At 40.7% G+C, this 113,279-nt stretch overlaps 1 pseudogene; it reads right to left on the bottom strand.

The window, feature by feature from the left end:
- Positions 40,580-89,253, bottom strand: LOC102185541 (annotated as a pseudogene).

Raw genomic sequence — 113,279 nt, 5'->3', positions numbered from 1 at the left:
TTGAGAGTCCCTTGGACTGCAAGGAGATCCAACCAGTCCATTCTGAAGATAACCCTGGGATTTCTTTGGAAGGAATGATGCTAAAGCTAAAGCTCCAGTACTTTGGCCACCTCATGCGAAGAGTTGACTCATTGGAAAAGACTCTGATGCTGGGAGGGATTGGGGGCAGGAGGAGAAGGGGACGACCGAGGATGAGATGGCTGGATGGCATCACGGACTCGATGGACGTGAGTCTGAGTGAGCTCCGGGAGATGGTGATGGACAGGGACGCCTGGCGTGCTGCCATTCATGGGGTCGCAAAGAGTGGACACGACTGAGCGACTGAACTGAACTGAACTGAACTGAGCAAAGTCATAGTGCTTTCCCTGGTGGCTCAAACGGTAAAGAAACTCCCTGTAGTGCAGGAGACCTGGGTTCAATATCTGGGTTGGGAAGATCCCTTGGAAAAGGGAATGACAGCCCACTCCAGTATTCTTCCCTGAAGATTTCCATGGACAGAGGAGCCTGGCAGGCTACAGTTCGTGGCGTCACAAAGAGTTGGACACGACTGAGCAACACTTAGCTTTTTTCAGAAAAGTCACGATGATTGTTTGGTGTGCTCTGATACATCCTTTCCAGAGTTCCCCTATTAATATTGTGCTTCCTTTGCTGTACCCGTTTCTGTGGTATTTCTTTTTGTGAATTAGTTGAGTAATTTGCATACATAAACCTTTGCGTGTGTGTGTGTTCAGTCACTCATTCATGTTCGACTCTGCGACTCCAAGGACTGTAGCCCACCAGGCTCCATTCTCCATGGGCTTCTCCAGGCAAGAATACTGGAGTGAATTGCCTTGCCTTCCTCCAGAGTATCTTCCCAACCCAGGGATTGAACCCATGTCTCACATCTACATTGGCAGGCGGGTTATTTACTACTAGTGCCACCTGGGAAGTCCCACAAATCTTTACCCCTCAATGTTTCAATACTTGTATTTCCTAAGAAAACTAATTTTACCTCTGATGAGTTAATCATCATTGAAATGAATGAAGAAAAAGTATGTTTCTTTTTTGTTTTTTGGCTGCTTTCAAGACCTCTTTTTAATTGGTTTTTAGCAATTTGGTTGTAATGCATTTTGATGTGATTTTCTTCCTATTTATCATCCTGCTTGGGTTTTGACCATTTTGAATCTGTAAATTTATGTCTTTTACCAAATTTGGGGAAGTTTCAGCCATTATTTCTTTGAGTATTAGTTCAGACCTGTTCTATCTTCTCTTTATGGGTCCCTGATTACACATGATTAGACTGTTTGAAGTTGTTCAGTAGAATACTGGAGTGGGTTGCCATTCCCTTCTTTAGGGGATCTTCCCGATCCAGGGGTTGAACCCAGGTCTCCTGCATTGCAGGTAGATTCTTTATCGTCTGAGCCACCAGGGTGGGAAACGTTCTTGAAGAAGGTATTAATATATTCTCTTGTCAGTGTGTGGTGTTATACAGAGCTATATGTATTTATGTGCACATATGTGTGTGTGTGTGCATACAATTTATCCTCATTATTCCTGGATTCCATATTGGCAAATTTGCTTACTTGTTAAAATTTGTTTATATGCCCAGTGATTCTCGGGCTGCTCTTATTGTCTTCTGTGGACATGTGCGGAGTAATGAAAAGTTTGAGTTCCCCTGACACATGAATTCCCAGCTGAGGCAGAATAAGCTGATACTCTGCCTTTTATTTCAGCCCTCATACTGTTAATGTTCTTTTCGTCATGTGGATAGTGCCACATTTTTCACATTTTTGTGCATTTCGTTGACAATTTCACTGTTTAAAATGGCTCTCCAAACAGTGCTGAAGACTTCCTTGGTTTGGTCTCAGCTCTTCAGCTTCAGATTCGTCCCACCTCTTGCCTTATACTTTTAGGGCAGCACCCATCTATCTGCTCATAGTTCTGGGACATAACAGTCTTAATGAAAAACCCCTGACTTTTTCCCCGTGCTGCTTGTCCACTTACCAGGTTAATGCTTGGCTTTATTAAAGCTTTTAAAAACTCTTTGCAGACTACTTTGGAAGTATCGCTTCCAGAAAGCCACCCCATGCTTGTGCAATCATCCCTTCTAGCCCTTTTGCCCACCTCACTGCTTTGTCCAGGAATACCTCTTATTAGTGAATGTATCCATAATTGTCTGGTTACCTGTTTGCCTTCCTGAGTATATTTAACGAGTCTTCACAACCTGAGCCTTATTTATCTTTATGGTATAACCTTACATTGTGCTAGGTACTTAATGGACTTATTCTTGTTGTTCAGTCAGTAAGTTGTATCCAACTTGCGACTGCATAGACTGCACCACACCCAACTTCCCTGTCCTTCACTGTCTCTCAGAATTTGCTCAGACTCATGTCCACTGAGTCAATGATGCTGTCTAACCATCTCATCCTGTCATTCCCTTTTCTTGCCCTCAGTCTTTCCCAGCATCAGAGTCTTTTCCAATGAGTCGGCTCTTTGCGTCAGTTGGCCAAATTATCAAAGCTTTAGCTATAGCATCAGTCCTTGCAGTGAATATTCAGGGTTGATTTCCTGTAGAATTGACTGGTTTGATCTTGCTGTCCAAGGGACTTCAGGAGTCTTCCACAGCACTACAATTCAAAAGCATCAATTCTTTGGCACTCAGCCTTTATGGTCTGACTTTCACATCTGTACATGGCTACTGGAAAAATCATAGCTTTGACTATATGGACCTTTCAATTTATATTTTTTGAATAAATGAATCAAAGTATTGAATAATTAGGAAATATTTCTAAGCAAAAAATACTAAGTGAAATAAAAACTCAGTATTTGATTTTGGAGAGAGGTTAGCCATGGAAATGGCTCTCCAGAATAGCTTTTTCTCAGTTGATGTGATACCGGAAAAGCAATTCATTAGGGAAGCTGTGCTTCACTCCTTTGGAAGTTAGAAATCCATTTTTTAAAAAAAATATATACTTCTGTAGGGCTTGGTTTTAATTTTTTATTTAGTTGAGTCCCAGTTTGGAGAAATATTTTGTTAATGATTGTGATTCTCCTATAGATGACCAGAATTCAATGTTCTTAGAATCTAGCATCCCACCAGCTGTTTAAGCCCCCTCACCCAGTGTGTATTTTTAAAAATGTATGTCCAATAACATTAAAACAAGCAGTGAAAGATTTTTTTCCGCTCTCTGAGTTTTAGTCAGAATCTATGTTATTTTTCTCATAAAATCACAGAAATGTCAGTAAAACATTGACTTACACCAGAACCTTATTTTTTTAAAGCATCCATCATTCATAATTTGTTATGTGGGGAGCCATCTACTTTTTTCTAAAGATTGGGCAGTTGCATTGGATTGTCTCCTCTGCCTTCTTAGCACAACCAGAATATCACAAAAGAGGAATGAACCTAAAACTACACTGATGTATCAGGTATCTTTCCTGTATTACTTTAACACATGTTCATGAATCATACATCCAAATTTCTACTACAGTTTCTCTCATTGGTCTTTCTCAGCTCTTTATATTGTGAATCTTTATAATAATTGAAGATTACTTAGTCTTTTATATACACTATATATATTTAGTATCTAGTTAATAAGAATTGCCTTTTTAATCTCACAGCATTTCAAGAATCTAACTCAAAACTGTTGTCTTTTTCCCTCTTTGTAACACTTTGAAAATAACTTAAAATTTGATTGTGCTTCTTGCAGTTTATTTTTTTTCTCACATAGAAGCAGAAGGCTGTGTAGGTGCCTTGTAAAAGGCTGTCTTGTGACATCCCTAACAACTTAAAGCAATCCTGCTAAAAAAGATCTCTGAGTTCCAACTTTGAAATAGTCTCAAAAGAAAAAGTCAACAAGAAAGAAAACAACCACTTGGCTACATTAGCCAGTGAGTTTCCTTCTTGATTAGAGGAGCTGAGTATTTTTTTTTTTTTCTTTGTCTTCATGTTACCTGAGATTGTGTTGACTACAACAGCTCATTTATCTTTTGCCATTAAAAAACTTAGTGGGTGTTGCTAAGTGGGTATTGTTTACTGGGTGTTGCTAATAGTGCCAGTCTTGGGATAGGTTGAGTGGAGTTTAGTTATTATTCTTTTTTCTTGTCAACTCAGAGTATCTTTTTTTTTTTTTTTTTCAAGACAACCAGAAACTTAGAGGGCAAGTATTTCATGGTGGAAAGATGCTGTCTGCATGGCAGAAATTCCCAGTAATGACCAGGAGTTTTATGGGCTTCATTTTCTCATTTTTCTCAGATTAAATAAGATTACCTCTAGAGTCTGTTTTAGTTCTAAAATACTGGAATGCAATAACCAAAATACTTTGGTAAAGATTTTGTTATTCAGTTGCTCAGTCGTGTCCAGCGCTTTGTGACCTCCTGGACTGCAGCATTCCAGATTCCCCTGTCCTTCACTAGCTCCTGGAGTTTTCTCAGAAACTCATGTCCACTGAGTTGATGATGCCATCCTTCTCATCCTCTGTCACCCACTTCTCCTGCCCTCAATCTTTCCCAGCAATAGGGTCTTTTCTAATGAGTCAGCTCTTTGCATCAGGTGGCAGAAGTATTGGAGCTTCAGCCTCAGCATCAGTCCTTCCAATGAATATTCAGGGTTGATTTGCTTTAGGATTGATGGTTTGAAAAGCTTACATAGAGGAACTGGGGCTTTCCGGTATCATTCTGCACTCTGGCACATCCCTGCTCTTCCTGTGCCGTGCTCCCTACTTGAACTGCGGCTGGTACAGGGGCTTATTCTCCCTGTAGCTTCATCTTAGCTAATCACTGGCTACTGCAAGGAGGTACCTTGTCTTTGGAAGTCTCAGGCTTTGAGTGTCACTTCGAGTCTTTTCTTTCTGAAATATTACATACGTTCTTGCCAAATAAGTCATTTTTGCCTAGCGTTTGAATGGTTTTACGGACTGAATGCCTTTCCCCAAATTCACATGTTGAAATCATAACCCCCCTCATGGAAATAGAGCCTCAAAAGAAGTAGTTAAGGTTAAGTGAATTCACGGGGCTGGGGCCCTGATCCGAGAGGATTAGCTTCTGTATAGGAAGAGACACTAGAGAACTTGCTTACTCTCTTCATGAGTTGAGGAAGGGGTTTGTGAGCACACAGCATTTACTGTCCAGGACGAGACCTCTCATTAGAAACCTAATCAACTGGCACCTTGATCATGGTCTAGAGTTGTGAAAAAATGAACATCGTTTAAGCCACTTGAATATATCCATGTTCAGTATTTTGTCATGGTAGCCTGAGCTGATTAGTACAGATGGCAGGAATTTAGGATATCTTAGGCTTTAATGTTGTAAGTAGGTAAGGCAAGTAGGTATTAATGGGTGTGGGTATGTTGGGGTGGGGTTTAGAAAAAGTATATAAAAATGTTCACTGTAGAACAAGGTATCTGTGGTACCACTTAAAGTCCCCACAGCAAAGGTTGCTCATTCTTTCATGAATCTATGTGGCTAGGGCCCTGAACCTCCCACTACTGTTTCTTTCCAGCAAACACTTGCCTTATGTGAAGTTCATAAACTATGCCATACTCACTTTCTCCTTCTTACTGTCATTTTCTATTCTTCTGGCCATACCCGCATGTTCACATAGGGGCTTCAGGGTCTCAGTCACAGTCTTTTCTCTCATCTCCACTGCTGTCATCACCAGAAACAACTTAACTGCACCTGAGAATGTCACCCGAGCAACCCAGGCTGAAAGTTCTTTAGCCTTTTCAAATTTTAACATTTCCATTTCATATCAGCATCCTATCTGGATGGTCATGGGCTGTGCCTAATTTGTCATTTGAAAATGCGCTCTTTCTTATTTATCTAGCTTTTTTCATTTCTTTTTTTTCCACCTTACTTTTTCTCTTCCTTCATTAAAACCTCCAGAACTTGGACCTCTTTTGTGTCCAAATGTCCTTCTTCTGGCCTGTTACTTTTATCTAGCTCAGACTCTGGCATGCCACCTCAGGCCCTCCAACCAGCATCCTCACCTACTGGCCACCTCTGTTTTTCTCCCACCATCATCCAGCCAATCCTTAGGCTTCAATATATCCAATTACGTCTCATCCACTCCTGCCTCTGGGGCTGGCCCTGTTGGGGGATACAATTTTGCTAGTTAATGCTCCTACAGTCTCATAGTCTCCAATGTAGCTTGGCCTTTAAGAGCAGTTTAACAACTAGCTAACTCACAAGAAAGCCCTGAAATGTTTGCTGACTCCCATGGTATAGATAAGCTCTCCACAGTCAATTTTAGGTTACTAATATGATGTCACTAAGTGTAGAGCTGGGAAGAGAGGCTAACAGTTGACTCTCTGGTATCAGTCAGATGTAGCACACCAATGGATCATTCAAGAACACTGCCTGAATAGATCTGACATTCTGGTTTTGAAATGACTCTTATTTGAGTATGACCAGAATGAGTTTAGGGTTCTGGGTTACCAGTGGTCTACTACTGACTCCTGGGATTGAGCATGTGGAATTATGCTTTGATTTGTTATATGTTTTGACCATGGTACTGGCTCTGGTCTACAGTACCCCAGGGCAGTGAGCATGTTTTTAAACATTCTTTACTCTGCATACCCTTCTTCCACTGATACCCAGAGTGGTTACTCCATTTCTTAGGCTCAGGCAGTTCTCCTGACTGCACTGTACCTCTTTTCTTTGAAGGTTTTCAAGACCATTGCTCTGTGATGCAAATAAGTACATCTAATTGAAGTCCCCTTTTGTCTTTGATTAACATGAATCACATTACATCATGTCAGATGAAGGACAGACATCTCTCATGCAGATAAGAAAAAAAAAGGCAATTTTCCTTACTCTATCCATTTTTGTTGTTGTTTAGTCAATAAGTCAATAAGTCCTCTTTGTGACCCCATGGACTGTAGCCCACCAGGCTCCTCTGTCCATGGGATTTGCCAGGCAAGAATACCGGAGTGAGTTGACATTTCCTTCTTCACCCGTGGGTCTCTCATCTATTCTCCCAGCTGGTGGTAGGGTGTGAAAGGCAGTAGTGTGGTCAGCATTAAAAGAAACCATATTCTTGGAATCCAGCCTAGAGAATTCAAGAGAAGACATGGTTGAAGGTATGTTATTTTATATTTTGGCTATAAAACTCCAAATGATAAATTTAACTTTAGCAAATGATATTTTCCTGTACACAATGAGATGAGCAAGACTTGCATTTGTGGTTATCATCAAAAAGCACAAGAGGGACTTCCCTGGTGGTCCAGTGGCTAAGATTACATGCTCCCATTGCAGGGATCTGGAGTTCAATCCCTGGTCGGGGAACTAGATTGCACATGCTGCAACTATGACTCTACATGCCACAGCTAAGACCCAGCACAGCCAGATAAATAAATAAATGAATAATTTTTAAAAAAGGCACAGGAGCAACTTTGAGAGAGTCACTGGAAGCCACTCTTCATGGAAACTACAAAGAATGATGTAAGATCATCATCAGTATATATGTACCATAAATAGTATTTAATGTAACATCATTAAAAAATGGTCTAGAGGAACTGCAGGCAGAGGCAAGAATATCTTTTTGGTTCCCAAGCACTCTGAAGAGCTACATTTTTCTTGTCATGGGAGATATGAAATTAGCCAGTAGTGGTGCATTTGACAATAAAGAACATTAAAAGGTGATTCCTGGACCTAAAGGCAAGGAAGATGTTTATGGACACCACAAAGAATCATTACATGTGCTGATTGGATAGAAAAATAATATATAATTACCTCTTCTCTACCCATTATTCTAAATTTTCATTAATATCACTGTACTTCACATGGGCCTGTGAATTTTGTAATACCATTGGAACCTAGCTTCCCCAGTGGCTCACGGGTAAAGAATCTGCCAGTGCAGGAGATGCAGGACATGTGGGTTTGATCCCTGGGTTGGGAAGATCCCCTGGAGTGGGAAATGGCAACCCATTCCAGTATTATTGCCTGGGAAATCCCATGAACAGAGAAGCCTGGTGGGCTACTGTCCATGGGGTGGCAAAAGAGTCAGACACGACTTAGTGATGAAAAAACAACAACGATTTATGTAGACAGAGGTCCTTAAGAAACGTTTGCTCAAAGGCCTGAACATATAAGGGATTGGCTCTGGTGGAAATGGTTAATAGAAAACAGCATCCCTCAGGGCAAAAGAGATTAGCAAGCTATATGTAAATAAAAGCAAAGTCAGATGGACAGAAGGGTGATGGCAGTCAGGATAATAAAACTCCTGCCCAATTTTTAGTCAGCCACTTTTCAAATCTGGATTCTGTTTACAAAAAAGTTGGTCAAGGCCTCAGGGAGAAGGTCACTACAACACCATAGTAAGTAGATGATTAATACTGATGATTCTCCAATCCTTATTCAAAGGGAATGACAGCCCTTGAGACTGTATTCAGGAGGAATAGGAATACCTGGAATGTCTGTTGGACATAGGGTCCACCTTGGCACTGATAGCTGGAGACAAGCATTATTTTGAGCCCTCTGATAGAGTGGGATCTAGAGGTTTGGGAGTAAAATCTTGCCCTGTGCAGCAGAGAATTAACTGCCTTTTGATAATAGCTGTTAGTGAGCTACTGGTCCTCAGTAGAGATGGAATAGTTGAACATGGGACCCCAAGGAACCATGCATCTCAAAACAGCCATCATGATCTGGATCCTGTTGGTCATACTAGGTTATAAAGTCAGGTGGACCCAGTGGTACTCCTTTGTAGGTTGAAAATAATATGTCTGAACCAAACATGAGCAGTACCAAAAAGATTTAAGCAGAATGAATGAGCTGATAACCTACCCTCTACATTACCCATCATGTTTGCACCATTGCCCTTCCTCCAGGGCACACCCATGGTCTTGTGGGAGGACCTCTAAAACAGCTGGAGGAAAGGGGAAAGCCTCAGCTTGGTTGGTAGACTGGTTGGCTTGGTTTGTAGAGGTGAGCTGGATGTGGGCAGCAGCTGAGTTACTGCTCCACTCAAGGTGGCCTTGAAAAACTATGGTGAGGGAAACCCAGTGGGTGGTACATTAGGCCATCCACTTAGTGTGGAAGGAAGTTACACTATCAGTACTAATGGCAGTGACGAGCTGGGCAGAGATGGAAAGGAAAAAGGTTGGGAGACTGGTGACAAGATCTAAGAGTCATATGGGTGGATAAATGGGAGTGGACATGACATGTAAAGATCTTCCTTACATTAGCCATGCCCCAGATAGAATTCACCGTGTGAGAAACACCAAACAACGAAGCAGTCAACATGGCTTGACCATTTGATGTTAGCGTTTTGTGTCAGTGGCCTTCCTAAGGGTAGCACAATTGGCACAAAGATGATGCGGCCACTTCAGCAGTGATGAAGGCTGTGATGTGTGGGCTTACTAGCATGAATTACTGCCTACCAAGTTGCATCTGCTTCCTCTGAATGTGCAATAGTACAGAAAACTGAGCCACTGGTATGAAACCCTTCCTCTTTAACTGGTGTCTTTCCGATGATCCTTTGTACTCCCAACTCTGTCCCAGTGTCTGCTTCCCAGAGAACACCACGTTTGATGTGATATCTTTTCCTAGAAGACATTATCCGAAAATATACCATGCTTCAACCCGCTATTCCACCCCTGTACACTCCTTTCCCTCTAGCAGTTGATCCTTGCCTCTAATTTTACAGAATCAAATAAAAAGTCCCACCACATTCTATCTTCAAAACTACAAATATTACCCATTCTCACAAGTTACTTTTCTGCAGCCTCACAAGTGGACATGTTCTGATGCTCTCCGTCTCCTTGGATACCAGTGCCTCCCTCTGTGTCCTCTCCTTTTGTTCAATATTGCCTCTCTAATAGTAACAATGTCTGTTCCCCTTTACTTCCATCCTTCTCTTTCAACTTCACAGCCAAAGTTCATTAAAATTAGTGTATTCTTGCTATCTCTATGTGTTTTAATGATCATTAGCTGGAGAAGGCAATGGCACCCCACTCCAGTACTCTTGTCTGGAAAATCCCATGGATGGAGGAGCCTGGTAGGCTGCAGTCCATGGGGTCACCAAGAGTCGGACATGACTGAATGACTTCACTTTCACTTTTCACTTTCATGTATTGGAGAAGGAAATGGCAACCCACTCCGGTGTTCTTGCCTGGAGAATCCCAGGGACAGGGGAGCCTGGTGGGCTGCTGTCTATGGGGTCACACAGAGTCGGACACGACAGAAGTGACTTAGCAGCAGCCAGTGTTAGCAAGGATTCTAACTTCAGCTAGGAAGTAAAGATTTGTTCAAATGTTATAGAAGCTGTTTAGTGGCTAAGTCATGTCCAACTCTATGTGACCCCCATGGGCTATAGACCACCAGGCTCCTTTGTCCATTGGATTTCCCAGGCAAGAATACTGGAGTGGGTTGCCATTTCCTTCTCCAGATCTTCCTGACCCAGGGATTGAACCTATCTCTCTTGAGTTTCCTGCGTTGGTAGGTAGATTCTTTACCACGTTAGCCACCTGGGAAACTCATTATAGAAGTAAGTACAAAAAAATATGTTTAACATAGACATATCATTAAACCCAGAATTCCACATGTAGGAACTGAAATTGATAATATGCACAAAAATCTCAACAGAAGAATGTTTGTGACAGCAGTATTGATATAGCCTAAAAGTATCTGGAACCCCAAAATGGCCAGAATAGGAAGTTAGCAAAGCAAATTTTGGTATAACCATGTGATGGAATTCTAGGCAGTTGTTAAAAAATATTTAACATGAAATTTAAAGTTATTCTCTTGAAAAGCAAAATACTTGTTATGAAATGACTGTGGTCAGAGTTCTCCAGAGAAACAGAACCAATATCTGAGAAGTCCTATGGTCTGCTATCTATGAGCTGGAGGCCCAGGAAAGCTGATAGTGTAGTTCAAAGGCCTGAGAGGGAGAGTCAGTGATAAAGTTTCCATCTAGAGTCTGGAGGTCCGAGAACCAGGACAGCTGACTGCAGAAAGAGATCGGTGGTTTAGCTGAAATGGTCAAGCTGAGAACACAACTTCCCTTCCTTTGCCTCCCTCAACAAATCGGGTGGGGCCCATCCGCATAGGGAAGGGCCATCTGCTGTACTCAGCCCACCCATGCAAATGCTAATTAATCTCTTCTGGAAACACTCTCATAGACACACATGGAAATAATGTTTAACCAGCTATCTGGGAATCCCTTGGCATAATCAGGTTAACACAGAGTTAACCATGACAAACTTCAACTTCCTGTTTCATCTAGTATGATTTTAATTTTTTTTTTTTTTAAAGAAACTAAAGAGTTTTCAAAATGAATGTGTGTGCATGCTAAGTTGCTTCAGTCGTGTCCAACTCTGCAACCTTATGGGCTATTGCCCACCAGACTCCTCTCTCTGTGGGCATTCTTCAGGTAAGAATGCTGGAGTGGGTTGCTGTGCCTCTCTCCAGGGGGCCTTCCCAAGCCAGGGATAGAACCCAGGTCTCTCTTGTTTCCTCCATTGTCAGGTGTCACCTAGGAAACCGTTCAAAATGAATACTTGGTATCCAGTCTAACAAGGCAGGAGATTTTCTCTATTGGTTTTCTATGTAAATCAAACAGTGCGACCTTTTTGATGAAACCTAAGTTTAAATAAATTTCCAAGCACTGAACTGTGTCCACTGAGCTTTGGGTTAGGGGTGAGAGGCCCAAGTCTAGTGAAGCACCTCTGGGTAGACTGGGCAGGCATATGGTCTAGATATTCTTGATTCGCTGCTTCCACAGATATCCTGCCTGTTCTCCATGAGTAAAGGAAGTTTCTAGTATTTTCCAAGTCTCTGTGTTAAGGACAGAGGAGGAGTGGAGAGGTGGGCTGGGACAACCAAGGAAATGAGGGTTATGTGAATAATCTGACCCAGAATATTGACAGATATCACCTCCTCTTTCCAGTTCCCTTCTCTTCCAATATTTCCATTCATTGACACTGACCTCAAGTACATATTGATCTAAGTACTTGACACTAACGCACATATGACCAACTGGCTTAACCTTCTGTAAAATTTCATTGGTCTATGTGTTATTAAGATTCACATGCTCTTTTACATTCAGGTCAGCTTCCTCAGTTTTCCTCTTGATGGCTTCAGGGACTCAGTTGCCTTTCCTTTCTTCTTCCTCTTCTCTTAAAAAGAAAACCAACTTTATATTTTCCCTGTATTATTATAATGGCAATACCTGTTCAGTGGAGAAAAATCAGAAAGTACAGAGAAGTATTTATAAACCTATTTTCATTTTGGTTATATATATTTTCCAAACTTTCACTCTGCATGGCTATCTTATGTTTGTGTATAAATGTATGTAGGTACAATGTCTATTGCATTGGGTAACTCAACGGTAAAGAATCTGCCTGACAGTGCAGGAAACAAAGGAGATGTGGGTTTGATCCCTGGGTTGGGAAGATCCCCTGGAGGAAGACATGGCAACCCATTCCAGTGTTCTTGCCTGGAGAGTCCCGTGAAAAGAGAAAACTGGTGGGCTACAGTCCATGGTATCGCAAAGAGTCGGACACGACTGAGTGATGACTGATGATGAATAATGATAGAAACAAACATACGTATACACACACAAATGGACACACACACACGCATGCACTATAAAATTGACCACAGTCTTATAACTAGCATTTTTTTTTTTTGCTTTTCAAGAGTAAATTTCATATTATATAATTTTTAAGCACTGCCTAGAGTTCCATCATATGGTTATACCACAGTTTGCTTTGTTAAGCTTCTATTTTTGACATTTTGGATTCTCAGATTTTTTTAGACTATATCAATACTGTTGTGACAAACATTCTTGTATGGAGTTTTGTGTGCATATTGTCAGTTTCAGTTCCTACATGTGGCAATGATATGCACAAGTTTGATATATTTTGTTGTATTTACTTCTACAAGGCTTGAACAAATTTTTTTACTCCCTAGCTGAACTTTAAGAGAATCTTTACTAACACTGGCTGCTGCTGCTGCTGCTAAGTCGCTTCAGTCGTGTCCGACTCTGTGCGACCCCATAGACGGCAGCCCAACAGGCTCTGCCATCCCTGGGATTCTCCAGGCAAGAACACTGGAGTGGGTCGCCATTTCCTTCTCCAACACTGGCTAATTATCATTAAAAAGTACCCTATCTGATAAGTCCCCAGTGGTATCTCTTTTCTTCATTAAAGCTCTGGCCACCCACTCTATATTCAGAGATCAGATTCTCACAGAGAGCTGCAGAGGAGAAGGCAGCCAAACTTTATTGCATACCCACACCTTGCAGGGCACTGTGCTAAGTTCTAAGAAAGCTTATATTAATGCAGCACAGTTCCAGTTACCTTCCTCTAGAGTCTAATGAGACTGGAGGCAGGGCTGTAGAGAGACCAATAAACTCATCATCATCACCACATAGTGAGTTAAGTATAATAGTGTGAAGATGCTACAGGAGCACTCAGTTGGGAAGTGAGGTCAGCCGTGTTAGGTCTGAGTCTCAATTCAGTGTCTGTGTGTGTGTGTGCGTGTGCTTGGTCGCATCTGACTCTTTGTGACCCCATGGATTGTAGCCCACCAGGCTCTTTATCCACGAGATTCTCCAGGCAAGAATACAGGAGTGGGTTGCCATTTCTTCCTCCAGGGGAATCTTCCTGACCCAGGGATCGAACCCATATCTCCTGCAATGGCAGGCAGATTCTTTATCACTGAGCCACTTGGGAAGCCCAGTTAAGTGTCTGAGTGAAGACAAATCAAGATTAGGAATTAACCAGGCATAAACATGGGTTATCAGACAAAAATAACAGTCAGTGCCAAGACAGGGAGTGTCACATATACAGTGGCCTTGTCGGGAGCAGCCAGCAATCTGGCATGAATGGGGCAGTGTGTGTGCCTTTAGGGCACTGCAGTGGATGAGGTTAGAAACAGCATGGCTGTCTGAGCTTAGGATTCTTTTCTTGTGGACGTTAGGAAACAGTGCAATGTATTAAGCAGAGAGTCCAGGATTAACCTGTATTTTGGAGAAGTCACTGGAGGCAGTGTGGAAGGTCAGGAGAGGCTAGTGGAAGTAAGGAGGCTGGCTTGGAAGCTGGCAGAGTCCATGCCAGGGAGAGCAGCAGGAGCTCACACAGGAGGAATGTGGATGGAGAGGAGGGAAAATTTTAAAACATAATACCATGTGATAGTAATAGCATTGGGGCTATTTGGCTATTGTGTATGAGATGGACCGTTCTTCCTTGGGTCAAATAGCTGTATAATGGGGCCATTTTAGCTGTAGAAGCCCTTTGCTTCCACATTTTCCAATGCTTTCCTTTGTCTGTGGGCTGCTCCCACACAATGACTACATTGTGCTGTTCTGTCACATACTGCAAGAAAAACAACTTCTGTGGAGTTGGAAGAGGGAAGAGAAAGGTGAGTGTGATGCTCAAGGAGAGGGAGGGTTTGATCCCTGGTTGGGGAAATAGGATCACTCATGCTGTGGAGCAATTAGCCTATGCTCCACCATTAAGGAGCCTGTCTCCCTCTGGAGCCCTTGGAGCAGCCAAATAAATAAATACTAAAAAACAAAACCAGAAAAGATTGTGTTACTATATATTGAAAAAAAAAGTAAGATTAGGCTGGAGTTAGAGTAGCAAATAGATGCTGTAATAAACAGAGGTGATGATTATGTTTATCACCTTGATTGTTATGACGGTTTATGCATCTCTGCAAACTCATCAAATTATATATGTTAATTATGTCCAATTTTTTGGATATCAATTATAATCTCGATAAAGCTGTTTTTAATAAAAACAAACCGCAGAGGATTTGGATAAGGTGAACAAAGATTTGTTTACTAAGTCGGAAATACCAAATCAGGAGCTAACTCTGAATGAATAAAGTGGGAAACTTAGGACAATAAAACGTAACAAATGTGGGAACCTTGTGATAAAAAGTCAGGTATGGTCTGAAAATATCAGGAGAGTCAACAAAATTTGGTCACAAATAAGAAACCTCAAGACCAAAGCTTAGGAGTGGCTGTTACCTCCGTTACACCTGGTACAAGTGTAGGTGTGACATCCCCACAAACTGTGAAAAAGCATCATGGCTGGAGTAGTCAGGAGCAATATCCTAAAAGACCACAAGGTGGTAATGTCATTTCACAAGTCTGTCTTTTGGCTTGGTTGCTTCCTTTTTTTCTGTTTGTATTTATGCCTTCATGTCTCTGAGTTCCAGTCCTTTTCATCTTTTGGTCATTTTCTGACTTTTGTATCCTCCCCTTAAAATTGTTTCCTGCCTTTTGTTATCTCCCTAACTGACCATCATCAGAAGCAATGCAATTTTCCCATTATTCATTGAATAGAATCTTGTTTTGTCCTTAAACAAAATTTGTTATAAAAAACCTGAAACTTCTATGAAAATGCACAGAATAGTATAATGAATCCCTATGTACCTATCATATAGCTGCAAAGTTATCAGTTCATAGCCAATCTTATTTTACCTATATCCCCACCCACACTCCCACTTGCCAAGTTACTTTGAAGCAAGCTCTAGTCTCATACCAGATTCTTGCGTTAAGTATGTCTGTATCTGTCTCTCAAACCTGAGGACACTTAACCAAAACCACAGTGCCAATATCACTCCCCAAATGTTAGTAATTCCTTAATATTACAAAATCCAGTTAATGCTCGCATTTCCAATGCTCCCATGCCAATTATAAAATATAACTTTATAATTTGTCTGTTGGAATCAGTATCCAAATAAATCGCACATTGTCATGGCTGCTTTTCTCTTCATGCTTTCTCACTGTATGGATTCCTGCTTTATTTCTCTCTTTCTTTTTCAACTCATGATTTGTTTCTTGGGGGAACTAAACTTATTTTTCCTATACCTTCTTATAGTCTAGACTTTTGTGATCACTTTCAATCTTTAAAATGAGTAGTAGAGCATTATGTAATTTTCTACTAAAATTTAAGATGAAGCTAACCACTTGCTTTCTTTGTTCCTGCTACTGAGCATCTATCTGAACGCTGTTGAAAAAAATTACACACAAAAATTACTAATGTGTAATTGGTGGAGCTAGTATACAACCTCAGGTGAATTATCAGTACAGATCAGGTCATCTCTTTTTTTGCCTCTAACAAGTTTTCTTTGCATTTCAAGCCTTTATCATCATCCTTAAAATCTAAGGTGGATTCTTTCCATCTTCTGCCTTGTTCTTCACCATTTTTCTGTTATCATAAATTGATTCTCTTTGTCTTTGCTTTCCAATCTCACTATCCTGAAATAGTTTCTTGCCTAATTCCTAGCAAGGACCCCCTCATGGTACTGAGTATGTTTTGTCCTACGCAAAGATCCCCCACTCAAGGGGAAAGGTTGTTAGGCCTGCCAGTCCATGTGCTCTGGTGCAAATGTTAAACACTTTTTTATCTGTTTATTTTTGGCTGGGCTGAGTCTCTGTTGCTGAGCTTGTGGTGATCGGGGGCCACTCTGCTTTACGGTGGCTTCTCCTGTCGTGGAGCATGGGCTGTAAGGATGCAGGCTCCAGTAGTCGTGGTGTACCGCGTAGTTACTTTGTAGCATACGGGATCCTCCCCGACCAGGGATGGAACCCATGGATATCCTTCTTCATGTTTACGGCTTGAATGCCACTCCTCTGGGGAAGCTTTCTTCAATCTTCTAGCCTAAGTTGGCTTTTCCATTCTGCACGCTGGATCACCATTCTGTTCTTAACTTTGTAATAGATTTTGACATGTTTTTCTTGGACTTTAAGCCCCAGGTGGAGGTGGGGCAGAAATACTGTCTTCACCATCCATGTGACTCATGCATCCAATATGACTCTAGGACCTACTTCAGAGCTTCACTCAGGGTGAAAGGGAAAACAGTAAGTACAGCCTGGGCTCTGGGACCAAGTCTGACTCATGATCTAACCACTCTCTATTTGAGTGACTTTGGACACATTACAGGCACTCCCGGTGCCTCAGTCTCCGACAAAATCATTGTCAAGATTGGTAGAAATAATGCATATAAATTGCTTCACACGGTGCATGGTTACCATACATGCTCAGTACTGCTAGGTATACCATATGTTTATAAAATGAATGACTTTAGCATAACCTGTATGATCCCCATTTAAATGATTACAGTGTAAGTTTGCAGCCCCCCAGGGAAAAGGAAAAGATCACTAGCCACTGGTTTAGGGGATTCAAAGGGAACAACTCCATAAAGTGTAATTAAGGGAATCTGGGACTACTTTGATAGGACACATACTGTTTTATACCTCCATCTGGGTCTAACCTGTACCCTTTAGTGGGAAACGAAGTCTCCGTGGTACTTTATCTAGGGTGTTCTCAGACCTGTTATGAACTGAGCCATAGTTTGTTTTGAGGAATAAGGGAGGTAGAGGATCTGAGGGAACCATTAATAAGCCCAGCTGCCATTTCACACGCAAGGAGGAGCAGGTTCACAGCACACGCCTCTCAGGGAGAGGAGGGAAAATGTCACGGATTGTACTGGGAAGGTGTCGGAACATTTTGTGCAAATGTGGATATTTGGATGAAATGCCTTTAAGGCCCCAAGATAGCACCATGGGCTGCAAATACACGAGGAAGAAAGAAGACGAAGAGGAGTGTGCTTCTCCATGGCAAACATACAGGCTGTATGCAACTTGGATGGTGCAGGGGTCAGTGAGATAAAAGTGGTAACCAATGAGCTTAAAAACAAACAACAGCATCACAGAGAAGCTACGACTTCTGGAAGCTAATTCACTCTGGATTGGACTTTCATTCTGCTGAGGCTCCTGTTGCTTCTGGAGTGATTGAACGAGACTGAGTTAATGAATTCTGTTTTACAGCCTTGAGGAGGTCTGATACACTTGTAAAAACCTCTGGTACTAATGCAAAGCAGAACTCCTATGGATATTCTAAATATTAATTGGATGTGTTCCATTAGTATGGAGAGTTTCAGGGTGTGTGTTTTCATAGGTTGATTAGGAGATGACTTATGCTGTCATGTGAGGGAAACGGCTGTCAGCATCTCCCCCAGATCTTAGAAAGCTCCTATTAATCACTTGCGTTGATGGTACCCACTGGTGTTCAGTCTGGAAGGATCTGCAAAAGGTTAATCTTTTATAGTTTCTTGGGATTTGGAGGGCAACATTCCGAAAACCTAGTTTTAATTTTGATAAATGAATTTAGCAAGTCGTTAATCCCCGAAAAGGACTGAGATTTACAAGTCAGTCAAGAGCTGATGCTGGCGATTTATCATACATGTGGGATGCTCCAATCACAAAATAAGCCCTTTGACACATTGACTGAGAAGTGATCGAATGCCACAGATGGAGATAAATTTATGACCAGGATGTGCCCCTTCTCTCTGAAGAGCCATATTTGTTCCTCCCTTCATCAAGAGATGTTTGTCGGCAAACTCACCTGTGCACTGGCCACGCCTCTGTTTTGACCTCTCCCAATGCTTGGTGTATTACTTAAAATAACAAAGGATGGGGGGAGGGGAAGTTTCACTCAATCTTGCCATCAGTCATATTCCTTCTCCTGAACAATTTATCCTGTGAACACAATGACTTTTGTAACTGGCCAAGTTTTCTGTATCCCTTTGACTTAAAGGATATGTAAGGATGAAATTTTACCCTTCCTGGAAACAGCAGATGAAGATACAGTATGGATTGCAGTGTGCTTCTCCCCTAAAGGTTGTTCTTTTTGCATTTTGGCTTTCCTGTCTCTCAGCTATTTTTTCAAAAATCGTATTGTGTATATTTGTGGTAGGTTAGAGGAGGAAGGGCATGTGACTTTTTTTTCTGGTTATAATAAATTGTTTTTTCCAAATTAAAGCATTTCTGAGAGCATGCATTTCATTTTAGTTTCTAGAGTTATTTTTGCCACAAAACAAATACTTGCTCAAATGAATTGTTCTCTTTATCATTCTTACTGGGCTTCCCTGGAAGCTCAGCAGGTAAAGAATCCACCTGCAACGCAGGACACCCCAGTTTGATTCCTGGGTCAGAAAGATCCCCTGGAGAAGGGATAGGCTACCCACTCCAGTATTCTTGGGTTTCTCTGGTGGCTCAGATGGTAAAGAATCCACCTGCAGTGCGGGAGACCTGGGTTTGATCCCTGGGTTGGAAAGATCCCCTGAAGGAGGGCTTGACAACCCACTCCAGTATTCTTGCCTGGAGAATCCCCATGGATAAAGGAGTCTGGCAGGCTACAGTCCATAGGGTCCCAAAGAGTTGGACATGACACTAAGCACATCATTATTACTGCCCCCTAAAATCATTCTTCTAAACTGCAGATCTCATCAGTCTAGCATTTTTGCTCCTAAAAACCCTCACTTTTCATGGTTTCTAACTGTTGCTAAGATAAGGACCACATTCCATAATTGGTTTAAAATGTCTTAAGTGATTTAACTTTTTTCTTTCATTTTATCCCACTCAATGCCACCTGTCATTCTATGCTTCAGACATCTTAAACAACTTGCGGTTTCCAGCTGTAATTAACGTCCCCAGTCAGTTGAATTTGTATTAAACAAAAGAGAGATTATCCCAGGAGGGCCTGGCTCAATTGGGTATGCTCTTAAAAGAAGTTAGATTTGAAGCATGAGAGAGATATCTCCTGCTGGCTTTGAAAAGTAAGCTGCAAGTTATAGAAATGCCGTGTAGCTAGGACCAGAGGGCAGCGTCTAGAAGCTGAGAATGACCGTGAGCCAGCACTTAGCAAGAAACTGAGAGCTCAGTGCTATAACCACAGCAGCTGAGTTCTGCCAACAATCTGAATGTGCAGGGAAGAGGACTCAGTCACAGCTGAAAGCACAGCTCTTGCCACACTTTGCTTTTTTGCCCTGGCAAGACTCTGAGCAGAGGAGTTGGCCTGTGACTAAGTTCTTGACCCAAAACTGTGAAATAATAAACTTGTTTTAAGCTTCTGTGGGGTTTTTCTTTTTGTAATTTATTATATAGTATTAGGAAACCAAAACTAATACAGAAGTAGAGAGAAAGGATGGAAGGAGGGAGGGAGGGATGGATGGATATCTGGTCATAATTTCCACTAAAGACATACTTAGCTACAATTCGTAAACTTTGGGAAGGCTAATAAAAAAGAACTTCATGAAGTCATGTGTGGTTTTTAAATCTCTAGATTATATTTCATGGATGCTTTACCAAATTTACTAAAGTATAAGCCAGCGTCACCTTTATTTTGGCTTATTTCCTTTAAAGTTGAGAGACATGAAAATCTTAGGATTTTAAGAGTTTACTGATCTCTTTCTATTTTGACTAGCTTTTTTAGATTTTTACTTTCCTATTAGACCTTTTGGGCTTCCCTGGTAGCTCAGATGGTAAAAGAATCCACCTGCAACGCGGGAGACCTGGGTTCAATCCCTGGGTTGGGAAGATCTCCTGGAGGAGGGAGGGCACGGCAACCCACTCCAATATTCTTGCCTGGAGAATTCCCACGGACACTGGAGCCAGGTGGGCTGCAGTCCATAGGGTTGCAAAGAGTCGGACAGGACTGAGCGACTAAGCACAGCACACATTAGGCTTTTTAGCATTCTGCATTTGACCTAAAATCTTTAATTTGCATGTTGTATCATATATAAAACAGTATGTGTCCAGTTTTATAAATATAAAGAAATATTCATATATCAGTTCAGTTGCTCAGTCATGTTTGACTCTTTGTGACCCCATGGACTGCAGCATGTCAGGCTTTCCTGTCCATCACCAACTCCTAGAGCTTGCTCAAACTCATGCCTACTGAGTTGGTGATGCCATCCAACCATCTCATCCTCTGTTGTCCCTTTCTCCTCCTTCCTTCAAGTTTTCCCAGAATCAGGGTCTTTTCCAATGAGTCAGTTCTTTGTATCAGGAGGCCAAAGTATTGGAATACATATATTCGTATATATCACCCAATAAAAAAAAATAGATCATTACCATGACATCTGTGGCTTTTGATATGCTCATTCCAAAATTCATCTTCATCTCTCCACTCCATATACTTTTTTAAAACATAAATTTCCCCACAAGGAGAACTTTGTTTATGACACTATTTTCCTCCCCAAAGATCAAAGCCACCAAATGAAGTGAGCATAACCTCAACAGTTTTTGTCTCTATAATAAAACAAAAGATAGAGCTTAGATCTGGATCACTTGGGCCATTCCTTTTATCTCCTCCCACTTCAAAAATCTTGCATTTGTGAATATCCAGCATTCTTTTATTTTTTAAAGTTTTTGTTTTGATGGGGGCCATTTTTAGTCTTTATTGAATTTGTTACAATATTGTTTATGTTTTGGTTTTTTGGCTCCGAGGCATGTGGGATCTTAGCTCCCAGACCAGGGGTGGAACATGTCCCCCCTGTATTGGAAGGTGAAGTCTTAACCACTGGACAGCCAGAAAGTCCCCTAGCATTCTTTTAGATCTGCATTAGGCTCAACACATTTAAGCCTTAGCACAATCTTCTTTGTAGTTTTAGCCTTTTTCCAGAAAAACAGCTTAGTTTGCTTACCATAGCCACTCTGATTCCTGTTATAAGGCTGCTCTCCCCAGGCATACAGAGGATCTTTGCCCTTCTTGTACTGTGTCATTTTGTGAGATTGGTGTTTCCACACTTCTTACAGAAAGTCCAGTGGATTTCAAAAATGTTCACCATGTTCACAAGAGAGCTATTGGCATAGAAAGAAAAACATTTCATAAATTTTATATGTTTAATATTGGAAGGACTGAAGCTAAAGCTGAAACTCCAATACTTTGGCCACCTGATGTAAAGAGCTGACTCATTGGAAAAGATCCTTGTTCTGGGAAAGACTGAAGGCAGGAGGAGAAGGAGGCAACGGAAGATGAGATGGCTGGATGATATCACCAACTCAATGGACATGAGTTTGGGCAAAACTCCGGGAGATGGTGAAGGACAGGGAAGTCTGGTGTGCTGCAGTCCATGTAGTTGCAAAGAGTCGGACATGACTTGGCAACTGAACAATAACAGTAATATTTTGCTTATCCTTTTAGTATCCTTTATATTATATATAATATATAAAATATATATTTATTTAACATCTGTTTTAAATCTTTTCTGCAAATGGTTTTATTATACATCTTTTTTGCCTTCACTAATTTAAAGATATTTAAAGATATTCTCTTTACTTTTTCCTAAAAGTTTTAAAGTTTTGTTGTTAACATTTAAATTATTTTCTATATGCTTACCAATTTTCCTTGTACCATTAAATGAATGACCCATCCTTTCCCCTGTGATCTATAAGGTCAGATCTGAAATAAATTAGGTTTTCATAAATACCTGATTTCTATTCTATTCTATTGATTTGTTTTTCTATTTCCACAACGGTGCCATACTCTCTTAATTATTATAATTTCTTTTCAAACTTTTCCTATGTGTTAAAGCACCTGGTTCTTCCTTTTCAGGAGTCTCTGGGCTATTCTTACCTGTTGACATTTACATATGATTTTCTCCCAACATTTTATTATGAAAGTTCCAAAAATGAAAAGAAGTTGAAAGAGCTTTGTAGCAAACAAACACTCATAAACACACTGCTTCAGTTCAGTTCAGTTCAGTTCAGTCACTCAGTCGTGTCCAACTCTTTGTGACCCCAGCGACTACAGCACACCAGGCCTCCATGTCCGTCAGCAACTCCTGGAGCCTACTCAAACTCATGTCCATTGAGTTGGTGATGCCATCCAACCATCTCATCCTCTGTCATCCCCTTCTCCTCCCACCTTCAGCCTTTCCCAGCATCAAGGTCTTTTCCAACGAGTCAGTTCTTTGCATCAGGTAGCCAAAGTATTGTATTTTCAGCTTCCACATCAGTCCTTCCAATGAATACTCAGGACTGATTTCCTTTAGGATGACTGGCTGGATCTCCTTGCAGCTTAAGGGACTATACACTGCTTAGATTCTATAATAAATTTTTGCTATATTGCTTTGTTAAATAACTGTTTATCTCTCTATCTACCCATCAATCTACATATGAGTAAAAATTAGCTTTTAATGTTCCATAAAACCTATTGAACTATGATTAGAATGAAATTGAATATACAGAATAAGCTAAGGATAACTGATATGGTTACAGTATATTTATGTTCATGTATCCCATGAACATGGTATAGCTCTCATAAGTCATCTTTCATGTAAAATATTATATTTTTCTTGGAGATTGTGCAAAGATTTTGTTAAATTTATTTATACAACTTTTTTTAATTGTTGATTTTTAAGTGATATCTTTTAAAGTTATATATTGTAAATGTTTATTCCTGGTGTGTAAAAGTACAATTGACTTTTTAATATGGATTTAAAAACTAATAATCCTATATCCAGCTACCTTGTTAAAAATCTCTTAATATTTCTAGCAGTTTAGCTATATATATCTATCTATATATATATGCACATATATATATATATGCACACATATATATATTTGGTTTTCTATGTATATAAGTGTTGGGCTTCCCAAGTGGCTCAGGGTAAAAGATCTCCTCACTGCACCTGGGTTCGGAAGATCCCCTGGAGAAGGAAATGGCAACCTACTCAGTATTCTTGCCTGGAGAAGTCCATGGACAGAGGAGCCTGGCAGGTTATAGCCCATGGGGTTGCGAAAGAGTCAGACACAACTTAGCAACAAAACAACAACAGCAACAACAAATGTATATAAGCATATACTGGCTGTTGATTTTCCCTGTTCAGTTCTCATGTTTTTTACATCTTTTCTCTTTATTGTTTTACTGGTTCAAACATCCTGTGTAATGTGAATAGAACTGGTGCTATCAGGGATTTTGCCTTTTTTCTAATTTTAAAGTTAATGCTTTACAGTTTTCATTATTGTCTTGATGTTTGCTGTGGGTTTTACTTGGGGGTGGGATAACTGTTTTTGTTTGTTAGCAAATTTGAAATTTGTTTATTAAAAAAAACTTTATGGAGGATGTGAATCTTTTAAATTAATTTATTTTTGCTTGTTCTGGTCTTTGTTGTTGCATGGGAACTTTTCTTTAGTTGGACAAGCAGGGGCTACTTTCCGCTGTGGTGTGAGTTTCTTGTTGTGGTGGCTTCTCTTTAGTTGTGGACCAGTTTGAAGACACGGGCTCAGTAATTGTGGCATATGGCCCTAGTTGCCCTGTGGCACGAGGAATTTTCCCAGATCAGGGATTGAACCCATGTCCCTTACATTGTCAGGTAGATTCTTAACCACTAGACCATGAGGGAAGTCTTGAAATTTATTTCTGAAACAAATTATGGCTTTACATGCAGTTCTGAATGTCTTGGGATTTGAAGCAATGATTTGAACCTGTAAGAATTACTTTTTAATGAGGATAAAAAGTCTCAAGGGAAGATCTCTCTCATACTTTTATTTTTAACCACTCCATAAGCACCCACTCCCCACTGCCATCTTTGCCCTAAGCTTAATATTGCATGAACAGTCAATAAACATCCATTGAATAATGCCAAGGGTTTATATGCTTCTAGTCCTGGGATTTGATGGTTCATTTTGCATGAAAAGCTTTTGCCAATTTGCATTATCTTTGTTCATTTTAAGCTGATATGCTTGTTGCTTGAGTCAAAACTGTAGTTGTTCTTTTGTTTGTCTTTATCTCACACAGACCAAAAATAAAAATAGAAAAGGGAGGCGGGAAATTTTTAGTTCTCTTAGCAATTCAGAATTGCTGTTTTTTTTAAAAAAATAATTTATGTTTAATATTTATTTTTATTTATTTATCTCGGCTGTGCCAAGTCTTAGTTGCAGCACATGGGATCTAGCTCCCCGATTCAGTATCAAACCCAGGCCCCCTGCATTGGAAGGCGAAGTCTTAACCAGGGAAGTCCCTACTATTTATGTAAAACAAGACAATCAAACTGTCGATCTTCAGAATAGTTGATACATCTAAATTTTTGCTTTCCCTTTACTACTTAAGTTTTCTCCTTTTCCTCTTATTTTGTCCCTCTGTTCTTTTCCTATTATAATAGAAATAATCAGTTTATATTTTTAGATTTTGTCTTTGGCCGATAAATCTCTTTGGTATTCTTAGGATTATAGTCTTGTATTGTTTAATACTCTCAGAATCTCTATGTGCTATGAAGTTTAGTTTTGTGTCTGGTTGAGGAAACACTGGCTGTTTGTTTACTCTTCTGTTTGCACTGGTTGAATGTTATCTTGCACAGATAACTGCTTTTGATTCAAAGAGGCAACATGATTTCAGACCTAATTACTACAGAAGTAATTGCTCCTTGGCAAATGGGACCTGCCAGTCTGCCCAGACTTCAAATGTCAAAGAGCCAACTGAATACAGGGCATGTTCAGATCTTCTATTGGAAATCCATTGCCCTTCTCAGTTTTGCAGTCTAAAAGACTAAGATTTAAGCTGCCCAAATGTAAAAGGGGACTCTGTAAATGGCTGTTTCATCTGAGGACTCAAGACAATTAGAAGTACTGCCTGCCAAGGAGGGGGGTGCAGGGTCACTTAAACACATTTTGGACTGTTGAGAGTCCCTTGGACAGCAAGGAGATCAAACCAATCAATCCTAAAGGAAGTCAACCCTGATTATTCATTGGAAGGACTGATGCTGAAGCTGAGGCTTCAATATTTTGGCCGCCTGAGGCGAAGGGCTGAGTCATTGGCAAAGACCCTGATGCTGAGAAAGATTGCAGGCAGGAGGGGAAGGGGGCAACAGAGGATGAGATGGTTGGATGGCATCACTGACTGAATAGACATGAGTTTGAGCAAACTCCGGGAGGTGTTAAGAACAGGGAAGCTTGAGTTCTGCAATCCATGGGGTCGCAAAGAGTCGGACATGACTTGGCAACTGAATAACAACAATAGACTGATTTTGCAGATCATCTACCTTGGGTTATGGAAGAAGCTGGAGAGACTGAGAGGAGCTGGTTATAGAGATAAGAGGATTTTTAGAGGGGGTTTTTCATATGCTGCCCATCCTCTTTCCTCATGCAGATGAAGTAGAGGGAAGGCTTCTTTGCTTTATGTCAAGCAAAATGCACTTCAAAGGAATACATTATTTTCCTGTTGCTGGAGAAACATGGTTGACTGATGTCTGATACGTGCTTGAAGCACCTAAAAGCAAGATTCTTTCGTTCGATGTGCCTGCTTTGATGGTGGGACAGCGAATGACACAGGAGTCTTCAGTGGATAAGATGTGGGCCATGTGTGAGAAAGAAAGCTGGCCTTGAACTGCCTTGAATCCTGCCCAAGCTCTGAGGGGCAGGGAGAGCAAGAGAGCTCATCAGGAAAGGCTGTAATCATTTACAGTATCCAAGGCATGGAAAAACTTAAGTGTCCATTGGTGGACGCATGGATAAAGAATCTGTGGCTTAAATATACAATGGGATATTATTTAGTCATGGAAAGGAGGAAAATCTGCATTTGTGACAGTTTGGATGGACCTTGAGGGTATTCAGTTCAGTTCAGTTCAGTTCAGTTCAGTTGCTCAGTCGTGTCCGACTCTTTGCGACCCCATGAATCGCAGCACGCCAGGCCTCCCTGTCCATCACCATCTCCCAGAGCTCACTCAGACTCATGTCCATCGAGTCGGTGATGCCATCCAGCCATCTCATCCTCGGTTGTCCCCTTCTCCTCCTGCCTCCAATCCCTCCCAGCATCAGAGTCTTTTCCAATGAGTCAACCCTTCTCATGAGGTGGCCAAAGTACTGGAGCTTCAGCTTTAGCATCATTCCTTCCAAAGAAATCCCAGGGCTGATCTCCTTCAGAATGGACTGGGTGGATCTCCTTGCAGTCCAAGGGACTCTCAAGAGTCTTCTCCAACACCACAGTTCAAACGTATCAATTCTTTGGCACTCAGCCTTCTTCACAGTCCAACTCTCATATTCATACATGACCACAGGAAAAACCATAGCCTTAACTAGACGGCACTTAGTCGGCGAAGTAATGTCTCTGCTTTTGAATATACTGTCTAGGTTGGTCATAAGTTTTCTTCCAAGGGGTAAGCGTCTTTTAATTTCATGGCTGCAATCACCATCTGCAGTGATTTTGGAGCCCCCCAAAATAAAGTCTGACACTGTTTCTACTGTTTCCCCATCTATTTGCCATGAAGTGATGGGACCGGATGCCATGATCTTCTTTTTCTGAATGTTGAGCTTGAAGCCAACTTTTTCACTCTCCTCTTTCACTTTCATCAAGAGGCTTTTTACCTTGGACATAAGCCAGACAGAAAAGATAAATATTGTACGCTCTGGCTTGTATGGGGGATCTAAACAAACAAACAAGAAAAAAAAAAAACTTTCTTAGAAAAAGAGAACAGTTTTGCAGTTAGCAGAGGCAGGGCTGGGTAAAGGAATTGGATGAAGGTCAAAAGACACAAACTTCCAGTTAAAAGGTAAACCAGTTCTGTGGCTATAATGTATTGTACAACACGACAACTATACTTAACACTGCTTTATGAATGTGTTGGTTGCTCAGTCATGTCTGACTCTTTGCAACCCCATGGACTGGAACTCACCAGGCTCCTCTGTCCATGGGATTCTCCAAGCAAGAATACTGAGGTGAGTAGCCATTTCTCCTCCAGGGTATCTTCCCGACCCAGGGATTGAACCCAGGTCTCACACATTACAGGCAGATTCTTTACCACCTGAGTCACCAGGCAAGCCTCAACATTGCTTTATGGTATATTTGAAAGTTGTTAAGAGAATAGATCCTAAGACTTCTCATCACGAGGAAAAAACATATTCATTTTTGGGCATATATATGAGACAATAGGAGAAGGCAATGGCAACCGACTCCAGTACTCTTGCCTGGAAAATCCCATGGACAGAGGAGCCTGGTAGGCTGCAGTCCATGAGGTAGTGAAGAGTCGGACAAGACTGAGCGACTTCACTTTCACTTTTCACTTTCATGAATTGGAGAAGGAAATGGCAACCCACTCCATTGTTCTTGCCTGGAGAATCCCAGGGACTGGGGAGCCTGTTGGGCTGCCGTCTATGGGGTCGCACAGAGTTGGACATGACTGAAGCGACTTAGCAGCAGCAGATGATAAGATGATAAATGTTAAATCAACCTATTATGGTAATCGATCAAAACAAAAACAAAAGATCGTCAGCTAAAAAAAGAAAGGCTTTAATTGTGCAGAAGAAGTCGGGAACTGATGGAGGACCTGTGAGCCATGAGCCGGAACGAATCTGTTCTAGTTCTGCAGGTGAGAGTCCTCAGTGATGGCAGGAGCTCCACAGACCCTTCATGCTTTCCACAGCAGCCAGTAGAGGGAGCCAGTGGCAGGTGATATGGTTTTAGTCAGGCAAGACTTTCTAGAGTCCTTGCTTCTCCCTCCTCTCTTCTGACCCCAGGTCCACCTGTAGTCTTGCCTGGGGCAGAGGAAGCTGAATGAGTGAGATGGAGGAAGGGGAGAAACAAGAGAGGATATTGAGAAAAGTTTAAATGTGCAGACCTCATTTGGGAGCACCAGTACAAGTTGGGGAGGAGTAACATTCTAGCTTTGAATTATGCACTTTTGACTTAACTTTTTTATTTTTTGATGTGGACATCTTTAAAGTCTTTACTGAACTTGTTACAATATTGCTTCTGTATTCTATTTTGGGTTTTTGGTCCTGAGGCATGTGGAATCTCAGCTTCCCAACCAGGAATCAAACCCGAACCCAGTGCATTGGAAGACTGTCTTAACCACTGTACCACCTAGGAAGTCCCCTTGACTTAACTTATAATTAAAAGATGAGACTCTTTCAGACAAAATGGTTTCCTTATCTGAGGATGCCTGGAAGAATGAATTTCATCTTCCCAGAATTTCTTTCAGGAGCAGATGTAGCATTAACCTGATGGAATGAACCAAACTCGAAGGTGGTGGTGAAGAAAACAGTGGTTTTATTAACTGGAGTCCTACTAGTTTTACATGTTCACATTTTAAGAGAGGACGCTTTATTTATTTTTCCTCCAGGCAGTTCAATGACTCTTTAATCTAAAAATCATTGGTTCTCAGGGAACACACTCACCATGGTACTTTGCTCTCCATCCACTAGGAGGCACCAATAAACCTGGAGGTAGGATCAGAGGATGTCTGAACTGAAAATCACCCAACTGATTACTTCCCTGGCCAGCAGCCTGAGTTAAAAGTTTCTCCCACAGGTAGACCTTAGACTTCTCAAAATGGTTCCCGATCATCTGGAAAGATTTTTTGAAATTACAGATTCTTATGTTCCATCACAGATCCACTGACTCAGAATCTCTGGAGGCATTTTGAAGAGTATTACAAATCTTTTAAGTGACTGTGGTCTGTTGGGTTATAAGGTTTGGCATTTGGGAGGATGGGTGAGAATGCTGCAATCTGCAATGAATTTATTGCTCTAAAAAAAAAAAAACAACGTACAAGTATTCTGGTGAAAGGAGTGAAGCTTCAAGGGTTTCTGTTATGTATTCTTTTTAAAAACCTTTAAACACAAAGATTGCTAATTGCAACTAGATAAATGTCAGGGTATTTATTGGGCTGGTCTTTCCCCACTATATTGGAACATTACTTCTATTATAGTGGCTTCTTAGCCATCTGGTAATTCTGTTGATGGGAGCAAAAATGGAAAACAGAGGGCACTATTAGCCCATAACTGCAAAACATAACAGTTGTCTGATTTTCCACCCATCTTGCCAGAACTAGGCCAATGACAATATTGTTTCTAACCCACATGTCTCCCTCAGGCCAATTTGGAAATGCATCTCTTGTGGCAGAACAAACCTGTCACTGATGGAAAAGAATCAGTAGGTTAAAAAATAAAGATCAGGTCCAGGAGTTTTGCCAGCATCAAGAATGTGCTTCATCAGTAGAACAGGGTATGGGATAATGATCATTTTAATTTTCTTTGTCTTTTGCTTTGGAACTCTTTGCCATTGTTGAATAAGGACCAAATGCAATGCACTGTGTTATTAGTGTTCTCTTAGCCAGCGTATTAATTATTTTTCCTGACAAATGTCTGAGAGGAGGGGTGTTGTAGCCTGATTTACGGCTACTTCACTTTGCAAGTCATATGTTCAGGATAGCACAAATAGAAGAATGTTTTAAGTGCCAAAAATATGAAATGTTAAACTTTATTCTGAGGGATTTTATTTTTGTTCTCGATTTAGAAGCATTAGTATATTTTCTTGACAACTGAACAGCGAGGGAGATGTTTTGGCTGGTGTAAATACCTATAGGCCGAAGAAGAATGCATTAATTTGTTCACTGAGTTTTGAGCACATTGTTGAGTTGGGAAATTTCAGAAAAGGCACCTTCTTTATCTAATCAAGCATTGGAGGATGGTGAGACTGGGGAATGGCATTTTACTGTTCTTGGGTCAAAGAGAAGGAGCACTTTGTCTGAGAGATGAGGGAAAGAAGGTGATAATTATTCTCAAATGGATGAAGAGTTTTCATAGGGAAGAATTCTGTGATGCTCCAGGGGGCAGAATTAGAGCCCACTCCTTCAATCCCCATATCTGGTTGGTTGGAAAGTACTGATGATGATTTTATTTTATCTCTGAATTCTGTTGGTTCATCTCTCTCCTCACTTGTAGACCTTGGTTTAGACATATTTACTATTTCAGGAGAAAGGAACAGAGAGAGGGTGGGAGAGAGAAAGAGGAGGAAACAAACCATGTACAGGTCTCCTCTCTGCTTACGTTTTCTCCTTTCTCAGATTGCTCTTCTGCCCATGGAATTCTCCAGGCAAGAATACTGGAGTGGGTAGCTAGTCCCTTCTCCAGGGGATTTTCCTGGACCCAGGGATCGAACCCGGGTCTCCTGCATTGCCAGCAGATTCGTTACCATTTCAGCCATCAAGGAAGCCCAGTACTTTTTCTCTATTCTTATGTTATCTCCTTTCTCAGATTCATCCTGTGCTTCAGAGCAATTGTTCACATCAGAAAACAAACGTATGGCTATCAAAAGGAAAAGGTATGGGAGAGGGATAAATTAGGAGATTGAGATCAACATATACACCCTACTATATTTAAAAAAGATAACCGCAAAGGAACCTATTGTATAGCACAGGGGACGCTACTTAATATTCTGTAATAACCTAAATGGGAAAAGAGTTTGAGTAAGGATAGATATACGTATACCTGAATCACTTTGCTGTATACCTGAAACTAACATAACATTGTAAACCAACTATACTCCAATATGAAATAAAAACTAAAAAAAAAAAAATATCTAGGATATTATATACCATATCTGCTTAAAATAAAGCTTATTAATAAAACTTCAAAAAGAAAAATGAAAGCCAATCATGTTACTTCCTTATTTAACATTCTTTTTTTATTATTCAATTTCTTTATTTTAATTGGAGGATAATTACTTTACAGTATTGTGGTGGTTTTTGCCATATATCATCATGAATTGGCCATAGGTATACACGTGTCCCCTCCCTCCTGGACGTCCCTCCCACCTCCCTCCCCACCTCACCCCTCCAGGTTGTCACAGACCTCATTTAACATTCTTTACTGATTCCCTCAAAGCCTGGAATTCAAACTTCTTATCATGAAGAACAAGTGTTTTCCTGACTTGCTTCTTACCAACTTTTGTCAGTCCTATCTTCTGCTCCACAAACTTTTACTCCGGACTTACTGAGCCACTCTAAGTTTCTCAGGTAAGTCATGCTTTTTCAGGCTTCCATGCTTGCATTCATACTCTTCCTCGAACTAGAATGTTTTTTCTCTTTTGAGTCCCGTTCACCCTTTCCTAATACCATGCTTTCTCTGGAGTCCTCTGACCACGCTCTTAGCAGAAGTGGTGGCTTTTGCATCTGGCTTCTCAGAGCACTTTGTACATCTGCATTTAGTTGCTCAGTCATGTCCGGTTTTTTGGTGACTCCATGGACTGCAGCCCACCAGGCTCCTTTGTCCATGGGATGTCCCAGGCAAGAATACTGGACTGGACTGCCATTTCCTTCTCCAGGGGATCTTCCTGACCCAGGGATCGAACCCAGATCTCCTGCACTGGCAGGCCGATTCTTTACAGCTGAGACACCTGGGAAGCCCCACATAGCTCAGTGTTCATTATTCCACTGTCCGACCCCCAGCCCCTGCCCACATGACATTTTGAGCTCCCTGGAGGCAGTTGTGTCTTTCTCTCCAACACCCAGCAGAGTGTGTTTCTTCTCTGGAGCTGTGTTGAAGCTCTTTACAGGAGGATTTCATCTCAGTATGAGTTAGAGCTTTAAAACAATTAGAACTGTTCAAAAATTGAAGAGGCTGCATGGTACAGAGTAGGTGCTTCACAAATAAGTAGAATATTGAATGAGCTGTGAACACTTGAATCTCCTGTCACCAGGAAGTATTCAAGTTGTTTGACAGGCTGTTTCAAGCATCATAAGAAGTGCTTCATGATGAATCATTGAAAGTTTTCCATTAAGTTATTGACTGTATTTCACTATATTTTGGGAAGTTATCTATCTGTCTATCTTTATATCTATCTTCCTATCACCTGCCTGCCTAAATGATTAAAATAATACTAAAATTTTTTCCACATCATAATTCTTTTTTTCCTGCTTGAAGATTTGATTAACAGTCAAGTGTGACTATTATTTAAAGAGTTTTTCTTTTACTTTTAGCAACTAGGGCTATTCATACCTTCTCAATTCTTTCCAACAGGTCTTCAGGATAATTCTTGCTGTTAGTGATGACTAAAGTACCTACATGATAGTAATGGATTGAAAAAAAGTTAATACTTTGAAGGGAAAGGAAAAACCTCATAGTTCCTCATCAAAGTTAGAGAAAAAGAGAAGAAATTATGCAAAAAGGAAAATGCATGTTTCATATTTAAATTTTTAAGATTGACTTGAATGTGATAATTTATATCTTTGAATATAACATTTTATGTAGCTTTATTATTTATCCAACTTTTCCAAGTGTCAAGATGTATACAGGAAAGGCACTGCCTATTATGATGATGTACTCTTTGGTGTACAATCCTTGCAAATACAATCCTTGACATGAAGTGATGCTCTTGATAGCATTTAGATAAACAGTGTATCCTAAAAGAGAAACTTCCCAGACAGAAGGACAGGAGAATATCACAGGGAGGCAAGAAGGGGCCTTACTTAGGGATGGGTTAAATTGGTATAACAAAGAGACAAAAATTACAAATGCCTACATCAGTGAGACTCCAATAAAAAGGTATTTCAGAAACACAAAAAGCAAGCAAAAATTCACAGATGTCTCAAGCAAAAGAAGTTTATTTCTCCATCACATATGAGGATGGAGATAGGCTGGTGGTCCAGGGAGAGTGGGCAACTCTGCTCAGTGAGGATATCAGCCAGTCAGGCCCTATTTGATGCTTTGCATTCCCAGGGGGCAGTAGCTGTCAAATGTTAACCTGCATCAGACCCACCTGGGTTTGTTTGTTTTTTTTTTTAAACAGGGAGTGCTTAACCCTAACACCAGGGTTTCTGATTCAGTGTGTCTGGGGTGAGGACAGAGAACTTGAATTTCTAAAAAGCTCCCAGGTAATGCTGATGCTGCTGGTCAGAAGACTAGATTTGCAGAGGCACTGCCCTCAAATTCTATCCTCATTCTCATTGACCCAAAGGAAGGAAAAAAATGGAAATCAAAAAAGATATGACTCAGAAGTTACACATAGCTTTTCTGCTCAGATTCTTTTAGGCAGAACATAGTCAAAGATAAGCAAAAATGCAGTTGCTTCCATTATTAAAGGGAAGAAGAAATCATTCCAATGTTGAGTCTTCTGACTTATGAGCAAGGTACATTGTTCTGATTATTCAGGTCTGTGATTCTCTTAGCAATGCCTTGTGCTTTTCAGTGAACTGGTCTTTCACATCTTTTATCATATTTAAAGTGTTTAATATTTTGATGCTATTGTGATATTAACTTTCATTTTAAAATTTTGAATGTTTGTTGCAAGTATATAGAAATATAGTTGTCAGTTTTTTCCAAACTAATCCATAGTGTCAATGCAAACCTAATCAAACACTCACAGGCTCTGTGTGAGTGTTTGGAGTGTGTGTGTGTGTGTGTGTGTGTGAGTTTTGGAGTTAACTTGTCAATATCACACACACACACACACACACACACACAAACACTCACAGGCTCTGTGTGTGTTTGTGTGTGCGTGTATATGTGTGTTATTGACAAGCTAACTCCAAAATTTGCAAGGAAATATAAGAACCTAGAATAACCAAAATGACTTTGAAGAAGAAGAACAAAATCAGAAGGCTAGTATCACCTAATTTCAAGACATAAAGTTACATTAACCAATAAACTATGGTAATAGCATAAGGATAGGAAAAAAGGTCAATGAAACAAAAGGAACTAAAAATAGACCCCCACACATGTGGAAAATTGATTTTTGAAAAAGATGCAGAGATAATTCAATGGATAAGGACAGTCTTTTCAACAATGATGCTAGAATAACTGGAAACATATATGCAAAATAATAAATAATAATAGTAATAATTGGATATCTATATGTAAAACAAACCAAAACAAACTTCAGTCTTAACCTTGTAGTGTATATGTAAGTTAAGTCAAAATCTCAAAATGGATTATAGACTTAAATGTAAATCCTAAAACTATAAAACATCCAGAAGAAAACATAAGTAGAAACCTTTGTGAGACTATGTTAGACAAAGATTTCTTAGGTATGATGTCAAAAATATGATTTGTAAAATAAAATATTAATACATTCAGCCTCATCAAAATGAAAAACTCCTTCTCTCTGAAGGATACTGTTAAAAGTATCCACTTAGCTTGAAAAGACAAGCCACAGACTGGAGGAAAATAATTACAAAGCATATAGCTGCTAAAGCACTGTATCCACAATACATAAAAAACTCTCATAACTCAATCATATGAAAATAACCCGATTAGAAATGGGCAATAGATTTAACAACATGAATTCGTCTCAAAATTGCTATGCTGAGTGAAAGGGGCCAGGTATTGTGAACATATAATATGAGTCAATTTGATAAAACTTTGAGCATAAAAAACTATCTATATTGACAGAGCAGAGCAGATCTTGCCTGCAGGGGTAGGTGGGATGGGAAAGGGATAGGAATTACAAAAGGCATGAGGATATTTGGGGGGTAATAAAAAACTCATCATCTTGAATGTAAAAATGGTTTTGTGGGTTTATACATAGATAAAACTTAACCACATTGTACACTTATTGTGTTTATTGCATGCTTTTATATCTCAATATTTGCTTTAAAAAAGGAAGAATGAGAAAAAAGATACAATGATCAAATATTAATAACATGAATTATTGTAGCTTATACTGATTTTTTAAAAAATGTCCTAGAATTCAATTGAACTAAATGGATGTTTGACTCTTCAACTATTTGAAGAGGTTCATTTACACAAAAGCCTAAGCATGGGTGAGGTTCAAGGGCAACCTACCTTGAATCTACCTTAGTTACACTACCTTCATGTTACCAAATGGGAAACAAATACTGGAGTTAAAGTGATTGACAGGAAGATTTTAGAAGACCAGGATTTTAGCTCTGATTTCTCCAAATGTCCCGGAACTAGCTTATTTTATCTGACCAACCTAATTTTAAGTATTAACTGTTAGTCGCTCAGTCACGTCTAACTCTTCATGACCCCATGGACTGTAGCCCTCAAGGCTCCCCTGTCCATGGAGTTCTCCAGGCAAGAATACTGGAGTGGGTTGCCATTTCCTTCTCCAGAGGTTCTTCCCAGCCCAGGGACTGAACTTGTGTCTCTTGCTTGGAAGACAGGTTCTTTACCACTGAGCCACCTGGGAAGTCCAATTTAATTTTGCCACCTGTAAAATAGCCAAAATAATAGCTAGTTCAGAAGATATGGTGCAGAAAGGAGACAGAATAGCTAGTAAAAATGCTATCAGACTGTTTGAAGTGGGAATAATAATAACACCTATTCCTTTTCCTGCCTTCTCTTTAGTTTTCCCACTCCCTGGACATCTCTTTTGTCATTCAACTGCAGTTGGCATCTTTCCTAAATATTTAAAGCAAAATGTGTTGAGTCAGCAGATTTGATGGACTTCTGCAGCCTCTAGTGACTTGAGGCTGACAAAACTCTTTGCTCTTTTTGACCCAGAAACTGAAGCGCAGGGATTTGTAAGTTTCAAGTCACTTCAGAGGCAACTGTGGCTTTTCCTCAAGCTTGGTCTTGCAGGGACAGATGATAGAGTGAAGAAGGAATGACTCTACTTTTATACTCATGCTGAAACTTTGAGTAAAACTGAGCTGCTGTTGAGAGGGTTATGGGAAGCCTGGAATGCACTCCTTGCTGGATAGCAGTGCTGGCATTTCCCCAAAGTGTCTATTTGGGGTGAGTCATTTTAGCCCAGGATAAAGGCAGTTTGTCCATGATACCCTTGCATGGATGCTTCAGAGAAACAGCACTGAGGTGTCCACAAGTAACATGTAAGTGCGATCACACACAAGCACGATCACCAAGCACTGAAGTTATAATAGCAGCGTGGCCAAGATGGGATGTAGAGGATGATGGACTTCTGAAAAATGCCTCCTTAGGGGCAGTCTCCCTGTCCTGCAGGATGGAGAACTTCAACCAATGGAGTTCCAGTAGATGCTTACCCACTGGCTCTGGGCAGTGAGGAGAGACCTGATTCACAGTGTCTTCCAGTTTCCATCATTTGGGTACTAGTTAGTTGCTCAGTTATGCCCAACTCTTGCGACCCCATGGGCTGTAGCTTACCAGGCTCCTCTGTTTATGGGATTTCCCAGGCCAGAATACTAGAGTGGGTAGCCATTCCCTTCTCCCAGGGATCTTCCTGACCCAGAGATTGAATTGATGTCTCTTGTGTATCATTGCAGGCAGATTCTTTACCACAGCCATCAGGGAACCCCTGAATACTGTCACCATGGCTAATTTTGAGTTTCTAGTATATTGTTAACCAGCTCACAAATTCAGCAAAATTTGGGCTGGCTTTCAAAAGTCAGCCTGAACTAGCTCCAGCATGCCTCTAGACTCAACAATCTAGCGGACCAGGGCAGCCATAAAGTAAAGCTAGGCTCACTCTCCATATCTTGCCCTGAACTCTACTGCTAGACTGACAGGTCCTGTTACAGTTTATGAAGTGCCTAAGGCCCCGCCAACACTCAGAGACAGAGATGAGACTTCTTCTAAAAACTAAAGAATAACTTACAGATACTGATTTTTTTTTCTTCTCCTGATTTCTGATTAACCATTAGTGCAGTTTGATTCAAACCTAAGAAGATTTCTCAATTAACAAGATCATTAGTTCCCTTTAAGTAAAGTGTGTGTTAGTCTCTCAGTCATGTCTGACTCTTTGTGATCCCAAGGACTACAGCCTGCCAGGCTTCTGTGTCCATGGGATACTCCAGGCAAGAATACTCGACTGGATAGACATTCCCTTCTCCAGGGGATCCTCGAGACCCAGGGATTGAACCTGGGTCTCCCACATTGCAGGCAGATTCTTTACCGTCTGAGTCACCAGGGAAGGCCCTCTTTAAAGAAGGAGATTTTTAATTACTGGGCTGAAATGATACCCACAGATACTGAGAAAGAGGATGCTGTGGTGTTTTCTCTGGAACATTCCCCAAGCACACTAGTCTTAAATGGAGTCAGAGTGATTGATTTCCTGTGGAATGTTTAGGAAATATCTTGGGAGTATTTTTAATTGCCTCAATGCTTCAGTTGCTACGATCACTTCAGTGTCACCATAGTATATGAGGAGGCAGAGACACTCAAGATTTTGTCACACTCAGGACAGTTTCACACAGAGAATGGTCTTGTATTCTGTACAACTTCAGATGTTCTCAACAGGCATCCATGTGAGTGAAAACGCTGTTTACAATTTTCTAAGCCTGGAGTGTAATACCATTTTACCTATGAACATACAGTAAACTTGAGCCATGTAAAGATACATAGAATTTTGGGGGCTTCCCTGGTGGCTCAGATGGTAAAGAATCTGCCTGCAATGTGGGAGACCCAGGGTCAATCCCTGGGTTGGGAAGATCCCCTGGAGAAAGGAATAGCAACCCACTTGAGTATTCTTGCCTGGAGAATTCCAAGGACAGAGAAGCCTGGTGGGCAACAGTCCATGGGGTCACAAAGAGTCAGGCACGAGTGAGCAATTAACACACACTGTGCAGGAAATTTGCACCGTGTAAAGATATACAGAATTTTCCAAGACTGCCGCTACCACGTAAGTGGAAGGGAAATTGTGTCATGTTTTGTTGAGAATATTATCAAGCATGACACATTATTGCTGAATGATGTCCCAGTGTGGGAAAGCATATCATTGCCCAGAAGATGGCCTAGCGTTTGGAGCTACCGCACACTCAAAGTGATTTTAAGTATATAGGAATAGAATTGTTTAGCCTTTATTTCCAAATGTCAAATATAAACAAAAGTGTCTCAGAAAGCTAAACATTTGTTGTAAATAAGTGCAAACATAGGACTGCTTCATTATGTCTTCTGGTGTATTCGTGTTTGAGCATTTTCACATGGAAACACATGTCATTATGTTTAATCTGCCCACTATCCACTCAGGCGCCCTAGTCAGGAAACTAGAAAACCTAGCTCCTCTCTCCTTCCCACTTCTTACACTCAGTCCCTATGTTCTACTGATTCCATCTCCTACTTGTCCCCTTCTTGAACTTACACCCATGCTGCCTTAGTCCAGGGGCACACAATTTCTTGTCTAGACTATTCTAAAGTCTACTAATTAATTTCTTAGAATAATTTTTAAAAAAGAATATTTTAAATATTTATTTATTTTTGGCTGCGCTAGGTCTTCGTTGCTAGGCTTTCTCTAGTTGCTGGGAGCAAGGGCTACTGTCTAGTGAGGTGCATGGGCTTATTGCAGTGGCTTCTCTTGTTGCAGAGCATGGGCTCCAGGCTATGCAGGCTTCAGTAGTTGTAGCACATGGGCTCTAGGGCAAAACCTTAGTAGTTGTGGCACACGGGCTTAGTTGCTCCGTGGCATGTGGAATCTTCCCACCTTAATGCAACCCATTCTATATACAAACTTTCAATGATCTTTCCAAAACACAGAATCTGGAAAAGTTTCTTTCCCACTGAACACTTTGTTGGGTCCTAGCAGAAGAGAGGATAAAACCCTGACTTCTTAGTGTGGTGCCATGAAACCGTCACTGTTGATCTCCATCCGATCTCAAATTTCAAATCTGGCTTCCACACAGTGAACCATCCATGTCCTTTCATATCCCTGAGATTTGGACACACGTTGTCTTTGTTAAGGAATATTTCCCCCCAATCTTGCCAGCTAGTAAATTTTATTCATTCTTTAAGACCCAGCCCAGGACCCTGTTCAGAACCTCCCTGACACGACGGCTTCAAGTGATCGTAATACTCTCCTTTCTTGCGTTGTTCAGTGTACTCTAGCAGAACAGTCCAGGTGCCACCAGGCATGACAAGAGCCCATTACCCCACTTCCTGTTCATATGAGAGGATGATGAGGAAGGGACAAAGATGTCATGACTGTCTTTGTTTGACTCTACCATGAGGCATGCAAAATCTGAGTTCCCCGACCAGGGAATCCAACCCATGCCCTCTGCAGTGAAAGCACGAAGTCTTAACCACTGAATTGCCAGGGAAGTCCCAGGACATCCCAGGACGACTGTTGACCTGCTAGTTGGATGCAGGCAATCAGAGGCTCCACACCCTCTCCCCTGTCTTTGAAATACACATTTCGCCCACCATTCGCACACTAGGAGCTATTTCAAAGACAGAGCCTCGAGGGGATGAGATGTTGTTGAGACCATCTGGATGGTATATACATGACTAAACATAGTTATGGCATCTATATACATTTAAAAAATTCTGACCAGCAGGGGCAGAGACCTAACTATCTTGTGGTCCCGTGACAAGCCTCTTAAGTAAGTTTCCTTGCTGATTACATCTGCCATCTACCAATATGGAGGGTCTGCCTCTTTCTTTGGTCTCTCTTTGTCTTCTGTGTAGGGGAGGGGCAACTCTGAATTTCACCCAGGTGACAAACCAAACTCTGGAGGTTGCAAACTAACAGTGATATTTAGCCTTGAGCCGGAGGGCTGTTCTTTCCAGACTTTGTTTCATTAGGATGCCAAAACCAAAGCAAGATGGCTCCAAGACGACCCCTTGAAGGATAGGGAGAACTTCATTTTGATTCCTGGCTGGAATCTTTTTTTTCAAGTATTCTTTTGTTAGTTTTTTTTTTTTTTTTTGCTTCACTGAATCTTCATTGAGGTGCTTGGACTTTCTCTAGTTGTGGTGCATAGGCTGAGTAGTTGTGGCATGTGGGCTGAGTAGTTGTGGGGCACGGACTTAGTTGCCCCAAGGCATGTGCAATCTTTGGTCCCTGACCAGGGATTGAATCCATGTCCCCTGATTGGAAGCAGATTCTTAACCACTGGACCACAGGGAAGTCTCCATTACTATTTTTTAAAGCACAAATGCCCATACAACTTTGGCTTATAAGATAGTTCTATACAGAATATATTAAAATACTAGTGACTTTGATATTATAAACTGTGTGTATGCACACATTCACTCAGTTGTATCCAGCTCTTTGCTGCCCAATGGACTGTAGCCTGTTAGGCACCTCTGTTCATGCGGTTTCCCAGGCAAGAATACCAGAATGGGTTGCCGTTTCCTCCTCTAGGGGATCTTCCGCACCCAGGGATCAAACCCTAGTCTCTTGCATCTCCAGCACTGGCAGGCAATTCTTTTCCATTAGTGCCACTTGAGAAGCCCTGGGTCCCATACCGACAAATTAAGATCGTTTTCTTCTGGCTGTTTCAATAGGACTGGATTTGGTCATTTCCATTTGGAAAATACACACCCCCCCCCCACTCAAAAAAAAAAGTATGTGTAAGAGTCGATGCTACTGCATTTGGACAAAACTGGCAAGTTCTTCCTACTATCATAGCCCAGGAAACAGCACCAAGGAAACCTAATATATTGGAATAGATGTTGCAGCATTTGGCCCACAGTTTGATAGCTCTTAGGGTTAAGCTGAAGTTGTCAAGCTTTAGTGTGTGTGTGTGTGTGTGTGAACACTCAGTCGTGTCCGACTCTTTCTGACCCCATGGACTGTAGCTGCCAGGTTCTGTCCATGGGATTCTCCCAGCAAGAATACTAGAGTGGGTTGCCATTTTCTAATCCAGGGGATCTTCCTGACCCATGGATCGAACCCAAGTCTCCCATATAGCAGGCAGATTCTTTACCACCGCACTGCCTCTGAAGAAATGTTTAGTACTAGTCGTAAAATTTCATCAGTTATGCTGCAACCAATAACACTTCTTATGCATCTTATATCTAAAAATTTAAGCAGACTGTCATCTTTTAAATCCAAGTCTTCTGCAGTGTCCATCTTGCAAACAAAATATCAATCTCTATTCCACAAAAGCGCAACTTGATAACTGGTTACCAAGGCCTCTTCAACAGCTCTTCCATCTTTTCAGTTCAGTGCAGTTCAGTCGCTCACTCGTGTCCAACTCTTTGCGACCCCAAGAATCGCAGCACGCCAGGCCTCCCTGTCCATCACCAACTCCCGAAGTTCGCCCTTTTAGGTGCGTTCTAAATCGCTTCAGTCGTGCGCGACTCTTTGCGACCCCGTGGACTGCAGCCCACCAGGCTCCTCTGTCTGTGGGATCCTCCAGGCAAAGATACTGAAGTGGGTTGCCATTTCCTCCTCCAGGGGATCTTTCCGGACCCAGGGATCTAACCTGCATCTCTTATGTCTCCTGCATTGGTAGGCGGGTTCTTTACCACTAGGACCACCTGGAAAGCCCCTTACATCCTTGACTTCTTCCTGTAATTTCAATTTATCGTAGTATGAGGTGAAGAAGACAATTCCATTAACATGTCTTACGGCAACACAACACATCAATTATTATCAGCAGCTTCTGTATGTACTCTTCATCTATGAGATTCAAAAGTAAAACATTTTCCTGAAAATTTGATTTTCCCAAAATGAAATTCCTGCACTGTAGTTCCTCTTCCCAAACCCCAGAGGGATTCAGAGTCTCAACTAGTTTCTGCGTAAGTAGGCACTCAGTTTCCTCGGGGCCTGCTGAACTGATGGGAGAGGTGATGCCATAGTGTTTTCGGAGGTGGCTGTGTCTGTCTGGATCCCCGTAGTAAGGACTCAGAGGCTGCTCTGGGCGTGGCCACTGAGGGGAAAGGGAGAAGGGGCTGCGCCCACTCCCGCCCCACCTCCTCCACTGTTTCAACGCTGGTTGCTTTCAGCACCGCTCAGCTTTCTTCTTTGTCCTCATGTGGTGCCCAAACACGGGCACAGCAACTTTTTGGAACGCTGGTTGGACTTTTGTTGAACTCCAGAAGCAGTTTTCCACCTTACTATCAGAGCAAAGTGTGGTAAGAGAGTTCTTGCCAAAACAACAGTGATAAATACCGTTTCTCCATATTATGTACCAGAGCCTTAATATACACTGTGCTTCACTCAACATGCCAGCAAATTTGGAAAACACAGTAGTGGCCACAGGGCTGGAAAAGGTCAGTTTTCATTCTAATCCCAAAGAAAGGCAATGCCAAAGAATGTTCAAGCTACCACACAACTGCACTCATCTCACACATTTGCAAAGTAATGCTCAAAATTGTCCAAGCCAGGCTTCAACAGTACTGTGAGCCGTGAAATTCCAGATGTTCAAGCTGGATTTAGAAAAGGCAGAGGAACCAGAGATCAAATTGCCAACATCCGTTGGATCATAGATAAAGCAAGAGAATTCTAGAAAAACATCTACTTCTGCTTTATTTATTACGCCAAAGCCTTTGTGTAGATCACAACAAACTGTGGAATATCAGATGGGGATATCAGACCACTTTGCCTGCCTCCTGAGAAATTTCCATGCAGGTCAAGAAGCAACAGTTAGAACCAGATATGGAACAACATTCTGGTTCCAAATCAGGAAAGGAGTACTTCAAGTCTGTATACTGTCACCCTGCTTATTTAACTTATATGCAGAGCCCATCATGCAAAACGCTGGGCTGGATGAAACACAAGCTGGAATCAAGATTGCTGGGAGAAATATCAATAACCTCAGATACACTGACACCACCCTTATGGCAGAAAGTGAGGAGGAACTAAAGAGCGTCTTGATGAAAGTGAAAAGGAGAGTGAAAAAGTTGGCTTAAAACTCAACATTCAAAAAACGAAGATCATTTCATCTGGTCCCATGACTTCATGGCAAATAGATGGGAAACAATGGAAACAGTGATAGACTTTATTTTCTTGGGCTCCAAAATTACTGCAGATGGTGACTGCAGCCATGAAATTAAAAGACTCTTGCTTCTTGGAAGAAAAGCTATGACCAAACTAAAAGCATATTAAAAAGCAGAGACATTACTTTGCCAACAAAGGTCCATCTAGTCAAAGCTATGATTTTTCTAGTAGTCATGTATGGATGTGAGAGTTGGACTATAAAGAAAGCTGAGCGTTGAAGAACTGATGCTTTTGAACTGTGGTGTTGGAGAAGACTCGTGAGAGTTCCTTGGCCTGCAAGGAGATCAAACCAGTCAATCCTAAAGGAAATCTGTCCTGAATAGTCACTGGAAGTACTGATGCCAAACTGAAACTCAAATACTTTGGCCACCGGATGTGAAGAACTGACTCACTGGAAAGACCTTGATGCTGGGAAAGATTGAAGACAGGAAGAGAAGAGGGTGACAGAGGATGAGATAGTTGGATGGCATCACTGACTCAATGGACATGAGTTTGAGCAAGCTCTGGGAGTTGGTGATGGACAGAGAAGCCTGGTGTGCTGCAGTCAATGAGGTTGCAAAGAGTTGGACATGACTGAGTGAATGAACTGACTGACTGACTAAGATACACTATTTATGACCCTCCTAAGAACTTTCTGTGTTCAGTCTTACGTTCTCAGTTGCAGAGACCAGGGAACTGATGATTTGAGAAACTAAGTTTCTCTTGGTGGCTAACTCATAAGTGGTGAAATAAGAGATTCTGACCTAGGGTATGCAGCCCATTCACTTTCCTTTTTTAAAAAAAAAATAAAAACTTTTCTAGTATGAAAGTCACAGACTTCTCACGTGGCTCAGTGGTAAAGAATCCACATCCAATGTAGGAGATGGAATATAGGTAGGTTCAATCCTTGACTTGGAAAGTTCCCCTGGACTAGGAAATGGCAACCTACTCCAGTATTCTTGCCTGAAAAATTCCATAAATGAAGGAGCCTGGTGGGCTGCAGTCCATGGGGTCAGAAATAGTCTGACTTAACTGAAGTGACTTAGAAGTCACACACACAGTTGATTTACAGTGTGTGTTAGTTTCAGATGTACAGCAAAGTGATTCAGTTATATTTGTATATATATGTTTATGTATTTTTTCAGGTTCTTTTATGATTATTACAGAGTATTGAGTATAGTTCCTTGTGTTATACAGTAGGTCCTTGTTGTCTATTTTATATATAGTATTTTATATATAGTCTATGCTAATCCCAAATTCCTAACTTATCCTTCCTTGTTTCCGCTTTGGTAGCCATACATTTGTTTTCTATGTCTGTGAGACTTATTTGTGTCTAAAGGTATGACAGTCATAGTGAAAATGATAATAATAAAAATTAAACTAAATGGGCACTCCAGAATTACTACTCTTTGCGATTTGTAATACCATTCTATAGCAGAAGTGAAGTGAAGTCGCTCAGTCGTGTCCGACTCTTTACGACCCCGTGGACTGTAGCCTACCAGGCTCCTTCCTCCATGGGATTCTCCAGGCAAGAATACTGGAGTGGGTTGCCATTTCCTTCTCCAGGGGATCTTCCCGACCCAGGGATCGAACTGGGGTCTCCCGCATTGTGGGCAGACGCTTTAACCTCTGAGCCCCCAGGGAAGCCCTTCTATAGCAGGGACAGCAGTATTTCTGTTTCTGTTTTTATAAAGGACACTGGTTTTAAATAATGTACTGCTAATGTTGATATTTTAGCTTGTTTTAAACCTTTGATTTCTTTCTGGTATGTTACAAGAATTTTAAATTTCTCCACTTCTAGAAAACAGAGAATATTTGTTTTTGAACTAAAAGTCATGTTACTTTTCATTTTTAAAGTAGATTTCAGGGCATATTCACAGATATTTACTAATTTGATCCCCACAATGATACTGTGATGAAAAGTAGTGGCTATCAGTATTTTAATTTGCAAACAGTGACATAATGGTGCAATCAAAGATACACAGTGACTCCCTGAAGGTCACACAGACTGATCCAAAATAAGGTGGAGATTCAGTTTTTCTTTTTAATATTTGCTTATGTATTTGTTTATTTTTGCTGTGTCAGGTCTTAGTTGTAGCACTGGGAATCTTACGTTGTGCTTCCTGGGCTTAGTTGCCCCATGGCTTGTGGGGTCTGAGTTACCTGACCAGGGATCAAACCCATGACCCCAGCATTGGAATTCTTAACCAATGGACCGACAGGGAAGCCCAGAGACTCAATCATAACATCTTCCTCCTGGAAACATTCCCTGTAATGTCTTGCCATCCACGTATCTTTTTCCTTAAATTTCTTAATTTCCCTTAAATTTAATAAAAAACAATATGGAAACATAAAGACTGTTTTTCTTCGCTGGATTTAAATTCTTAAATTTCTTAAATGCTGAAGGAAAGTGCTTCATGTAGCTACTTATCAGGACTTAAAGAGTGGAAGCTGAGGGTATGTACAAGTTATTTCTGAAATTCTCCTTATAAAAAATGATTCTTAATATAGATAACCGTTACATCACATGGTTGCCATAGCTAAAAGTTATGAGGTTTTCTTATGTTTAAATGTTTGAATAATTAAATGAACAGCAGTGTGTACAATGTAAATTTCTTAAATTTAATTAAAGGATACCCCTATAGAAAGCACTATTGTGAAATGTACATGGAGTGATTAAAAGGTTTAGTACATATAATTTTCCCTAGTGTTTAAAAGGTCACTAGAAAGAAAAAAGTGACAAATATGCTGTTTTAAGCTTTTTTTTTTTTTTTGCCACTTTAAAAATGTCACAGTGAGTGAAAGGAAAAAGCTGCCCGATAGCAGATGAATGGGTATTGACAGCTGCACCAGTGTTAAATGCTGCATGGCAGAAAAATCTAGGGAAGAAAACCAAACTGTAGTCACGTTTCCATATTGCTTATTATTAAATTTCAGTAAAGAGACTTTAACTTTGATTGATATCTGAATTTGATAATGAAATCAATTTGTGAGACAAATCCATGCACACACAGAAAAGATAGGTGTATAATATAAGACATTTTAATCATGCACTAAATGTAAAATTATCCTGACAACACATGTGATATTTTATGGTGTCCATATGGTATTGCATATGCAGCTTATAATATACAACTGGTATCTGGATAACATATGATATAGATGTAAAGCACACCCTACAAGCTTAGAATTCTGTGGTTACACACACACACACACACGCACACACACAGAGACATAATATTCATGCTTTCTCTGTGCTGAATATACATTATACATTTAACCCCTGTGCCTGTGTATTCATATTGTGAAGGGCTCAGGTTACTTTCTGGGGGCGTGTTAGATTTCTTTTGGCTTGAATAACCCTTTTCCCAGAAGCCTGGAAAATTCATCATGTTGGCTAGCCAGGTGTTCTCCATTTGCAAATATTATTACCTTGTAGGATTAGAAGAAGGTTTAATTATGAAAGAGGATAAATAAACAGTGCTGCAGGCAGAAAGGCCCACCAGGCCCCTTTGTTGGGGGGTGTCCTCTAGGAGAGCAGTCCCCAACCTTTTTGGCACCAGGGACTGGTTTCATGGAAGACAGTTTTTCCACGTACAGCTGGTGGAGGGTGGGGGAATGGTTTAAGGATGATTCAAGAGCATTACATTTATTGTGTATTTCTATTGCCATTACTGGAGAAGGAAATAGCAACCCACTCCAGTATTCTTGCCTAGAGAATCCCAGGGATGGGGGAGCCTGATGGGCTGCCGACTATGGGGTCGCACAGAGTTGGACGCAACTGAAGCGACTTAGCAGCAGCAGCATTGTTATTACATCAGTTCCACCTCAGATCACTGGGCATTAGATCCCGGAGGTTGGGGACACCTGCTGTAGGACTCAAGGTCTGTGAACAGTCTTGATGCAATGGGGAAGGGATTTCTAAGCTGGGGACTACAGGGTTTCTGCCAGCAGACTCTGATGCTCAGTTGGAGGAGGACCCCGGGAGCCAGTGTCTTTTGCTCTTGATTGTTCTTTACCAGGGATCTTGCTTCAGAGCAGACTTGACTGATGTTTACCTGAATCACCACTGTTTCCAGGAGAAGCTTGTAGCCATGTTGAATCTTAACCTCTACAGGCAAATCCCTTGTGCATCTGTCTTCTCTCTTCCCTCCCCAGACTGGAGCAGAGACCCATCCTTTTCATTCTTGAATTCCTGCTGCTTGGTACCTTAGTAGGCTAGGTGCATCAGTAGCCAGTCGTGTCCAACTCTTTGTAACTCCATGGACTGTAGCCCGCCAGGCTTCTCTGTCCATGAGATTTTCCAGGCAAGAATACTGGAACAGGTGGCCATTTCCTTCTTCATGGGATCTTCCCGACCCAGGGATCAAACCCATGTCTCTTGTATCTCTTGCATTGGCAGGTGGGTTCTTTACTAGCTGAGCCACCAGGGAAGCTCCACCTGGTGCCAGTCATCTAATAGGCTCTCAATAAATGTTGAATGAATGAATGATTGCACCTATATCTTAATGCAAAGTGGAATGCCTATCTGGAGTTCTTTAGTACTGGGGTCATATGTTGTACTTCTGCTCTCTGCATTTACAAATAGATTAAGGGTGTCTGAAATTTCCCTGAATTTTCTCATGTTCAGGACGTTCCTGCTGAAGTAATCCTTTCAGACTCTACTGTCAGAATTTGCTTGTGAGCCCACAATTATATCAAAGATATTCTTTTTGTCTATCCTTGGGGTTTCTTATTATGCAGATTAAGAAAAGGAAATTGAGAAAGAATTAGCAGACATCACCTTGGGTTATATAGTTACAATCCACAAAGACATTGTGAATAGTATTAATGAAAACATACATGGACTTTGGAGTTTAATTTTTTTTTTAAACTTTAGGAACATCTTTAGGGAGTATAACTGAGTATCAAAAAATTACATTAACTAAATTACTTTGTTGTATAATTAGAGCATTCTACCAGCATACATAAATTTTAGAAATGAATGCTGTCAGTTTTCATTTTTAAAAATATATCATGTGATGGATGAATAATAATCACACCTGGAAACAGTTTTATAAATAAGAAAATTAAGTTGCATGAAATTATATTCAAAGGTGGTAATGAGTGTCAGTATTGCTCAAAAAGAGAAAAGATGATTTTTCAGACCCTCAAAATGTGCTTAAGTGTTAACTAGATGTATTTATGTTTCACAGCCAACTAAGCTGTAGTTTATATTCCTAGGAATGGCATTAGTGCTTTCTGAACTATAGTCATTCATATTATTTTCTACAATAACAATGCCTCTAATCCTTATTACCAAAGAAATCCCGCTCTAGTGTTTATAGGTAACTTGAGCTATATAAACATACAAAACAAGCATATGAAAACTAGAACTCGGTTAACTTGTTGAGTTCGAGATTAAAACCTGAGTGATATCAAACCCTGTTCGTTCATTTTTTTCTTATTGAATCAACTGAGTTTTCAAATAAAATCAAGCAAATAAATACCATATTATTTCGTTTTCTATTGACAAAATTAGAAGACTGACAATCAAATATCCACTAATCTGTGGATTCTCATCCTAAGTTATCCTGCAGACTGGTGGGACACTACAGTTGCCTCATCTTCTGGAGCACTTTGCTCCATGTTAGTTTACCCGCCTTTAGAGACGATCTTCCCTAGGTGTTCTCAGGGGGAAAGTACTGATCAGATTTCTCATTTTGCTAAAGTAATGTCATAGCTTGGTGTTTTCCGACCTCCATTTCTGAACCAGTATAGCTAAAGTTGATCTCCAAGGGGAGTAGACAGTGAGGCTGATGATTTTCTTTTTTTCTAGCAGGAGTCAAAGCTCATGGCTTTGCTCTTCACACTTCATCTTCTCTCTCTTTGCTGGGAAGGTATGTAGAGAAATCGGTGGTTGTAACTAAATGTCTGTCCATGCCACATTCAGTTGATACTGCCAATGGGATGATCAAAAACACACTAAAGAAGAATTAGAATAGGTTCATTTTTTGTTGTTGAGTGTGTGGTGGGAGAAGAGGTTTCTGTGGACTCATCAAGGCTTCTGTGTTATTGCGTTGGACAAGGCAGAAACTGGAAAATTCCCAAAGAAATAGGACTATCAGACCACCTGACCTGCCTCCTGAGAAATCTGTATGTAGGTCAAGAAGCTACAGTTAGAACCAGATATGGAACAACAGACTGGTTACAAATTGGGAAAGGAGTATGTCAAGGCTGTATATTGTCACCCTGCTTATTTAACTCATATGCAGTGTTCATCATGAGAAATGCTGGACTGGATGAAGCACAAGCTGGAAACAAGATTGCTGGGAGAAATAGAAATAACCTCAGATATGCAGATGACACCACCTTTATGGCAGAAAGTGAAGAAGAACTAAAGAGCTTCTTGATGAAACTGAAAAGGACAGTGAAAAAGTTGGCTTAAAACTCAACATTCAGAAAACTAAGATCATGGCATCTGGTCCCATCACTTCATGGCAAATAAATGGGGAAACAGTGAGACTTTACTTTTTGGGGCTCCAAAATCACTGCAGATGGTGACTGCAGCCATGAAATTAAGAGACACTTGTTCCTTGGAAGAAAAGCTATGACAAACCTAGACAGCATATTAAAAAGCAGAGACATTACTTTCCCAACAAAGGTCTATCTAGACAAAGCTTTGGTTTTTCCAGTAGTCATGTATGGATGTGAGAGTTGGACTATAAAGAAAGCTGAGCACCAAAGAACTGATACTTTTGAACTGTGGTGTTGGAGAGACTCTTGAGAGTCCTTTGGATGGAAAGGAGATCCAACCAGTCCATCCTAAAGGAAATCAGTCTTGAATATTCTTTGAAAGGACTGATGCTGAAGCTGAAACTCGAATACTTTGGCCACATGATGTGAAGAACTGACTCATTTGAAAAGACCCTGATGCCGGGAAAGATTGAAGGCGGGAGGAAAAGGGGATGACAGAGGATTAGATGGTTGGATGGCATCACTGATTCAATGGATATGAGTTTGAACAAGCTCCAGGAGTTGGTGATGGACAAGGAAGCCTGGTGTGCTGCGGTTCATGGGGTTGCAAAAATTGGACATGACTGAGTGACTTAACTGAACTGAAACATCCGTGGGTTGGATGAAGCACATTAGAAGTTAGAGGTGCTTATTCTCACAGAATATATCACTTAATCTGAGGGAATTTGGGAAGGTCATCTGTAATTCTGTAAGTTAAAATTTGGCTGGGATACTGGGATCGATACCTCTCTCTTTGATAAAATTACCAAGGGACTGGTAATGATCCCAGGAAATCTGACCATGAGCCAGGCTTATAGAGCATTTATAACTTACTGAAGTTCTGACTGCATAAAAGCCATAAGTGAACCATTCCTTATTTAATTGGCTTTGCTTGCCAATCATAATGGCCATTTGGATTGGCAGTACAGTCAGTAGATTCTCTCTTTAATAGGCTTGAATATATCAGATTGACCTTTTTCATATCGTTGTCTTTAAGCATATGGACACAGTAGCATCAGAGTGAATTTTACTTGTTTAGGTGGGTTTTCTAGGTGGCCTAAATTACTTATGTGAAGAAGTTGAGCACATTTGAAAGTCACAGGAACACTTAAGTAATCAGAAAACTATATGGTTATGGAGACCATAACTTAATCTCAGGAAAGAGCTACTGTTGTGAGAATAATTTAGGTGCTAAGAAAAATCAGTACATCAGATAGTAACTTACTAAGGAGTACCCTAGAGGTTTGAAGAGTTGATGTCATTTCCAAAGCTGGGTAAATTATTCCCAGAAAGTAGCTTAGCATGCCTGGAAGAGAGTTCAATGAGCCACCATAATCTTTTATAGTACCTGAATTCACCTTTGAAATCAATCTGGACTCGTTTCATTTCTGATCTCAAATTTATAAAACATGAGCTTCTTGGTAGAATTTTTGGTCACATCACCATCTTTGAAATCCCTTTTCATTCTCTGTATATGCTCAGAATTTATAAAATAGCTTTCAGAATTCACTATAACAAAGTCCTTGCTCTAAATTTTATCTCTATTCTTATTATTTTCCAAGAATGTCCACTAGATTTTAGCCATGTCAACTAACTCTGAAGTTTATGGTCTGAAATGTCTCCGTTTAAAAGCAATTTTATGAATATAGTTGAAAGTACACGAGATATATGAGTTACATGTATACTTACATGATATACAAGTTTGGTGTTTTTTCAATCTGTTTTTTTTTTTTTTGCCAAACCGTGTCACATGTAGGATCTTAGTCCTCTGCATTGTCAGAGCTTGGAGTCTTAACCAGCGGACCACCAGGGAAGTCCCTCCAACCTGTATTTTAATACGACACTTACTTTGTATATATACTTGTATACACGGTACTGCTTTATACTGCATACATATATAGTAGATGTAGTACACGTCAAAACTCATAGTAATGAGTTTTTGGGAGAAAGGGAGGAGAATTGAACTGGGGAGAGGAATAGAGAGAACATAAACTGTGTTTATAAGGATCTGTTTCTCTCAAAAGTGACTTGAAGCAAGTATGACAAAATATGAGTATTTGTTTAAAGTATGTATTAGATACACACGTGTTTATTATATTCTTCTTTGCAGTGCCCTATATTTTAAAGACATTTTTAATAGAAGAAAACCCCTCCGAAACCATTTTCCTTGAGGTTGCATTCACGCCGAACTCCTTCTCATCAATTGCTCTTTACTTAGCTTCTTAAATTCTTGTCCTTTTTTCTTCTTCAAAACCAGAAAATTACTTTGGCATTGTTTAAAGAATGATGAAAATCCCATTTAGATCTGGATTGCAAAATCCTTGCTAATTCACGAAAGCATTTATTTTTTTAAACATTAGTTTAAGTCTGTTCCTCAGACTGTCACATCTCTCTTCAGGGGTTTCTCATAGTCTTTAGACGACTCCATCTGCTCTTCTAAAAGGAGAACATCAAGCCAGTTTGTTAGATGTGACACAATTAGATCTCAGATGCTCAGCTGCCTGACCATTTGTAAACGCATTTTCTGGAAATTAGGAACAGACCAAAGAACTCTGACTTTCTCTAAGGCTTTTATTTAGCCTTCATTTTATGTGACTTTGGTTTATGTTTCTATTCCACTTCTTCTCCTGGGAACATGAATAATTCTGGTTCAAAGTCATTCTCCCCAAATAGTACTACCACTGGCTATTAATCAGTGTTTCTTTCTCCTCCTCTTCTACTTTTTTTCATCTTTTTTGTTATTGTATGGTTAACAGATATTTGGTCTATGCTAAAATTTTTTTTGTTGTTGTTATTTTGTTCTATCCAAAACCATTTGTCATGGACCAAGTGTGGTCATGGACATTTTGAATAGTACCAAATTTCAAGGAGCTTTAGGTGTGGACCATATGTCTTTAAATTTTTTTAAAAAATTTAAATTTATTTATTTTAATTGGAGGCTAATTACTTTACAATATTGTATTGGTTCTGCCACACATCAACATGAATCCGCCACGGGTGTACACGTGTTCCCCATCCTGAACCCCCCTCCCACCTCCCTCCCCATACCATCCCTCTGGGTCATCCCAGTGCACCGGCCCCAAGGATCCTGTATTGAACCTGGATTGGCGATTCGTTTCTTATATGATATTATACATGTTTCCATGCCATTCCCCCAAATCATCCCACCCTCTCCCTCTCCCACAGAGTCCCAAAGACTGTTCTTTACATCTGTGTCTCTTTTGCTGTCTCACATACAGGGTTATCGTTACCATCTTTCTAAATTTCATATATATGCATTAGTGTACTGTATTGGTGTTTTTCTTTCTGGCTTACTTATTTTGTATTTATTTAGGCTGTGCTGGGTCTTCGTTGCTGTGCACGGGCTTTCTCTAGTTGTGGTGAGTGTGGGCTACTCTAGTTGTACACAAGCTTCTCAATTGCAGTGGCTTCTCTTGTTTTGGAGCCTGGGCTCAAGGGTGCGAGGGCTTCAGTAGTTGTGGAACATGAGCTTAGTTGTTCCGTGGCATGTGGAATCTTCCCGGACTAGGAATAGGACCTGTGTTCCCTGAATTTGCAGGTGGATTCTTAACTACTGGACCACCAGGGAAGTCCTTGGACCATACGCTTTATGGGCCAGATGTCTTATTGATTATTGCACAGGGCCAAATGTCTTGCAAGGGAATTGTATACCCTAGAAATCATGTCAACCAATCCATAGTCAAAGAGATATGTTTCTCCTAGTTTTAAAAATTGTGTGTGACTGAAGAAACAACACACGCAAAACAGAGCAAAACAAAAACAAATGAGTGCACATTTATTTAGCTCAGCACAAAATAAGTATTAATACATCCCCCTGAAAGGCCAGGAGGTCAACTGCTTTACCAACGGGTTCTCAGAATGGCAGAACTTTGGTGTGGTCTTTGATGTAAAAGATCAAAGAATTCAGCTTTGATAATTTAGTCAAGCAGGCAGACTTGATGTATCCCAACTGACAGACACTGATGGATAAATAAGAATGCCAGTTTATTAATTTATTCTGAGAAAGCCATGAAGTGATACCAGTGGTTCTCCCATTCTCTCATTGTAGGGGGAAAAAGAAATCCAGGAAATAAAAGTATAATCTTAAGGTTTGGAAATTATAGTATCAGAGCAAGAGGGATTTTTGGATGATCTTGATCTGAAAGGAAAGTGAAAGTGAAAGTCGCTCAGTCATGTCTGGCTCTGTGACCCCAGTAACTATACAGTCCATGGAATTCTCCAGACCAGAATACTGGAGTGGGTAGCCTTTCCATTCTCCAGGGGATCTTCCCAACCCAGGAATTGAACCCAGGTCTGCTGCATTGCAAGCAGGTTCTTTACCAACTGAGCTATCAGGAAAGCCAAGCAGAGACCAACCTAGACAGTATATTAAAAAGCACAGACATTACTTTGCCAACAAAGGTCCATCTAGTCAAAGTTATGGTTTTTCCAGTAGTCATGTATGGATGTGAGAGTTGGACTATAAAGAAAGCTGGGCACTGAAGAATTGATACTTTTGAACTGCGTTGTTGGAGAAGACTCATGAGAGTTCCTTGGACTGCAAGGAGATCAAACCAGTTCATCCTAAAGGAAATCAGTCCTGAATATTCATTGGAAGGATTGATGCTGAAGTTGAAACTCCAATACTTTGGCCTCCTGATGTGAAGAACTGACTCATTTGAAAAGACCCTGACGCTGGGAAAGATTGAAGGCAGGAGGAGAAGGGGACGATAGAGGAGGAGATGGTTGGATGGCATCACTGACTTGATGGACATGAGTTTGAGCAAGCTCCAGGTGTTGGTGATGGACAGGAAAACCTAATGTGCTGCAGTCCATGGGGTTGCAAAGAGTCAGAAACGAGTGAGCAACTGAACTGAACTGAACTGATCTGAAATATCCCTCCTATGACTAAGTTATTTGACTGCTCACGCTATTTGGCCAGAGTGCTGCTTCCCCTGAACTATCTTGGATAAACTTTAAGAAATTCTTCCTCTTTTGGACTCACTTGAAGCTTCTTGATGTTTTTTTTTTTTTTTTCAGACTAGCTGAAGTAGAACTGAATACGCCATGGATTTATGTTAATGCTTTAGAAGATAATAAAACACTCAGCCCAATGTCAAATACAGAGGAACAAATCTGGGTTACTGGTTCTATGGATCATGTATATCTTAGTGGCAAAATCATGGGCACTTCAGTCAGCCTGGGCTTGAATTCCAGTTCTGCTTCTTACTGATTATATGGCCTTTAATATGATACTGATCCCCTTTGTGCTTTAATTTGCTTAGGGGTAAAATAGAGACAATAATTGTACCAATTTTATAGGATTGTTGCTAGGATTAAATGGGATTAGACATACTGGCTTCTAACATTGTGCTTAAAATTGCAAGCCTTCAACACTGCTTATTTTTTGTTAAGATGACATGTGTCAGTTATGACTGGTCTTTCATTTCTCTCAGAGCACAACTACTCATTTAGTTTCTCTCTTTGGGTTATGTTATTGATGGCCCATTTATCTTGTCACACATTTCTAGTTAATAATTTTATTAATGCTAATTTTCCCCTTTTTACTTGTTGAATTTAGGATTGGAAACATACCAACTGCAATAAAATCTGTTGTTGTTAAGTCACAATCAGAAGTAGATGGACATTGTTGTTGTTGTTTTTCAATGGCTGATTCATGTCTGACTCTTTGCGACCCCGTGGACTGCAACACATCAGGATTCCCTGTCCTTCACTATCTTCCAGAGTTTGAAATTCATGTCCTTTGAGTCAGTGATGCTATTTAACCTTCTCTTCGTCTGCTGCCCTCTTATTCTTTTGCCTTCAATCTTTCCCAGCATCAAAGTCTTTCCCAATGAGTCAGCTCTCTGCATTGGGTGGCCAAAGTTTGGAGCTTTAGCATCAGTCCTTCCAATGAATATTTAGAGTTGATTTCCTTTAGGATTGACTGGTTTGAGCCCCTTGGTCCAAGGGACTCTCAAGAGTCTTCTCCAGTACCACAGTTTGAAAGCACCAATTGGCTCTCAAGCTTCTATATGATCTAGCTCTCACATCTGTACATGACTACTGGAAAAAACATAGCTTTGACTATATGGACCTTTGTTGGCAAAGTTATGTTATTGTTGAAATAAAATAAGACTCCCAATAATATACACTGACGCTTTTAGTATTATGCATAATTCTTATTGTAAAGCATGAGCAGAGAGATGGTATGGGGAGGGAGGTGGGAGGGGGATTCAGGATTGGGAACTCATGTACACCCGAGGTGGATTCATGTTGATGTATGGCAAAACCAATACAGTATTGTAAAGTAAAATAAAGTAAAATTAAAAAAAAAAGAAATAAGTGCTCAGTAGTTTACACATGAGACAGTAATTTGTATTGTTATTACAGAGCCAGGGAGATGACCTGGTGGTTTAACGAATGGCACAGATACTTTCCTGAGGCCATATAGACATTTTAATCCTTGTTGTTGTACATATTCCCATATAAAGTTAAAGAGAAATGTTCTGGAGAAAACTTTCTTAGAGCTGAAATTCACCTCTCTTCCTTCACCCTCATGTGTTCCCATTCTCCCATCTCCTTCTTTGGGTCATTTTCTCTCAAGAGTCCCTTCCAGGGCTGCAGAATCACACAGCTCCAGGAGCTGACTTTCACATGGTATCTAAATTAATTATGCCTCTAATTTGTGTCAAGTGGTTGCTCTGAGAGCGGCCGCCCAGCCGCAGCCAGCTTCCTACTTCCGTTGTTCCTCTGTGTCTTGACTGACACTGTGGGGCACCAGCCCAGGACCACCGCTGTCATAAGAGGGCAGGCAGGAAAATACTGCAGGTTGCATCTCGGGTGAAGAGTGAGCACTGGAAAATAACCATGTTTTTTCTCCATACCTTGAGTTCTGTTCTTGTTTTTTGTGTTTGTACAAAACTAGAGTTCAAAAGATAATGTCAGGGGCTAAAGGTTCATGTAACCTGTGGGCCAGGAATGTAGGTGAGTAGATTCAGTCACTTTGACCTTTAGCTAAAGGTGCATTGTCGAGTGCATCATGACCTCCATGAATATGATGGCCGTGATGGAGGCTGATGGCTGACTAGGTGTAGGGGAGAGGGCAGGCTCAGTGTGATTCATCTTGGTATTTTTGGGTCTTGGAGCAGAGAGGGAGGACTTAGAGTCATGGACTGGGTAGAAAAAGAGAGAGAAAGAGGCAGTTAATTGGTGAAAACTGCTTGAGAGGCCAGTGATGCAAGAATAATCTCTTTCAAGCTTCAAAGATCTTGGGGAATAGGCATCCTGTGGTTGTAGCCAAGGTCTCTCCTCTAGGAAATGAGGACTTGAGAACGTGCCATAAGGGGCAGAGACTGGTCTTTCACAACCTCTCTCACCTGGCCTCATAAAGCCTCATAGATGGTCTGAATATGATTTCGAGGGTAAGGAGACAGTCTCTGTTTCCTTCTCCCATTTGCTTGCTGATTCTTGAAACTTTGCTTTTCAAGCAGGAAATAAAACCTTTCATCTCATAGAGCCAGAAAGGAAAGGGCCGTGTGCATACTTCTCGGCTGGTCATTCCCCTCCTCCCCTACGGCCATGCCTGCTTGGCCCATGCCTTCCTTTTTCCATGCTGGCCATGTGCCCAACATTTCTCTGTGATGCCCAACTCTGTAGCCTCCTATTGACACAGACCATCGGCTTGTCCAGGATCTTGGTTCTCAAAATGTGGCCCATGTCATGTGGACACAGTGGGGGAAGGAGAGCGTGGGATTGAGAGTAGCATGTAAATATATACATTACCATATGCAAAATAGACAGCCAGTGGGAATTTGCTGTATGACAGAAGGAACTCAAACCTGGTACTCTGTGACAACCTAGAGGGGTGGGATGGAGTGGGAGGTGGGAGGGAGGTTCAAAAGGGAGGGGACAAATATGTACTTATGGCTGATTCATGTTGATGTATGGCAGAAACTAATACAACATTGTAAAGTAATTATCCTCCAATTAAAAATAAATTAAACAAATATAGCCCATGAATGCACAACATTAGCATTACCTAAGAACTTGTTAGAAATGTAGACTTGTTAGAAATGCCACACCCGAAACTACTGAGTCAGAATCTGCCATTTTACAAGAATATCCAGGTGATTTGTATGAACATTAAAGTTTGAGAAGAACTGGCCGGAAACACTTCTTTATACCTACCCTTAACTGAAATCTTTTTTTTATAAATAAAGGTTATCATCATAGCAGTTTTTAATAGCTCACTAATTATTTGGTTTTATCATGTCCTTAACAAATGTCTATGGAATGCCTATCAAATTCTCAGTGTTACCTATGCTAAGATTTGGGGATCCCAGAATAGACTCTGTAGCACCGAGCTCAGAGCATAGCTCACATACAGAAACAAAACACAATACTCTGACAAAAATCTGTAATTTTGTCCCCAAGTTTGTTCAAAGATATGCCCTCTAATTAATGCTTTATTTTTCTCCTCATGTCTTTTACTTTTCTCCCACAATCCACGGACTTTGTGAGAAAAAAAACACAAACTTGAAATGTTACCCTCTTTCCATTTCTTTTCCACTTCATAACTGTCATCGCGTTGCCAGTATAAGCTTCTTGAAGTAGTAATCTCAAGCCCAAATAGAAAAAAAAGCAAACACATAAAAATGTTCAAAAATGTCAGGATTTAAGGGTATTTGCTGTTCCATTCTCTCAGATTATTTTTTAGGTCTGCATCTCATCTTCAATTAGCAGTCTTCCCTTACTATTACACAGTGTGTTCTGGAAATTTACTTCTTTCAGATTTTTTTTTTTTTTGGAGAGAGGAGTGGGGAAAGAAATGATTATACTTATTTACTGAGCCCAACTAAAACTGTTTAATTTTTGGAGATAGCAGAAAATACTTTTTAAAAGTATCATCTAACAGCACAAGTGAGGGGCCCAAAGATATAATTACAGCAAGAACGGAGTGTGTTTATGTGAACTTAGAGGAACTGATTCTGGTGACTTTAGGAAAATACTTAGGAGCATCGTGTATCGGAGCCTCATATTTTGTGGAAAACAGCTGCTGCGTCTGTTTCCAGGGATGCTGCAGTCCTTTGAAGTCAGAACATCTGACTAATTTGAATTTAGGTCTCTTGATCAAAAATATCAGATGACACAAAAAGCCTGATTATCTTATCTTATGGAAATGTAAGGCTTTTCTCTTATTTTTGAGATGGTTTTCTAGAGCAAATTTCAAAGAAGTTTTTGGATATGTTTTTACGTCACACTCTGCCATTATGCTCTTCCTAGAAACTTAATATAGTTACAAACAACAAAGTAAATGAAATGCCCATCTTTTTGGCTTCTGTTCAGCAGGTCTTGCTGTCTTTGACTTCACGGTACTCGTAGCTGTCACCGTGCTGATCCAGCAGGTTACTTCAGTCTGGGGAAGGGTGAGGCGTATTTACATTGCTTACTCAGCATGTTATTTCTCTCTGGAGCAAATTGCAGTGGCTTCTGGTCAATCTTTGAATTGAGTTTAGGATGGCTTTTAATGATTTTTAAAGCAGCATTTAATCTTATACACTTGGTTTTGCCTCATGAAATCACATCAAAGTGACTTAAGGCTGTGTTGGTTGTCTTCTAAAAAACACACACGAAAAACAATGCTTTGGAGAAGATTCTGTGTCCATCTCTGCCCACAACCAAAATTTCACATGCCATCATTTGACTTTTCCAAAACTGAATTTCAGTGATTTCATCCTGTCAAAGTAAATGTTTCAAAAAAGTAAAACGATTATTTGTACAAATAGAAAGTGAACACATGTCAAAGAAATCATTTATATCTATGCTGGGTGAAAGTCTATAAATCAGATTGTGACTTTAGAGTCTGGGTTATAACCAATGGTAAATAGTTGCTGTTTATGCTAAGTTGTGTCTGACTCTTTGTGACCACATGGACTGTAGCCTGCCAGGCTCCTCTGTTCATGGGATTCTCCAGGCAAGAATATTGGAGTGGTTTGCCATTTCCTTCTCCAAGGGAGCTTCCTGGGTCCCTTGGATCGAACCCGTGTCTCCGGGTCTGTTGCATTGACAGGCAGATTCTTTACCACTTAGCCACCAGGGAAGTCCCAAATAGTAAGTCAAGCAAAAGGACATTCTCGTAGAAAATGAAATAAATTTTGGGCAGACCTATTAGAGAATGCCACAGTATAACACTGGAAAGAAACTGTCATCCTTTTGCTTTGTTTTCAAGTTTTGGATATTTTTTCCTAACAAATTACAACCCCCTCCCCAAGATAAGAATTAACTCCAAAGATTATTTTAATCACAAAGAAGTCTTGTAGTATTGTGCTTTCTTCAGTTCATTTACATTGATGCAGCCAGGAATGTGCACATATGAACTTCTCTGGAGTATGGTTGACAAATCAAGAGCCCTGCAGTGGTGAACAGCTATTAATCCAGAAAATCAACTTCTGTAGGTCACCTTCTGCATTTCCAATTACACATATATTAGACTTTTCAATAGTGTTCCCCAAGTTCTTTATGCTCTGTTCACTTTCGCATTTCAATCTTTTATTCTCTATCTTCTTCAGATTGTATAACTTCTGTTGTCCGTCTTAAGTTTCCTGATTCTGTTGTTTGCTTTAGAAAATAATGAAGGGCATAAAAATGCAGCACAAAGCACAGAACATTGTTCTCCTGAGATATAGAATTTCTGTTACCTGGGCTGGTAACAGAGAATATGAGGAATCTCTTTTTACTACCTCTCGTTAAGAGCAGACTAATTGCTCTGAGAACAGTTTTTCATTTCATTTCAAGAGAGAAAAACCTAATTCTAGTCTTTCATGAAAGCCTTCTATTTTGAAATTAATGCATCAAACTAAGCATACTCTGCTGATTTTCCTTTTACATATTTCATTTCTTCTTTTCAGACTCATTGTTTGCACATATTTAAAACCAAAGCAAATGGGGTTTATGTTCTAACTTTCCATGAGTTTCTAAATTCATTCAAGTTTTCTTTCATAATTCCTTTTCATGTTCTGAAACAAGACACTTTAAGACAAGCCACTCTGTTTCTTTGGGCGGGGGCGCGGGGGGCGGGGGAACTCACACATACCGCATTTTCTTACCTTCACATTTGTACCTAATTGTTCTAGTACACCTTCAACAATACAGTGTTTAACCTAAGTAACTCACTTCTATTAATCAGAAAAACATTGGAGGTAGTTCATTGTGAACTGTTTATGATACACAAGTCTTTTAGCAGACCATGAAACTTATGAGCACACATATGTTTTACAACGACACACATCTTTTTATACCTTCTTAAAGTAGGAAAAATGAATGTATATGTTACCAGCTCAGAAGTATAGCTCTTTACAATGTGCAAGAAAAAGAAACAAACCACATATATTAAAACCATGTTTACTTAGATATTATGTCAGGTATCCAAGAGCATTCCAATTATTAACTCAATTTAATATTAGTTGTCTGTCTTAAAAGTGAAAAAAAAAAAGACCTTGGAAAACAAGTTTCAGCTGACACACTACAGGACATAATTACTGTTGATGTAAAATATTAATCAGAATTACAACTATTTAGTTGAAGTGTGTATTCGTACGTGCTAAGACGCAGTTGTGTCTGACTCTTTGTGACCCTATGGACTCTAGCCTGCCAGGCTTCTCTGTCCATGGGATTCTCCAGGCAAGAATACTGGAGTGGGTCGCCATGCCATCCTCCAGGTGATTTTCCTGACCCAGGGATTGAAACCACGTCTCCTGCATTGACAGGCAGGTTCTTTACCACTAGCACCACCTGGGAAGCCCAGCTGAAGTGTAATCTTCCTCAATTAAAAATTACATAATAGCAATATTATCTGAACTTATAAAAAATAAAAAAAATCTAAGAACTGCAGATTCCTAGTTTCTTTGTGGTAAGTAAATCCAAATCTTTAAAAAGGTATGCTTTTATTATCCTTCCCTTTGATAAAACTAGGGAAAAAATAAGCAGCTCTTAAATTTTTTTTTATTTAGTAATATTTATTTTTGGCTGTGTTGGGTCTTTGTTGCTGCACGGGGTTTTCTCTAGTTGTGGGGAGCAGGGACCACCCTTCAGTTGTGATGTGCAGGCTTCTCAAATCAGTGGCTTCTCTTGTTGCAGAGCACGGGCTTCAGGGCACTCGTGCTCAGTAGTTGCAGCTGGAGGGCTCAGAAGTTGTGGCTCCCAGGCTCTAGAGCCTAGGCTCAATAGTTGTGACACACAGGCTTAGTTGCCCCTGATTTTCCTGAATCAGGAATTGAACTCCTGCAGTGGCAGGCGGATTCTTTACCACTGAACCACCAGGGAAGTCCCGCAAGAAGCTCCTTTTAAGAAAAATTAGAAAATTCTTTGTGATTTGTGCAAAATTCACTTTCATTGTGTGAACTAGGATTATCATATAAAAATGCTTCTGACCTAGCAGTTTCTGTGAAAGTTTCTATTTTTTGCTTTTTTAAAGGCTAGCACATTCAGAGCATTATCAAAATTCTGGAAATCCTAAATTTATGTGTAACGGCGGCGGTAAGGAGATACACCTCATCCAAGTTAAGGAGCAGCAGCTGTGCTTTGCTGGAGCAGCCGTGAAGAGATACCCCATGCCCAAGGTAAGAGAAACCCAAGTAAGATGGTGGGTGTTGCAAGAGGGCATCAGAGAGCAGACACACTGAAACCATACTCACAGAAAACTAGTCAATCTAAGCACACTAGGACCACAGCCTTGTCTAACTCAATGAAACCAAGCCATGCCTGCGGGGCAACCCAAAACGGGCAGGTCATGGTGGAGAGGCCTGACAGAATGTCGTCCACTGGAGAAGGGAATGGCAAGCCACTTCAGTATTCTTGCCTTGAGAACCCCATGAACAGTAGGAAAAGGCAAAATGATAGGATACCAAAAGAGGAACTCCCCAGGTCATTAGGTGCCCAATATGCTACTGGAGATCAGTGGAGAAATAACTCCAGAAAGAATGAAGGGATGGAGCCAAAGCAAAAACAGTACCCAGCTGTGGATGTGACTGGTGATAGAAGCAAGGTCCGATGCTGTAAAGAGCAATATTGCATAGGAACCTGGAATGTCAGGCCCATGAATCAAGGCAAATTGGAAGTGGTCAAACAAGAGATGGCAAGGGTGAATGTCGACATTCTAGGAATCAGCAAACTAAAATGGACTAAAATGGGTGAATTAACTCAGATAACCATTATATCTACTACTGCAGGCAGGAATCCTTCAGAGGAAATGGAGTAGCCATCATGGTCAACAAAAGAGTCCGAAATGCAGTACTTGGATGCAGTCTCAAAAACAACAGAATGATCTCTGTTTGTCTCCAAGGCAAATCATTCAATATCGCAGTTATCCAAGTCTATGCCCCAACCAGTAATGCTGAAGAAACTGAAGTTGAATGGTTTTATGAAGACCTACAAGACCTTTTAGAACTAACACTGAAAAATGATGTCCTTTTCATTAGAGGGGACTGGAATGCAAAAGTAGGCAGTCAAGAAACACCTGGAGTAACAGGCAAATTTGGCCTTGGAATGTGGAATGAAGTAGGGCAAAGACTAACAGAGTTTTGCCAAGAAAATGCACTGGTCATAGCAAACACCCTCTTCCAACAACATAAGAGAAGCCTCTACAAATGGACATCACCAGATGGTCAACACCAAAATCAGATTGATTATATTCTTTGCAGCCAAAGATGGAGAAGCTCTATACAGTCAACAAAAACAAGACCAGGAGCTGACTGTGGCTCAGATCAAGAACTCCTTATTACCGAATTCAGACTCAAATTGAAGAAAGTAGGGAAAACCGCTAGACCATTCAGGCATGACCTAAATCAAATCCCTTATAATTATAAAGTGGAAGTGAGAAATAGATTTAAGGGCCTAGATCTGATAGAGTGCCTGATGAACTATGGACTGAGGTTCGTGACATTGTACAGGAGACAGGGATCAAGACCATCGCCATGGAAAAAAATGCAAAAAAGCAAAATGGCTGTCTGGGGAGGCCTTACAAATAGCTGTGAAATGAAGAGAGGCAAAAAGCAAAGGAGAAAAGGAAAGATATAAGCATCTGAATGCAGAGTTCCAAAGAATAGCAAGGAGAGATAAGAAAGCCTTCTTCAGCGATCAATGCAAAGAAATAGAGGAAAAGAACAGAATGGGAAAGACTAGAGATCTCTTCAGGAAAATTAGAGATACCAAGGGAACATTTCATGCAAAGATGGGCTTGATAAAGGACAGGAATGGTATGGACCTAACAGAAGCAGAAGATACTAAGAAGAGGTGCCAAGAATACATTGAAGAACTGTACAAAAAAGATCTTCATGACGCAGATAATCATGATGGTGTGATCATTAATCTAGAGCCAGACATCCTGGAATGTGAAGTCAAGTAGGCCTTGGAAAGCATCGCTACGAACAAAGCTAGTAGAGGTGATGGAATTCCAGTTATGCTGTTTCAAATCCTGAAAGACGATGCTGTGAAAGTGCTGCACTCAATATGCCCGCAAATTTGGAAAACTCAGCAGTGGCTACAGGACTGGAAAAGGTCAGTTTTCATTCCAATTCCAAAGAAAGGTAATGCCAAAGAATGCTCAAACTACCGCACAATTGCACTCATCTCACATGCTAGTAAAGTAATGCTCAAAATTCTCCAAGCCCAGCTTCAGCAATATGTGAACCATGAAATTCCTGATGTTCAAGCTGGTTTTAGAAAAGGCAGAGGAACCAGAGATCAAATTGCCAACATCTGCTGGATCATGGGAAAAGCAAGAGAGTTTCAAAAAATACTTATTTCTGCTTTATTGACTATGCCAAAGCCTTTGACTGTGTGGATCACAATAAACTGTGGAAAATTCTGAAACAGATGGGAATACCAGACCACCTAACCTGCCTCTTGAGAAATCTGTATGCAGGTCAGGAAGCAGCAGTTAGAACTGGACATGGAACAACAGACTGGTTCCAAATAGGAAAAGGAGTACATCAAGACTGTATATTGTCACCCTGCTTATTGAACTTCTATGCAGAGTACATCATGAGAAACGCTGGACTGGAAGAAACACAAGCTGGAATGAAGATTGCCAGGAGACATATCAATAATCTCAGATATGCAGATGACACCACCCTTTTGGCGGAAAGTGAAGAAGAACTGAAAAGCGTCTTGATGAAAGTGAAAGTGGAGAGTGAAATAGTTGGCTTAAAGCTCATCATTCAGAAAACTCAGATCATGGCATCTGGTCCCATCACTTCATGGAAAATAGTTGGGGAAACAGTGGAAACAGTTTCAGACTCTTTTTTTTGGGGCTCCAAAATCACTGCAGATGGTGACTGCAGCCATGAAATTAAAAGACGCTTACTCCTTGGAAGAAAAGTTATGACCAACCTAGATAGCATATTCAAAAGGAGAGACATTACTTTGCCAACAAAGGTCCGTCTAGTCAAGGCTATGGTTTTTCCTGTGGTCATGTATGGATGTGAGAGTTGGACTGTGAAGAAGGCTGAGCGCCAAAGAATTGATGATTTTGAACTGTGGTGTTGGAGAAGACTCTTGAGAGTCCCTTGGACTGCAAGAAGATCCACCCAGTCCATTCTGAAGGAGATCAGCCCTGGGATTTCTTTGGAAGGAATGATGCTAAAGCTGAAACTCCAGTACTTTGGCCCCCTCATGTGAAGAGTTGACTCATTGGAAAAGACTCTGGTGCTGGGAGGGATTGGGGGCAGGAGGAGAAGGGAATGACAGAGGATGAGATGGCTGGATGGCATCACTGACTCAATGGGTGTGAGTCTGAATGAACTCTGGGAGTTGGTGATGGACAGGGAGGCCTGATGTGCTGCAGTTCATGGGGTCGCAAAGAGTCGGACACGACTGAGCAACTGAAGTGAACTGAACTCCTCTGCAATCTAACCCTAGAGACCCACATAAAGAAAAAACCAGGGTGAATAACTAAATTAATGATTGTGAGATCAATTCAAGAAGGTAGTTGTGATGGTGTGTGTGTGTATGTGTGTGTGTGTATTGGTAATTGGTAATGAGGGAGCTTTTGGGTTGTGAATATCTCTCTGCGTACATATCTCTGGGTAGATTATTGTTTGCTCCCATGTAACTGTAGATCAGAAAATATGGTAGTGCCAGCCCAATAACTCAAGAGTTTGTAGGGCAACATTATGACAGTGCCAGAGACTGGCTTGAGTGAGGAGCAGATAACAAAAGAATGACTTGCTGCCGGTCCCTCCATACTCTAAGTTAGATCAATATATCAAAGGAAGAAAACCTTCAGAAGAGAGCAAGTTTTAAGGTGAGAGGAAACATTCCTTAAAAGTTGGGGTCACAAAGGACTTGCCTGGTGGCTCAGATAGTAAGGGGCTTCCCTGATAGCTCAGTTGGTAAAGAATTGCCTGCAGTGAAGGCGACCCTGGTTCCATTCCTGGGTCAAGAAGATCTGCTGGAGAAGGGACAGGCTACCCACTCCAGTATTCTTGGTCTTTCCTTGTGGCTCACCTGGTAAAGAATCCGCCCACAATGCAGGAGACCTGTGTTCGATTCCTGGGTTGGGAAGATCCCCTGGTGAAGGGAAAGACTACCCACTCCAGTATTCTGGCCTGGAGAATTCCATGGACTGTATAGTCCATAGGGTCGCAAAAATGACTGAGTGACTTTCACTTTCAGATAGTAAAGAGCTATGGTCACAGGTAAGAGGGCAATAAATGTGTGAAGTCGCTCAGTCGTGTCCCACTCTTTGTGACCCCATGGACTGTAGCCTACCACGCTCCTCCCTCCATGGGATTCTCCAGGCAAGAGTACTGGAGTGGGTTGCCATTTCCTTCTCCAGGGGATCTTCCCAACCCAGGCATTGAACCCAGGTCTCCTGCATTCCAGGCAGACACTTTAACCTCTGAGCCATAGAAATAGTCAATACATGGAGCTTGGTGACTTGGAGTGTGCTCACCCATTCTTCATAAACTTATGAAGAGAACAAACAGAAGCCTAAACTTTGCCCTTCCCATGTTTTGGCTAATACAGGTAATTTTTCTAGGGTAAAATAATCATCATTTGGCCAAAAGCTGAGAAGCACCCTATGCCTTAAGAAAGAAAACACTGAGATTATCTATCATAAACCAATCAGAATAAATGAAACAGATGGATAAAGATTTAAAATAAATATAATAAATGTCATCAAAGAGATGAAAGCATTTTGGTTACATAAAGAATGAAGGAGCAGTTATAATAAACAGCCAAATAGAAACACTGGCTATAAAAATTATAACAGCTGAAATAAAGAATTTCAATGAGGGATAAATAGCATGAAGGGTAGAGGCAAAGAAAAAATTAGTTAACTGGAAAGTTAATGTAAGAGTATCTCCCAGAAAACACAGGAAAGAATTAAAAAAAAAGGAAAAATATAAAATAAAAAATTATGATAAGGAGGATAAATGAGAATATCCCTGTGGTGGAGTCTCAGGAAGACTGGCTGCTGCTGCTGCTAAGCTGCTTCAGTTGTTTCAGACTATGCAACCCCACCAGGCTCCCCCGCCCCTGGGATTCTCCAGGCAAGAACACTGGAGTGGGTTGCCATTTCCTTCTCCAGTGCATGAAAGTGAAAAGTGAAAGTGAAGTCAATCAGTCACATCTGACTCTCAGCAACCCCATGGACTGCAGCTGACCAGGCTCCTCCATCCATGGTATTGTCCAGGCAAGAGTACTGGAGTGGGTTGCCATTGCCTTCTCCCAGGAAGACTGGAGAGGTGGGAAATTTAATAGAGTGAGGAAAAAATTGAGAAATAGTGACAACACATTTTTTGCAATTAAGAAAAAATGAACATTAGTTATACAAAAGAGCTTATGGAGTACAAGATAGGATAAATAAGGAAAACCTTACCTGGAGGTGTGAAATTTAAGAATATCAAATTCAAAGAGAAAATTTTAAAATTCTAAAAGTTTTTAGATTCACAAAATTGAAAATATCAGATTAGAATTAGACTTTCCAATAGTGATACTTGAGGTAAGAAGATAATGCACTAATTGTGTCAACATGTTAAAGAAAAATAGCCTTAAACTATTAAAAATAATAATAATAACCTCAAACTATTAAAAAGAGGAGTCTGGTAGGTTCCTCTGCCCATGGAATTCTCTAGGCAAGAATACTGGAGTGAGTTGTCATTCACTTCTCCAGGGGATCTTCCTGACACAGGGATCAAATCTGGGTCTGCCACACTGTGGGCAGATTCTTTACTCTCTGAGCTACCAGGAAAGCCTAATTTAAAAAAGCAATTAGCATTTATAAACTCCTTGTAATATAACATTTCAGGTACCTTGCATGTATCACCAGCTCTGGTTGTGTACTAGACATTAACACACTTTCATTACAAATGAGGGAAGAGAGCTCACAGATGTAAAACGATTTGTTCAAGAAATAGAGGAAAACAACAGAATGGGAAAGACTAGAGATCTCTTCAAGAAAATTAGAGATGCCAAGGGAACATTTCATGCAAAGATGGGCTCAATAAAGGACAGAAATGGTATGGACCTAACAGAAGCAGAAGATATAAGAAGAGGTGGCAAGAATACATGGAAGAACTGTACAAAAAAGATCTTCACGACCCAGATAATCATGATGATGTGATCACTAATCTAGAGCCAGACATCTTAGAATGTGAAGTCAAGTGGGCCTTAGAAAGCATCACTACGAACAAAGCTAATGGAGGTGATGGAATTCCAGTTGAGCTGTTTCAAATCCTGAAAGATGATGCTGTGAAAGTGCTGCACTCAATATGCCCGCAAATTTGGAAAACTCAGCAGTGGCCACAGGACTGGAAAATGTCAGTTTTCATTCCAATCCCAAAGAAAGGCAGTGCCAAAGAATGCTCAAACTACCGCACAATTGCACTCATCTCACATGCTAGTAAAGTAATGCTCTAAATTCTCCAAGCCCAGCTTCAGCAATACGTGAACCGTGAACTCCCTGATGTTCAAGCTGGTTTTAGAAAAGGCAGAGGAACCAGAGACCTAATTGCCGACATCCGCTGGATCATCGAAAAAGCAAGAGAGTTCCAGAAAAACATCTATTTCTGCTTTATTGACTATGCCAAAGCCTTTGACTGTGTGGATCACAGTAAACTGTGGAAAATTCTTCAAGAGATGGGAATACCAGACCACCTGACCTGCCTCTTGAGAAATCTGTATGCAGGTCAGGAAGCAGCAGTTAGAACTGGACATGGAACAACAGACTGGTTCCAAATAGGAAAAGGAGTATGTCAAGGCTGTATATTGTCACTCTGCTTATTTAACTTCTATGCAGAGTACATCATGAGAAACGCTGGACTGGAAGAAACACAAGCTGGAATCAAGATTGCTGGGAGAAATCTCAATAACCTCAGATATGCAGATGACACCACCCTTTTGGCAGAAAGGGAAGAGGAGCTAAAAAGCGTCTTGATGAAAGTGAAAGTGGAGAGTGAAAAAGTTGGCTTAAAGCTCATCATTCAGAAAACTCAGATCATGGCATCTGGTCCCATCACTTCATGGGAAATAGATGGGGAAACAGTAGAAACAGTGTCAGACTTTATTTTTTCGGGCTCCAAAATCACTGCAGATGGTGACTGCAGCCATGAAATTAAAAGATGCTTACTCCTTGGAAGAAAAGTTATGACCAACCTAGATAGCATATTCAAAAGCAGAGACATTACTTTGCCCACTAAGGTCCGTCTAGTCAAGGCTATGGTTTTTCCTGTGGTCATGTATGGATGTGAGAGTTGGACTGTGAAGAAGGCTGAGCACCAAAGAATTGATGATTTTGAACTGTGGTGTTGGAGAAGACTCTTGAGAGTCCCTTGGACTGCAAGGAGATCCACCCAGTCCATTCTGAAGGAGATCAGCCCTGGGATTTCTTTGGAGGGAATGATGCTAAAGCTGAAACTCCAGTACTTTGGCCCCCTCATGCGAAGAGTTGACTCATTGGAAAAGACTCTGATGCTGGGAGGGATTGGGGGCAGGAGGAGAAGGGGATGACCGAGGATGAGATGGCTGGATAGCATCACGGACTTGATGGACGTGAGTCTGAGTGAACTCTGGGAGATGGTGATGGCCAGGGAGGCCTGGCATGCTGCAATTCATGGGGTTGCAGAGTCGGACATGACTGAGCGACTGAACTGAACTGAACTGAACTGAACACAGGTAGTAGTGGAATGGGGATTTCAGCCCAGCTCTAATTCTAAAGTCTATTCAAACTATAGTTTTATAGCATCACCTACTCAATGGACATGACTTTGAGGAAACTCCGGGAGATAGTGAAGGACAGGGAAGCCTGGAATGCTGCAGTCCATGGGATCACAAAGAACTGGCCATGACTTAGGGACTAAACAACAGCAAACTAGCCTTTGAATGAAAGATTGTGATAAAGTTTCAGACATGACACAGCCTTAGAAGTGTTGATGCACAAAGACCATATTTTCAAACTGTTGGAAGAAATATCCCAGGAAGGACAGAAGTAAATCCAGGAGAATGAGTTGAGCAATATGTCAAGTATGGGTTATAGATAACTTAGAAAATTTATTATGATCCAAACAAGAAAAGTCTCTTCATAAAGAAACAGAAGCATATCATTTTAATTCAGAACTAAATTCTAAGATATGTCCATGGGTAGAAGGTGGGATATTGCAACCAGAGGGAAAGTATGATAAAATACTTTTTCATTTTGTAGGAAAATATCCACCCTAGCTTTATTGAGATATAAGTAACACATAGCATTGTTTGAGTTTATGACGTATAGAGTATAGATTGCAAAAATGTTACCACAATAAGTTAGCACATCCAGTACTTCATTTAGTTACCATTATTATTATTACTTTTCTTTTTTTTTGAGTGGTGAGAACTTTTAAGATTTATTCTCTTAGCAACTTTCAAGTATACAATCCAGTATTGTGAACCATGTTGGATATTAGATCCCCAGAATTTATAAGTAAAAGTTTGTATACTCTTCCACCACCTTCACCAATTTCCCCCACTCCCTGCTTCTCATAATCATCATTCTACTCTGTCTTAATGAGTTTAATTCTTTTTTTAAGCTGGGCACTGAAGAATTTATGCTTTTGAACTGTGGTGTTGGAGAAGACTACTGAGAGTCCCTTGGACTGCAAGGAGATCCAACCAGCCCATCTTAAAGGAAATCAGTCCTGAATCTTCACTGGAAGGACTCCAATACTTTGGTCACCTGATGCGAAGAACTGACTCATTGGAAAAGACCCTGATGCTGGGCAAGATTGAAGACAGGAGGAGAAAGGGATGATAGAGGATGAGATGGCTGGATGGCATCACCAACTCGATGGATATGAGTTTGAGCAAGCTTCGGTAGTTGGTGATGGACAGGGAAGCTTGGCGTGTTGCAGTCCATGGGGTTGCAAAGAGTTGGACATGACTGCAAGACTGAACTGAACTGAATAGAACAGTATCTTTCTCTGTCTGACTAACTTCACATAGCATAATGCTCTAAGATCCATACATGTTATGAAAAAATGGCAGCATGGCCCTGTTCTTATGGCTGAATAGTATTCTATTGTATATGTTATAGTAGCTCAGTTGTGTCCAACTCTTCGTGACACTATGGACTGTAGCCCATCAGACTCCTCTGTCCATGGAATTCTCCAGGCAAGACTACTGAAGTGGGTTGCCATTTCCTTCTCCAATTGTATGCATGTATACATACACCACAACTTCTTTATCCATTAATCATCAATGGACAACTACTTTGCCATGTCTTGGCTATTTAAATAATGCTGCAGTGAGCTTGAGGGTGCAGGTATGCCTTTGAGATAGTAATTTCATTACCTTTGAATGTATACCCAGAGGTGGGATTGCTGGATTATAAAGTAATTCTGTTTTTAACTTTTTGAGGAAACTCCAGACTGTCTTCCATAGTGTCTACACCAATTTACATTCTCAACAGTAGTTAGGAGAGTTCCCTTTACTCTATATCTTTGCCAGCATTTGTTATCTCTTGACTTTTTGATAATAGACATCTTAACAGATAAGAAGTGACATCTCATGGTTTTGATTTGCATTTCCCTGATGAATAGTGATTTTGAACATTTTCTGCATGTACCTAAGGCATGAGTTTTTTTTGGAAAAATGTTTATTCAGATCATTTACCCATCTTTTAATTAGATAATTTGTATTTTTGCTATTGAGTTGTATTATTTCCTTATTTATTTTGAATATTAACCCCTTATCAGATATGTGATTTGCCTATATTTTCTCCATTCCACAGGTTGCTTTTTGTTTTGCTGTGCAAAGTTTTTTAGTTTGATATAGTCCCATCATTTTATTCTTTCTTTTGTTGCTTGTGCTTTAGTGTTATATCCAGAAAAATCATTGCCAGGACTAATGTCAAGGAACTTTTTCTATACAAAGATATTCCTAAGGACTGAAAGTTTAGACAATGGCTGTGAATAAAAGAATATAAATATGGGCCTTACTCAGGTAAGGATATCCACCAGAAAATGGAAGTAACATGCGTAAAATCATTTTTTTAGCAGAAGTTTTACTTACTGAACAGAAGAAAGTAAAGTATGGAGAAAGTGTAACAATGGAGTGAACAGAAAATATAAGATGGTGAGAAATACCTCATTTTATTAAAACTATAGCAGTATATTGTCTATAAGACAAAGAAGTTTTTAAAAAGTGAAAATATTTGCTAGGTAAAAAATATTTGCTAGATAAAAAATATTTGCTAGATAAATATGAACTAAAGTGACTTGCCTGGTGGTCTAGTAGTTAAGAATTTGCTTTGCAATGCAGGGGATGCAGGTTCCATCCCTGGTTGGGGAACTGAGATCCCACATGCCTCGGAGCAACTGAGCCCGAGTCTGTGCACTGCAGTGAAGATCTTGCATGCTGCAACTAAGACTCGATGCAGCCAAATAAGTAAATAAATAGATAAATATTTTAAAAATTGAGCTAAAATAAATAACCTTCAGGAAACAGCTTTAATATCAGAGAAACAGAATTCAAGACTAAGGTCATAAAGGATTAAGGGAGATGTTATAAATGGTAAAAGGAAAAACAAATAAAAAAGATATGTTCATATACACACACATATATCTAATAGTATAGATTTAAAATAAACAAAGCAATGAATGATAGATTTATAAGATGAGACAGAAGGTTAAGGAATCATAGCTGGAGATTTTAATTTCCTTCTTCTCAAAAGCTAAGTCAAAGAGGCAAAGTTAAATGTTGAGGATTAGAGTCGGAGAATTAATTTGCTTAAACTCATGTATAAAATGTATTATTGGATATAAAGTTTTATAGATGCCACATATATTATTTATATATTGTAAACACACATATCTACATAGAGTTATTAAATAAGTAAGAAGTATGGGCTTCCCTTGAAGAAGGCAATGGCACCCCACTCCAGTACTCTTGCCTGGAAAATCCCATGGACAGAGGAGCCTGGTAGGCTGCAGTCCATGGGGTCGCTAAGAGTCGGACATGACTGAGTGATTTCACTTTCACTTTTCACTTTCGTGCATTGGAGAAGGAAATGGCAACCCACTCCAGTGTTCTTGCCTGGAGAATCCCAGGGACGGGGGAGCCTGGTGGGCTGCCGTCTATGGGGTCGCACAGAGTCAGACACGACTGAAGTGACTTAGCAGCAGCAGCAGCAGCAGCAGCAGCAGCAGCAGCAGCAGCAGCAGCAGCAGCAGCAGCAGCAGCAGCAGCAGCAGCAGCAGCAGCAGCAGCAGCAGCAGCAGCAGCAGCAGCAGCAGCAGCAGCAGCAGCAGCAGCAGCAGCAGCAGCAGCAGCAGCATGGGCTTCCCTGGTGGCTCAGAGGTTAAAGCGTCTGCCTCCAATGCGGCAGACCTGGGTTCGATCCCTGGGTCAGGAAGATCCCCTGGAGAAGGAAATGGCAACCCACTCCAGTATTCTTGCCTGGAGAATCCCAGGGATGGGGGAGCCTGGTGGGCTGCCGTCTATGGGGTCGCACAGAGTCAGACACGACTGAAGTGACTTAGCAGCAGCAGCAGCAGCATGGGCTTCCCTGGTGGCTGAGGTTAAAGCGTCTGCCTCCAATGCGGCAGACCTGGGTTCGATCCCTGGGTCAGGAAGATCCCCTGGAGAAGGAAATGGCAACCCACTCCAGTATTCTTGCCTGGAGAATTCCATGGACGGAGGAGCGTGGTAGGCTACAGTCCACGGGCAGTCCACGGGGTCGCAAAGAGTTGGACACGACTGAGTGACTTCGCTTCACCTCGACTGGCCTCATATATTCTTGTAAAGAATCCAACTGAAAAAAAAAAAAAAAAAAGAATCCAACTGACTGAAAAATTCTAATAATTTCCAAAGAACAAGATCATACTGACTATATCAGTCCCCCAACAATAATCAACAAATGCTTTTAAATGTCCATATAGCTGAAAGTCAACATTACTGTAAAACCCTTATAGTAAATACAAAATATTAAGAAAAGGGAGAGATAATTAGAATTGATGACTAATTAAAATTTACACGGTAAAGTATGTATAATATAGTTGAAACAGTCCTTTAAGCAAAGTTTCATTTTTAAAAAGTGAGCCAAACTCCAACTCAAGAAGTTTGAAAAATACTAATAGAGAATACCTTTTTGAGAAGGAATAAAATTAAAAACATAAAGACAGAACTCAATGAAATAGATGACAAAAACCAGAGATGAACAAAACTCAAAGCTATTCTCTGAGAAGATTAATATGGTAAAAGGGAGGTGCAAATAAAGTAAAAAATAAAAATAAAGACATGACTATAGATATGAGAATAAAAATATGAGCAACTATATGCTAATACATTTGATAACTTAAGATAAAAACATGACAGCAATGAAGCAAGAAGAAAGAAAAATTAAATAACCTTTGTAGAAAATGGAGATAGAAATCATGTATCTTTGCTCTTCAAATGCTCCGGCCCAGATAGTTTCGCAGATAAGTTTATTAAAGTTTTAAGGATCTGTTGATTTCTAGTTTATTATTTGCTAATAGGAAACAATTTAGAGCAGCTGAAAGTATTTTATACAACTCCTTAATTTCAAAATTGCATATTGTAGTAGTATATCTATATCAACTATACAGATACACAAGTACCCATAAAAGTCCTAAATAACATATTAGCTAGCTGAATCCAGCAGTGTGTTAAAACTATAGTATTATTATTTTAATTCCTACATGTATAAACAAAGAGGAAAATTCTTTTTATTATCTGAATAGATGTAGAAAAAGCATTTGACTAAATTCAGTATTGATTTATAATTTTAAAAAACCTTGTGAAATCAGGAAGGGAAGGGATTTCTCTATTTTGATAACTAAAATATTCTGAAAACTTCTAGAAAATTTTTTACACCTGGGGAAAATTCAGCTACATGTTCATTATAGTTAAGAATAAGACAGGATAATCACTATCACTGCAGATGTTTAATGTGATTTTGAACTCATGTTCAATGCTATAAGACAAGAAAAAAATATGAGCTATAAGGTTTAAGGGGAAACAGTTATTATTTGAAAATAAATGATCATCATAGAAAATCCGACAAGACCAACCAAAAAAAGCTACTAGAAATATGCTAGAGAGAGTCAAGCAAATGTGCTAGCTAAAAGGTCTAATGAAAATCAGTAATATTACTCCAATCAGCAATAATCAACTAAGGATGCAATAAAATATAACATACACATCACAGTAAAGACTATGCTATATCTACTAATTGAGCTATCAAGGATGCATAGAACTTAACATAGGTAACTTTGTAATCCTATTAAAGGACATAAAACTTACAGTAAACAGAACTATATTCCATATTTTGGAGTTTGAGTTAACTCCAGGAAATAATGAAGGACAGGGGAGCCTGGTGTGCTGCAGTCCGTGGGGTTGCAAAGAGTAGAACACAACTTAGTGACTGAACAATAATATTCCATGTTTATAGTTGACAGGATTTATCTAAGTAAAGATGTTAATTGTCCCCCAGTTAATCTACAGACAATAAATGAATTCCAACTGGAATTTTGAAGAGTTGGCCAAACACGTTCCAATATGTTTAAAGTTGATAAAAAGCTGTATCAATTTGAAAAAAAAAGAGAAGGATTCTTATCCTACAGGATATTGTAGGATAATAACTACATAGTTATTAGAAATAGTTTGGCCTGACTCATGAATAAGCAAATTGACTAATTGAGGATAGAGAACTCAAAAATGCGGCTGCTGCTGCTAAGTCGCTTCAGTCGTGTCCGACTCTGTGCGACCCCCTGGACGGCAGCCCACCAGGCTCCCCCGTCCCTGGGATTCTCCAGGCAAGAACGCTGGAGTGGGTTGCCATTTCCTTCTCCAATGCGTGAAAGTGAAAAGTGAAAGTGAAATCGCTCAGTCGTGTCCGACTCTTAGCAACCCCATGGACTGCAGCCTACCAGGCTCCTCTGTCCATGGGATTTTCCAGGCAAGAGTACTGGAGTGGGGTGCCATCGCCTTCTCCAAACTCAAAAATAGATTTATTTACATACAGGAACCCAATAAACAATAAATCAGTTCAGTTCAGTCGCTCAGTCATGTCCAACTCTTTGCGACCCCATGAACTGCAGCACGCCAACCCTCCCTGTCCATCACTAACTCCCGTGTCCACCCAAACCCATGTCCATCGAGTCAGTGATGCCATCCAGCCATCTTATCCTCTGTTTTTCCCCTTCTCGTCCGGCCCCCAATCCCTCCCAGCATCAGAGTCTTTTCCAGTGAGTCAACTCTTCGCATGAGGTGGCCAAAGTACTGGAGTTTCAGCTTTAGCATCATTCCTTCCAAGGAACACCTAGGGCTGATCTCCTTCAGAATGGACTGGTTGGATCTCCTTGCAGTCCAAGGGACTTTCAAGAGTCTTCTCCAAACAGTTCAAAAGCATCAATTCTTCAGCACTCAGCTTTCTTCACAGTCCAGCTCTCACATCCATACATGACCACAGGAAAAACCATAGCCTTGACTAGACAGATCTTTGTTGGCAAAGTAATGTCTCTGCTTTTCAATATGCTATCTAGGTTGGTCATAACTTTCCTTCCAAGGAGTAAGCGTCTTTTAATTTCATGGCTGCAGTCACCATCTGCAGTGATTTTGGAGCCCGAAAAAATAAAGTCTGACACTGTTTCCACTGTTTCCCCATCTATTTCCCATGAAGTAATGGGACCAGATGCCATGATCTGAGTTTTCTGAACATTGAGCTTTAAGCCAACTTTTTCACTCTCCACTTTCACTTTCATCAAGAGGCTTTTTAGTTCCTCTTCACTTTCTGCCATAAGGGTGGTATCATCTGCATATCTGAAGTTATTGATATTTCTCCTGGCAATCTTCATTCCAGCTTGTGTTTCTTCCAGTCCAGTGTTTCTCATAATGTACTCTGCATAGAAGTTAAATAAGCAGGGTGACAATATACTGCCTTGACATACTCGTTTTCCTATTTGGAACCAGTCTGTTGTTCCATGTCCAGTTCTAACTGTTGCTTCCTGACCTGCATACAGATTTCTCAAGAGGCAGTTCAGGTGGTCTGGTATTCCCATCTCTTTCAGAATTTTCCACAGTTTATTGTGATCCACATAGTCAAAGGCTTTGGCATAGTCAATAAAGCAGAAATAGATGTTTTTCTGTAACTTTCTTGCTTTTTTGATGATCCAGCAGATGTTGGCAATTTGATCTCTGGTTCCTCTAACTTTTCTACAACCAGCTTGAACAGCTGGAATTTGCTGAAGCTGGGCTTGGAGAATTTTGAGCATTACTTTACTAGAGTGTGAGATGAGTGCAATTGTGTGGTAGTTTGAGTGTTCTTTGGCATTGCCCTTCTTTGGGATTGGAATGAAAACTGACCTTTTCCAGTCCTGTGGCTGCTGCTGAGTTTTCCAAATTTGCTGGCATATTGAGGGCAGCACTATCACAGCATCATCTTTCAGGATTTGAAATCGCTCAACTGGAATTCTATCACTTCCACTAGCTTTGTTCATAGTGATGCTTTCTAAGGCCCACTTGACTTCACATTCCAGGATGTCTGGCTCTAGGTGAGTGATCACACCATCGTGATTATCTTGGTCTTGAAGATCTTTTTTGTACAGTTCTGTGTATTCTTGCCACCTCTTCTTAATATCTTCTGCTTCTGTTAGGCCCATACCATTTCTGTCCTTTATAGAGCCCATCTTTGCATGAAATGTTCCCTTGGTATCTCTAATTTTCTTGAAGAGATCTCTAGTGTTTCCCATTCTGTTGTTTTCCTCTATTTCTTTGCATTGATCGCTGAGGAAGGCTTTCATATCTCTTCTTGCTATTCTTTGAAACTGCGGCTGCGACCGGTGCACGTAGCGGGGCTGAGAGGAGTTACCCCACGTCCGAGGTCAGGGGCAGCGGCCGAGAGTGCCAGGCTGCGGCAGAAACGGCCAAGAGGAGCTACCCCACGTCCGAGGTCAGCGGCGGTGGCCGGGAAGAGCTACCCCATGTCTGAGGCCAGGGGCGGCGGCCGGGAGGAGCTACCCCACGTCCAAGGAGCGGAGGCTGCGCTGGCGCAGGAGGGCCTAGAGGAGCTATTCCACGTTCAAGGTCAGGAGGGACGGCAGTGAGGAGATACTCCTCGTCCAAGGTAAGGAGCAGCTGCTGCACTCTGCTGGAGCAGCCGTGAAGAGATACCCCACGTCCAAGGTAAGAGAAGCAATAAATGCAGCATCACAAATTAATGGTATATGTGAACTGAGTTCAGTTACTCAGTTATGTCTGACTCTTTGTGACCCCATAGACTGCAGCATGCCAGGCTTCCCTGTCCATCACCAACTCCGCAGCATGCTCAAACTCATGTCCATCCAGTCAGTGATGCCATCCAATCATCTCATCCTCTGTCTTCCCCTTCTCCACCTGCCTTCAATCTTTCCCAGCATCAGGGTCTTTTCAAATGAGTTGGTTCTTTGCATCAGGTGGCCAAAGTATTGGAGTTTCACCTTCAGTATAAGTCCTTCCAATGAATATTCAGGACTGATTTCCTTTAGGGTTGACTGGTTTGATCTCCTTGCAGTCCAAGGGACTCTCAAGAGTCTTCTCCAACATCATAGTTCAAAAGCATCAATTCTTCGGTGCTCAGCTTTCTTTATGGTCAAACTCTCACATCCATACATGACTACTGGAAAAGCCATAGCTTTGACTAGACAGACCTTTGTTGGGAAAGTAATGTCTCTGCTTTTCAATATGCTGTCTATGTTTGTCATAGCTTTTCTTCCAAGGAGCAAGTGTCTTTTAATTTCAGGGCTACAATCACCATCTGCAGTGATTTTGGAGTCCAAGAAAATAAAGTATGTCACTGTTTCCATTGTTTCCCCGTCTATTTGCAATGAAGTGATGGGACCAGATGCCATGATCTTAGTTTTTTGAATGCTGAGTTTTAAGCCAGTTTTTCACTCTCTTCTTTCACTTTCATCAAGAGGCTTTTTAGTTCGTCTTCACTTTCTGCCATAAGGGTGTTGTCATCTGCATACCTGAGGTTATTGATATTTCTCCTGGCAATCTTGATTCCAGTTTGTGCTTCATCCAGCCTGGCATTTCTCATGATGTACTCTGCATAGAAGTTAAATAAGCAGGGTGACAGTATACAGCCTTGATGTACTCCTTTCCCGACTTGGAACCAGTCTGTTGTCCAGTTCTAACTGCTGCTTCCTGACCTGCATACAGATTTCTCAAGAGGCAGGTCAGGTGGTCTGGTATTCCCATCTCTTGAAGAATTTCCCATAGTTTCTTGTGATCCACACAGTCAAAGGCTTTGGCATAATAAATAAAGCAGAAGTAGATGTTTCTCTGGAATTCTCTTGCCATTTCTATGATCTAATAGATGTTGGCAATTTAATCTCTAGTTCCTCTGCATTTTCTAAATCCAGCTTAAACATCTGGAATTTCACAGTTCATGTACTGTTGAAGCCTGGCTTGGAGAATCTTGAGCATTCCTTTGCTAGCGTGTGAGATGAGTGCAATTGTGCGGTAGTTTGAGTGTTCTTTGGCATTGCCCTTCTTTGGGATTGGAATGAAAACTGACCTTTTCCAGTCCTGTGGCCACTGCTGGATTTTCCAAATTTGCGGGCATATTGAGTGCAGCACTTTCACAGCATCATCTTTTAAGATATGAAATAGCTCAACTGGAATTCTATCACCTCTACTAGCTTTGTTTGTAGTCATGCTTTCTAAGGCCCACTTGTCTTCACATTCCAGGATGTCTGGCTCTAGGTGAGTGATCACACCATCGTGGTGATCTGGGTCATGAAGATCAGTTTTGTATAGTTCTTCTGTGTATTCTTGCCGCCTCTTCTTAATCTGCTTCTGTTAGGTCCATATCATTTCTGTCCTTTATTGAGCCCAACTTTGCATGAAATGGTCCCTTGGTATCTCTAATTTTCTTGAAGAGATCTCTAGTCTTTCCCATTCTATTGTTTTCCTCTATTTCTTTACATTGATCACTGATATGTTAACTATTTGGTACAAAATGCTGCAAAAAACTCACTGAAATGGGGAAAAATATAAATATATCCTTATCTTATACTGCTTATAAAAGTTTATTCCAGATGAATTCAAGTAAAAAAATTTAATGAAGTTGACTATATCAAAATTATGAATTTTTGTTTCATAAAGAAAACTGCAGAATATACTAATAGACAAAAATAAAAAAAATATTTTGACATCTTTAACTGACAAAAGTATAATATACAAATGTAGAAAGAATTGAGAATCAGTAAAAATAAACAAAACCGAAAATATATGAATGGATATGAATAAGCAATTTGTAGACTGTGGGTCGGAGAAGGCAATGGCAGCCCACTCCAAGACTCTTGCCTGGAAAATCCCATGGGTGGAGGAACCTGGTAGGCTGCAGTCCATGGGGTTGCTAAGAGTTGGACATGACTGAGCGACTTCACTTTCACTTTTCACTTTCATGCGTTGGAGAAGGAAATGGCAACCCACTCCAGTGTTCTTGCCTGGAGAATCTCAGGGACGGGGAAGCCTGTTGGGCTGCCATCTATGGGGTCGCACAGAGTTGGACACGACTGAAGTGACTTAGCAGCAGCAGCAGCAGCGGCAACAGCTGGAGGTAAAGCAGCTGTGGTAGATTGAATGATTGGTCCCTAAGCTTCATTCTTCTATAGCAATGTAATACATTCACCCCCTTTTCAGGGCTCAAGGTAGTCTTGGTGGACTTCTCACTTGTCTTTGAGTTAGATCGTGTGACTTATGTTTATACAAAAACCTTTACGTGAAGTTTACACAAAAACCTTTACTTAAATGTCCACAGCAGCTTTGTTTGTAATAGCTGGAAACTGAAATAAGCAAATGTCCTCCAAAAGTGAATGGTTACACAAACTGGCATGTTTATACCACGGACTATTCATCAATAAAAAGGAACAAGTACTTGATACATGCAACAACCTGGATGAATCGCAAGAGTTATGTTGAGTGAAAATGCCAGTCTCCAAAGGGTTACATACTGTACAATTCCATTTGTGTAACATTCTTGAGATAACAAAATTGTGGAAATAGAGAACAGATTCGTGGTCACCAGGGCTGAATGAGGCAGTGGGGGAGGAGGAAAGTGAAGTATGAAACAAGAGAGATTCTTCTGATGATAGAAATATTCTGTGGATTGCTATATCAATGCCAGTGTTCTGGTTCTGATCTTGCACTGTAGCTTTGCAAGATGTTGAAAGTGAGTGAAACGATCTCTGTACTATTTTTTACAATTGCATATGAACCTACAATTACCTCAAAATTAAAAGTTTAATTAAAAATACATTAAGCTTCTTCCTGTTTTGAGGAAGGGAAGGCACAGACATGAAGGGGAAAATAGAGTGAAAAATTAGCAGACCTTTAATTGAATTGATTAGGCATATAAGCTATAAGCTCACAGGCATGAAATACTCATTTTTGTACCTGGCTTTCTTTCTCTTTTTTTTTTTTCAAGGGGGGAAAAAAGAAGAAAAGTATGTTATATTCAAAATTGGAATACCACTTTTTTTTTTTTTTGCTTTTGGAAATTTGGAAGATGTCATCATCGTTTAAATACTTATTCAACTAACATAGTTTTAAGAACCAGGAGCATGCCCTTTGCTCCATCCTTTAGAGATACCAGTGAGCAAAGTGAGCCATAGTCTCTGCCCTCATGGAGATTATAGCTGACTTCTAATTCTAGCCTGAAAGCTTTAACCAAAATAATTTCTCTGAATGCAGTTATTTGCTAGGTTATGCTGTAGTGATTAATTATAAATGAGCATGTGTAAACTCATTTGTTGTTCAGTTGCTATGTTGTATGTGACTCTTTGTAACCCCATGGACTGCAGCATGCCAGGCTTCCCTGTTCTTCACTATCTCCCAGAGTTTTCCCAGACTCATGCCCATTGCCATCCAACCATCTTGTCTGCTGTCATCCCCTTCTCCTCCTGCCCTCAATCTTTCCCAGGATCAGGTCTTTTCCAGTGAGTCAGCTCTTTGCATCAGGTGGCCAAAGTATTGGAGCTTCAGCTTCAGCATCAGTCCTTCCAATGAATATTCAGGGTTGATTTCCTTTAGGGTTGACTGGTTTGATCTCTTTGCTATCCAAGGGACTCTTTAAGAGTCTTCTTCACCACCACAGTTCAAAGGCATCAATTCTTTGGTGCTTATAATTATGTAAACTCACAGTAAGTTGTATTATGTGCTTGATATTTTGGGACTAATAGAGTGGTGTGATTATGGAGTTTCCTTGTGGAGTGGTCATGAATAATTTTGGTTCTAAATACATTTCTTTATTTCCACTCCTCCCACATTAAACATATAAAGAATTATGATTGGTTTTGGCCTCAGGAGCACCAGACCACTTGGGAGGTTGATTGAATAGGACTAGGAGGTTGGGACTTGGGGAGGGAGAATGTGTCCAGGAGCCAGCCCAGTGGGGCCCATTAGCAGAGTGCAACAGGTAGAAGAGCAAAGAGCTGTGCAAAGAGGTCAGGAAGAGGGGATGGGAGATCTCTCATGGGGGACAATGAAGGGGAGTGAAGATCGTAAGCAGTTAGTGAAAAGTGAATACAGATCCCAACAAAGTATGCACATGTTGAAGGGAAAAGTAGGATTTCATTGGTGGAGCTTCATTTTTTATGCACGTCTGATTTGCTTTGTCAGGTTGGGAATGGAAGGCACTAAAGTGTATCTTGGAGCAGTGGAATCTTTGAGCTGAAGGTGACTTATCTTCCATTTTTTCCCTCCATATCTACATTCCACCTTTCCTGTGCCCCAGGAGGCTGACTTTATGGCCTGTATTCACAGATTTCCTTGCCAAATGGGAGTCACTGGCAGGAGATGGGATGGAGGAAGAAAAGTGACATTGGGGTGTTCGTTTCCCTGGATTCCTCACTGCTGAGCCATTGTGGCTCCTTCCTTTGGCAAAGGCTACATTACTATCAACCCTCTCCGTAAAGTCTCTTGTCTGGGGCTAGTGTCTGGCCCTCCCCTTGTCTCTTCAGATCTGGAGATAGTGACAGTTTGCTGCTGCTAACTCCAGGGGCCTACGCCATTCCTATGCCTTTCCTAAATGGTTGTAAGAGTTTCTTTTTTAACCTCTTCTCAGCTATCCAGTTGAGCAGTACCATCTGTTCCCTCTGGTACTCTGATATAGAAGTTGCTTGATGCAGCATTCGTCTCCATCCAAAATTCTCTGCAGTCAGAAGCAGTCACTAAGTACATCGGGTATTAGGCTGTTTTGTCTTTTCTCATTGGTTCATGCTCTCCTTTCCCAGCCAACAATGGTTTTGTGTTTCTCCTTTCTTCTTTCGCATAAGCTTTTTAAAACATGGAGCACTTAAGTGTCCCTTGTACTACTACTTTGAATTTCTTTAAGACAGTTCCTTTTTTCTACATTGGAAATTAGTTGACATTGTGTTGCCTAACTTCATGTTTTAGAATTTCTCATCCTTTTCCAAATATTTATCCTTTTAGTACTTATGACTACTGAATCACATCTAACTTCCCTCTGCTATGCTTCAAATTTGCAGTCATGAGAAAGGGAAAAGCAATGTCTGACAGCTAGAACCTGACCCAGCTAAGCTATAGTGTTGTTATGGATTGTCCTCACACTCATATTTAGGCCACAATGGCCTCTTGTTGAAGATAAAAATGTTATAGAACATTAACATCAGACTATGATGGATCAGGACAAACCATACCACTCCGTAATCATGTCCAAGCATGGCCCCAAACCTGAGCAGTGTCCCACCACAAAAAATTAAATCCAAAGCAGAGCCCCACTTCTTAACTCCTCCTCACAGACGTCTAAGACAAATTCCAAGTCTCATAGCATATTCCTTAACAGTCCCATAACAGCTTCTTACTGGGAGGGCCCCATGGTTCTCCATGTGTGTGTTCTCCCCATTGCAACACGTCAGTAAACCCCTCTTTGTTGAACTGCAGGTGTATTTCTGGTGTCATTGACTATGTTCCCTTGTTTTTTCTGTTTTCCGAAAGATTTCCTAAATCTTTCCTTAAAATTTACATCTCTAAGACAGAATTTTGGACATTGGGAGAGATTTGCGGAAATCTCAAAAGGTATGTAGCTATCTGGAGAAGGCGATGGCACCCCACTCCAGTACTCTTTCCTGGAAATTCCCATGGACAGAGGAGCCTGGTAGGCTGCGGTCCATGGGGTCACTAACAGTCGGACATGACTGAGCGACTTCCCTTTCACTTTTCACTTTCATGCATTGGAGAAGGAAATGGCAATCCACTCCAGTGTTCTTGCCTGGAGAATCCCAGGGACGGGGGAGCCTGGTGGGCTGCCGTCTGTGGGGTCACACAGAGTCGGACACGACTGAAGTGACTTAGCAGCAGCATGTAGCTATCACCCCACATTTAAGATAGACCCTGATCGTTGGTTGCCTGAAGATGGGAGCAGGAATAAGAAGAGGCATGTCTGACCATTGTCAGTCCCTGCCTTTACCTCCCAGTCTTTTGGTTTTTCAATCTCACTTCAGGTATTTCTGCATGTTCCTGCTGGGGAACTTGAAGTGCTGCCCACTTGCTCTATCCAGGAAAATGCTGATGAGGGATCTGGCCAAGGATATGACTATTTCATGGTCCTAGTGTGCTGGAGCTGTCTTGTGCTCAGCAAATACATGGAAATATTTTGGTCTTTTTTCCTTTCTTTTAAAATTTATTTATTTAATTTATAACTGGAGGGTAATTGCTTTATAATATTGTGTTGGTTTCTGCCATACAGCAACATGAATCAGCCATAGGTATACATATCCCCTCCCTCTTGAGTCTCCCTTCCCCTTCCCACCCCTACCCACCCTTTTAGGTTGTCACTTGTGTACGTGCTAAGTCACTTCAGTTGTGTCTGACTCTTTGCAACTCTATGGACTGGAGCCCGCCAGGCTCCTCTGTCCATGGGATTCTCCAGGCAAGAATACAGGATGGGTTGCCATGTCCTCCTCCAGGGGCTCTTCCCAACCCAGGGATCGAACCTGAGTCTTTTGTGTCTGCTCCATCAGCAAGGGGGTCCTTTACCGCTGAGCAACCTGGGAAGCCCCTAGGTTGTCAGAGCACCGAGTTTGAGCTCCCTGAGTCATGCAGCAAATTTCCACTGGCTATTTAATTTTACATACTGTAATGTATATGTTTCAGTGTTACTCTCTGAGTTCGTCCCACCCTCTCCTCCCCTCTTTCTCCTTCTGTGTCCACAAGACTCTTCTCTATGTCTGTGTCTCCACTGCAGGCTGGCAGATAGTTTCATCAGCACCATCTTTCTAGATTCCATATGGGTGTGTTAATATATGATACTTGTTTTTCTCTTTCCGACTTACTTCACTTTATATAATAGGCTCTAGGTTCATCCCCCTTAAAATATCTTGCTTTCATTCACCGTAATCTCTTAGGCTTTCTCCTTTTCTACTCGCTGAGTTCCTCTTTTTGGGTTCTTCCCTCTGGATATGACAGGCCTAAGATTGCCTCTTATACTGGCTCTCATTCTTCCCCCTTTAGTCCACTGGGTCACTGAATGGCTAAGGGTAATTAATCTCTGGCATGGGGCCTATGGTATCGAGTCAGTGTCTAGAAAAGGGCTCAGCAAACCTTACCCAGGAGCCAAGTCTGGCCTATTGCTTGTGTTCATAACTACAATTTTATTAGAAAACAGCCACATCCATTCATTTATATGTTGTCCATGACTGGTTTGGCACTATAATAAAATTGGTTAGTGTGACCCTTTGCCCCTTAAAAAAACCTGGCTGATGTATGATGCACAGAACACTAATTCTAAGAAATATTAGTTTTTTTTTTTTACATAAAAATGAGTTTCATGGTTAAATAAGTTTGTGAATTACCATGGTTAAAAAATTCAAGCACATTTATTAATTTAAAATCTTTTTGGTGCCTTAAATGTATATATATTAAATTAATATGTCCTTTTATTTTATATTTAAATGAATTAAGACATATTTATAGAAATATCATAAATGATATAATTTTATAAGTATCTACAAAGTAATTATTTAATAAATTAGATTATATGGTGTGTTAGTTGCTCAGTTGTGTCTGACTCTTTGCAACCCCATGGACTACAGCCTGCTAGGCTCCTCTGTCTGTGGAATTCTCCAGGCAAGAATACTGGAGTGGGTTGCCATTCCCTTCTCCAAGGGATCTTCCCAACCCAGAGACTGAATGCAAGTCTCCCTCATTGCAGGCAGATTCTTTACCGTCTGAGTCACCAGGGAAGCCTAATTAAATGTATATAGCATGATTTGTGATTCTTGAAGAGGTGGTAATAATGTTCAGAGTCTTTCAAAGGCACTTGACTGCATACCTTTTTGATGTAGGTTAATCTATGAGACTAGTTGTCCTTGGAATACAGTTTGAAAATTGTAAGTCTAGATGGCTTAAACTGTTTATCCTCCAAGAAGAAAATACTACTTTCTGCTTGCATGAGTTCACCAGGATTAGGGTTTCCACATACTTGTTCAGGGTCACATCCCTAGCCAGTAAAAAATGATGTGTTTTTTTCCTAACTTCCTCTTTTCATATCATACTCTCGTGAATCTAGCAGGTGTGGTTGAATGTGGGTCTCCTGAATTATTCCCAGGTTCTCCTTCACAGCAGATCAGACTCTGATTTGGCTTCAGCTTAAACACGAGTTCCTCCAGGAGAGGTCTTTCCTGACACCTTCTCCTCACCATCTCAGACAAGGTTTGGGACTCCTGTTATTCTGTTACAGCCTGTTCATACTTTATTATTGCTAGTGACTTAGAGTGATTTCTCTGCTCATTTGTAAACTCTCTGACTACAGAACCCACATTTTTTTATGGTAATGGAAATTTTAAAAATATATATTTTTAATTTGAAGATGATTATTTTATAATATTGTGTTGGTTTCTGCCATACATCACCATGAATCAGCCATAGGTATACATATGTCCCTTCCGTCTTGAACCTTCTTCCCCCCTCCCATGCCATTCCACTTCTCTAGGTTGTCGCAGAACACCAGGTTTGTGCACCCTAAGCTATACAGTCAATTCTCACTGATTACCTGTTTTACATATGGAACCCTCATTCTTGAAGTATGATGCTTGTTGGATGAATGATTATCCCTTGGCAGGCCAGTTTGGCCACTGGGCTGCTCCTTGAAGTCATAGCTTTTCTTCTCCCGTGGGTCCCACTGTCTTGGAGTGGTCTAATGCTTTGATTTCTTTGATCTTGGCTTATAATCTCCTCCTAAGGTTATGGAGCCTTGCTCTTGAACCTCAGCAAGGGGGTAAGCCCATTGCTGTTCTTGGTCCTCTTTCCTCTTTCCCAGTGACTATAATTTAAATGAATAGTGAAACAGTTGATCTTAAAACTTCTAAATGTCAGTGGCCCCCTGGATTCCATCCACCGAGCTGGGACCTTGCACCATCTGTTGCAACCCTAGTGCTGACAGTCAGCTAAATCAAGACAGAATTAGCCACTGTTTCTGGACATTTGCCTGCTTGACTGAGGAAGCCCCTGCTGTTGGCTGGGTATATGTCTTGGCCTCGGGAGATTGGTGTGTATAGATTTCTGTCTTCCTCACCTGTTTTACTCAAGAAACCACTGTTTGACCATCCTTATTCTTTAGTCACCAAGTCGTGTCTGACACTTTGCAACCCCATGGATTGTAGCCTACCAGGCTCCTCTGTTCTGGGATTTCCCAGGCAAGAATACTGGAGTGGGTTGCCATTTCCTTTTCCAGGGGCTCTTCCTTACTCATGTCTCCTGCATTGACAGGCAGGGATTCTTTGCCACTGAGCCCCCTGGGAAGCCCTTATCTATCCTCAGTCAACCCCTAAATAATATTGTGAGAAAAGAGATTCTGACTTTCTAAACTTATCACTGCTGCCTTAATAGAAATTTCTTTCCTTCTCACTCCTAGAGTTCATAATTCTCAGGACCAGCGATTGTTATTTATTGAGGATTCATACACCTTTGCTGAATTCAGTAAAAGTTGGTTTTAAAAAATTCTGCCTTATAATCAGGAAATCAAATCACAAAACTTAGAGTCTTGGGTTAGAAACACAGTAGCTCTAATTTGAAAAAAAATAAATGAACAGGGAGCCCAAGGAGGTTTAAATTAACCTTCTTTCTCCATGCAATATTTTTCAAAATAAACTTGTAGAAATGTAGAGTTGGGAGAAACCAGAATAATTACACTAAATACGATGATATTTAAAAAGAATTAAGGAAGGGGGTAACATTATGGATGACTTTATTGACAGATATTGTTTATACATGTGAATTATACATGTTTAATATTTAACCTCATTTTTGCTGAACAAACTCAACCAGTCGATCAGTCAAAGAGTGCTGCTTAAAAACATCCTTTACATAGAAACTTTCTTCCAAAGTTTTTTTTCCAGGAAATATAATTCAGTACAATGAGACTTTCTTGTATATATTGTAGCCTTAGGGATATATATATTGAAAGTCCCTGGCATTGGACCTGAACACAAAGTGCTTATCTTTAATGCTTGTCAGGGAGTTGAGACTACATATTACAATCAGCAAAGAAAATTTTGTGAAACTGGGAAAGACTAGATCAAGGTCAGGAGCTCAATGATAAGTCCTTTTGCTGCCCCGAGTCTCAGCAACTATTATGGTGCCAGAACTATTTAGAAGACCAAGAAAGAACTACATGTTTTAATTAAATAACACATGGCAGAAAGCACAAGATACCAGCTTGGGTTTATCAGGCAGAACAGGAGCTATCCTTGTGCTAAACAGACAGGCACCAAGGAAAAGAGAGAACCCGAGAGACAAGTCTAAAAAAACTTGGGAGCTATTTAATACAACATCCTAAGACGAAATCTAACGCTACCCGTAGACGTGAGGGGAGCCGCATTTAAGAAAGGCAGCCTGGTGTAGAATAATGATGGAGTAAAGTAAATGACACGGAACTATGACAAATTCAGAACCCAACTGGAAAATTAGGAAAGAGAATGAAGTGTCGTGGATAATGACACCCTGACAATTTCCCTGGCGCAGTGGGGCATGTACTGACACAGTTACCTGTCCCAGGGCCGTGGGCTTGCTGTCTAGGCTTTCCGTTAGCACAGTGGGGCTTTGTGTACCGCAGTGGCCCATTTTCCATCTCTGGGTCTCTGTCAGGCTTCGAATGCCTGGCTTTCTGCTGCTTGTTAAAAGGCATTCAGAACAGACAGTGTAGGACCTTCAGGTCAGCTGGATTCATCTCTTTCTAAATGAAGACAGAATTGTTAAAAAATGGAAATCACTAATACTAAAAGCCATTTATAAAATTCGACAACAAGGAAAAACCCCGAAAAAGAAACTGACTCCTAGACCTAGACAAGGTGTCAAAATTTAAGATCATTTTATCCTCCTGTATACAAAATTGCTGAGAAAAACAGAGCAGCAGGAGGTCCAAACATGTCAATCAAAGAGGAGACAGCATATTCTAGACTGGGAATGTAATTAAGTAGAAGATGTAAAAATAGGATTTCCCAACCTGGCAAGTGGAAATATAAACCAACTGGCAAAGAAAGAGTAGAGAGGATAATCCCACCCCTTTGGAATAACTATAGAAAAACATTAAGAATCAGAAAATGGAAATTTGTGAAGAAGTAAAGACAGGAGAGGCAGATGAAGAGAAGTTCTTAAGCGCGTGAAACGACGCAGTCACCAGCATCTAAGACAAGCCTCTAGCAAGCTAATTTGGGGGTAAAGATACTGACAGTTTTGGTAGATGATTAATAAGTGATCTTCTACAGAGTTCATCCAGTTGATCAAGGAGTGAGTCCTGTTGCTCGAGTGGAAATGAAATATAATCGTATGAGATATGATTATATTCATTATAACCATGAGTGTGAAACATTAGTCGCTCTGCTGTGAGCAGCAGGAATGAGCTGTGTGGACCATGCTGCTGTGGCAGAGCTGTGTACCACACCTCAGTTTGTTCTGTTAATGGCATGGAATCAGCTATAACTCCTCCTGCGTATATTCATGATATTAAAAAATAAGTAAGTACCGATATATGCATTGTGTTCTTTCAAAGAGACGGCGATGAAATGAAAAAGCTGTTTAATAAAAATATAATAAAAGTATTTCACATTCATTTCTCAGCCATAATAAGTGGAATTATAGAAGGAGGAAGAGGGGGAGGAAACCCCTCGCAGGTGGACAAGCCCTAAGCCGCCTTCCCTCATTCTCTACTTAAAAGCTATCAATTTAGAGCTGTCCTATGTATCGCCCTGTGAATTGAACAAGCCTTTTCAGTCTTTAATTAAGGGTGAAAAACTCTTTGAACATCACAGCATTCATCTGTTCATGTGTGGAAAGCCTAGTGTAACAAAAGAATTTAATCAAACTACAAGCCTAATAAAGACTACATTGCCTGAACTAAATGATGTTATTGCAGTAGCGGCTCATAGTTTTACATTTAAAAAAGCGGGTCAGAGTGTTCATTCATCTTGATTAGCAATGCCAACCTAATTACTTCTGGAGGAAACAGTAATTAGCTGGAGTCTCACCTCATTAATCATGACATTCTTGTAGCTGACTATTTTTATCTGATAAATGGCTTGGATTGGAACAAGGTGTATATTTGAATTCTAGTTAATTGTACACAGCTTGCCGCATAACATTTCACATTTTTATCATTTAACTACTTCCTTTCTGTGAACCTCTTGAGGAGCTTTTGTTGGTTACTCTCATTCTTGCAGTGAAAAAAAAATCTGACTTAATGAGAGAGTCAGTTGTATGTGTTAGTGAACATGTCAGAAACAGTGTCTCAAGGAAGTAAAGGAAAGGATAGAAGATCTCCATGTGTAGATGAAGTCATTGAAAAGACTGTGGGCCACTTACGGTAAAGTTTCTGCAGTGGATTCAAAGTGATAGCCTCTTAGGACTTGGCCCAGTAGCTTCTATAGGATCAATAACAATCATGGACAGGAGCAGTGCCATTATACCTTACACAGGGACTCACAATACCCTCACTCAGGTCTGTGTTCCTAAAGCAGTGCCAAAGGGAGCATCATGTTTAAAAAGAAAGAGTCTAGTCAGCCCTGTGTATCCTCGAGTTCAACATTCATGTACTTAACCAAAATTTGGAATCGATCTGTGGTTGGTTGAATGTGAGGATGTGGAACATGCAGGTACAGAGGGTCGACCATACTAGCTAGTTGTTTTATATAACAGACTTGAGCATCCTTGGATTCTACTAACCTCTTCCTGGAACCATTCCCCATGGATATCAAGGGAGGATTGTAATTCGAATCTGCAGTCTGCTTAGCTACTCAGGTGGTGCTGGTGGTAAAGAACCCACCTGCCAATGCGGGAGAGGTAAGTGACGTGGGTTGGATCCCTGGGTCGGGAAGATCCCTGGGTTGGGAAGATCCCTGGGTCGGGAAGATCCCCTGGCAGAGGAATGGCAACCACTCCAGTATTCTTGCCTGAAGAATCCCATGGACAGAGGAGCCTGGCAGGCCACAGTCCAAGGGGTCGCAGAGTTGGACAGGACTGAAGTGACAGTATGCACGCACTAACTACTGCTAGGATCACTCTTTTCTGCAGTAACATAGCTCTGACCGCTTCCTCTCTGTTCCCCTCTGTCTTGTATTTCCCAGGATTAAAGAACATATTTAAGGAGAATATCTTATTTGTTGCTTCCTCATGGTTCCTTTTCAAATTGTGAGTGTTTCAGTGGAACACCATTGGGTATAGAGAGAATTCTTGATTTTGTTCTTTAGAAAATTGCAGAATGCTTGCCTGCAGCTATCAACAACATCAGGATATTTATGCTAGGGAAAGTCAATGGAGATTGAACAGGATGACCTTAGTTACCTATGCCCAAGGTCAAGTTCCTCAGTATTGCATTCTCCTTAAGAAGAGTGGATCAGTTTCTTAGAGGCTAACTCACATGAACCAAGTTTGGGAAGACTGATGTATAAAATAAGGATGTCAGGTTTTAAAATTTCAGTGAGGAATGGCTTTACATGTATGCTTGTTATTGTTGTTTAGTCAGTCGTATCTGACTCTTTTGTGATCCCATGGACTGTACCCTGCCAGGCTCCTCTCCCCATGGGAATTTCCCAGGCAATAAGACTGGAGTGGGTAGCCATTTCCTTCTCCAGGAGATCTTCCTGACCCAGGGATCAAACCCACATCTCCTGCATTGGCAGGCAGGTTCTTTACCACCAAGCCACCAGAAAGTGAAAGTGAAAGTCGTTCAGTCCTGTCCTACTATTTTCGACCCCATGGACTATACAGTCCGTGGAATTCTCCAGACCAGAATACTGGAGTGAGTAGCCATTCCCTTCTCCAGGGGATCTTCCCAACCCAGGGATTGAACCCAGGTCTCCTGCATTGCAGGCAGATTCTTTACCAGCTGAGCCATCAGGGAAGCCTTCAAATGTATAGACACAGGATAATATGGATTTTCGGTTGTCAAGCTAGATAGCAAAATAATAATCAGCCAATTTAATAATATACAATATGAAATTATGGTTCATCAGGGCCATAATGTTTATAATGGATTTTGTCAACACAGCATTATGTCTCTGTAGGAATATCTACGTAAGAAGCCCGCTCATAATTTGAGAGCTGCTTGTTGATCAAGTCAACAGAATGGGCAGAATTAGAGGAATTTCATGTTTAATGGAGTCAGCCTAGTACAGTAAGATGTAGCCATCTTTTTTTAGAGTTATCCAATTAGCCTCATCTCTTCTTTATTGGCCAGTGCTAGGATGGACTCTGCCAGCCTTTTCCTGAATGCATTTTTTATTTCCAGGCTGAACATTCCTTTTTGCTTAATTTGTTGTTTGTTTTGATATATTAAAAAATTACTACAGTTACAATTGAGTCTTACTGGCCTGAGTACCATTCTACTTCCTCCTACTAGGTGACTAGTATATCTATACATGATCTATTCATCAGCTGGTTTTATTTTCCTTCTTTCCGAGTTTTCTGGGCACCTCATTGAGGCTAAGTAATGAAGTGGTTCTACTTATGAAAAAAGTCATTCCTAAGTGCATTGCACATAAATCAGTATGACACAATATGACCTGAAGCCTGAAACTATAATACAGGCTTTTGTTGTTGTTTAGTTGCTAAGTTGTGTCTGACTCTTTGCAACTCCATGGGCTGTAGCCTGTCAGGCTCCTGTGTTCGTGGGATTTTCCAGGCAAGAATATTAGACTGGGTTTCCATGTCCTTCTCCAGGGGCTCTTTCTGACCCAGGGATCAAACCTATGTCTCCTGCATTGTAAGGTGGATTCTTTACCACTGAGGCATCAGGGAAGCCCAATACAGGCTTTAGGATTCGCTTTAAGGTTAATAACGAAGCCATAGCAATATTCCCATGAAGAGTTTAAGCTTGCATTTTTCAAGTGCATTTTTACAAAATGTAAGTTGGGAAAGTTGACACAAGGCATGCTGTTCTCTTGATTAACACACAGTCTATCAGATACTCCTCCAAATACTGGTTTCGTCTACATAGCTAATGTGCTGAGGCCATTAAAAGCTCCCTGCCTGGTCTCTGGGCTTCCCAGATGGCGCTAGTGATAAAGAACTGCCTGCCAATGCAAGAGACACAAGGGACTTGAGTTCAATCCCTGGGTCGGGAAGATCCCTGGAGGAGGAAATGGCAATCCACTCCAGTAGTCTTGCCTGGGAAATCCCACGGACAAAGGGGAGCCTGACCAGCCACAGTCCATGGCGTCACAAAGAAATGGACATGATTGAAGTGACTCAGCATGCATGCACACCTGTTTCTCTGTGTAACTGGTGTGGGGGGACGCCGAGCTTCGGATGGAGTTCATCCCACCTCTCAGCTCCATAAGGAAACTGGGTAGATTCAAACAAGGCCTTGACTGATGGACTCATCTATGGTTTGTAACAAAGGTTTCATCTACAGCGTATTGACCATGCTTAGCATTTAAATTCTCAAATGAATGGCCAGTGAATTACCATTAGCTTGCCAGATGTCCAGTTTTGATGCTTTATCATCTGGCCGTGCCCTCAAAGTTGTTCATTGCCCTTACACACTTTTCATCATCTGTTGCTGATTCCTATGGATCAGCTAGGTCTGGCATTTTTCACATGTCACATGATTTGCCTTTTTCTCCCCCTAAAGAATTTCCCTTCTGGTCCAATGATTCATCTCACCTGGATGTGTAACATTTCATCATCTTCTCACTACTTTCAGTTTTAAAAAATGTTTTCTCTTTTTGTTTCTATCATAATCACATGCCTCTTATTACCATACTTCAAACTTTCTGCTTTTTAACTGGATGTGGTGTGGCTAATAATAGCTGTACAACTGTAAAGTACCTCAAAACCAGATAGAGACACAACACACAGGTGCTCTCTGTGAATGAAGTGGTTGGATGTGAAGCCTCCAATATCTGTTGACTATTTTTTTCCTTCTTTGAAGTATGGTGTTGCTTGGTTCTTATCTGAGAATTCACAGGGTACATGTTGCAGACTTCCTATTCTGAACACATAACTTGGTTGGTGATATTATTTTTGTTGTTGAGAATTTGCTTCATATGATAAGCAATACTCATTCTTTGTTGTTTATCAGGGTCCAGGTACTGTTGTAAATGCTTTAGCTATATGAATTCATTTAATTCTCACATCAATCCTAAGAAGTGAGTATCATTTTTATTCCCATTTTACAGATGAGAAAATTGAGTAACAGTAGAGCTAAGATTTGAACTCCAATGTGTTGGCTCCAGAACCCGCTCTTAATTACACTCTTAACTATTTCTCAAGTTATGGGTTCCTTGTCACACTATCCCAAAATGCAAAAAAGTTCAAAGGAAGAAAATAACATTGACTGATAATCCCACCATTCAGATACACTGTCATTTTAATTTTGATTACATGCATTTCTAGAATTTTTTTCTGCAGAATAAATTTGCTGCTTGTTTCACTCAGAAAATATAAGAAGTATCTTTACATGTGTATAGATATATTTACTGATTCAATTTTAGAGACTGCATTGCATTTTAGTATTTTTAGCTATCATATGTACTGGAACAATTTGTTTCCCATTATAAGCAATGACACAATGCATAATCTTGTGGAGAAACCTTTGTTCACATACTTATTTTTCTTTAGGAAGAGTTCCAGAAGTGGAATTACTGGATTGAAGAAGAGAGTGGATATTTTTAAGAGCTCTTATACCTATTGCCAATTTCCCTTCCAGAAATTCTATATCAGTTTGTACTCCCACCATCAGCATCTGAAATGTCTGCTTTCCTATACCCTGAGGATCACTGGCTTCTAGTGTTCTCTTCTTTTTCCATGTTAATGGGTGCCCCATTTAAAATGTGTGCCTTCTTTGTTTTCTGTTTCAATGGATTACCTTTCTGTTGTTGTTACCTTGTCTTTCACTACCTCAGTTTTCTCTGTAAAAATAATAATGGTAGCCACATTAGGGTTGTTGTGAGAATAAAAGTTTTTCATGTACATATGGCATCGAAAAGTGCTTACCACAGAGTATTTACTATCATCATTATTACTTTTTCTATTTTTAAAAATTATTTTTATGTGTTAGATAATCCAGCTCTTCTTGGGTATTTGAATTTTAGTGTATGCTCCAGGATGTGGCCATCTTTTAAAAATTCAATCTATGTATTCTTTTTTAGTCATATATTCCGTGATTTCTTTCACATATTCATACTCAAATTCATTTTTGTACCCCCAAAGGAACCATTTTTTTCTATCTCAGGACTCAAGTGGAAATAGAAAATAGTTCTGTTTAATCTGAAACTGTAGCATACTATTCTTTGCAGGTAAAAATGATAGATCCAAGATTCATAAATAATGAACTTACTATTTCCCAGTGTCTACTGCTCTTCCTTCTTATGAGTGGAAGAATCTGTTACTTCCTTACCCCACTCCGTACCCAGTTTTATTTCCATTGCTGGGCTAGTTCTGGTGGTGGGAACTTATAACTCCAAGCAAGTCAACATCCCCAAACTCATACTCTTCGGTAAGATTTAGCAGTTGGTGACCCCATCATACAGGTAAAGGCTCCACTTTGCTTCTGGAATGGATTGGTTGTCCTCAAGCCCAAGACTAAGCCCAAGACTAAGACAAAGAAATCAAGGTTTTAGGGCTGTGCTTTACGTTAGTTTAGTCCTCACCTATGGGTTCTGCACCTTGGTTCTGGCTTTCTGCTTCCCTCCAGTAATTCTAGGACATCAAGTGAGGACTGTCATGCTCATGTTCTGCAACCGAAGTGTGAATTGTAGGATTTGAAAAAAGTTCTAAAACCATAGGCTTCATTTCTCTCCCCGTATGAGTGGCTTCCACTCTGTTTCCATTCACTGTTTGTCAAACCTCTGTTTGAATACACCAAGGACAGGGAATTCGCACGTGTCAGAATCAGCTCATATTCAAGCAGCTCTAATTATGAGAATACTGGAATACACACCTCAAGAATACTGGAGTGGGTTGCCATTCCCTTCTCCAGGGAATCTTCCTGAGCCAGGGATTGAACCCAGTCTCCCACGTTGCAGGCAGATTCTTTACCATCTGAGCCACCAGGGAAGCTTCAATTATGAGAACACGTTCAGGCAAAAGTGTACTTCCTGACGTCTTTACCCAGCACAGTTCTGTCTTGTAGAAGTTTAACTGTATTATCTCTGGGAGATGATTCTCCAAATATCTGGAGGCAACTATTGCGCCTCCTGGGCTTCCCTGGTGGCTTGGTTGGTAAAGAATCTGCCTGCAATGCAGGAGACACAGGTTTGATCCCTGGGTCAGAAAGATCCCCTGGAGAAGGGAATGGCAACCCGCTCCAGTATGCTTGCCTGGAGAATTCTATGGACAGAGGAGCCTGGCAGGCTACAGTCCATAGGGTTGCAAAGAGTCAGATGTGACTGAGCGACTGACACACACACAGACTGTGCTCCCTCAGTCCTCTTCTGTAGATGAAGCAGTTTTAGCTTCTGCTGCATTTCTTAATGCTGCTTGATTTTTCACGTCTTTACCCTATGGGTAATGCCTTTGGACTCTTCCAGCTTGGTTATGTGCCTTTGAAGTGAGTTTCCCAGATGTGGTAGAACCAGAACAGAGTAAATGTAGCCTACTGCTTCCATTGCCCTTGGTTATGTGTGTTGTGTGTTAAGTGCGTTAAACCTCTGGACTGTTGCCTGCCAGGCTCCTCTGGGATTCTCCAGGCAAGAATACTGGAGTGGGTTTCCATGCTCTCCCCCAGATTGAGACATATAGATAATCTGAAAGTCTCTACAGTTGATAGATACCACTTTAATTAAATGATCAAAATTAAAATAGTATCACCAGTAGTGGGAACAGATGGACATCCATTGCCTCTTACTATGATGTACCAAGAAAGATACAACATCACTTCTGTGGTATCTAGCCATGAGACAATAGCAGACAAATCCAAACTGATGGACACTTTACAAAGTGACAGGCTTGTACTTTTCACAAAATGTCCAAGTTGTAGGAGACAAAAACAATCCTTGGTTCTATAATACTGTTAATATAAGAGCATATTCAGTTTTTTGTGGTCAGTTACACTGTGCTGTTAATGTATAATGGGCTTTGTGTCAAAATCTGAAGTTTTTTCATATACACTGCTGTTATCTTTTCTCCTCCATCAACCCGCTTCTGTTTTGCACTTGCACCCTTCTTTTTCCCCTACCCCTTGTAGGATCTCACCTTATTCACCTTCATCTTGTTAGAATCAACTTATGGTTGCATCCAGTTGAATTTTTTTAAAAAACTTTAGTTTTCCATGGTGACATATGGGCTGTCTGTGCCTAGTCTGTAGCATCCATAGTTTTTAAAAGTACCACCCAATTCTTCAAACAAGTTGTTGATGATGATGTTAAGGGCAACATTAAGGACAAAGCCTTGTTACCCTCACTGGAGATCTCTCTTCAGCTCAGGACTCTTTTTATGGTGTGTTTGATCTAATAATCAGGAACCTTTCTAATTGTGGATTTTATTCCATACATATTTCTTGTCTCAATAAAGCAGTTCTCAAATTTATTTCAAGAAGATATTAAGAGATATACCTAAACAAAATTCAGTGCCACATTTTTAAAAGTTTGGGGGACTTTCTGGGTGGTCCTATGGTTGGTAGTTTGCCTGCTAAGGCAGGGGACATGGGTTCGATCCCTGGTCTGTTTGGTAGGACTCCACATGTCACAGGGCCACAAAACCCATGTGCCATACCAAAAATAAATAAATAAACAAACATTTAAAGAAGTTTTGGAGATGCTCCTCTCTGAATTCTCTTCTTACAGAGCCTCGGTGCATATTATTTTATATATTTCCCTTCAAAATCTGTATTTTGTTTAACTCGTGTTTTCCAAATGTACTTGTGCATGAACTCTGCTCCCGGAAGATCTATGAATATCCTATGAAAGTCTGTTCTCTGCAGACACCAATTTGGAAAATACTCTCTGCAAAGGTAAAATGAGAGAGCCTGTCAAATGCCTTGCTGAAACTCAGACCCATATGTCCACAGTATTTTTCTTGTCTCCCACTCTAGTAATTTATCAAGAGAGAAAATGAGCTAGGTCTGGCTTGAATTGTTCATCACAAATCTAGGTTGGCTCCATATAGATCCGTTTGACTTTCTCAGTTCTAATCCTGCTCAAATCAACACAGAATTTAAGAATTCAGTTAACGAAACTCACTCTTTTACACTTATCTTTTAAGTCTGTTAAGTTAATATTAGCTTGTCTCTATCTTCTGGTGCTTTCCTTTTACTCCAAGTTTCCTTAATGCAAATTTCACTGAGGTTCAGCCACTTTATTGTGTAGTTTCTTTCAGAAGCCTGAGATGAACTCACTTGGTCAGAAGCACTTCACTCATCTTAAAAATGCCTGGCATTGTGAACTTGATTTTGTCAGTTTTGGCCTTTAATTTTACCTTCTGAGTTTCATTCTTGCCTTTCTGGGCTATCTGACATTTCCCTTGACAGATGATACACAGGAAACAGGAACTAATATCCTGAGCTCTTGTTCTATGCCTTCACTATCAGTGGCCCCAAAGTTGTGTATCTATTTTTGTAGTTGTTGTTAGTTTCTTTATCTACCAAAGGAAAAAAGGTCTTTTCATTGATTGTTAGCATTTTTTTAATATAAAAAGTTTCAGCTTTTAAAAAATATTTATTTTTGGCTGTCCTGGGTCTTCTTGTTGTGTGTGAGCTTTCTGTCTGGTTGTGGTGAGCTTTATTGTGGTATCTTCTCCTGTTGTGGAGCACAGGTTCGAGGGCATGGGCTCAGTGGTTGTGACACATGGGCTTGGTTGCCCCGTGGCATGTGGAATCTTCCAAGACCAGGGATCGAACCCATGTCCCCTGCATTGGCAGGCAGCTTCTTAACCGCTGGACCACCTGGAAAGTCCTTTGAAAGCCTTCACTGGTTCTTGACTTTTAGCCTTCCTGACTTGGCTCTTTTTGTTCCATGACACTTGTCTAGAGTTCACCTACATTTGATGGCGAGGCCTTCTCTTTCCTCCTCCTCAGAGAAGTGATTTGACATTGTGTTGTCAGAATTTTATGCCTGTGAGCTTTTCTTCCCTCTTGGCACATCCCCCTTTTCAGAGGTTCTGTGTAAGGATCCTACCCAACTAATCGTTCTGAAATCTATATTTTCTTAGTTCTCTGGTCTTCCCATCACTGACTGTTAACACATCTTAAATGAAATGCCTGCATTCTTCCAGGGGTCCTCTGTTCTCCAGCCAGTTTCACTTCTTAAATACCATTAGCCTCAGCATTTCTGTGTCTCTCTTACTATTTCTTCGCTTTCAGAGAAGAGGCTGGGCAAGACGAGAATCCATTTTACCAACAGGAAATGGCCTCCAGTGTTTATCTCGATAGAAGAAATTCCTTCCAGCAAGAATTTGTTCTTGGCAGACAGGCATATTTTATCTTACCATACAGTGTGAGAATGGTGTGAGTCCTATAAGGGAAACGCAATTAAGAGAGGCACATAAATAAATAAAATTAATTAAAACAGGTTTGTCATGATAATTAGTTTGGTTTACAATAGTGTATTTGGATGTTAGCAGACCTGAGAATGCTTTAGGGCAGTATCTTTTATTTCTAACTGTAGCTCTTGAGGTATTCTGTGAATATATTACAGTGAATGAGTTTTACTAATTGATTTTTTTGTTATAAATTATGCAGTTCTGGAAAACACAAGAATACATTTCTTTTATGGAATAATGTGAATTCTTCTAGTTCTTTTTATTGCTCATCCATTGAGCTCTGGTGGCTGATGATTTAGCCACTGAGAGGCATAGAAACTGTCTGACGCTATTAAGAACAGATAAAGGGGCTCATCCAAGAAAGCAAAGAACCCTCTTTTTGGAGACATGTGATGTTGGCAATGGGAGGGATGCTGAGAAAGTGTTATGGTGTAATAACATTCTTACTACTACATAAACTAGGATGGGCTTCCCCGGTGACTCTGCAGTAAAGAATCCGCCTACAGCGCAGAAGACAAGGGAGATGCAGGTTCAGTCCCTGGGCTGGGAAGATCCCCTGGAGGAGGAAATGGTTATGCACTCCAGGATTCTTGCCTGAGAATCCCATGGACAGAGGAGCCTGATGGGCTACAGTCCATGGGGTCACAAAGAGTCAAACATGACTGACAGCATAGCACACAGAGCAGATAAATAGGATAGGCTAATGTCTCCCCATTGGACTGCAAGGAGATCCAACCAGTCCATCCTAAAGGAGATCAGTCCTGGGTGTTCATTGGAAGGACTGATGCTGAGCTGAAACTCCAGTACTTATGGCCACCTGATGCGAAGAGCTGACTCATTTGAAAAGACCCTGATGCTGGGAAAGATTGAGGGCAGGAGGAGAAGGGGATGACAGAGGATGAGATAGCTGGATGGCATCACTGACTCAATGGACATGGGTTTGAGTGGATTCCAGGAGTTGGTGATGGACAGGGAGGCCTGGTGTGCTGAGGTTTATGGGATCACAAAGAGTCAGACACGACTGAGCGACTGAACTGAACTGAACTGAACTGAACATCTCCCCAAATTTGCCCCCCTCCAAATAATAGGCTTTTTTTTTTCACTCATAGATCCTTTGTTTTAAAATATTGTCTTTGGCATTGTGGTTGTTAAAATGATTTGTTTTCCCATCATTTTAAATAATATATACATATAGTAGATACCACTCATAGGTTCTGACCAGCATGAGATAACTGATGATGGCTCACTCAGTTGATGTATTTCTCACCAGAAAAAGTTAAATTTGATGTTTATTTAGCCTTCCAACCTTAACATGAGAAGATTAATCATAAAAATATTTAGATTTATAAATGATTAGAACTAGTTTGTGGACTCTTAGGGCACCAAGTAGAGAAGGTTTGACTTTTATTGGTCGTTGAGTACCCAGTTTCTCATCTGATGCAGTAGATGTCTATAACTAATGATTTTTTCAGCACTTTTAGTCAACATATGTTAATGTAAGAATTTGGAAAACTGAAAACGATAATGAGAGAGCCTTCATTTGGTAAATAGTTTCTTCTTCCAAGGAATTCTGACTACTTAGTATTTTTTTTTAAGAATTTTTTTTTGATGTGGATCATTCTAAAAGTCTTTATTGAATTTGTTACAATATTGCTTCTGTTTTATGGTTTGGTTTTCTGCTTTGAGGCATGTAGGGTGTTAGCTCCCCAACCAGGGATTGAACCTGCACACCCCTTGCACTGGAAGGCGAAGTCTTAACCACTGGACCAAAAGGGAAGCCCCTGACTACTTAGTATTTCCTCATCTATGCTCTCCAAGTCTCATATCCAGCATGGATGTCCCAAGAAGCAAAAGAGACAGAAAACATGGAAGAGGAAGGGGAGAAGAAACAGGGGGCATCACCAGAGAGGTGCTGAGTGAGAGGCTCTGCGCCTCTCTCTTCTAGGATAGGTTTATAGTGACAGGGAATCTTCCAGAAGTGATCAAGCTAAGCCAATAACTGTGCATTTTCAAGTATACAGGGAAAGAGAAACTATTTTTTTCCTAGACTTTCTTTAGGAAGTCAGATTTCTTAAGTAATGATTTTATTGGTATATAATTGTACCAAGTTGTTGTTCATAATTTCCAGAAGAAACTGAGTTCGGAGCAATGTAGTAACAGCTACTATATATAAAGTGGCTACATCAGTAAAGAATCCGCCTGCAATGCAGGACATTGCCTACAATGCAGGAGACCCAGGTTCGATCCCTCATTCAGGAAGATCCCCTGGAGAAGGAAATGGCTGCCCTCTCCAGTATTGTTGCCTATGAAATCCCATGGACAGAGGAGCCTGGTGGGCTACAATTCATGGGGTCGCAAAGAGTCTAACACAACTTAGCGACTAAACCACCACTGTAAAGTAGCCAGAAGGTACAAGGGATACCACAAAATTTTTTCTAGACCTATCATCACAGTTAAGGCTGGTTTTTATGCATTCCTAAACAGTAGAAAACAAAATTTCAAAAGCTAAGGCAGCATGCCTAAATGTTTCATAGACAGAAAGGTTCAAGTTTAAATTCAACTTCAGTTCTTGCTTCAGAGCCCAAGTTCTTTTCTCTTTAATAGTGTGTCTCTCTTTGTGACATGAACAGCTGTGTAGCTCTGGATCTCATTAAGCTTTTGATTACACATAGGTGTGGTTTTTTTCAATACACTCATTTTTACATTCCCAGGGAAGTTTTGAATTTTTGGGACTTTGAAGAGCCTAGAAATAGATTTCTCCAGAACTTAAAGAAAAAAAAATGCCATTGCTCTTCTGAATTTTGATCATAGAACTAAAATACTTCTTGGTATGCTTTAGGTAGAAAATTCAAGAAAGCTTAACTTTGACTTGAAAAGAAAAAGACAGGGAAGTAGTAAAAATAGATCTGAGAAAAGAGACTTGGAGAAGAACATCTCTATGTCAAGGGACTCCTGAGACAACTTTGGAGGTTGTTTGGAAGGGGTAAGCCAGTCTTCTTTTTCAAATATTTCTTTTCTGCTGAATTGTGAGCTTTTGGAGAATAGAGACATGCCTTTTTCATCCTTGAATACTGGAGACCTGGCAGATTGACTTAGACAGCTTTGAATGAATGCATCAAGCATTTAATTGATGCTTCTCATGTGATAGGTTCAAAGGTCAGTTGTCTGAAAGAGTCAGTCATTTAGTCAGTTCAGTTGCTCAGTTGTGTCTGACTCTTTGAACCCTGTGGACTGCAGCATGCCAGGCTTCCCTGTCCATCACTGACTTCTGGAGCTTGCTCAAACTCATGTCCATTGGTTGGTGATGCCATCCAACCATCTCATCCTCTGTCATCCTCTTCTCCTCCTGCCTTCAATCTTTCCCAGCATCAGGGTCTTTTTCAATGAGTCAGTTCTTCCCATCAGGTGACCAAAGTATTGGAATTTCAGTTTCAGCATCAATTCTTCCAGTGAATATTCAGGGCTGATTTCCTTTAGGGTTGACTGGCTGGATCTCCTTGAAGTCCAAGTGACTGTCAAGGGTCTTCTCCAACACTACAGTTTAAAAGAGTAGAGTGATACAAAACTAAGATTCTCTTCATATGAAACAAAACAGATTTTGGCTGTTAGAGTTAGAGACCATGTCAATTGGGCAAGACCTTCAATTTATCTAGAGTGATGGAAGATTCTGGATTCAGCATATATAGTTTATATTGATTTCCCAGGTTGTACAGTGCTAATGAGTCTACCTGCCAATGCAGGAAATGCAGGGGATGCAGTTTCGATTCCTGGGTAGGGACAATACCCTGAGTAAGAAATGGCTACCCACTCCAGTACATAGGAGCCTAGTGGGCTGTATAGTCCGTGGGATCACAAAGAGGCAGATATGACTAAGCATGCACACATGTACATATATAATTTATGGGTCTAAGACCTGACATAACTCTTCAGTCACAGATATCTATCTCCCTCCCTCCTGCGCATATGTGAACACACATCAACTGATGTTAAAACATCATAGAGTGGATGGTTCCCCTTTCTCTATAATGTACCTCTACTCAGCAAAATGCCATAAAGCTCTAAGGAGGATATCTTAGCCACACATCAGTCATTGTCATCAAGGAGAAGAAAGCATGCTTCCTAAACCCAAAAGTCGTGCATTTGAGATAAAGCTTTTGAATGCTTTGTTTGGCTTGCTTTTTATCTTAGTCAGTTAACTAGCTAGTTAATTCATTAAGTTAGATATTAGGCAGGACAAGACTCCATATCAGCCAGAGGTACAAGTGAGGAGAGAAAATTGCTGCTGCTCAGAGAAAATGCTTGAGAAGCTGACTCTTAGCACAAGACCCATTCTTAGTGCAGACCTGAGATCTGGTGGAAGGAGTGGATCACTCAGGTGGAGACTGGTGCCCACAACAGAGTTGTAATAGGGCAGAACCTTTGTAGCCTAGTCTAGGACAAGCATCACTAGAGGGATGCTGCCTGTAAGCTTACAGTATACAGCATGGTCCATATCTTGGAACCCTGCCTCCCAGGTAATGAACATTAAGCTAAAATACCTTTGTTCAGCTCACAGGAAACATCCTGACCAGGAATGACTGTAGGAAGTAAGAAATGAACACTTCCCAGCTGGAGGCTAAAAGGAACCAGGAAATGGTTGACCTTACCCCCCTGCTTCACTCCCGCCCTGCTTTCGTATACAAGAAGCCTGAATTCTAACTGTGGCAAGATGGTTCTTTGGGACATGAGTCCACCATCTTTTGGTCTGCGGGCTTTCTGAATAAAGTTGCTATTCCTGGCCCTAACAACTCATCTCTTGATTTATTGTCATGTGACCTTTCATCTGGTGATCTTGGACTCAGTAACAAGTGTGTATAGGAAGTCTTCCATGGCCAAATACCGAATTAAAGAGTGAGGAGAAATGAATTGAAAGACAAAAGACCAAAGCTCTCCTGATATTTTTTAAAGACACTAAAAATTGATTGAGACTAATGACAATATAGTGAAGGTATCACATATGGCATTTGACTTGTTTCCATCCCTCTTTTGGGAGAAGGGTTTTGCTTCTTATGTCTGCTGGCAGGGGATCTCTGGCAGGGGAGATCATTGCCTATCCTAAAATGCATTTTGTGAAGAAGGAAATCCAACGCATATCATTTTATTATATTTTATTAATTAAATTAATTTACTTATTTTTGGGTGCACTGGGTCTTGGTTGCTTCATGCTAGGTTTCTCTAGTTGTAGCTCTAGAGCCTGTGGGTTTCGGTAGGTGTGGCACATGGGCTTAGTTGCCCCGAGGCATTAGGGATCTTCCCGGATCAGGGATTGAATCTATGTCTCCTGCACTGGCAGGTGAATTCTTCAGTGCTGAACCATCAGGGAAGTCCCATATCATTTTAAGGAAATATAATTTCTCACTTATGTAAGTAATTGAAATATTTCAGAGTCCACTCTTTTCATCCATTAACTGATGCTCTAGACCAGTGGTTCTTAAGCTTTGGTTGGCATCAGAATCACTTGGGGAACTTGCTGAGAATATGAAGGTCCAGGTCCTCTCCTACTCCTAGGAACTGGCCTGGTGTCTTATTAGGTTTCTGGATGATTTCCATGTTCACCCCTATTTGAGAACCAGGTAGTGGTAGATGTGGGATTCTCTTCCTTCTCTCTGCCATGTTGTTTGAACATTCCCAGTTTCTGCACAATTTTGTCTCCTGTCTCATGGTCTTGTCTCCAGGTCCCAGGCTCTTTATTTTGGTCTCAGGTTGATTCCAATTTCTACTGAACCTGTTTGATCTGACCTCATCCTGACTCTTTTTGCAACTCCTGTATGCTTTCTGCCGCTCCTGCTCTGTGGCTTTCACAGTTCATCTTTCTGCCTGCCTCCACCCCATGTCTCCTGTCCCTACCCCTTATAAGTGTGAGATGGGGCCAGTGTTCAGACATTCAGCACATGTATTAAATACTTTATGCCCTTGTATTTTGTGTTGAGATAAAATGAATTCATGACACTCTTTTGTTAATACTGTATTAATGTGATAACCTTAAAATACAATTTGCCTTTTGATTTTGGATATAAATTAATTTATTTGTAAGTCATCCACCATATATTTAATAGATTCATTATTAGTTAACACGAGCTGCCACAGCTAGGTAAATTTCAAAAGGCAGGTGGGCAAATATCCAAAAAGCACAGATAAGGCATGTTTTCCCAAAGTGACTGCTCATGGATCCTTTCTGTTGACCTCTTAAAACCCAAGTGACACAACCTTGTTCAGTCAATGAGTATTTATTGATTGCCCATATAAAGCATGATAGATATTTGGGAATTTGAAGGTAACAGAAAATATTAGGTAGACATAGGACTTACCCTCAAATGACCAGGAGAACCTGCTTAAGTAATGCTGAGAAAGTTACCACCTATGATTTAGGCTCCATAATTATTATCAACCAATGTTTGAAATATTCTTTGATATGTAACACATAATTATCCATCAAGATATAAAGTTTTAGATTTATTCTTCTTTCATGGAGTTACTTTATCTTGAAATATTTTTAGCTGAGGTTTATTCAGAATGGAGCTTCCCAGGTGGCTCAGTGGGTAAAGACTGTGCCTTGCATGCAGGAGATGTGAGTTTGACCCCTGAGTCAGGAAGATCTCCTGAAAGAGGTCATGGCAATCCACACCATTATTCTCGCCTGGAGAATCCCACGGATAGAGGAGCTTGGTGGGCTACAGTCCGTCGGGTTGCAAAGAGTCAGACACAACTGAAGCTACTGAGCACGCACACATGCATATTCAGAACATAGTCAAGAATCTGGATGCATTCATTTACCATAGAAAGTGAAAGTGAAGTCGCTCAGTCGTGTCTGACTCTTTGCTACCCCATGGACTGCAGCCTACCAGGCTCCTCTGTCCATAGGATTCTCCAGGCAAGAATACTGGAGTGGGTTGCCATTTCCTTCACCAAGGGATTTTCCCAACCCAGGGATCGAACCCAGGTCTCCCACATTGCAGGCAGACACTTTAACCTCTGAGCCACCAGGGAAGCCCTTCACTTACCGTATTCCCTGGGAAAACATCAATGATGCAAAGTGGAAGGAGCATAAATGGAGTAATCATGACCTATGTTGGGAGATACAAAGGGCATCTCTTTTGTGAAAAATTGAGAATGTCTGTTTTGCCTTAATTTCTGTGCTTGCAGTTTTAGAGGACCCATATCAGGGAGGCAAAAAGATTTCATATGTTCACACAGTAGCCTACACTTTAAAAAATATTTTTAATTTTTAGTAACTTATGTGGCTGTGCTGGGTCTTAACTGTAGTATGTGTGGGCTACAGTCCATGAGATCTCCAAACAGTCAGACATGACTTTGCGACTAAACCACGACTGCTTCCCACTGTAAAGCTGGCATGTCAGATAATGACCTTCTTGGTGTTTCTTGTGGGTAGGGTATGGGCAACACGACCTCAAAGTTCTTCTGGACACACACTTCTGCCTAAATACTTGTGGGAAGCTTGTGAAGAGAAGAAATGACTGGATTCTATTCTGATGAAAATGATGACGGGATGGCAGTTGCACTGCTCCTGGAAGCAGTGGGAGCGTAATAGAGTGTCCTGGTCCAGTGCCCGGTGGTTGGTGGTGCCTGACAGAAGTGCCTTCTGCAGAGTCTGCACCACCGAAGATGGTAGTGATGATTTCATGATTTGGGGAACAGTTTCTGACTGGCAGGCCCCCAGACTTGATTGATTAGTTTTCTTATCTGTAAATGCCCAATATTCTTTAAAAAAAATCTTTTAACTTAAGTGAGTTAGGGTTAGTTTTTTTTTTTTTTAAAGGATATATATATATTTATTTGGCTGTGCACAAGGTCTTAGCTGTGACACATGGGATCTTCAGTTTTTGTCGCAGCTTGTGGGTTCTTTACTTGAGGCATAAAGGATCTTTTTAGCTGTGACATGTGAACTCTTCACTGTGGGATCTTGCTCCCTGATCAGGAATTGAATCCAGACCCTCTGCACTAGGAATATGGAATGTTAGCCACCAGGGAAGTCCTAGGGTTAGTTTTTGATGCTTGCTTTTGATGTGTGCAAATGAGAGTCTTAGCCAATATGTTACAGTATTTTATGGAATAATGATCAAAAGTCACATCTTTGGTTTTACTGGGTAATCTTCAAAAAATTTGCCTTCCCAATTTTAAAATCTTGAAGACATTTTTTAGTGATCCGCTTCCATTTGTAGATCAAGATGGTCTTTCTAAAAAAGGCAAATGTTCCTGTTTGTACTGTAACAATGGCATAAAAGCAATTTCCTGTTCTAATTAACACACAGGGAATGGAACAAGAGCTGGAATAGGTGACGTGCATAGGTGAACAGGTGTTCCTTGGATTGCTTGCTGTTAGAGACTCAGAGAGAAGTTTTAGGGTGGGACTTGGATTTTCAGGTTGGAGATGTAAAGCCTAGGGTTTTAGGGGGCTCTTTCTTTAAACATTTTTTTTTAATTAAAAAAATATTTTTGGCCACACCTTATGGCTTGTAAAAGATCTTAGTTCCCTGACCAGGGGCCAAACCTGCACCCCTTGCATTGGAAGCAAATAGTTTTAACCACTGTACTACCAGCAAAGTCCCATAGGGAGCTCTTTCTTGAGCACCCAGTTGCTAAGGGCCTGGGGGGAAACTGTTTCCTGTGAGTCCTTGGACAAGTGACATCGCAGGATGTGGTGGGCTTCAGCATGCTTATGGTGGGTGGTGCCACTCATGCTTCATAGTTATGCATTGCGGTGTGCCACAGGAAAAACTGTGACCCAAAAGCACCTCTGTAAGGGGTTGGGTCCTCCAGGATCCTTCGAGTGCCTGGTTTCATTAAGGGTAAACTTCAGAATATTTTTAAAAATAGATAACTCATCCTTTAGTTAAGCTGCCTAAAATATGTTCATTGAAAGTAAAGTTGTGATGAAGAGTTGGAGGCTTTCTGAAAACTGCCTGGAAATTGATGGGTTTTCCCTTATGATCCATAAATAATAAGAGAGAGGTAGGTTGACACCTTCTCGGTAGAGAAGAGACCAATCAGACAATATGGCTGAAGAGATGGCCACGTCATCTGGGGCAGAAGAGATCAAGGATGGATTTGGAGTGAGGACCAGCCAAGGGGCCAACCTCTGCTTCCTTATTCTCTGAAGGGCGAGTTGTTAACTTTATTCCCTGGAGGGTGGTCTTTGTGAAGACTGGTGGTTGGCTCTTTATTATCTGTGCTAATAATAAAGAGGAGGGGGAAATCCAAAATAGTAGGGTGTCCTCCAATGGTTTAGGCTTAGTTTAGAAATCTTTTTAAGAGGTGAAAACAGTAGAAATCTCAGAAGATTTGCCTCTTCGCTTTATGTTTTGTCACAGGTGCATGTTATTTCTTTATTTTTATTTTATTTTTGCTGCACCGTGAGCTGTGTGGGATCTCAGTTTCCTGAACAGGGAGCACACCTGTGCCCACTGCATTGGAAATGCAGTCTTCTGCTGGCCCTCTAGGAAAGGCCTGCTGCATCTTGTTTAATTGAAAAAATGGTAGTAACATCTCCCTATTTGTTGAATTTCTGCAGTGCTCCAAGCAGTGGGCTGGGTACCTTTTCTGTCTCATCTCCTTTTTGTTTTATTTATTTATTTATTTGTTTGTTTGTTTTGGTGTCATCTCCTTTAGTTCTCCAGAGAAGGCAGTGGCACCCCACTCCAGTACTCTTGCCTGGAAAATCCCATGGACAGGGGAGCCTGGTGGGCTGCAGTCCATGGGGTCGCTGAGAGTCAGACACGACTGAGCGACTTCCCTTTCACTTTTCACTTTCATGCATTGGAGAAGGAAATGGCAACCTGCTCTAGTGTTCTTGCCTGGAGAATCGCAGGGACTGGGGAGCCTGGTGGGCTGCCGTCTCTGGGGTTTGCACAGAGTCGAACACAACAGAAGTGACTTAGCAGTAGCAGCAGCAGCAGCCTTTAGTTCTCACAAAAACCCCTTGAGAATGGTACTGTAATTTTCGTGTGTGAAGACCCTACACAAGAATCTGTCATTCAGAGTCCCAAGTAATACCAATAGTCATACAAATATAAAAAAGCTAAGAAGTCACAGAAGTTTAAAATAGAATTTCTTTCCAATTAATTAGTAATTAATAAACAAACAAGTTTATTTGTTACCTTTATAACTGCTGATAATCAACTCCTAGGTATTAAAAGATTGATTCTTACTGAATATTTTCAGAGGAAATTTCATGATGACCAAAGAAGAAAAAGTCCAAGCAAACATTTTAGGGAATGCCACCTTGATTTTGTTCAGCTGTGCAGAAACGAAATCATAAATATTCTTGTTCATTAATTTTTTTTCTCAACCACATTGGCTCTAGGCTTGGAGTGGTTAAATCAGCCTCATCTTTTTAAAAATTGGTTAATTAATTAATTTACTTATTTGGCTGTGCTGGGTCTTAGTTGCGGCCCGTGGCATCTTCGATCTTCGTTGCAGCATGCAGGATCATTAGTTGTAGCTGTCACACTCTTAGTTGTGGCATGTGGGATCTACTTCCCTGACCAGGGATCAAACCTAGGCTCCCTGCTTTGGAAAAGTCGAGTCTTAATCACTGGACCACCAGGGAAGTCCCTCAGCCTCATCTTTTATGCTTTTTAATGTGTTTAGGTAACATGTTGATGTCATTATCCCAGTTTTTGAATCAGTGGTGATGAAACTTTTATATGCATAGATATCAGCCAGGGTGCTTGCTAAAAGTTACACTTGTGGGCCCCATCCCAGTGATTTTTTTTCTTTTAGCACCTATTAAGTCATAGTAACCTAGTTAGTCAAGCAAAATATAGACATTACCCTTTAATTCTTTCCCACAAATACAGCATATGACTTAGCATCAAGTCTTAGCAATTCTGCTCACAAAGCATCTTGAACCCACCCATTTTTATTGCTGTTATTACCACATTTATTCCTTCTTTCCTATATATTGTGATATTATCCTAACTAGCTTCCTTCCTTCCACTCTTGCCTTCCTCACACCCCATTCTCCATGTGGTAGCCAGAGGGATCTTTTACAAATGTAAAACAGATCATGTGATCTCCTACACCCATGTTAGTGTAGTGTTAGTCGTGTCTGACTCTTTTGCGACTCCATGGACTGCAGCCTGCCAGGCTCCACTGTCCATGGAATTCTCCAGGCAAGAATACAGGAGTGGGTTGCTATTCCCTTCTCCAGGGGATCATCCTGACCCAGGGATCAAACCTGGGTATCCTGCCTCGCAGAAAGATTCTTTACTGTCTGAGCCACCAGGGAAGCCTACGCACCTCACTCTCCACTAACTTTCTATCCTGCTTGGAATAAAACCCAGGCTCCTTTTTCTCTCTCAAAAATCCTGCTTGGCAATGCCCTGACTGCCTCTTCTTCCTCATTACCTGTGACTCCTCTCTCCCACACCAACTATCCATCTGTATTATGTGATGTCTTGGAATATGCCAACCTCCTTTATTCCTAGGAGAGCTGTTCCTTCTGCCTGGTAGGAGCTTTCTTGGATCTTTAAGTTCCTGGTTTCCCATCATTCAGTTCTCAGCCTAGATATTGCTTCTTCAGACATCTCTCTTGACTACCCAATCTAGTGGCCAACTGGTAACCATCAAGTATTTCACCCTATTTTAATTCTCCAAAGAGCATTTATCATCCTCTGCTATGTGGATTGTTGATTGGCTGTCTCCTCACCGTATGATGTAAGCTCTTTCAGAGAAGGAACTTTGTCTTGTTGTTACCATGTCCCCAGTGCAAAATAATCTTTGCATGTATTAGGTACACAGAAAATGTTTGATAAATAAACGAATAACTAAGAATATATCAAGAAACAAGACACAGTTCCTACACTCACGATTTTGCAATCTCATAAAGTGCATAATTTATTATACTCTCAGGGTTTATGAGTGGTCAAAGAGTTAATATTTCTTAACTTCAACCTCAAAGGTCTTTCCCACAGTCCTTGCAGCCTGTTTAGCTGCTGTTACACAAAACACACATTCCATTTCTTTTGGAGCAGGTCCGATCAGCCTATAAAAAATAGCTCTCAAAGCAAACCACTGATGAAAATATTATTGGACTCTCTATTTTGTCCAGATAAATCCTCTGTGTCCCCAAACTGTTAGTGTTGCTGACTATTAAATTTTTTAGTGCACAGCACTTTTGGTAGGATGTCAAGTATTTTCACAGTGTTTAATGAAATATTAAAGCAACGTGATCTGAAAGACTCTGTAAGGTATTCTGACCTGGGCTTAGGAGAAATATTTCATAATTGGTTTTGCGTCTGAACTATTCTGTGACCTCTGCACCCCTTTGTCCCTCAGTTTCTCCATTTGTAAAGATTAACTAATGTCACAGAAACCTCCATTTTCAGGTAAAGTAGATGAGAAAGTAAAAATTTTAAAATCTCATACCTAGTCCCTAGAGATCATTGAGGCACCTTGAAAAACTATTGGCTCAGCTGGTGAGAGTCATTTTATTGAACCACTATTCTGAAGGCAGGCTGCCAGCCGGGGATGGTGCAAGGGCTTTGTAAAGTCTTGTTTTTCTTAATGGTATTTTCCCCACCAGCCTTCCAGAATGTCTGAAATGTCTACCACAAGAATAGCTCCTTTGGGTTAAGAGGTTATCTCCAGGGAGACATGTTTAAAATGAACTCCTGGTGTAGATAACACATGAGTGTCATTTAGCACATCTGCACTGATTGGTCTATTAGAGTTGAATGCCTTCCAGGAGAAAACTTCAGCTAAGGGAACAGGATATGCTATCTTCTACTCCTTCTTTCTATGCATCCATTCACCCTTGAAGCAGTTACAGAGTTTCCTATGAATTGTTTTCAATTGCTTTATTGAGGTATAATTGACATACAGTATACTGCACATAAGTTTGTATATTATATGTAATATAAATACATATATATTTGTGAAATAATTAGCACAGTCAAGACAGTGAACAAATCTGTGACCCCCAAAGTTTCCTTGTGTCTCTTGATACTTTCTCCCTCAGGCCCCTTCAGACAACCATTGACCTGCTTTCTGACATTTTAAATAAGTTTTCATTTTCTAGAGATTTATATAAATGGAACTATATAGTTAATTTTTTATTATGATTTCTTTCGCTTAGCATAATTATTTCGAGACTCAGTTATGTCATCATCTGTATCAACAATTCTTTCCTTAACATTGTTGAGTTGTATTTCATTGTATGGGTATATCATCATTCATTTC

The sequence above is a fragment of the Capra hircus genome, chromosome 5 (assembly GCF_001704415.2).
Source record: "Capra hircus breed San Clemente chromosome 5, ASM170441v1, whole genome shotgun sequence".
Lineage (NCBI taxonomy): Eukaryota > Metazoa > Chordata > Mammalia > Artiodactyla > Bovidae > Capra > Capra hircus.
This window is presented reverse-complemented; position numbering and strand designations above follow the sequence as displayed.